The sequence below is a fragment of the Vitis vinifera genome, chromosome 3 (genome assembly GCF_030704535.1).
Source record: "Vitis vinifera cultivar Pinot Noir 40024 chromosome 3, ASM3070453v1".
Taxonomy (NCBI): domain Eukaryota; kingdom Viridiplantae; phylum Streptophyta; class Magnoliopsida; order Vitales; family Vitaceae; genus Vitis; species Vitis vinifera.
In genome coordinates, this window is record NC_081807.1 from 3,683,493 (window position 1) to 3,823,863 (window position 140,371).

A 140,371-nucleotide genomic window follows, 5' to 3' on the forward strand; every position below is an offset into this window, starting at 1 on the left:
TTTCCTTTGTATTTTCTTTCCCTTTCATTTTCTCTCAAATTTTATGAGAACCAAACATAGCCTTAAAAACAATAGAAATTTGAAGGTTAAAATGGAAAAAAAATTATTAAGACGATAAAAAAAGAAATATTTGGTTAAAAGGTATCAAATAATTTATACATTGTGAATCTAACAATTTTCATATTTTTTTATTGAAAAGTAATGGATTTTTGACATAAATACTCTTTATCATTTCAAATACTTACACATAGGCTTTAAAAAGAGAGGGTTGTTTTTACAATAAAATAATAAATACATATTTGTCCAAATAAGATCAAAAAATATGAATGGTCAAATTTTAAAAATTGGGTTTTCAAAAACCCTTTTAATTAAATAATCTTAAAAAGAAATTAAAACTAATTTGTATTTGTCAGTTAATATGGGCTTTAGTGGTAAAAATGCGATAATTTTTTTTTGTAAAAATAGAAAAATATTTATTTTCATTTTCTCCCCCAAACAATTTGATAGCCTTCCCGACATTCAAATTTCAAATTTTAAACCAGTTAGGCAGCAAGAAGATGAGAGTCATGATGCCCATTCAACTGTGAACTTTTTAACAAAATTTTATTTTATTAAAAAGAATTAAAATTACTGTTTGGATATATTTTTTATTTTTAAAATAAAATTTCTTAAAATTAATTAAAATTCTTTATACTTTCAAATGGAAGATAATACCCATTTGAAATAATTTTCTATTGAAAACCCTTTCATGGAAACCGGATTTTGAGGGTGTACCAAACCCGAAATGTACAAGCATTCCACACCGCCAAAACAGGCAAAACCCATTAACCATCCGCCACGTGTACCTCCGGATTGCTTTAAACAAACCCGCCCCTCTTATCCCAACCCCGCGCAAAACGCATCCCTTTTTAATTTTATTTTTCTTTTCTCGCCTTGGCCTTTCTTGAGAAAAAAAAAAAAACGGAAAAAGGAAAGGAAGAGAAAAAAGGAACATTCTCCAGATGGATATATAAATAAGAAGCGGAACAGCGGACACCAGATCTGCTCTATCTGAGTTTGTAGAGAGAGAAAGAAAGAGATCTGAGAGGGTCATGGATGAGAAGCTCATTCAGAGATTGGAGTCCGCGGTGACGCGGCTCGAGGTGGTCACCGCCGGATTCCGAGGAGGTGGTTCGCCGGAGACTGGTGCCGAGGCGGCGCTCGATCCGGCGATCGTGGCGTTCGATGATCTAATGGCGGAGTTTGTCGCTAGGGTTTCGGCTGCTGCGGGGAAGATTGGAGGGAAGGTTTTGGAGGCGACGAAGATTCTGGAGGAGGCGTTCTCGGTTCAAAAGGAGCTGCTTGTGAAGGTCAAGCAGAGTCAGGTTAGTTTTGTAATGGAATTTTTGTTTGGTTGATAGGAAAATGTGGAGAAATGTAGGAATTAGAGTTTTGAATCTTTGATTTTTGTTGTTTGGACCTTTTGAAGCTAGAATTGTTGATGTATTTAGTTGTATGTATTTAGTGTAGTGGTCTTCGATTGATTTTTGTTTCTAATTTTTGGAACCAAACAATAGAAAACATGATATTGGATATTTTATTCTATCTTCCCTTTTTTTCTTGGGAATTATTACTTAAAATCTAAATTTGTGAGCTTAGCGTCTGCAGCTGAGTTGGTTGATTGGAGAATGTGGAGAAATGTAGGAATTAGAGTTTTGAATCTTTGATTTTTGTTGTTTGGACCTTTTAAAGCTAGAATTGTTGATGTATTTAGTTGTATGAATTTAGTGTAGTGGTCTTCGATTGATTTTTGTTTCTAATTTTTGGAACCAAACAATAGAAAACATGATATTGGATATTTTATTCTATCTTCTTCCCTTTTTTTCTTGGGAATTATTACTTAAAATCTAAATTTGTGAGCTTAGTGTCCGCTGCTGAGCATGATTTCATTTGAAAGGGGTGGCATTCGTGCTGGTATAGGTTCTTCTTTGATGGCGTAGTTTACATTTTTTTTCTCATTTCTTTTTGGATAATATGTATATAAGGTATGAAGCAATGCAATTGTCGATCAGAATTTATTTATTTTTGGTATCAGTAGTTAATTCTGTAAACATGGTGAAATTTTTTTATAGGCTTAAGATGAAATTGAGTAGATTAGAGTTTGATTCAGTGTAAGAGAGGACTGGGGTTCAGATTATGATTCACGTTTCTTATTGTGTCTCATGTATGAAAGGACCAATGCGCATTGATTGCCTAGTTATTTAGATATTTTAAATCAGGTCAGGTCTGCTGGAGCTTTATTTAAGGTGAGAGTTAATTTTGTTTCACTGTGTCCCAAAAAATGTTTCTAAAAATGGTTGTAAGATGGCTGTCTTCAGCTCTTCCGTTTTGTCTGTTGAAATTATAGTGTTGATAAATTTTTTTACTGTTCTTGTTGAGTAAATATGATGGTTTAAAACAATGAGTTGATGAAATTTGGCAAGACAAAGAAGTGATGATATGGGTATTTTATTCATTTCATATTCTGAGTTATGGTCTCCACTAGTTTGATTGCTTTGATATCAATGTTTTTATTTTATTTTAATTTATATTTATATTTATTTATTTATTTTTTTTTTCCGATTTGCAGAAACCTGACCCTGCTGGCATGGCTGAATTTCTCAAGCCATTGCATGAAGTAATCATGAAAGCAAATGCATTGACAGAAGGGAGGCGATCTGATTTCTTTAACCACTTGAAAACTGCTGCCGACAGTCTCACTGCTTTAGCTTGGATTGCATACACTGGGAAAGATTGCGGTGAAAGAAATGTTTGATTATTTGTAAAATCTGTAAGCAGGTACCATGCTGTATGGTTGCTTATTATTGTTTCTTTTTTTCTAGGTATGAGCCTTCCTATCGCACATGTGGAAGAGAGTTGGCAAATGGCTGAATTCTACAACAACAAGGTGCTTTAAATATTTTTGGAAATTCAACTACTTACACAAGTTTGATACCATTTGATAGTTGAAACATATTTCTATTTAAAAAGGCAGAGGAGATAACAAAATCCACATGAGGACAAACAGCATTCGTGGATGAGACTTAGTTTAAATCCTGAGTCATATTACCTTATCAGTACACATGCCATACGAATCTTGTATCACCAAGTTTTATAATTATGTTTTATTAATGTCACTTATATCAATGGATATTGATCCACACCTATGAAAAAAATGATACTGATCCACTGTGAAAGAGAGGAGAGGGAAACTTGCAGTATGGTTAGAGTATAACTTAACCTTATTTGATGCTTCCATGTTACGTTGGGTGATGCATCAAGGCAAAAACTTATATTGCTTCATGTTTTCTTAATTCTTTTAGTATGGTTCATGTTCTAGGACAGCATTATATGCCGTGGGCACTTGTAATCTTTTCATCTTGGAACAGACATCTAGCAATTTCATGAGTGAAATGATTTCAGTTTGTTGATGCTGATGCTATGCATTGCAAAATTTAGATTCTTGTAGAGTACAAAACAAAAGACCCAAATCATGTGGAATGGGCCAAAGCTCTGAAAGAACTTTATGTGCCGGGTTTGAGAGATTATGTTAAGCGTTTCTATCCTCTGGGTCCAGTATGGAATCCTACTGGCAAAACAACTGCTTCCGCTCCACCAAAAGCTCCTGGACCAAGTGCTCCTGCTCCTCCACCTCCTCCACCAGCATCTCTCTTCAGTTCTGAACCTTCTCAGGCTTCATCGTCACGCCCAAAGGAAGGAATGGCAGCTGTTTTCCAAGAAATCAATTCGGGGAAGCCTGCGACTTCAGGTATTTTCTTGTCTTGTTTTTCATTTTATGTTGGGCATTTATAAGTCTGTTCTCTTTCTTTCTAGGTTTGAGAAAGGTTACAGATGATATGAAGACAAAGAACCGTGCAGATAGAAGTGGTGTTGTTGGTGCCGGTCAAAAAGAAGGCCGTGTCAGTTCACCTTCTTTTTCTAAAGCAGGGCCTCCAAAGTTAGAGCTTCAAATGGGTCGAAAGTAAGTAGACAATAGACATGATGCTTTTAAGATGTTTTATTCTTGATATAGGATGCTGATGCTGGTATTTGATTTCTGCTCTCTCAATGTTTTCTTCTTCGGCAGGTGGGTAGTTGAGAACCAAATTGGAAGGAAGAATCTGGTTATTGATGATTGCGATGCAAAACAGTCTGTGTATGTTTATGGATGCAAAGATTCTGTGTTGAAGATTCAAGGTACTTCTTTGTTATCTTACAAACAGTATGTTATTTTTGTCTTGCAATTAATTTTTATTTTAAATTGTTTGCCATAGATCCCTGAGATTGTTTTCCAGTAAGTTTCCCATTTAGATGGTTACTATGAGTTTTATCATTGATCTGTAATGTGCAGGGAAAGTTAACAATATAACGATCGACAAATGCACTAAGATGGGAATTGTATTCGCGGTCAGTAGGAAAATATGTGAAAACAGAAATTTATATTTATGGATGTCAAAAACTGGTATGGGTATAGGCTCATTCGTTACCTTGATTCTGAAAAACAGGATGTTGTTGCTGCTTGTGAGGTTGTAAATTGCAATAGTGTTGAGGTGCAATGTCAGGTATGCATCTTTTGTTTGTAAAACATCTTTTATGTATGCATCTTTTGTGTATAAAACATCTTTTATGTTTCTGTGATACTTGATTTGAGTTTACAACATGACTACTTCAAAATTCGTTAGTCAGCATGAAAAGGTTTCAACTCCAATACGGTTAATGGGTTTTGGAGAGTTAGGGTTTGATCAAGTTATGTAATATTGTGTAGTTTGGAAAAGATAGTATGATTTACATTGAGTTTAACAGTTGTTTTGGGGGGTTTGGGGTTGGCTGGCGGTCTTCTACTATTTTAGGGTTCAGCTCCGACAATTTCAGTGGACAACACAGCAGGCTGTCAATTGTATTTAGGCAAAGATGCTCTGGAGGCTTCTATAACAACTGCTAAGTCAAGTGAGATTAATGTATTGGTACCTGGTGCTGAGCCTGATGGTGATTGGGTATGTTTTTGTCCTCCTCCTCAATTGGTTGGTGCACTGATAGGTTTTCTTGATTTGTGTTCCTTTTATTTTTTGGTTCAGTTTGGGTTGGGGGTGGCTTATTAGTTCCTAAAAATCATAATTTTACATTGGAGAAATATTTCATGTGATCACAAATCTATACCATACCTCCAAAATATAAAACTAAATTTCATGACATAAAATTGAAGCAAATTGTACTTCACCAAAAAATGTGTTATAAGTTTTTTTGACAACAACCAAAATGTAACAAAAATATTGAAATTCCTCTGCTTACATATTTTCAACAAAAAGCAGAGAATGAATCTTTTTATGGATTTTTGGATCAAAAATGGTTTTTTTTAATGCTTTGCCTTTCAACCATGGATCTGATGCCTAGTTTTAATTGTTATTAATTTCATCCCTTAAACATTAGAACACTGCTGGCCTAACTCATGTTATATTCTTATTTATGAACAATGGTGATATGCAAATTATATGATTTTTTGGGGAAAGAAAAAGGCAATCTGTTTCAGTTTGTCAAAACTTCAACATTTACTTGAGGTGTGGCCTAGGCAACAAAGCATAAGTCTTGACTAAAATGTAATTCCATTTTTTAATCTTTATCCAACTTTATGCATTCACACATCTCATTAGGAGATTTTTTTTTTTTTTTTGATAGGTAAAGAAAAGTGTGTATAAATTAATAATAGGAAAAAGTACACCAGCGTACACATGATGTATACAAGGAGCACCTAAAGAAAGGCCTTAAAAGAGAGTACACAAAAAACCACCTTACACTCAATAAGACCCCACCCAATCTACAAAATCAAACAAAGGCATTGAGCTTTCCTCATGTACATGCTAACCTAACGTGAAAGATTACAAAGGAATGAGAGTTTATCATTTGATCAGTCTGTTCCTTATTTTCAAATGTTTTTTGATTATGCTTCAGCTAAATTGTCAAAAAAATGCAAAGGGGGCGACTTTCCACACCATTTTCCTTTCCTTCCCAACAAAGGAACCATGCCAACTTAGCATTGTATCTTTCACCAAAGAAGGGATTGCCCAAACTCCACTGAATAAGGAAAACAATAGGGAGATTAATATATTTTAAACTTTGGAGTAATTGCATTGCAGCTATTGCTCTTGTGCTCTATGAGCAAATCAAACAATTCTATTAGAGTGGCAAAGAAATTAACTTCCGCACTAATGACGGTATCAAGTGAGAATATCCAAAAATATACTTGTATTATTCTTCTCCCATCCATCATTGCATGAAATTTATAAAAATGTGCACGATCTTGCTTGTTTATCATTTTATAAAGTTGTATTTATATACAGTTAGGATTGGGAGAAAATAAAGAAAGGCTGAAGTGCAAAATTTAATGGGTGGGAATAAGAAATTTTAATGGTAAATAGTTGCAATGTTAAGTGCTTAGAATATTCTCATTTGCTATTTGATCCAATTTACTTTCCCAGGGTAGACCATTCAAATTTGTTAGAAATAGAGATGGAACAACTTCCAATGTTCTGCAGTCAATTTGACATATCGTTTCTGGGCTTACTCAAATCTTCATCTTGAGGATGATCTGATCATGGGTAGATACTGTTGTAAATGCACTACATTTAGGCAGAATGTTGGAGGCCCCGTTCAATTGAACAACACGTGTGGGCAGCCCATTGGCACCTAATTAGTCCCACCTGGTTAGGGTTTAATGCTGGGAATATGTACTGTTAATCAGGAAGGTGAAGTTTAACTACACTACTACATATTGTTAGGATTCTGAACCTTTTACATCTTAAAGTTAACTTGGAGGAAGTTGGTGGGATGTATAAGCATAGCTTGAAAAATTCTAGTGCCTTGAGTGGTAGACAGGTTTTGAGGTGTGGTGGGCTCAGTATCTCATTCTCTGGAATGGATTGAGCAACATATTGAACCCTTGGGTTGGTCTTTATACCAATGAAACTTGTATAAGGTTGCAGTCCTAGTTATTTTCCTGTTTTGTCTAACACTGCTAGAGATACCTAATACTAGATAGTTTTGCTTTGTTTTTAGAACCTCTAAGATCTGACTGTGGATCGAGGCAACCAAAAATTTTCAGCTATCAGGTTGGTTTTGTGATGCTGTGGATGGTTTGTGTGGCCTATAGGTTTTCTTCAAGTATTTTACTGTTTTTCCTGGTCAATTTTAGAGGTCCACATGGTGATATTATTTTATTTAATTTCATATCATTATTAATTAGACCTTTTCTTTCATAAAAGATGCATTTGGTATCTTTTGGGAAACAGCTTGCTGGAAATTTAAACCGTTACTGGACCATATTTATCTTTTCAGCTGTTTAAAGAAAATATGTATCTTCCAATGTTGGTGCCTATCCTATGAAAAAAATGGTATTTTCCATAGATGCTAGCAATACTCCTCTCCTTTAATATTATCATTGGAAAAGATACTTCCTATTTCAAATATTGCTTGCAGGATTTTGTATGACAAGAATAAATGTTCCTGTTTAGTTGTATATGTAATCCTTTTGCCATGTGGATTAGGATTTACACTGTTCAATGATAGAAATATGGTTACTTGTGTTTTATGAGCACACAAAGAAACAGGCAGTGCTTTTCATGTTAAGTCCGTTATTTTGCCTTTAGTAATTTTATACTTCTTAGGATTAGGTTGTAAAAAACTACCAGGAGTATCCAGGTTATAACTATGATGAATTGACATTTGTGGTCACCAATTACATGTGGTGGAAATAGCTATAGAAAAGTCAAGTGGTATTTGAATTTTTGTTTGAAATCTAAAGAAACCTGAATTTAACTAAAATTTGAATAAAGCTGAATATCATTAAATTTTCACTTTGTTTGATTTTTATTATTGATGTGTGAATTCCATTAAGTATTTAGTTTATAGTTATTAATATCTAAATGTTAAACCCATCTTTTTTTTTTTTTTAACATGCTAAAAACATTTCAAGATTAGTAACGAGATTAATTATTATGTTTCTCTGTATTTTATATAATTAAGATAAAGATATTTGAAAACTAATAATTGGAAAATAATTTAACATATTTCCAAATATTTCAAAATATCAAAATTTATTTGTTTGTATTTTATGTAATTAAAATAAGATATTTGAAAATTAATAATTTGGAAAAATTCAAATATTCCAAAATATAAAAATTTATTACAATAACGAAAAGTTTGTAGTGATTAATCATGTGAGTGGTTAGGAAGTTGGTAATTGAGCTTCCATAAGGTCATAATTGTGTTTGATTGCCATAAAAATGTTATAAATTTTCTAGGTTAAGTTTCAGTAAATAATCACTAATTTTTATGTGATAAATTTTTGGACATGATTGAAGTGTGTGTTTTAATTTTCAATTTGGGGAAGTACATTGAATCTAAACTTTTTTATTTTTCAAAATTAATTGGAATTGATGATTATAATAAATATTTAAATAAGTGTGAGTTATATTTTGGAGTTCTAATAGGAATACTTCATTGGAATTGATAATAGCTAACTTATCTTGTCTTTGATGTAGTATAAGGGATTGAACTTTGAAAATTATAGTAAATTCATTTTTAATCCTTTTTTTTAGTTTTGTTATTTGAATAGTCTATAGAAATTGCCAATAATTTCATCAAGAATTGAATGAGTTATGAGAAAGGCCAATGGGTGCATGTGGTTAAATCTCTGTTTTGGTTTTAGAATTTTGGGGATTTATTTGAAATTCATTTCTTATCCAAATTAAGTGATTCATGTGTTGTTAGTTTTGTTTTTTCATAGAGATTTATTAGAAAGTTTTGTATGTACATTTACTTGAGAATTAAGAGAGAAAATGGTAGAAAAACAGAACCTATCTTGGTTGCATTCTGTTTTTCTTGATGACAACTTTGTGAATTTACGGTAAATTTTGCTCTTAGTTAAATTGCATGAAATTGCAGTTGTTTGCTCTATTTTTTAAGTCTAGAATTGCTAGAAAATTTCAAAAGTGAATTTGGTATTATTTTGAATGAAAAATTAAGTTTGGGTGTTGTACAAATTAATGTTGAAACAAAGAAAATAGACAAGTAACTTTTTCTATTGAGACGAGAGTTAAATTTTTTTTAATATTTTGCCTTAGAAAAATGGTAAGTTCAAAACTAACAACTCTAAAATGTTTAAGTGCCAAGGCAAGTTGCTTTTAGCCTTAAGTCAAAAGCACAAACATGACCTCAATCTTAGTTCTAGATATTTAAATGGTATTATACCATTTGCATGTTCTTTCTCTTCAAGAATTATGAGTGTTCAAATTCATTCCAATAATCATTTGATTCTCTTTTTGCTGAAGCAAAATGCATCTATTTAAATTTTCGTATCACAAAAAAAAAAAAAGAAAAAAAAAAGGGAGAAAGTGAAATGCATCTATCTACTCCCTCTATCTTTTAAGTGGGGAATTATTGTAGATCGAGTGAATAACAAATGTACATCTTGGTGGATATAAATTTCTCCATGAGATAAAATGTGTTTTAAGTTTTTTACATTGTATGCATAAAACTAAAAACAATTACGGAAAAGATGAACTTTGGTTTCTTTAGTTTACTAGTGATGGGATGTCTTCCTTGTTTTATTTCAGGGGGAGCATGCTTTGCCACAGCAATATATTCATGTCTTCAAGGATGGGCAGTTTGTTACAACCCCCGTCTCTCACTCTGGAGGGTAATTGAACATTCATTTGTCTTAACTGCAGCAGCTGAGTTCCTACTTTTTCTTCCATTTATTAGCTTGGAAGTTCAAGAAGTGGCTTCTATTTTTTATTTTCCCGGAGCTTCGATTATAGTTGGTATGCAGTCACAGTTTGCTGGTTATGTTATTGGTCATTCTTTTGGTTCATACATATAACTGTTGTAATTTTCTGCATGTTTTTGGCAGAGTGTTTCTAAATGAGTGTTTTCTTGTGAGGTTTCTGCTGTTGGGTTTGTGCCGGTTTTTACTATTAATAACTTCTGTAATGCCCTGCTTTTTAATACAATTTTGTAATTTTTTCCCGAAACAGCATCTCTACCTCTACTCATAGGGTAAGGATTAAGCTTAAAAAAATTGAGGTGATAATTTCACTCGGGCCCACTCGGAAAGGATTTGGTATTGGTATAAATGTATTAAGTCATCTTTGGTTTCAAATTTTGTAGGTTAGTATATGTATTTAGTTTATAAAATATATTTTTTAAAGAATAAAATTGTTTTTTTAAAGAACTGTTAGACATGTGACGTGCGTACTTAAAATCTTCATATTTAAAATCATGAAGGATATCTATGAGCGAAATATAAAATCAATGGTGATTAAATATGTTTATATTATAAAATTAATGGTGATTAAATATATTTATATTAAGCTTCTAAGGGGTATGAGTGAAATTAATCCAAAGTTTGAATATTCAAACTTTAATTTTCCAAACAATGATAGTTGGTTACAGAATATACAGAAAACTTTTTATTAAGAGTTTGTATTTTTGTGCGCCGTTGGCTTCAAGGTATTTGTCCAGTGGCCCAGGACCTTAATCAATTTTCTAAAGAGCTGCTTGGACCAACCCGGTTGGATCTGGGTATAAAAATGGTTTAGTGATTCTCCAGTCTGCTTCATTAGAATATCCGAACGACTTGTACCATTAATTTCAACCAATTTTGTGGTAGGTTTTCGCCATCTTTCCCTCTGCAGTTTTGCCGTACACACTAATCAATCTCACCTAATTTGTTTTTGTCCGTGTGAAATTTATTAGCGAGCTTCGCCTATGTCTACGTTCAAATTGGTTAAGGTTTGCGTTTTAGTTTATCCTACCCCACTGGAGAATAGATGCCACAGATATTGAAATGTTATATAGTAGAATAATCGGTTCAAAAAGGACATGTACCCTCCGATTAAAGAGGGGTCATTTAATTTATAGAATGGAGCATTCGGAAAAACTCTTCGTTTTGCATTCAATAATGCAAGAGTGGGAAGACCTAGACCTGGTTGCTTCCACAGGCAGGTAGGTGGGTCGGTGGTCTTCCAAAGTCCAAGCGGGTGCCCACCTCTGTAACACGAAAGCGACCTTCACTTTCCTCGCCCATTCTATGGCTCTAATGCATCCAATGCTAATCATGGCTTCCCCAAAATTATTGCCCGCCTCTGCTCTGCCCCTGTACCCAATTCCATTTCACAACCCTTCGCGATCCTATTTCATCTAAAACCCAATCACCAGTTCACCAACATTCTCCTCTTTTTTTTTTTTTTTTTGCCTTTTGTGTGTGTATTTAATTTCCTACCGTGAAACAAATAAATACAAATTTGACCACCAGTTCACCAACATTCTCCTTTTTTTTTCCTTGTGTGTGTGTTTAATTTTCTACCGTGAAACAAATAAATACAAATTTGAGAAAAAGCCCCTATCCAGCTAAATGCCACTTTCAGTTAAGAAAAAAAACAAAAGGGTGAAGTGACCGAGGATAACACGGGGTGGAGCTCTTCCTTTCACTCCTTGCCCCTTTCCTCCCCTTTTTGGTGTAACATCCTTCCATCCCTTTTACATAAAATTCTACGAGGCTATTCCTATCTCCTTCAACGGAGACTCGAGGCCTTATGTTCGCTAAAAATTGATGCATTCCTATCTCCTTCAACTGGGACTCGGCGCCTTCTGTAGACGTTAAAAATTGATGCATCAATTGGTTTCAGGCGGCTTCTTCAATATATTTAATTAACTAACGTAAACTTATACAAAGATGTTTATCAAAACCCATTGAAGTTTCTTGTTGATTTATAAGTAGGATGATAATGAAGTGACCCCCCCAATATCTAATGCACGTGGCCATATCTCACACCTCAGCTGCCAGTCCTCAAACCACACGTACGAAAACCTCATCCCACTTCGCCTCACTTTTTTTTTAGATTTAGTGTTTTACGCCTGCCATACGAAACGGGGCCACTGTCGGCTCCACTTCCCCGCAAGATCATCCGGCTAAGGCAGGACAGTTGAATTCTCACTTATAGAAACCGCTTTTACAATTTGTGCCGTTACACTCTCTCCTCTTTTCTCCCTCAATTCGTCCCTGCTTTCTCATTCGCTCGTCTCCAAGCTTCGCCCATGCCTACTCTCTCTCACGCTTCCATCTTCTTCTTCTTCTTCTCTCTTCTCTTCCCATCTCTTCGCTTCGCCAGTAAGTTCAATTTTCTCCTTCTCCAATTCCTTTTGTTTGTTTTCTAGGAAAATTTCGCTTAAATCATTTGGTTTTGCTTCTTTATTAATTTTTGGGTTTTTGTTTTTTGTCTCTCTTTTTGTGTATGGAATTTTAGTTGGGTTTCAGTGGAGTGGTGGAACTCGAGTACATGAATGGGTTTTTGGGTATATAATGGGGGAGAAGCTGGAACAGCGTGGTCAAGGTAATGAAGATGGTTCATGACGACGCCGTTTTTCAGCTTCCTGAACTGGTTAGTGAGCTGTATTAACTTTGGTGCTCATCGTTAAAGAAATTTGGGTTTGTTGCAGATTCGCAGTCTTTCATCGGCATCAACTATGGGCAAGTCGCCAACAACCTACCGCCGCCTGAGGCCACCGCGAAGCTGCTCAAATCCACGTCAATTGAAAAGGTCAGATTATACGGCGCCGATCCGGGAATCATCAAAGCTCTTGCCAACACTGGTATCGGGATCGTTATCGGCGCCGCCAACGGCGACATCCCCGCCCTAGCCTCCGATCCGAACTTCGCGGCTCAGTGGGTGAACTCAAACGTCATCGCCTACTACCCTGCAAGCAAGATTATCCTCATCACTGTTGGCAACGAGGTCATGAGCTCCACCGACCAGAACCTGATGTCGCAGCTCTTGCCGGCGATGCAAAATGTCCAGAATGCCCTCAACGCGGCGTCACTGGGAGGAAAAATCAAGGTCTCAACCGTGCACTCCATGGCCGTGTTGACTCAGTCTGACCCGCCCTCCTCCGGCGCTTTCAACCCGGCGACTTCGGACACAATGAGGGGCTTGTTGGAGTTCCAGAGAAACACTGGCTCGCCTTTTGCCATCAACCCATACCCTTTCTTCGCGTACCAGAGCGATCCCAGGCCCGAGACACTCGCCTTTTGCCTGTTTCAACCCAACGCGGGACGAGTTGACTCGGGCAACAATATCAAGTACACGAACATGTTTGATGCCCAGGTACGTGTCCTGCAACTTCTACTCGAAGCTTCTGTCACTCTCAGTATATGTTGCCAAATTAAAGAGTATTTTTCTATTAAATATTTTCCATGAATCATTTTTTAATTAAATACCAAATATAACCTTGTAGAAAATAAGAAAATGGAAAAAAATTGTGTGGTGGTTGAAGTTGGTATTTATTTATATATATATATATATATATATTTTTTTTTTTTGTGATCTAAAAGGAACGTTAGCTCCCGTTTCTTTCTTCTATATTTATTAGTTTAATATTTCTTGTGAACCAAATGCAGTGATGGATCCCAAACATGGCCATGTGAAGGTGATAGACAAGTGTAGAGGACATGGGTCGAGATCCTTTTTTTTTCTCTTGACTATGACATAATGTGATCTGTTATGGTCGGCCATTGACGTAAGGGACTTGGATTTACTAGGATCAGCTCTGGGCTGGCATTCTTGTTCTGTTGCTTCCAATCCTTTCAATTTCTTGCCCCATCATCCAATCTTTGTTGCAAATATCTCTAGATGCCCAATTTAAACTTTTAGGAAAAAACTAAGATACCATATCGCCATCTACCACACTCAGAATCGGACCTGTTCAAAATATATGATAAAATCTAAGATGTTGAATAAGTGTACAAAGAAGTGCAATTGGGTTAGAGTATAAAGCTACAGAGTAATGAGACCTAAGTTATGGGTGGTCCCTTTTTGACACCTATGGAAAAAGTGGTCACTATAATAGAACCCCTAACCTTTTTTTTTAGCTTCTTTGAGACCATGGTAGAGGACTTGAAGCTCTTAAATCAAACTGATTTTTAGCTTGCAGATGATTAAATAGTAAAGATCAAATGGGGGCTTCCCACCATCTTCTTCTTCCCTTTTTTTCATTATCATATGAATTTTATACAAGGATCCTAGTCATCAAATAGTTTTTTCTGTTTTCTTATTTGAGAGAAGGCTTGAAGAGTCTACTGCATACTCTTTCATTAGTATAATGCATCTTCTTACTCACATATGTATAGGACATGCACGCTCTTGGCCTGTTAGTGGAAGGTCTGTTTGAATTGGATTCCAAGGAATTTTTGGCATCGAATACAATTGCAATTTGATTAGATCCCCTTATTTAAGCATATTGGATATGTGTAGAAAATCAAGTCAAGGAAGCATTAACAACAGGCACACTAAGGCCAGTGGCCTCTCCTACTACCTCTATTATATTCTTTGCTTTTTGTTGAAATAATGAGGGAGCATCTTGTGTTTTTTTATCATCTTGTCGCCTGTATTTCAAGTTGGCCCCTCCAATAATTATAGATTAGTCTATTCAAGTTATTCACTGTTCTTTGATTTGTAAAAATCCATATGAACTTGAAAACCGAATCTCTAATGGCCTGGACGTGCAAAACCCCATTGAATTTTTTTCATTTGATTTACAACTTGTTCATAATATGCAGGTTGATGCTGTGAGATCTGCTTTAAATGCAATGGGATTCAAGGAAGTTGAGATTGTTGTTGCTGAGACAGGGTGGCCATACAGTGGAGATGCCAATGGAGTTGGGCCCAGCATTGAGAATGCGAAGGCCTACAATGGGAATTTGATTGCCCACCTTAGATCAATGGCTGGGACCCCATTGATGCCTGGGAAATCTGTGGATACGTATATTTTTGCACTTTATGATGAGAATTTGAAACCTGGTCCAGGCTCGGAACGGGCATTTGGACTTTTCAAGCCTGATCTTTCCATGACATATGATGTCTCTCTTTCAAAGAGTAGCCAGGTGAGATTTGAATCCATCTTTTAATAAAGCCATTGTGCTTTGCATTTGATCAATCTCCTTTTATGGTTATTGTCCCAGTAAAGACAATTTGGGTTGGGTACACCTAACACTTTTTAACCATTTAGCTTTTCAGGAACATAGATTACTTCATCAAAATGAAACAGTTCTTGATTATGTTTAAAGCATGACATAATTTAGAAAAGGAAAAAATAACTCCCATAGTTTTTTTTTTCCTTGGGAACGGATTATTTCTGCCTCAAATGGAATGGTCTTAAATTTTTTTTTGAAATAGTGGATGATACATGTTTTGTTTTAATTATATTATACTTCGATCCATTTTGGTGTTTGGGAACTGGTTATAATTTCTGAAACTGCAGGATATTCAATTTTTCCGGCTTTTCAAAGACCGGTTTTTTCTCTACTATGTCATTATTAGGAATGCTGTATTCTAAAGCCTTGTATTCCAAATGCATTTTTTTTTCTTCCATTGTTTATATCATTTTGATGTAATATCATGCATTTGGTGAATGACATGCTTTCTTTGTGCTTGCCTCCCAGACCCCATCAACCCCGGAAACTCCAGTGAATCCATCACCAAACCCAACAGCTAGTTCTGTCTGGTGTGTGCCCAAGACTGGTGTTTCTGATGCTCAACTGCAGGCAAATCTTGACTATGCTTGCAGCCAGGGCATCGACTGCACCCCAATTCAACCTGGTGGCGCTTGTTTTGAACCAAACACCGTTGCATCTCATGCTGCTTATGCCATGAACCTGCTCTATCAATCTTCTGGCAAGAATTCATGGAACTGTGATTTCACTCAGACAGCAACGCTCACATCCAGCAATCCAAGTAAATTCTCCTCCACTTCACCATCAACCAATTTTGAATAAGAAGAAATTTCCTCCTGGCCACACCAATAATACTGCAAGGGTTTTAGTCCTAGTTATGCTTTTGAGGGTTTTTTGAAAAAGAAAAACATTTTTAAAAAATATTTTTAAAAATATGACAGCTTCAAAACTATTTCCAAATTTATGGTACTTTTTAAGGTTTTAAATTTTAATTGGAAGTTGTCTTATATTTTTTGAATGGCTGTATTTTAAAAATTATTTTTTAAAAGTGCTTTTGAGGTGGGCTTGGATGCAACTTGGGTAGGGCATAGGAGAAATAACTCTGATCACCCATAAAAAGCACGTTTCCCTTAAAGCTACTACCAACAAACCCTAGACTTTCTTGGACATGAGAGAGATGGGTCTACGCCACCAGATGGAGATAGACTTTTACTAAAGAGATGATGATATTCCCTTTATGGGTCCAGTGCCCCCATTAGCACATGATCATTTATAATGTAAAAGAGTACAAGCTTTTCAAGTTGGGTGCCTTTTTTCCTCTTCCTGCTGGTTTTTTTGCTCTGAAGCCAGTGGCATAAACAGCAAGTGTTTACTTTACTCTCATCTCAACCAATTTTCTCTTGTAGGTTATAATGCTTGCACTTTCCCTGGTAGCTGAAAAGGAAGAGGAAACGTCATCTTATGTCCAATAATAATCAAGAAGAATAAAAGGCCATGATAGTTTGCAGCAAGTGGTGGTTGTTCCCTAGCTTTGTTTGTAAAAGCTTTTTCTCCTTTGATGTGTGGATGTAAATCTCTCTGAAGCTTTCTCACTTTAGGTTGTGAATGCTACTACAACTCTTTTCTTTCTCCATATTTTTCTTGAAGGAAGGGGGGGGACCGGCGGTTGGTGGTGGGTAAGGAGCAATTATGTTGAGAAGAAGAGCAGTCGAGGAAATAAGTCCTCACTAATATGATATATAAGCTGTAGACTTCATATTTCCAATTATGTAGTATGTGATGTAGAAAGATCCTGGCTTGGCCTTATCCAAACAATTGCTCTGTTTCATTACTTCTTTTGTCTTTGATGATTTAACTTACGCCTCGACAAAATTTAATGTTGCGGTAAGAAATAATGAAAATTTATTTAATCCAATACGACAGGTTAAATAATCGTCTCAAAATGTCTTTATATAAACTGTTTTTTATTATGATTAAAAATGTGTTTGGTAGTGATTTTAGGAAATATTTTTAGTATTTTTAATATTTCAAAATTTTTATTTTTTAAATATTAAAAATATTATAAACATTTCTTAAAATCATTATTAAACACGAAACAATAATTTTAAGAAATATCTTTAATACTTAAATTTTTTTATTATTTCAGTATTAAAAATATTAGAAATGTTTTCTAAAATCATTACCAAACGCATTTTAAAATTATTATCAAATGCATATTTAGAATACGTTTTGCAATAATTCTAGAAAACATTTTTAACATTTGAATGATTAAAATTTTTAAGAATTAGAAAAATTAAAAACACTTCCTAAAATTACTACTAAAGGGGTTTTAAGTTGTATTTAAACTTGTGTTATTTTAATTAATCTATTTAAAATTTAAATTTTATAAAAATATTATTTTAAAATTCCTTTTAATTGCTTTTTAACTTTTAACTTTAATTTTTTTGAAGATCTTAATTAATTTGATTATTTAATTTTAATTATAACATAGTTATAAAATAGAAAATAAATTAAAATTTTAATTATACATTAATTTATTATTTTATTTCATATTTCCATTATAATATTCAATATCTTAGTTACAAAGCACTTTTTAATCTTTGTAATCAAATATATGAAATTTTAATTTAATTAATTACTTAATATTCAATAATATAATATTAACAATTTTAAAAAATATTTTTAATTTTAATAAATTTATATAGATTAAATGAGATATAAATAGATAATTTTAACATGATTAAATAAATAGGCTAAATGTATTTTGGAGGAGCAGTTAAACCCGAATATGACCCGTTAATTAACTACATTATATAAATTGATATGATTACATCTAATTTGAATCCACTATTTTTAAAACATATTATTGTATATTGTCAAAATTGTTATGTCACGCTATTAAAATTAAAATTAAATTTTGTTACAAGTAGAAACTATTGTAGGGGTGTCCTTGCGGACGCGATCATTGGATTTGTTTTTTTTAAAAAAAATAAATAAATAAATAAAAAAATTGGCAATACATAACGGACAAGGTTGGTAAAAGGGAAAATGCCAGGGAGTAGGGAAATAGAATTAGGATCGTAGTCTTTTTTATATGAATATAATTAAACTTGCAAAGTGACCACCAATCCGTTGTCGTCCAGCGGTTAGGATATCTGGCTTTCACCCAGGAGACCCGGGTTCGATTCCCGGCAACGGAAGCTTCCCTTTTTGATTTCCTAGTTTAAAGTATTTTCAATAAATAGCAATTATTTACATACTAGTTATTTTATTTTTTAAATAGAAGTAAGCATATAAAATTATTTAATTCTCCTGAATTTTTATCCCTCTTATCCAAACCCAATAAAACTACCATCATAATCTCACATTCTCCCCCTCTTAATTTCATCTCCCATCTTCTTTAGAAAAGAAAAGATTTTTTTTTTTTTTTTGAAAAAAAGCATAAAAACCAAAAGAGAGGTGGAGGACAATCAGAGTTGCCCTCCTACCGTGAATAAGAAAATAATTAACACATAAGGGAAAAAAATCAATTTAATATGAAATAAATGTAAATAATTTTACCACAAGTCTACTCTAAAGAATATTTATCTTGACAAGACATTATTTTTTTACTTTCCTATGACCTGCGTTTTGTTTCATTGTTATTTCATAAGATACTGGAGTGTAATTGACTCATTTTATTATACTGTTAACTCAACTTCAAAATTGAATTATTAGAGAGCTAATATTTTCTTATGGGCTTCAATGATCTCTGTTCGAACTTCTAGTTCATGGTGACGTGTTTTATTTAAGGGATTTGGATCGATCTATCTAGATTAATGGTTTGGGTTAATTAATTAATTCTAGCACATTAGAGTTAATTAATTAATTAGGACATGAGTGGGATAAGATTAAGTAACCTAAACTAAATTTGGGCTCAAGTTGCTTAACAAGGAACCCTTTATAATTTAACCTTTTTAATGGTTTAGGGTTTAGACTTTTGTCATTTTGTCCATAAGCCCTAGCCACTCTTAAGAAAGGAAGAGATGACCACCCTTCTTTTTGTGCTAAGAGCCATAAAGGGAAAAATTGAGTGGAAGATTTTTAGGTAGACGAGTTCTCCAAGGCTCATGACATCTTCCTTGATGTCTTCTTCAGATTAAATTCGATTTGGGAACATCTAGCTCATAGGTATAACACCCATCTCTCTAAATCTATGTGTGAAATAAGGTTAATATAATTTAGGAAAATACCTAGGGGAGAGGGATGTGAATTGTGTGATTTTTTTTTTAGAAAAAAAAACTTAAATTAAACAATAATGGAAGCAATTAAATAAATAGAAGAGGAAAGAAAGATGCAAACTTGTTTTATAATGGCTCAGTAAATCCGCCTACATCACTCTCCTTAATCTCCTTTTCAAGTGAAGACTTCACTAATCAAGGCTTTAAGCCAAACCTTTAAACCAAGCCTCCAAATTTGTACAATTTGATTCCTCACTCAAAGCTTTAAACACTTAACCTTTGACCAAATGTTTAACAACTCTTAGCTTAACTTAATAATGGCTCAATACGACGAAAACTAAGATGAAAACAATGTGTGCACTAAATGATTTTCAAATGAAAAAATAAATGCACTTGAGTTTGAGAGCTTCCAATAAGAGAAAAGGGTGGGCAAATAAGTTAATGTAGATGTTATCTTGTCAATAAATGCATAGAACTTCTCAATTTATAGGAAACCAACCTCGGACACCCTATTTTCCAAAATTCAACCTTAATCGGTTGAGCTCTAGTCAAGCTCTGATTCAATCAATTGAATAGTCGTTGGGTATTTAATATATTGTGAGTGACTATTGATCCTTATTGGGCTTCAACTAACCCTTGATCGAACCTTGACTGGTGCTCAACCAGGAAAGGTTGAGCCTCTTCCAACAACATTGAGGTTTTGGAAAGGAGAATTTTGGAGCCTTGACATGTCTTTAAACGAGAGCACTTAACCAGTTGAATCGATTGTGAGGGGGGCTTGAACAATTAGGCTAAAATTAACTCTAAAACTTCCCTTTTTCAATCCAAAACTTTCCATCACTTAGGCAACTCAATTAAAAACCTATGTAAGTCAATTTTAAAAGAATTTGGCCTAAGATTTCACTTATTAACTCATGTTCATTCAATTTACAAACACTTAAACTTATTTTTATGAAAACTGAGTATGAATGAATGCATGAAAAACACTTTAATCCTAAGTGCACCCAAAGAATTCGTCTTACAAATTTATCTTAAACTTAATGAGTCTATAGGTATCCACATATTCATGTTCTTTGAACTCCTTTTATGCGAACTCGAGCTTTCTATGTATTTTCTCAATGTAACTTGAAACTTTTAATTGATTAACATATTAGTTCACTTAACCATGTTTTGCTGTCATCAAAACATATTTAGGAAACCCTTGAGCTAATACTATGTATTTGTTTGATTTTTATTGTCAAGTCTTCCACTGTGATGGATTTAGAGAGCTTTCAAGATAGATTGCATGCATTTTATGAGATTTAGGGTCAGAGAACAAAGTAATCGAGGGTTATCAATAATATAAAAAATAAAATAAAACATAATAGACAATTTCAAATAAAAGATTCTATTATTAGAAAAATGTTTTTTAAAAACTACTTTTTATGCACTAAATACATAAATTTTTTCAAGATTCACTTTGTATTTATTTTATCCCAAAGATTGGGTGAAAAATTATTATAAAAGTGATTAAGAAGAATTTAAAATCAATTTCAAAGTAAGTCTCAATGTGCGAATACAAATTTAAAAAGTATTTTTGACGATGCTTCTGATAAGTCGTTAAAATAACAAAAATTGATTTTTGTAATAAGTACCAAATATCTATTGTTTTCAAGGAAATTCTTTCATACCTTTTTTATAAATTACTTCCAAACCTAGGCTTGATTTTGTCTAGAATTAGTGTTTATTGTTTGTATCAAATTTGTTAACATCAAGACTCAACTTTTTTGGTCAAACACCTTATGGTAATGCCATTATTTTTTTTATTCACTTAAGTTAATCAAGGTGTATGTAAGCTAATGTCTTATGCCATATTTGACTGACACATGGGAATGTAGAATTAAAATAAATAATTTATTTTCATTCTTATTTACCTTTAAATATAAATGAATTTAATTATTTTAATTCTTATATTTGGATGCATTGAAAATATAAGGTTGGAATGATTATTTCTTTATATTTCAACGTCTTGCTAGAATGACAATATAAATAAAAAATAAATAAATTGATAATAATACCCTTATATATAATTTAAAATGATTTTTATTATTTTAAAAGAGCATTATTTAACAATTTTTTATTTGGCTAAATAATAAGATTAGGAAAAATAATATTTACTTAATAAATAAAAATTAATAATAAAAAGTCATAAAACCTTGACAGCAAACATGACATAATATTTCTCAATCCATCTCTCTCTCTCTCTCTCTATATATATATTTTGGTAATCTCTCTCTATATATAAATGTTGGTAAGATCCAATAAGTCATTCCCAGTATTTATTCAAGGAAAGCAGGCAAAGTTTGTTGAGATAGAACATGGAGGTGGGAAGAGTTAAGGCGGTTGCAACAATTTGTTTGGTCTTTTGGATGATTGTAGGGCAGCCCAGTGCGGCTTCCAAATGCTACGATGATTGCTATTCAGCTTGTCTACCAGAACTTAATACTCCTATGAAGTGCGATATAAAATGTAAGTCAGAATGTGGGGAAACTCCTTCACCCGGCCTTACTCACTCTTGCAAAACTAGCTGTGCATTGAAATTTTGCAGCAATCCAAAACTTGGTACTTCTCTCTCTCTCTCTCTCTCTCTCTCTCTCTCTCTCTCTCTCTCTTTCTCATTTCATCTGTTCTCCCTCTTTCCTTCATCTTATTGCTTTTCATAGTTTCTTTTTTGTCAGTTTGGTACTTCTCTCTCTCTCATTTCATCTGTTCTACCTCTTTCCTTCATCTTATTGCTTTTCATGGTTTCTTTTTTGGCAGAGGCCACAAAAGGTGAAAGCTGTGTGGAGGCTTGTTCCAAGATGTGTAACAAGAGCCATTTATTGCCCTAGTTTCTCACAAGACTTTGTATCTTTTGAGTCTTGAGAATTGAGTTGTCTACTAAATAAATAAATCAGTAAGAATAAATGACTTAAATCCTAAGTCCTTGTTTGGATTAATTGAATAATGTTATTTCAGTCTTCTCATCTTCTTAATCCAATGGAATTTGGGGTTGGTAAACAAAGCAAGAAAAGCACACCCATTCTGTTATAAATAAAAAAATTTATATTTTGTAATTCAATAAATAAAAATAATTTTCATATATTAAATTATATATATAATTTTATAATATATTTTAGATATATTTTTTTAGTTATTCTTTTTTAATTATAAATTTTTTTTTGTTTAATAAAATAAATTATATAAAAAGTAAAAAAAAATGAAAAATATAAATTGATGAAATAATTTATTCTATTTGATTATCAATCAAATACATAATCTTGATATTTTAATTCAAGATAATTGAATTAATTTTGATACAAATTATTACACCCCAAAATTGCAAACAATACTACTATTTGTTGAATGAAATAAAGGGTTCGGGGTTGGCTAAGATCATTTTTAAATAAAAATAATTTTTCACCTTTAGATATTGTCTTATTTATCTAAAAATTTATTTTTAACTAAAAATAAGGGAAAAAAAAAATTCTCTCTTGCTTATATGAAAAAAGTACTTTTAATTGAAAATAAAATCACCTAAAAAATTAAAGAGGTGCCTCTCATATTACAACAAAAGAGTTACTTTGAATATTAGTTTGAAAACTAAAATGGATCTTTTAGTAGAACAACTATTTTTCACCCAAAATTCTTCAAAACATGCATATAACAAGATTTGATTGGGAGATCAAAGTTCTATTGAACGATACTATTAAAATACATATATGAGCATATGCTAAGTCGGGTGGTTTGGTCGCCTCTACAAGCTTCTAATAGAGTTTAAGCCGGTATGATAGATTTCATTTGAATTATATTCCGTTGGAGGATAGAATAAAATATGTATATCTAAAAATATCATATAAATATTTTAAAATATTTTTTTTCAATGGGATGTTATCCTTGAATATTTTTTCCAATGACATTGAAGAAAGAAAAAATCAAATATTGTGGTGGAAGAAAATTTGATGTGATGGAATGTGGTTGAGCATATGGTAACTATAGCTTCAAAAATGATATAATTTCAAAAACAATGTTTGGTAAATTAGATTATTAAATTGTTTTGAATATGTTAAATATTTAAATAATTTTGATAAAAAAATAAAATAAAATAAATTATTATATTATTTAACTAGTTCTTATTATTTTTATGTTTTAAAGGAATATTACTATTTCTCTATTTTTTTAACTAAGTTTGAGACAACACATTTATGATGATAGATTTTTTTTTTCAAAAAAAGAAAAAAAAAATTAAAAAGGAAAATAAATATGCAAAACTTGTGAAAGGAAGTTTTAAAGAGATAATAGACAATTCAAAATAAAATATTTTATTATTAGAAATTTTTAAGAATTCCTTTGATAACACATTAAATAACAAGAATTGCTTGCTAGCGATTTCTCAAGAATTATTTCAAATAAATTTCTAAATTTTAAAAATTGCTTTTTAAAGCTTTGTGAAATATTTAATTTTTAAAAGAAATGAATTTGATAATTTTAATTCCCATATTTAAATACATTAGGAATAAAAAGTTGGAACGATTATTTGTTTTAATTTCATCAATGGGGATATGAATAAAAATAAAAATAAATAAATTGATAATAATATTCTCCCACATAGTTTAAAACAATTTTTTATTTTTATTTTAAAAGAACATCGTTTCAGAGTTTTCTTCTTGACTAAATATTAAGATTAAGAAAATTAACATTCCCTAAATAAATAAAAAAATTAATCATAAAAAATCATAAAAAATTTATAAAAATATAAGGTTAAAATAATAATTTTAATATATTATAAATTATTTTCTATACCAAGGAAATCAAAATACCTCATTTTGGAGATCAATTGAAATCTCGCTCGTGAGTGGATATCATTCTAATCAGAGTCATTTTTATTCTAAATAAGAAAAAAAAAAAGAAAAAAAAAAAGATATGGATAGACACTCTTAATTTCCTTGTATCAACCATGACCTAATATTTCTCTATCTATCTATATATGATGATTTTATATATGATATTTCTAGTACATACTGAATCATTCCCAACATTTCTTCTTGTGGGAGTAGAGATTATACAGAGGAAAGCAGGCAGAATTTGTTGAGATAGAATATGGAGGTGGGGAGACTCAAGGCTGTCGCAACAATTTGTTTGGTGTTTTGGATGATTGTAGGGCAGTCCAGTGCGGCTTCCAATTGCTACAAGGAATGCTATTCACTTTGTCTACCCCGACTTCATGATCCTTTGATGTGCCAACTACGATGTGACGTACAATGTAGTGGGGGATCTCCTTCACACACCCTCATTCACTCTTGCGAATCTAGTTGTGCATCGAAATTTTGCGGCGATCAAAAGCTTGGTACTTTTCTTGCCCTTTCTCTCTTTAGTGGAAAGTGTGTTTTCATGCTCTTATTAAAAAAAATAAAATCCATAAAATAAGAATCTCGATTTATAAAATCCAAACTTTTTATATCTATATACAAATAATTAAAATTTTGTATATTTTTCAATCATGTTATCAAGAACAATTTTCTATTTTTAGAATAAAAAATTAAAAAATATGTTTGACAGTACAAACATATTGAATAATTAAAAAAAATTATATATAAAAATTATTTAAAAATAAGTTAAAAATATTTTAAGTTTTCAAATAGTTTTTTTAACAAAATATTAAAAAAAAAAATTTAAAGTCTGTTCTAAAAAATTGTTTTTAGAAATATTTTGAAAAATGATTACCAAACAAATCCTTATTTTTTATCATTGAGGTGCTATCTTTTAATAATATAAATATTAATTTTGACCACCTTAAATATCATCTTTAATCTATGAATGTAAAGAGTTTTAGAATTTTATTATTAATTTCATATTTATTATGTAGAAATACATTTTTCCCTCTCATTTTCTCAATGTTTCATCTTATTGCTTTTCATGTTTCTTTTTGGTTAGGGGTCACAAAACATGAAAGCTGTGTGGAGGGTTGTACCAAGATGTGCAACAAGAACCATTTGTTGCCCTAGTTTCTCACAAGACTTATATCTTTTTGGGTATTAAGTTGTCTATTAAATAAATAAATTTGTGAGAACAAGTAACTTTAATCCTACTCTCTTGTTTGGCTTTAATGAATAATCTTATTTGAATCTTCTCATCTTCTCAATCCAATGGAATTTGGGATTGGTAAACAAAGCAACCAAAGAACACCCACTCACTACAATAGTATGTAAATAAAAAAATATATATATATATATTATATTATTCAATGTATAAAAATAATTTTCATATTTTAAATTTTTGATTGAAATTAATTTTTTAATCAAATTTCTTTTTTCTTTTAGCAAAAATAAGTTGTATAAAAAACAAAAAAATTATGATATATGGACTACTATTTATTTTATTTCATATTTGATTAATATAAGATATGATAAATAATTAGATAATTTGTCTTATTCTATCACCAACCAAATATAGAATAAAATATATTATTTTATTTTCTATCATATCTCTTGTTATGTCCAACCAAGGGGGTAAGGGGTTGTTTGAGATAATTTTTTTTTAAAAATTAACTTTCATCTTAAGCCATCTTTCTTATTTCAAAATGTTTTAAATTGAAAATAAAAGACAAAATAAAAAGTAACAATAAAAAATAAAATGGATAAAGTGTATTGCATGCACTTATGTACAAATAATTACAAAATAAAAATCCTCTAAAAATAATTTAAGTAGTACCTAGAATGATCAAATGTAGTATCTATATCATTAAAATATAATACTATGTATTTGAATGCATTATGTAAAAATAGTTACAAAATAAGAACGCTTTATAAATAATTTAAGTTTCATGTACCAGGTCAAAAATAGTACCTAGGATGATAAAAGTTAGTATCTATATCATTAAAATGTAGTATTATCTTTGACAAAAAAAAGTGCATGAAATGATAATTGTTTTTAGATAAGCTTTTGAAATTCATATTTAATAAATTGGGTTTCTATTTTATGGTTTTTTTTGTATGAGAGTATAAAACACACTTTTCCCATAAAAGAGACAAAATGGAATTTTTTTTTTTTTTTTTTGTGAAGAACTAATCTCACTTTTAATAAGTGAGACAATTTGTTTAATTACTTATAATTCATTACGTCAAGCAATAGATTCAATATATATAAAAAAAAGAAGGGTTATTTGGTTAGATGGGTCAAAATAACCTTAATATTTGCAAATCTAACCCATCAATCAAAAAACAAAATAATAATAATAATAATAATAATAATAATAAAATTTGATTGAGACAAAAATGCCCTTCCTTTTATTTCCCTCCAATACTTGCAACTTCTCATCTTCTGCTTCATTTAACATTTTACAGAATGACTTATAATCTTTTCCTTCAGAAACCATAAAAAAATTTATCATCATCTTCTTCTACTTCATTCTCTTATTTTGGTGCAAAGAACAGAAAACTCATATTTTTTTCTCATTCATTTACATAATGACTCCTCATCTTTCATCTTCTTCTTCTATTTCATTATCTTCCTTTGGTGCATAGAATGGAAAGTTCATTTTTCTTTCAAAAGCCCTATAAAATTTATCGTTTATCCTCTCATCATCTATTTCATTCCCAATACCTGGAAAAATTATCTCATCTCATTTTATTCTCTCGTCTATCCTCTTATCCTCTTTTTTTTTTTTTGTCAAATTATCTCATATTGTATCTTTAAGCACGATGAAGAAAATGAGTTAATTGAAAAGTGATAAAAGAAAAGGGTTAAAAATGGTAGTGAAAAATCAAAAATCCCAATTGTGAATAGAAAAAGCAAAAATTATGACTGTGAACTTAATTGTGGTTAAGTTTTTTATTAATGCAACTTAATTACTATTAAGTTCAAGTGAAAATTTTGATAGTGAACTTAACTGTAGTTAAATTATTTGTTAATACAACTCAACTACTGTTAATTTCATATGAAAATTTTGATTATGAACTTGATTGTGGTTAAGTTATTTATTAATGCAATTCAACCACTGTTAAGTTCATGTGAAAATTCTAATTGTGAATTTAACTATGGTTAAGTTCTTTATTAATGCAACTCCATAATAGATAAATTTATGTTACTATAATGATTGTCAACTTGACCATAATTAAACTTAATCAATTAATTTATATGATAAAACTAAAACATTGACTTAAAATTTCAATCCATCATTCAAAAAAAATTGTTTTAAGCATATACATCACAAATTCCTTCATGACCATATACAAATAATAATAATAATAATAATAATAAATAAATAAATAATGTAGATACATAGTTAAATCATCCCAAAAAACAACTTCTATGGTAACATTATTAAAGTGATTGATGAACTGGTTGTAAGAAGAATTATTGGATACTAATATTGCTCTCAACAATATTGACACAACCATGTTCATCTCTAGGATGTAATGGGATTGGTTGTTTGCATGTTTTTCAATTATGCCCATAATCACTATATCTACCACAACATCATATGTGCTTAACCTCCCTACTTGAACGAATTCTCTCATTTTTTGGTCTTTCTGTTGGTTGCCGACTTTTTTGTGGTAGCACAACTCTCCAATGAATGCCTTTCGGAATGCGATACACAACTCAACTAAATCTAGTTGAAGAATGTGATACATAACTCTCATTAATTCATGATATAATATATTTTTCTTCACTGTAATGTCTTTACCTTCACTTCCTTTAAAGTGGTATGTGTTTTCATCTTATACCCTATTCCCTTTATACAAAAACATTATTCATACTCTATCAACCATTGCAAAAATAAATATTTCAAATTATCATGTTGAGTATGAAATAGTATAACATATGATATACTTTTATTAAGTTTCAATTATAGATTATGTAATAAATCTTAAAACATATATTTATATTTTTATTAAATGATTCACTACATAATAATATGTTAACAATTCAATTTCAATTTTTAGTACAACTATATAAAAATAGACTTTTGCTTTGAATAGCAACACATAAACTCAACTTATGTTAAGTTAAACCTAACAAATAGTAAAATTTGTTGTTTAATGCGGTAATGCAACACCTCCCTTAAATCAAAGATCCAACGAAACAATATATAATTACAATGCGTATTAATCATACGAGCAATACTAAAATCATAATAATTTTTCATGCATGTGATTTATTGCTTATCATTATTTGATCTTGCCATAAAGATAAATCTTTTCAATTTATTTTGAACGAACTTTTCATTTTTTCATAACTAACAATGAAGTCTCTGTTTTTTTACCTACAACGGTGAAGTGAGACTTTGAATTTTCAGGAAACAAAAAGAAATAAAATTATAATATAAAAAAGAAATTATTGATTGCTTACATTTTCTTTCTTTTTCTCGTGACTAGGAATGAAGAAAAAATTAAATAATGGTGAGAACTTTCTTCTGTACCGAAAAAGAAGGAATAATTAGTAATCAAATAAAAAATAAAAACACAATCTACTATAAAATTATAGGGAAATGAAAAGTTATCTTGAACGGAAAAGGAAGGAGTATTTTTGTCTTAATCGAGTCAACTTTTCTATTTTTTCATGAGTGAGTTATACTTATGGACAGGGGGTTTATTTTGACTCATATAACCAAATAACCCAAAAAAGAAAGAAATAAATAAAAAAAACAACAGCAATAACCACGAGTTTAGGCCAAACTTGGATACCCTGCACCTGGCTACACCGGAACGAAGCTCCCACAATCTGACGCCGTTTGTCAACTACTTCATCAGGGACACAGAGGGCACGTGTCCACCACAACTGCGCCCTCACGAGGAAACGAACCACCTGGTACAGCGTGGGAGCTGGCGGCGTCAGTCAACAACCTCACCACCACCACCACCACCTCCACCACCTCCTCCTCTTCCGTCACCTATAAATCTTACTTCGCTTTGCGCTTTCTGTACATTAATCTAAATTTTGCTCAAATCTCCTCATCAGCAAAACCTAAATTTCATTTCTCAGAAATTAAGACTTAAAGCGAAGCTTTCTTTAATGGCGAGGGGAAACTGTTAAGAGTATTAAATATGTCTGTAGCGGAACTCAAAGAGCGCCACATGGCGGCCACCGAGACTGTGAACTCTCTCAGAGAACGCTTGAAGCAGAAGCGACTTTTGCTTCTAGACACTGATGGTTTAATTCTTGTAGTTTCTAATTTGTTTTTTGTCTTTTTGTTTGGTTTTATGTGGTCGGAGTTTGTAGATCTGATGGATTTTGCGGTGAATTTACAGTGGCGGGATACGCAAGGGCACAGGGGAAGAGTCCGGTGACCTTTGGACCGACGGATCTGGTGTGCTGCAGGACGTTGCAGGGGCATACGGGGAAGGTTAGGGTTTCATTTTTTGTTTCGGACAGCGAAAAATTGTGTTTTGTTTGCTTTTTGCAGTGGAATTTCATCAATTTTGCTTCTGAAAAGCAAGAAATAGATGAACTGTACCAGTTTGATTGTGTTGCAAAATTTAAATTTAGGGCCATGAATTGCAAAGTGGCAATATTTAGGGGGTTGAAGGAAGGAGGCTATACTAAGTCATAAACGCAATTCGAGGTGATATGTTCATTGGGATTTATTAAGATGTAGAGGTGTAAACCTGAATGTAGCATCCCCTTAATGAAATTCTTAGCTTCATGTTGCGTTCATTGTGAAGATTTCAGTACTAGAGTGTGGGATTTCCTGGGAGATACACGCTTTCTGCTTATATATCTTGTTTGAGCTTCTTGACTGATTAGGAGTGCCTCAAGGCTTTAGGCCTTGCTTGGTTCCTGAAAGGTATTAAGGAAAGGGGTAAAATGTTTTTCCTTATGTTTGGATGTCATGGAAAAAGGTAAGAAAAAAAATTCCAAGTAATAATAGTAGGGAAAAAGTTAAAAGATTTTTCTCCCCATTTTTCGTAGATCATGGTGAAGAAATTTGGGGAAAGTGCATTTTTCGACAATTTAATTTTCTTTCCATAAGCAACCAAACAAGAGAATTTTATAAAATTTTCTTATCTCTTTTTTTATTTTCTTATATTTTTGCTTTCCATTTTATTTCCGTGAACCAAACAAAGCATAAATATTTCCAGCTTCTGGAGTGGATAAGTTGAGAATATTTATGGTAAGTAATGGGTTTCTAGCCGCTTTCCAATAAGTGCTTTAAACTATCATGTTTCACCATTTTTTTTTTGCCTGACTTTTCTAATTGACTTCTAAGCTGAAAGAAGTTTATGTCATGTATTTGGCTATTAACACTGTAATAATATGATGCCACTTCTAAATGGTCTCTTACCCTTTCGGGATCTCTTGTATATTTTGTAGTTTCAATCTTTTCTATGAGAAACAACTTTATGCATAATGGGGTTTGGGAGCTTAATCTAAGAAATTTGCCAGGTGTATTCATTGGACTGGACTACAGAAAAGAACCGAATTGTCAGTGCTTCGCAAGATGGCCGGTTAATAGTTTGGAATGCCCTGACAAGCCAGAAAACTCATGCCATAAAGCTGCCTTGTGCATGGGTCATGACATGTGCTTTTTCTCCGAGTGGGCAGTCTGTTGCCTGTGGCGGTCTAGATAGTGTATGCTCAATCTTCAATCTGAATTCCCCCACAGACAAGGATGGCAATTTAGCAATGTCAAAAATGCTTAGTGGACATAAGGGTTATGTGTCCTCTTGTCAGTATGTCCCAGATGAGGACACTCACCTAATAACCAGTTCTGGTGATCAGACATGTGTTCTATGGGATATTACCACAGGGCTCAGAACTTCTGTGTTTGGAGGTGAATTTCAATCTGGACACACTGCTGATGTATTGAGGTAAATGAGGTGCTTTTAAAATGTTACAGAGCTAATTTAGTTTTTCTTTCTGTTCCTGAAGGAAATGCTATTCAAATGGAGAAATTTTATCCTTTACTCTCTTTGCATAGTCATAGGATCTGCTCATTTAACTATTGAACATTTTTATTAATTTTATGAAACAAGGTGAAAAAATTTAATTCTTGTTGTTGAATTCCTTATATGAATTGTGCTATTAATCTTTGTTTAAGGTTGCCATATGGAGGAAACTTGGATTTGTATATTGCTATGCTATAATTTGACAGCTTAATTAGATTTCTTTGAAATTAACTCTAGAAACTGTAGAGTTCAGAATTATTTTTAGTGAAATTACAATGTATTTAACTTGTTTTATATGTAAGAGAGGATGCATTAATCAAAACATGGAGGAGATAAAATCAAATCCTTGTTGAATTAGAAAATCATGACATGATATTTTGTAAATTAGTAATTTTTTCACTGGTTTTGATCCAGTATTCCATCGGTTCTCAACACTTCATTGCAGTGTTTCATTGTTCAATAATTTTGTTTTGTCTTGTCTTTTCTGTTAATATGTGAGAAAAGATTTTATTAGATAAGTGTCTGACAAAAAGAGGGGACCCAACTCGTGTACATGGGGGTTATATGGGGAAAAGCAACACAAGGGCTCAAAACACTACAGAGTCTTCAATCAGTGTATGAAATCCAACAGTGACAAGGGCTAACATATATGAACTGATGGCACCATGGAAACATGGTAGAAACAAGAAGGGCTTTAAGTGATTAACTGAACGCTGTCCCCTAAAAAATATGCAGTTATGTTCTTGCCAAAGAGTTTTTTAAAAAAGGGCATAAAGGAGCAGTTCTCTAAGCCTTTTCCCTCTTTTTCCCCACAAAGCTCCAAGTCAATTCAATAAGATTTGTTTCACTGTACTAAGAAGCACCCATGAAACACCAAATATAGAGAACGAAGGCAATGTTTTGAGTTTGATCCAAAGTCAAAATTTCACCCCATACAACTTCCCAGATTAAAAAGGCCACCTTTGTGGGAGCCTAAGAACCCCAAGCATCTTCTGGATGAAACAAGGTTCCATCATTTGATGACTCCAAAGTTGCATTGAAAGACTCTGTCCTTGGAAACCTCCCACAACAACTTATCATCTCTGTCACTAAGCCAAATCTTAGAAATACATATCAAAAAAAGAAAAAACTCCAAATCTTAGAAATTCCTAAGGAAGCAACTATTCTGTGCTCTTCTCTACTTGAAGACTCCCAAACTTCAACAACTAAAGCCTTCTTAGAAGCTAAAATAGAATAAAGAGAGGAAAAAGATATACACAAAGGTGAGTTACCACACCGAACATCCTTTCAAAACTTAGCTCTTTTGCCATTACCCATTGTAATTTTGATTCTAATTTTTAATTACCTCCACTCTTTTTTTGATTGTTTTCCACAAACCAACCCTATACTTGTCCCTTCCTATACAAGAGCACCGACCTTCTAGCTCCTCCCCATATTGCCCCAAAATACTCTTACCTCCGAAGGTGATTCATTTCTAGAATTTCCAAAACCATTTTCCACGAAAAGCTTTATTGACAAAGGATAAAACTTTGATACTGTTGATGTCCTATTTTGTAAAATCCACAAGGACCAATCATAGTGTACTATGTGTTTAATATTTGCCATGTGAGCTCCATCATGACACCACGTGTCTTGGTGCATAACAAGACATACTCAAGACCATTCTCCACTAACATGATTGTAGGGTGTCTCAACCTTGATTTCCAATGCATGGACGAATCCAGCTAGCCTATGCCAAGGGGGGGTCTCCTATTCTACCTCTTGGTAAAGGTGACACTAGGAGCACTTGAGAGAGTTGATTGTTTCACTCCTATTATAGGGAGGATATTTTCTTCAAAGTATTTGTAGTCGGATGATCTCTTACATCCCCTTGAAGGTGTCAACCTTGACACAGCGCCCTGATGCTAATACCTATAAAAAAAACAGTCTGGTGCTAATACAATTGTCTGAGTTAAGAGCAAGGTTTGAGGAGTCCAAAATGGACTTGGCACATCTCGATGGAACTAGTCTTCTCACCATGAAGCACTTTGGGATTCGTTTGAGGGTCGTGATTTGGTGGCTAGAGTTGTAGGTTTGCCAAGGTGGGGTTAACATGCATCGAATTTGTCTTGATCAGAATGAGGGGGGAAAGCTTCCACATCATCATTAATGTATTAATGAGGGAGTTATTATTTTGAAACGCTATAAAAAGGCTTTATTTCCTACCAAACTAAAATGGAGGATTTTCCCTCTCACTCTGCTCCACTCTTTCCTCAAGCTCTTGACACCTCACTATCCCACGTGGTTGGTCTCCTATAGAATAGAACCCTACAGAAACAGATACCAAGGCCTTCATTCTTTTTATCCCTACAAATTATTAACTAGTTTGCTAAAATGTGGTTTCTTTTCAAGAGCTCCACCTCTTTGAAGGAAATCAATTTGAATCTTTTCAAATCTCAAGCATACCATCCCAGAATTGACAAGCAAGGACATGAAGGAGTACTTTGTAAAAAAGTGAGTTTCCCACCCTTTGAAAGGTATGGTTGTTCTCATGAAGCTAGTTTTTATGAAACTTCTCCTCCACCACCTCCCAAATTCTGGAGGACTTGTATGGAGCAACCCAATAAAAGCATTGGATAAGTGGAAGGCAACTTACCTATTCTATAGCTCAACAAAGAAGCCAACTCTTCTACATTTGGAATATCCTTACCAAATGGATTTGCCCTTCTATAGTTTAACTTCCAGACCAGAGAATGCCTCAAACCAAAATGGATGTCCCATTACTTCAAACATTTTCCCATGCTACTCTATATGATATGATTCTTTTGATCGCCTTCACAGAATTTCATGGGCAAACAAACAGGCTTTGGCCTAAACATCTAACATACATAAATGCAACTAATGTGCATATAAATATGACTAAACTGGGTGCACTGGAGCATATATGCCTTCAGATAAACATAGAACACATATATGCCTACTTTTAGATGTACATGTGTGTGGTTATGCATGTATGTATATATATGAAACTCTTGTAAGATCTGTATATGCATTTTCAATAGAAAATGATGTGTAGATACGTTTCTCATCATACCCACATCCATTGCAACACAAGGTCACATGTGCCCCAGCACATATACTGATATAAGTGCTTTCTTAAAATCACTGCTAACAGTCTCACATTTTTGCTTCACTCTGTGTATTTCTGTACTTGAATTGAAGCACATTCACTGATGAGAAGCAAAATAAATGTTAATCATTTCCAGACAATTTTAGTATTATGTGTGTGTGCAGATTCACATGTCTGCAGAACTTTATTGTTATGTGTGTATATGGACATGTGCATGTTTCTCATCATTTCTTTTAGTGGCAGCAATAGTCTTTGCAATAGATTATCACTATAGCCCCTTCAGTTAAAGCTTATGCATGGAATATCTGATTTTATTTGTTAACTATTGCAAGTTATGATATCTATCAGAAAAGGAAAAACTATTGCAAGTTATGATGGATCACATCATTACCATAACACCTCTTAATGCATTAAAATTTACTTTTTTCACAGTTCATAAGACTTAATGCTGGATTTCATATTTTCATTTTTAATTTCTAGCTCCTAATTTGATTTTGGGCATTGTGTTGGATTGTGATACTAAAATGTGTATAGGAGAGGCAAGAGATGAGTAAGTCTTAATGTGAGTATGCTGCAGCTGAAACTTTTTTCAGTTTAACATGGTGTTTTGCTCGAGGCTTTCTTACTATATTTTTGTTTTGCATTCTTTCAGTGTCTCAATTAGTGGATCAAACTCAAGAATGTTTGTATCTGGTTCATGTGATGCAACTGCCCGTTTGTGGGACACTCGTGCTGCAAGTCGAGCTGTGCGTACATTTCATGGCCATGAGGGAGATGTTAATACTGTGAGGTTCTTTCCAGATGGGAATAGATTTGGGACTGGCTCAGACGATGGAACTTGCAGATTATTTGACATCAGGACAGGTCACCAACTCCAAGTATATTATCAAGAACATGGTGATAACGAAGCCCCACACGTGACCTCCATTGCATTCTCCATATCAGGCAGACTTCTCTTTGCTGGATACTCAAATGGGGATTGCTATGTCTGGGATACTTTATTGGCAAAGGTATATGGTTCTTGAATCCTAGTTGTAGGGCTCTGTCCACCTTTATGTAAATATATCTTTGCACCATCCATCTATGCATATTATATATGTATACAAACTCATGTTGGTTAGTTGGTTAGGCCCTAGTCAACATTGTTTCTTCATTTTTATGCACAACTGTATAATTTGTCTCCTTTGTTTCTTGAAATATTTTATGTTTATTTCACTGTCCTTGTATGAGATGATCTTTACTGCTGTATCATTTTTCATAGTTGTTTCACCATATAAATATGGGCATTTTGCCTGGTCAGGCTTTTGGGGATTACTTTCTATGATTTTTCATGCCAGTGCCTGAATTCAGATGGAAACCTAGGATTTGCTGGATTTGCATATTTCTTTTAGTTGACAGTCCCTTCAAGGAAAACCTTAATAACTATTTAAGAAAGCTCTCAACAAGAAAGAGAGGTACCCAAGTGCCATCCTCTCTTGAGAAGAACTAATACAATATCCCTATGTCAACTGCATACTAAAAAGTGTTGCCTGGAAAAGTTAGCTTCTTCTTCTTCTTTTTTCTTTTTTCTTTTTTTCCCATTTTCAATCCATTGAAATTGAGAAATTCAAAATCATTACTAGAAGCAGAGCAAGCACAGTGGCACACTTCCTATTTCTTTCAAGTCAGAATGTGATCTTGGGTGGTCTTTATTAAAGACTGCAATTTTGTTGTATTTATCTTTTCTGTCTTGAGATTTATGTACATGATTTTCTGTACTTTTTTAGTTTACACTATGTAATTTTATTATTTCTGTCAATCATATCACTTATGCATGGCCATGAACTTGCTGGAATCAGGCTTTCATCATTACAATTTTTGTTGCTCCATGCAGTTACCTTAACTAAGCACAGGTCTAAGTGAATGGATGCAAAAAATAAAAATCCACACATACACACACAGAGCATGATAGCAGGAAGAGTGGCAGGTGGATTCCTTCACCCTTGGCGAAATCCATGATAATGTGTCTAGGAGAACCACATGAAACGAAACTGGCAGTTTGAGCTTTCTCTGTTCTTTATTTTAAAAGCAAGCGAAGAGCGTGTCTCCATTCTTTTTTCCCCTTGATATGTGTTATGCATTCTGTGTAAGTGCTTTGATAAATTTTAGATAAGGCATGATAGAGGATAAAATCATATTAGTTACTTGATTCTTCATGACAGGTGGTTCTGAACCTGGGATCTCTCCAAAACTCACATGATAGTCGGATCAGCTGTTTAGGTTTGTCAGCTGATGGGAGTGCCTTATGTACAGGAAGTTGGGACACAAACCTTAAGGTTAGTTCTTTAAGCCATACTTTTATCTATACTATGCTACTTAATCAAGGGAACTCTCCTTGTGGATGAATAATAGGAATTGTCATAATTTTTTAAGTGGAAGGAAAGGATGGTAAAAGAATTAGTTTAGGGGAATTCAAACTTTGTCAACTCTCTTCGTACTGCTTGGAATAAACCATTACCCTTCAAACTCTCACAGGCGGATAACTGAAAAATAAGTGGAGGAAAATAAATGATAGCGAATGAGTAATGCACAGTTGCATAGCATGTGCCACACCTCTAGTTCCATGTGGTACCTTGTATTAAGTATAGCATGCATACCTCTTTTTAAGAAATTTCCCTGTATGTGTTTGTTATTATAACTTGATTGGATAAATATTATCTGTTGCTAGATATTTAATGCAAATAAAGAAGAAGAAGCTAACAGTTAACTGCCCTTAGAAATTTTGGTGTCTTTAATCTGGATGTATTTTGTGCACCATCTCTGCAAAATGAGATTCAGATTTGGTCTTACATGAATTAGAAGAAATTTTTTCTTGCAAGTTAGTTTTATTCAACTGTTTGCAGAACATTAATTTTTAAAAGATAGTGTAGTTTTTGCTACTTTTTACTTTTATTCATATCAACAAACGTAGATCAAAAAAGGGAAATACAAAAATATACTGGGGGAAATTGAAAACTAACTGTAGAAAGAAATTACAAGCACAAAACCTTATAGGTGTTCATACTAGCTCTTTAATTTCAAAAGGCTATTAGTAATTTCAATAGTCTTGTAAACCTTTATTTATAGAGCTAGGACTTTCATAATGTACACTGGCTTCAAAGTACTCACTCATTATCTTTAATGTTATTGGACCTCTTTGATCTAGTAACTGATCAGTTGCTTGCACAATTGATTAGGTTGTGCTTCAACAAATGTGCCTCATTATTAATTATCTTCAAAATTTGTGATGTAGGACCTTCAGTTAGTACTTAGTTGATTGGGAGGTTTAGTTCAGGTTGGAATCCTTCAAATCTGAAGGAATAAATTTAGTTGATTGGGAGGTTTAGTTCAGGTTTAGTTGATTGGGGTTCGTATGCCCCTCTTAGAACTCCTTTTTTTTTGCATGGGAAGCAGTTTGGGGAAAAATTTTAACAGTAGACATGTTAATGAAGAGGGGTTGGTCCATGGTCAACAGGTGTAGCCTTTGTAAAGACAATGAGAAATCGGCAGACCACATTCTGATTCATGGTGGTAAGACAAGGGAGCTATGGACTTTGTTACCATCTTCTTTTGGACTGGTATGGGTGTTCTCGGCCTCAGTGAGAAATCTGCTTCTAGAATGGAAAGTTAAGGGGCTAGGGAAGAAGAGGAGAGTGGTTTGGAGATTGGTGCCTATTTGTCTTTTTTGGTGTATTTGGGGAGAGCGAAATTGAAGAACATTCCAAGAGGAAGAAATGTCAGACCCTTGTTTGAGGAGCTTCTTTTTTCGGTCTCTTCTAGAGTGGTTTCAGCAGTTTTTGGATTTAGACTCTCCTTCTTTTCTGAATTTTTTGGGTGATTGGTATGATGACTAGCTTTTTACCTCTCTAGGTTTTTTCTTTCTTTTTGCAGTCTTGTTTTGGCTCTCTTTGTATATTGCCTGTATATGTAAGGTGTGCCCCCTCTTTTGGCGTTTTATCAATTCAATTTGTCTTTGTCTATAAAAAAAAAAAAAAAATAATCTGAAGGAATAAATTTAGAGTCGTGAGTTGACAACAAAAAAAACTGAAGAAGTTTAAACTGAGTCAAGGGAATGAGACAGAGGTACTAATCTAAGTGTTTATATTCAGGCGAACCCTCCAACTAGACTCTTGGGGCTGTAACTGCATATGCAATGGGTTTTATGAATTCAGAGGCGAAGATCAATAAAACAAGGTCACAGAGGCTAGTTTGGATTAGAATGGAATAGAACATAAAATCCATAAAGCAGATATGGTAGATTGGAGAATGGTGGGGAGATGGGAAATGTATGATTCAGTATATAGGGTTCTTAGCAATCAGGGACCTGACAGGGGAAAAGCATCAAACAATCCAAAAAAAATTTATGTGCTTTAGCAAACTATAAACTCTTTAAAATTTGTGCTTTTTTTTTTTTAAGGCAAATATCAAATGTATATTAATAGCACCTAACAAAAAGATGCGTAAAATCATACATGGGGTATACAAAAGTGCCAAAAGGTAAACCAAAGCTAAGAGATAAATCAAAAAAAAAAACTCCTTTGCCTTAGAGCCTGACCAATCAATAAAGTCTAACATGCAATAGATTAACTGATAAAATTAATTAACTTGAAGAATTACAAACTTCCAACCCGATATATCCTTTTTAAAAAAAATTAATTAACAAGGAAAATTATCTAATAAATTAACTAACATCAAGTATTTAATAAACTAATATGCAATAGATTAACTAATAAAATAAACTATTTTTTCCTATCAAAAAATAAAATAAAATAAACTAATTTTTAAAAGAAAAAAACGAACTATAAATTAAGGTATCAAAAACTAACCTTATTACCAATCAAAAATTAAACTCAAACTAGCTACAATATAAATTCAAACTAACTATCAAACACTAAAATTTAAACTAACTAAATATTTATTAAAAACTGAAATTTAAGTTAAAAGAAACTAAAAACAAACTAATCTATATCAATAATGAAATATCTACTATTTTCTAAAACCTAAATTTCATAAAATAGAGTTTAACCAAATTAAACAAATAGAATTTTTTTTGGCACATAGACTAAACAATGTTGATTAATCAATCTAGAAAAGAACTAGCTATTCTCTAAATTCTAAATATCATAAAATGAAGTTAACCAAATTAATCAAATAAAATTTATAAGGCACACAAATTAGAGAGTGCTAAAAAAGACCTCAAAAATAGAGTCTCCAAATGCCTTGAATCATCATTACCCAAATATTCAAAAATCATTCCATTGATGCTCGATCTCCAATCCCCCACTTAGAAAAAAGGATATGAAAAGTGGTTACCTCCTCATCTTTCTTGTTTGCATAGTGCATGCTCAGACAACAATGCACCATTCACATGGATTTTAGCCAAAAAACTCCTCCTATGATGGCAGTTTGTTAGATTTTTTGGGGAGTGTTGCGAAGAGTCCTTTGGTTAAGGAGATGGTGGTTAGGGTTGAGGAGTTGGAGCCTTCTAAGGCCATAGAGTCCAAATGCGTTTCGATGGGGGAGGTGCCTAGTCCTGATAACCTTTCCAGGCAACTTGCCAATTTGAGTAGCTTTGTGGGGATGCTGGTTGCAGGTTTCGAAAAGGAGATTAGCTCCCTTATGTGGAAAATGGAGGCAAGAAAAGGGCATGGGGTTAAGGTCTCAAGGGGAAAGAAGAATCCTTTCTCGTCATCCCAATTTGAGATAGAAATCAGAAAACTAGAATGCTCAGTTAATTACAATAGTTCTCCTCTCACGGTCACGGGAAGGAGGAGCAGTGGGGATTCAACACTTGTTTTGTGAGGTTGTCTTTTTGTTTCCAGTTTAGTTGAGGGATTTTGATTGCAAACTTGTTAAGGGGGCAGATCGTGTTTTTTCCAGGTTGTGTTTCAGTTGATGTAGGTTGAAGGTGTTCTCTGGTTTTGGGAGTTCCAATTAGGGATGGTCTAACTTTCTAAGGGGTTGGTTGTTGTTAGGGCGGTAGGCATTTGCTTTTCTTCTTTTTTTTCTTGCTTGCTTTTTAGTGTTATTCGTATACTTTGTGTGTACTTTGATTCACTATTTTGCAAGTGCCTTTAATATATTCCTCTTATTTTACCTATCAAAATGGAACCTCTATTGGACCTTTTTAAAGCTCGAGGGGTTTGATGCAAGGAAATCCATTTTCTCCCTTTTTTATTTTGGCAATGAAGGCTCTTAGTAGTTCTTTTGAAGAGATTAGGGAGGGAGGCTTTATGGTAGGCCAAGGTAGGAGGGGAGGGGTAGTGAGGGGGGTATAGGTATCCCACCTTTTGTTAGTAGATGACACACTTTCTTTAATGCTTGTGAAGAGATAATGATGCATTTATCCTAATGTTGTTTAAGGCAGTCTTCAGGCTAAAAATGAATCTAGCAAAAAGTGAGCTTCTTCCAATAGGGAGACCCTGACGGGGAGGATTTGGCTTCTTTATTGGGATGTAAAATAGGAAAGCTTCCTTTTTCTTATTTGGTCTCCCATTAGGTGCATCTTTTAAGTTGTGGGCAGTTTGGGAGCTGGTGGAAAAAAGATTCATCAAGAGATTTGCCATGTGGAAGAAAGAATATTTCTCAAATGGTGGAAGGTTAACACTGATTAAAAAGTACTCTGTCAAGTTTGTGAATATACTGTATGTCCCTATCCATCATTCCAAGAAAGATGTGCTTGAAACTTGAGAAGATTCAAAGAGATTTCCTTTGAGGAGGGGGAGCTCATGAGAAAAAACCTCATTTGGTGAAATGGTCACTGCATGCATCAATAAGAAAGGTGATTTGATCATTAGAAATTTAGGTATATTAAACAAGGCACTGCTTGGTAAGTGGAGGTAGAAGTATGCTTCAAAGAGGGAGCCCCTTTGGAAGCGGGTCATTGTTGAGAAGTATGGGGAAGTAAGGGGAGTGGAGGTGCTCATCTGAGGTAAGGGATGAGTAGGATGTCTGGGTATGGAAGGCAATGAAGAGATGGTGGGGGGATTCTAAAAGTAAAACTTGTTTTGAGGTGGGAAATGAAAGGGGAGTGAAGTTTTGGAAGGACGCTTGGTGTGCTAATGCAACAAAGAGCTTCTCCCTCCCTTCATAGTTTGCCCTAGCCAACTCAAAGGATGCATGGGTTGTGGATATATGAGAGGAGTTAGGGGAGGAAGGGCATTGAAATCCATGTTTCTCAAGATAGTTTAATGAGTGGGAACTAGCAAGTATTGAGGTCTTGCTAAGAGGCTGCAAAAGTATTCAATGAAAAGGGGGTATGAAAGATAGATTGGTTTGGAAGGAATCAAATGGGAATTGTTTGCAGTCAATACCTCTTAGTTCTTACTCTTGTTTGGAGTCAGAAAGTGAAGGAATTTTTACAGTGAAGGTAGTGTGGAACACTTGGGTTCCAACAAAAGTAGGATTCTTTACTTGGGAAGAACTTTTGACTCCAAACCAGCGAAGAACAAGAGGATGAACTTTGACAAATAGGTGTAATTTTTGTAAAATTGAGGAAAAATCAGCTGACCATGTCCACCATTATTGCTAAAATGAGAATGTTATGGCAATTGCTATTTTTGTTGTTTAAAGTTAAGTGGGTGTTGCCTTTTACAACCATAGAAATTTTATTGGTTGGGAACCTTTGTAGGGAGGAAGCGCATGATAGTGCTGCCCCTTGATGCTTATTCTTGACCATTTGAAAGAAAGGAATGGTAGAGCTTTTGTCAATGGAGAACAAATGGATCAAGCTCCTAAACTCCTTTTTGTGCTCCCTGTGACACTGAGTTAGAAAGTCTTTAGACTGAGCCTTTATGGCTATTTTAAATTTTGTTGATTGGTTAGACATTTTTTTATGGAAGAGATGTTTTTTATTAATCTCTCCATCTTGTTGCCCTTTTGATACCTTTGTACACTCTGTATTTTGGCACATCTTTTTTTATTAGGCACTGTTAAGTGTTGTTCGTATTTGCTGATTAAAAAAACCCATCTTTTACCCTATCACTTGGAGAAAACATTAGAATAACACTAAGCCAACAGTAAATACCACAACTGAAATTAAAGAAACACCTGCAATGAAAGAATACTAAGCACCAATTTAGCTGAGCTCCATCCCAAGTGGGACCTACACCATAATTCATGTTCTGTAATTTATGATTAGGGTTTCCATGCATCCCATTTGCCTTTCTACACCTCTGAGCTATGCCCTGATCAATATGTTATCAAACCCATTATTATTCAGATGCAAGTGCAAAATCTCCAGTCGAGTAGCCAAGAGCAAGAAGTGTAACCTTGTTGACCATAGTTGATTGTTTGCAAGAGTTTTATCCTGGGCTGACATAACTTCGCTTTAACCATGAACATTTTAGACTTCCACTAGAACAATTACTAGTTTTCCTATTTTAACCCCATGTTATACACGATTATCCTTCCATTTTGCTTGTGAACGTTTGTCTTACAGGTATGTATTTCTTTTATGGTTTATATATATGATGATGTATAGGTTTGAACCTTGTCAAAGAATGAGGTTGGTTTGGAAATTATGAAGCACTACTAAATAATTAGGAAAAATAGAGCAGGGGTAGATTGGTTTTGTCAATGCATGGTCTTAAATGAGATTGATCTGGCTACAGATGGAGGTGTTTTTGACCTAAGATTGAAGGTTTCGAATGTAAACAAATTTTGTAGATATTGCTATGGTTTCAAAAGTAGGGGGCATATCTTGGTATAATGGTAACTTGTAGGGTACTCAAGCTTTAAAGCAAAGATTTGGGTCTGTCAAACAGCAGGACTTGGTTGGGTTTACCTTTGTGTTGTGTTTGAGTCACTTGACCATGTCTGCTGTATTTAGCTAGAAGCTATAGTTTTGTTGTTCAGTACTTGTCTGCATTACGAGTTACAACCATCAAGCTGAATATAGGTGTTAATAATGGGCATGTTTACTCTTTTATGTAAACTCTTTTTTTTCCTCTCCAAATGAGAATTCGCTGTGAAATGACTGCCTGCAATGAAATCTGAGCTCTGTTCTGCTTTACTTGGCTGCAGATTTGGGCTTTTGGAGGACACAGGAGAGTGATTTGAGTTGTTAAAGGAGAAAATGGCCTCCAAGTTACCTTCTGTCCCTGGTCTGTGGTTCTTATTGTATTTTCAATGCAGTGTAGTCCCTGGGGTCCCATTTTGTATCGAGTCGCTTACTGTGGGCTGAGGAACCATAACCGTGTACTGCTTCTTGTAATCCTCATTTGAAAAATTGACAGTTGGATTATTAGAGAGAAAAAAGGGGGAATGTTGCTGGAGAACTTGGAACTGGAGGGGTTATTTGTTTGTTTATGTGCATCTACAAAAAAAACTTGCCTGATTTCTTTTTGTCCTTTGTACTTTTTCTTCTGGGTTGCCTTTTCTCTCTCCTTCATAAGCACCATATCAATGAAAGGACAGGCTTACTAATTAGGTTTCATCGTGAAATAATTAATTAGCTCCTTAGCCTTTTGTCGCGTTTGTTTTTTTATTTTTTGCTAAAAATAATTTATTTTTAAAATTTAGGTTATTTGTTTTTTTATTTTTTTTATGACTTATTATAAATTTTTTATTGAATAGAAAAAATCAAAATATTTAATTTTTTTTAAATAAAAAAAATAACATATTAATTTTTATTTACTTTTTAATACTTAATAAAAATAAAATACTATAAAAACAAATAAACTAATATTTAATTTTATTAAATATTAAGTTTTTATTTAGAATTAAGCAAAAAAAACAAACAACATATTGTTCTCAGTTCAATATCTGAATTGAATGTGTCTCTTTAGTTCATCTTTCCAAATGGATCGGGATCTTATTATTTTTCACCCATTATCTCATGATAGCGAGACATTCCCAGCATTACCTACATTTCTAGTTAACATTTATTTCCACCGGGTAACATTTTGAGTACCAGTTTTGATCTGTGCCTTGCGGAGACAGTGATTCAAATTCTCTCTCAAATGAATTAGTTCCTTTTGTAATTGTTAGGACTGGTAGCACCTGTTAAGTCTCCAAAAGTGTGCGTCAATATTATGCCATGTGGAAGAAGTAAAACAGATTGGATGCATACTTGTCATCATCTCAGCAAAATAAAATTGTCTTACTAGTAATTGAATGATTTGCATTAACATTAGGTTAGGTTTGGTTTCCAAAAGTGGTGGGGATAAAAGAAAAAAAATCATATTCCCATGTTTAATTATATTATTAAAAAATATATAAAAAAATTAAATATAATTAAAATTGAATAAAAATTTATATATTTATAAATTATTTTATATTTAGGTATAAAAAAATAAAATAAATTTATATAATAAAAAAATAATTCATTGAAGTTAAATCTATTTTTATTTTTCCTTATTTTTTCTTTTATTTTAGTTTTTTTCTCTATTTTCTTTTCTTGTATTTTTCTCCAACATATCCATCCTTAATACTTTTAATCAGAACTGAAATAAATTCGATGAGTAAAATAAGGTTTGGAACAAAACAAGGCCCGAAACAAAGCTTTCTATTTGTAATTGAAGACTTCTTTGATTCAGATTCATCACTTCTAAGCTCTTTCGACGATTTAAGCGAGTATGAATCGTAGTTCATTCTATGTTCTAGAAATCATATTTTCCCTAAGGAGGTAGAATCCACATTAAGCAATTTAAGCTAGCAGATTTTGGTTCAGCAGTAAAATTTTAGATTTTACTCGAATAATTTTGATTATCAGAATTTTTTTCTCTTTTTAGGTTGTCATGCACTCTCAACATTTTATAACTGGGATCACTAAAACTTTCCACTAAAAAAATATAAGGTACTACTTCAATTAATTGTTTATTAAAAACCTTGATAATCATGTTATTTGCCAGCTATTCAACGTCTGTTCCTAGTCAGTGAACCTGGTATGTAAGGCATAGCTTTCAGCCAAATTGATTTTTCGTGCTTAAAGAGTGCTGAATCTAGCGTTACATACTCTCTCTTGAAAAACCAATAGGCAGCATCCTCTTATTTCCTTGTCAGCGCTTGGAACTTGGTCTTAACATTTTAAGAGGCAAAACCCTACATCAATTTAACACTATAATGGCAACGCCGACACCGCCCTCGATTACGCTGCCTAATTTGATAACTAACCTTCAATGGTACCTTAGTTTTCCTCTTCATTGCCTGCATAATAGAGATTTTCTATACTTATAGCTTCATTTCAACCTGACTCAGATTCATGACATACCATTATAACAAGATTCTTTTGATTCACTAAATTAAAATATATGGAAAAAAAACCTCAAATTTTAAATTAATATTATATTCATTTATTTAAAAATAATTTAGAATACATACACTTTTTAATAAGTCATATAATTATTCCTTAAAATACCCTTTATAATTGTCATGCTATCAATAACAATTGACAACTACACTATTTACTTATCATGTTATCAATATCAATTGACAACTAAACTCTTTCACATAAATATTTTCCCTCTTTTTAAAAAATAATTATATGACTCATAAAAAAATACTTGTATTTCAAATTATTTTTAAATAGATGAAGATAATTCTGATTTAAAAAACTTAGGTTCCTTTTTCCTTATCTTTTTATATTAGCAAGTCAAAACCCACTTTTTCCAAGATTTTACGTCCATCTTTCTTTGTATTTTTGTCCAAATCTATGATAATTTCTACCACTCTTATAAATCTTTATTTACCTAGTGGGTTCAGGGAGCCCCAAATCCTGCTAAGAAGTAAGAACAATAATTTCCAATCACCAATACAGAAAAGATTTAGAAGGAAGAGAAAAACAAGGAAAAAATTAACATACGATACTACCTTGGGTAAATCAAACTTTGTAAGGGTGGCTATGAGAGCAAAAGTCATAATCTGTTAACAGTACATCCAGCTCCAAATGCTGCAATGTGAGAATGATTCTAGAGCACTGCAGACAAAATGGTTTACATAAAAAAAAAAAAAAAAGTCAACAATTCATCTTTCCTCAACACTCTGATCGGATCAACAATAATTTTATCAAATTAATTATGGCACAAAATCCTGCAACTCAATGAGAAATACTAGTAAACCAGCTGACAGAGCTAAACATGGATACAACTACATACCAGAACTATAGGCTGAAAAATAAGTAAAGGTAAACTGATATTCACAAAGTTAATAGACAGTTGACAAGTAAAACACATTTAAGGCAGGGGAGCAGGGGGGCGGGGGGGAAGGAGAGGAAGGAGAGAGAGAGGGAGAGAGAATGAAAAACTATAATAACAAAACCTCGTTTTCTCCTCTGGGTTGGCATGTTCAAACTTAGCCTGAAAACTTTGCACGGGGTGATGAAGGCTAGTAGATCTTAGCAGCTTGCCACTTCTTTAATAAGAGTGACTTGCTATTTTCTTGGCTGTCAAAATACAAGAAGTTTTAAAGCACTGATTGCATGGGGTCCCCTAATTTTGTAAATGGTTATGACTCTTGCAAGTTATCAACTAAAGATGACCAAAGACAATTGTGAAAAATGCCATTAACATACTATATCGAATTTGTAGAGTAACTAGACTACATTAGTTTAATGTGCCCAGACTCTAGAAAAGAAATTTAAGTACTTAAGATGTAGGATGAAAATTCTAGCACCCCATCCTTCCAGTGCAGAATTCTTAGACACATTGCATAGTTGGCATAGCAGCTTTATTGGGGTTGACTGTAGAAAGATCTAGAGGTTAATCTCTGTCTTTTTTAGAACATATAGAAAAGCAATCATAGAACATTTGAATGGATGGATCAGTCAACTTTGGCTATAAAAATTGCATTTCTAAAAACCTTGTACATTTGGATAGATGGTTACATGGGGAATGTAAAACTTTCTTTTGTTAATCTTTTAGTATAACATGGGATTTGGCTAATTGTTGTGGGGTTGTGCTGTAGCTAGGTTTGATTTGTACATCCTTTTCCTTTTACATGCCAAATATATTTCATGTAGGTTGCACCTCTTTCTGTTCGACACTTCATCATATATTTACTTTTAATCACCTTTAAAAAAAAAAAAAAAAAAACAAGTCTTTTGGCATAGAATCCAATAAATGAACCCCCACTCCAATCCCCAGCCAAACTTCCTTTCTCCAACAAATGGTGCATACCACTCATCTTGACAAGTTATATATCAAGGAGAAAAACGAACCATGTGGTATGAACTGAAAATAACATGTGCAGTTGAAAATGAGTCTCTCTCATAAAAATATACCACAAGTACTGAACCTGTTAGTACTCCAAGTTGGATGCATGTACTTACCTTGATGCTAGATCTGCAATACACATTGATAGTTTCTTCATTGTCTCAATCTAAACAATAAGTCCATGATTTGTAGGATCCCAAAATAACCTATCAATGGTGGAAGATCTTCTATATACATAATTGACATAATCTCAGGTGCCCAAGTGAATTAGGTTTCTAATTTGTATTGACAAGCTACCATTTGCAAAGCAAACTAGGTTTTTAATTTGTAAGCGAGCTACAATGTGCAAATTGAACTCCTTCAAGATCTAGGACCCAGATTATTAGAAACTCACTCTTCTCTTCAACATTTTGTTAGGAACTTTCTGATAGAACATAAACATTTGCATATGAACTTAGAGGTGTACTAAAAATGTTCAGCAACTCTGGTAAGGAGGGTTATGTTTATCTAGATTTTTTTTCTCTTTTTTTCTTTTGATAGATTTTCTTTTTCTTTGCTTGTTTTTTTTTTTTTTTGGTTGTTACATCCAAATTAATTCATGAGAAGTTCTTTTCACAAGATCTTTTATGCCAAATGATAACTAAACAAGATAACTTAAGGACCTAATACACTTGAAGCACTTGAGATTATGGCTTTCTATGTAAATCAGCTTACACCACACAGATTATTTGTGAAGCCTAGAAATCTTAAACTTACTAGACTTTGAACCAGCTTGAAGATATATTGCAAGAAGCTGTGACAGAAACGCTTGCTGAGGATCGAAGCCACAGAGTACTTTCTGGTTGTTGGTTGATAGCATCTTCTATAGCATTCCCAACCCTAAATTAACAATAATTTCATTATTTAAGTCGCAGATTCCAGTACTAAGCCAATATCATAACAGCAACAATTATGTAGAAACTGATAATTATTAGGCAAAAATCAGAAAGCATGGATAAAGATTCTTTAGCAACATGAAAAGAACCCGGTCAAATCGCAGACATAAAATCAAAATGTAAATCCATTGATTTAAACAAAATAATTCAGGAACATGAAAAAATAAATAAAAATAAGAAAATTGTACAAAAGAAGAAAAAGATTTACATACCTATAACCAGTAGGCTCGATCTATTGGAAATCAGTGGAAGGGCTTTATCTATTTGAGATAAGAGGAGATCCGGACTCAGACATGGACGCCGTAGATTGATCCCGATGAGATCACCAGGGATCGAAACTCACATATATGAACCTTAGAGACAGATCTACAGCATACATAATTGCAGCTGAGTGTAGCCTTAGGTTTGGATCTGTTTGGATAAAAGGAAAATGTAGATCTGAGACAGATGATATGAAGAAGCAAAAAGAGCATTATATAGACGGATGGTGTTGCACGCGCCAGTACTTTTTTAAGTTGTAACATATTTTAATTTACTGTCGCCATGTAATAATAATATGCTATGGAAAAAAAAGTCTAGAAACCATTGTCTTACCTTATCTTCATTCAAAAATCAACGACCGACCAGTTCAGCTCTTCCATTGAGCTACATTCCCGCTAAACCACAATGCTTCACTCCCTCCATATCCCAACCATATCTTCCATCAAAAGCCCTAGTTCTCAATCTCTCTCTTCTTCTGAACACCCTCCTTATCTGCTCAGATTCCGTACATCCCACCGTGAAAATCTCCGGTACCTCAAAACCCTGGGCATCATCGATCCAAGCACCAAACCACACAAATTTCCATCGCCAGAAGCCGTAGATCAGGTCCTTTCCACTGTGAATTTCCTTAAATCTAAGGGATTCTCCGAGCCCGATTTCCCCAGACTCTCCTTCCTCTGCCCAAAACTATTCTCTTCCGACTCCGACCCCACCGACATCGAACCGGTTTTTGATTTCCTAACCTTAGATTTGGCCGCGTCGGATCAAGAATCATGCAGTTTGATTCTCCGGTGCCCTCAGATTCTGCTCTCGGATGTAGAGTACTGTTTGAGGCCAACACTTCTTTATTTAAGAAAATTGGGAGTAGAGAAGCTCAATGTGCCTACTTCGCTTAACGCCCATCTTTTGAACACTCGGGTGGAGAGGCTTGTGGCGAAGATTAGGTTTTTGCGGAGCGTGGGATTATCGTACGAGGAATCCGCTAGGGCTTGTGGGCGGTTTCCGGCCGTTTTTGGTTATAGTATTGAGAATAATTTGAAGCCCAAGTTTAATTATTTGGTGAGGGAGATGAAGAGGAGTGTTGAGGAATTGAAGGTGTTTCCGCAGTACTTCGCATTTAGCTTGGAGAATCGGATAATGCCGAGGCATTTGCATTTGGAGCAGAGGAATGTTCGGATTTCATTGAAGAGAATGCTATTGTGGAGCGATCAAAAGTTTTATGCGAAATGGAAGTGAGGTTTGGTACGGATTTTCTTCATTATTATTACTCTGTAAGGATATGGTTTAAGCTCAGTACACCCAATTAAAACCTTAATTCTACAACCCTGCAAATTATTCAATTCTTTTGGGCATGTTCAAATAAGGGATGTGAATGTGCACAACCAAAATGACAAACAATCCAATTCACAATAATTGCAATGTTTAAGACCAAAGAAAATGGCGTCTCAAAAATTCATATCCGATATATGATCAAAAAGGAAAATCAAGCAGGCTTGATGCCACCTACACCTGATTTAGAAGGAAAAAAAATGAAAAAAGAAGCAACAGGGCATACAGGCCCACCGACTCGATCCATGAGCTTTGACTTACATGACGCATGAGGCTTGATATGTTATTACCAGATAAACAGATGAGTACAGAATAGTTCCTTAGAAAAAATGCATATGATTTTGCCTAAAAGCTGAACTGCAAGACGAGGCGATCCTCAGTTCTTTTCTACATCTAGCGTATTTCTTTGCAACAATCCACCTTTGATCTCATTCGAGAAAGAAAAAGAAAGGCCGGAATAAAAGCTGAATAAAACATTCCCGCAGATTAACCAACTAGCCGCTTGCTACAATCTCGTGAATGGCATCACTGACACTTTCATCCTCGGATCTAACAGCCAGCTTCATGGCAACCTCCTTGGGCCCATCAATTCCAAATGATAACCGAACAAGCACTTTCATATTGCCTATGAATACACCAGACAGTAAACACGTGTGTGACCTTGAATTGCTAGGGACAACCTCTGTGCCCTGAACACCACCAAAACAGAACAGGGGGAAAAGGTTCAGCTTCCAGAGAGGTATGGTAAACAAGACAAAATAACTCAATACCTGGCTAACCAGCAAATAAATTATATTTCTTTGGAGCTGCAATTTCAGTGGAAGGGAAGTTTTAAGGAAGATTTGCATATTGGTTGAGAACTTTGGAGCCAAATTCTTTTTCAAGCTTTAAATCGCCTCATATCAATGAGGTTTTATCCGATGTTTCCATCTTTGAGCTGTCAAGTGTTCTGAGCAGGCAAAACAATTGGAAACATTCCCAGTAACAAGCTTACCTCACAGGGCTGCAGTCCAAGAAGGCTGATCACAGTACTCACAGCTTCAGCCAAGCTCTCCCTAGGGCCTAGTCCATATTCATCTACCCGCTCAAACTCTGGACCCATGCTTTCCCATGCATTTCTGAAATTGGAGACCCCAACCTTCAACACATAATCAGCTGCAACAACTTCAAGGTCCTCCAGCTGGTATTCGTCTTCGACACCATCTTCCTCTGTCTCACCAGTAGTTGGATCAACCTGGAAATATAAACAAAACACATGATGAAAACCATGTAGAATTTTTTGTTGGAGATTAGTTCATCAGTATGGAAGCATCCTCTAGTGTAATTTCTATTTGCTTCTTAACATGGCATTCTAATCCATTGACAGAAGCACTTCAGTAATGGAATTCATCAGTCTGTTCATGAAGCAGATCCAATCAATAAGACATAAGATGCCAGTACATGGCAAGCTGGTTGAATATGCTTAATGAGTCACAGTTATTGACGCAATCATACATTTACTCTGAATTTACAAACAGCAATAAATAATCCTTAAAAGAATCCAACACTCAGAAATGATACGAGATGGTACCAACTTCAACCATCACAATATTAGATTAAAATCAAGGAAAATGATTAGATAGCTGAGAAGGGGCAATGGCAAATGATGACAGCATACATAGTTAAGCTAGCAATTCATATATAACTTTCAGGAGTCTTGGTCTGAATATAGAAATATGGAGAAGAAAGAGTGCCATGCATCTGACAGAGATAAGGGGAGAGATATCGTACCTCTTTAACAATGAACTTCAACATATTTGAGAATTTTCCAACTGCAGGGACTCCATCTGGCTTCTCAAATGCCACAAATGTTTGTCCTGGTGAATCATAAGGAAGAGATCTTAGGGGCTTGGTTGATACTTCGGAGAATTCCTCTGCATCTGAAGCATCCACGATAACAGTGACCTGCCAACAAGTATAGAAAAGTTACAATGGAAGTCCCGAGTAAGGTCAGAAAACATGAAGTGCAGCTGTTCTAAATTGGTCATTACATTTTCCAGCAATTGCTCAGGAATTGTATTGGTGCAGTTGTACTGGAACACAACATGCCTATCAAAAATGTGCTTGACAACATTAACAGCATATTCTGTTTCTGCTTCTGTCAGCTCTACAGGTGCTGAGGACTGATAAATAAAACGAAAAAAGAATAACTTCTGAATTAGTAACATTTCAAATTAGTCCATGTGCATGAAGCGTATGTGAAAAAAAGCAGGGGACCTTGAAAGGCTTTCCAAAGCTTGCATATTCTGGAATAGAGGAAAGCAGTTTCTCGTATGCATCAACGGTGGATGTGGGGCCACTTGGAGGAGCACCCAAACCAGTTGGCTTTTTACCTGGAGCTTTCTTCTCAGCCAGTGGCTGAGACTTAACCTCTCTAGGTACACAATCAATATCAAAAGGTTCTTCAGAAGGCTCCTGCATGCACATAAAACACATCAGAGATGATGACATTAACAGGCACAACATCCAACCAAGACTGAAACAACACTCACATAGTTTTTCAAACTGGTCTCCAAGTTGACCAATGGAATGTCCAGCAACCCAAAGAGGAAATCCTTCACATCTTTATCAGTTTCAACAACAGAACCGTCACCTCCAAGTGTGTTCAGATAGAGTGTTGCCCTATCACGAACCTGCAAACAGATTAGCATATAAAACTGCTTAGTCCAATTTGAAAGACAGAGCACATTGAAACAATTAAATAACAATACAATTTACCTTTTAAAAAACCTTAGTAAATAACCAAGAGAGCATTTTGTGTGCATAGCACTTCAATACGCCAAAACCTCAGAACATAAAACATGAAAAAAGGAAAACTCACCTCATCGTCACTGTCAAAAAGACAGCGTCTCAACAGAACAAATATCCGTGGCTGTCACAGAGTAGAGAAAAATTACAACTTAAGTCATAACTAGTAATTCACTTGAAAACTAAATTTTTAAAAACAAACAGAAGCTATACAATACCTTCAAAGAATCAACCATAGCACCAAATTTTGCCAATGTACTTACAGCACTTGCTCGAACAGTTGCATTCTCAAGAATTACTCTGTTATAGATATACCGTATATATTTGCTGGGATCTGAGGTTTTTGGCCCTTCAATCCCCAGAAAATGGAGTATCTGAATTAAGGAAATAAAATTGAGTAGACTATCTATAGTCAAAGAAGTAAATAAACACCATGAGCTTGAATTAAAGATATTAAATGGAGAAAAATGCTACCTGTGTTGAAAGATAGGTGAACTCACAATCTTCAATAAATTCACACAGATGAAGCAACCCGCTTTCTTTTGCATCAGGAATATCTCTTATGAGGATCACGATTGAATCAACAATCGCCTTTTTGTACTCAAATCCACCTTCTTCCCTAAGAATGTTGCTTAAGAAGTTCATCCTGAAAAGCAAGGGAAAAAGGGTTATTCTATTTCACATGACGGAAACATTTTACACTGTTCATTTAAAAAAGACATAAAAATAAAACCCAAATGTTTTAATGATGACATCAAAAACAGGATATCACTTACAAGGCTCTATACTTCAAAGGAAACTTCAAGCACAATGATCTGATGGCTTCCACTACAACAATTTTGAATTCATCAGCAATATCTGACATGAAATTTGTAATTTGCTTCATCAGGCGATCCACACTTGATTCATTTCCTGTCTTCAGAAGAGTGGTGATTGCCAGTGTTGCAATGCTTCTGTTCTGGTCAGAAATTAGGCTTTCCATATCTATGTTGCAGTTAGTTACAGCCATTGGATGTGTCATTGCCACCTGCAAAGAATTCAAATTTAAGATTATTATTATTATAAAAATTTTGTTATCATGGTCAAAATCAGGTTAGCAAAATGATTATAGTCAAAATGAGCATCACCAAAATATTTGCTCCTTCCAGCAAATAGGAAGTATAGAGTCAAAGATTTCTTCTAAAAATTGCTAAATGTGAAGCCTGCTACAGACTTGCAGAAATAGTTCCATGCTAAGTAACAGTGATTATCAAAGAATAGAGTAAGACCATTACAAGTTTTCAGTCAATAAATATTAGTCAGCATTAGCAGTAGGAATGATATTATAGACCACAACAACACACACATGTTTTAGTCTCTGCATATCACCAGAAGGGTGAATTATCTATTGTAATAATCACATGTTCAGGTGAAAAAAAAAAAAAAGTCAAGATTTCCAGCATAAGGAACATTGTGACTTCAAAATTTGGTAGCTTTTTCAAGTATTAAACTGCTTACAAAGGCCTCCATCCATCACACACTAACTAAAGAGATGGAGCTGTGGGTGACCAAGATGAAACAACCACAAACAAGTGTCACCCTCAACATAATATTTGACCAAAAATAATAGCAAACAATTTGCTATAGTTTATGTGAAAAAAGAAATAACCTTGTTCAAAGTCCTGACAGCAGCAAAACGCAGCACTGGCTTGGAAGAACTTAGAAAGAGTTGGAGAACAGTAATTGCTGGAGTCAGTTCCCTACTCGTCACACCACTGAGCTCTGTTATTGCTCTGGCAGCTTCAAAAATCACCATCTCTGCCTTGTGACGCAGACAACCCTCAAGAAAATCATAAAATGGGCGGTCACCCGTTTGTGTGTTAGTGCCCGATTCTCGAATAACCTGCACACATTTATTGAATGTGGTGACACAAAATAATCACCCATGCTGCACAGACTATGTTCCAGAAAAAGATATGCACCTGGCTGGTATAACGGATCAAGAGGCATTGAGCCAATGGTGAGCGAACATTTCCTCTAGTTAAGCTGGTGACTAGCTTGCTAACAGCTAAGCGATCATTCTGCCGAATCTGCAAGTTTGGGAGCCACAATGAAGACTAACAAGGCCCACGAAATTGACCATAAAGCACAAAATATTACACAACAAACAAAAAATATACAGATCCGTTTAGGTTTGGAGTGATCATGCTACATGTTATAACCCCACTGAGAAGTCTATATGCATATATTAATAAAAAGTGTCTCAAAAAATGTGCACCAAAGTACAAAGAAAATATACAAAGGGTGTCAGACAAAGACAGAACAAAAGAAGGGGGAGGGGGGAAGAGGGAGAAAGAAAACAATCAAACACTCTCTCCTCTACTTAGCGCCCAACCAATCAACAATTCACTTTTGACAGAGACGCCTCCTCTATTCAATGCCTAACACACTCCAAATAATTACACATTAAGAGGATTTAAGCACTTGGACCAATTGGTTCACATTTTCAAGTGTGCACCAATTTCTCTCCCTCCAAATAATCCAAAATAAACATGAAGGGGCAGTCATTCAGCGCTTTTCTGTTTCTTCCCGACAAAGGACTGTTCCAACTTAATAAAGTCAATCTTGTTGAGGAAGACATCACTTAAAAGTATCCCAAACATAGAAAAGACCAACTGCCACAACATTCTTGTTGTGGCACAACGTTGATGTGGCAATTCTACCCTTTTGCACATATAAAATCTTTTTCCCAAAAACAACCTATTCTTTTCAGCTGATCCAAAGTCAATATCTTTCACCATGCTGCTTCCTTAACAAAAAAAAAAATCCACTCTCATTGAATAAAGAAATAATGTCTGCAGAAGCATAGGAAAACAAACTAAGGTCTTGTTTATTTTTTTGACTTATGTCTTAAAGCAAGTTGCTTTAAGGCTTAAGACAGGTTAGAATGGTTTGTTTTTTTAACTTATTACTTATATTATAAGATAATTTTGTTTTAATAGAAAAAGTTCAATTTTTTGAACTTGTCTTAATGGAAAAAGTCATTTCTTTTCTTTTATTTTTTCAACCTCTACAATACCCAAATCCAATTTTTCATTCAAAATAAAACCAAATTTACTTTGACAATTTTTGCATATTCCTAAAGAAATCAAATCACCCCAATTTCATGAATTTGACTAAGAAATGAGTTTACCATAAATTGGAAAAATGTCATCAAGAAAAAAACTAAGCATAATTGACTTATATTTTGTTTTTTACAATTTTCTCTTTTATTTCTCAAGCAAATTTAGATCTATAGTTTTTGAAGAATTGGCTGGCCCTGCTTCTCGTTCTCCCCAGATACCCTTAGAAGAAAACCTAAAAAAAAAGGAAGAGTCACTAAGACAAGAGCTAGGTGAGCAAGCAAGAAGGAACGGCTAGAAAAGGTGAGGCAAGGGGCTCTCCATCTCTAGGATGATTGTGTCCAGGATTTGGTAATCTAACCTTGCTTCTTCTGGTCAGCTCATCACACTAGCTTGAATAGTCTCAAAGCTAGGCTACGATTGCCTCGAAAGAATGCAGAGTTGTCTTATAATAGTGAACACTCCCCTTACATCTCATAACTCATCCAATTATCAATGAAATTAGACTCCTAAATTCTTATACATTCCTCTTTAAAAAAAAAACCAAAAATAACAACACTAAAATTATAAATTTTGGATAAAAAATGAATTTAATACATTTTTTCAAAGTTCGCCCTTTACAATACCACAAAACCAAAATAAATCAACAACCATCAATTCAAACTCCAAATTAGAACTCCAAAAGATAACTCACAAAATAAAATAAAAAATAAAAAATTAAGATTTGATATTCTTATTCCTAAAGAAAAGACGTATATAAAGATATTCTTATTCCCCAAATTGAAAATCCAAAAATTAATAAGTTAATCTTAACAATTAAACACGCATTTTAATCACCACTTCATAGATCCAAAGATGCACTACATATAAATCAATGAAACTTAATTAGGAAATTAGTAAGATTTTCTTCAGTGGTGTTTATTTTTTTGTCTCAAATCCTAATTTAACTTAAGTCTAAATGTAAATTAATAGTATCAAGTATTAAGTTGACTTTTTTATTTTTATTTTTATTTTTTTTTCTAAGGTGGTGTTTGTTTTTTTAACTTAATGTTGAATGCAATTTGCTTTCAGACTTTAGATTGTTTGTTTTTAACTTTTTTTTCAACATGTCACTTATTTTTAAAAAAATTTGTTGGCTTTTTGTTCAATACTAAAAATAATTTTTTAAAACAACCAAAACACAATCTCAATACAACATTCACCTTATTAATACTTAATACTTAATATAAATAAAATAAAATAAAAAGAGTTAAATTAAATTCTACTTCTACCTAGATTTAAGAGCCTTTTGGCAACCGGTGTATACTTCCTGTATACTTTGGGTCATTGTTTTGGTGTTTTTTTTTTTAATATATACTCTTTGTTTTTATCTATTAAAAAAACAAAAAGTTCTATTTAGATTTAAATTAAAAAAATAAATAAAGTAAAATAAAACTACCTAAGTCTTAAAGCAAGTTGCTTTAAGAAATAAGTCAATTTTAGAGTTCTCATTTTTAATTTATTACTTTTTTTAAGACAATTTTGTCTTAGTAGAAAAAGGCGAAACTTTTTTTTGCTTTTATCTTAAATCTTAAAGCAACTTGATTTTAAGACTTAAAAAAAAATTAGTAATCAAACATAATTAGAAACTCTAATCAGTATATAATAATCATTGCAAACTTTTTATTACTGTAATCCATTTTGGTATTTTAGGATTTAGGATATTTGGAAATATATGAAATTACTTTTTTTTTTGTCAAATTATTAGTTTTCCAATATCTTATCATTAATTATATAAAATAACACTGTAATAAATTTGCGTATTTTGGAATATTCGAAAATATATTATATTACTACTTTTTTTTCAAAGTTTTAGGTTTCAAGTATCTTTATTTTTAATTCTACAAAACAAGAAGAAATAAATAATTATTTTCATAAGGATAAAAATTGTCCATTGAACACATAACAACAGTTAGAAATCAACGAAAATGAACAATTTGACACTTAATGACATTTAGACATTAGTAAATACAAACAACTTAATAAGTGACAGCATTCAGTTCTATTTAGAATTTAAGTTAAATTGAGGTCCTTAAGATTTAAGACAAAAAAAAAAAACACCACCTAAGTCACAGCAATGAACTGTATAAGGGGAAACGAAACCATCTTTTGCATTGAAAACAGCTAATTCTTTAAGGAGACTATAAATTGGTAGTCTATACTCTAGAGTTGATGTGGAGTTCTTGACTCCAATTTGAAACAATCATTCTAAAGGAGCAACAAAACAGAATGGACAAAAAATCACCACTTTAAATCATAGATAGCCCAGATGTTTAAATAAGACTATAAAAGAGTATATGAAGATTTCAGTGACAACCAAATTGTCAGTGTCAAAAGGTCCAACCAAGACTTTAATATAGCACATGTTGGCATGGATGTGGCCCCCCATGTCCAGTGAGAAGCATCCAGATATTTATCAATTTTAGAATAAATTTCCTTTACAGAATCAGCTTGCATAATTACCCCCTATAGACCTAAGAGCTTACTGCAGTTTCACTTGGAAATCACCATGAAATCATCTCCATTCCAGTAGAAACTGAGACTATGGTTTCTCCACTAATTCACAATTTACACAGCTAGAACCAAATAAATAAATAATAGAAAGGCAGGTATTGCTTGCTTTGAGGTTAAAAAGCCATCATAGAAACTGATGGAAAACTAGCTTGGACAATTTACAAACAGAGTCACTATAACTCACTTCAAGTTTTACACTTGAAATAAAAAGGAAAGTGGAACTAGCCTGCAGTTGAAAAATCATTCTTACTAAAACTTGCAAATAAACTCATTCTAACTCCCACTGCACCAACAATAATGAAGCCAACACAAATTGTGCAACATCCTGGTTCATCATTTATAAAAAGCCATGTGCAAAATTTTACCTCTATGAAGTTCAGGAACTATCTTTCTAACAAGCTACTCTGTATTCTGAATTTAAACTTAAACATGGAACCAAAAAATCCAACATACCTGATGCAGGAGAGCTAGGGCATGAAATTGCACAAGTGCTGCCCTTGATTGAACAGCTTCCTGTACTTCATTACTCCACCTTCTCACTATCTCTGGGTTTGTCTATCCAAAAAAATAATAATCATATTATTAGAGCATGTAAGAGGATAATTTAAATATATAAATAGAATAAAAAAAATCTACACACAACCCAATTGTACCTGGAGAAGATGAATTCCACTGACAAGAGCTGCACTTGCAACAACAGGGTTCTTGTCAACTATTGCTTGTTTCAAGTATCGCTCAATCTGGGTGAGAAGGGTTCCATCCGTTATTCGACAGAGAACCCGAATAGCATTTGCTCGATACATATCAGTCTTGCTATTCATGTCCTTCATAAGTGAGCTAGTCACAATAATAACCTTTTGTATATAAATTATAAACCAGTCAGCACTTTTCACAAATAAAGTTGGTACAAACAAACAAATAAAACAACAATCAATTTAACCTCATCAGCAGAAGGAGAAAGCTCCTTTATCATTAAATACACCATTCTCCTTAAACCAGTGTCTCTAGACTGAAAAAGTTTCGTGACAGCAAAGAACACTTCTGTGGCTTCAATCTGTAAATTTTGTGCAAAAATAGATCATTTATAAAAGGAAGGACCTATGTTTCCATGATGCATCATGTAAATTAACATACCTCAAAATGAAGAAAATTAAAACACTATAAAATTCACCTTTGTAAATGTCTCTCCTTGATTCAGTAGATACAGAAGCTTTGTAATGACCTGGAATGAGAATACAATAAAAAAAGACCCAGAAGAATCAATTTCCAAATAAGGAAGAAAAACAGAGAAAACAAATTCAACCACAGAATAAGGTGGCATAAACTTACCTGAGAACATCTCCTTGGCTCAAGCTGAGGATCATTGAACACTCTAGCTTCCTGAAGAACAGCTCCCTTTTCAATCCCGAGAAAAGGAGAGTAATCCGCTGCAAAACAATCAAATTTAAATAATTAACACCCACGCACATGGTAAACACTATAATTTACTTCTAGAAAACCTAAATCAACCAAAATCTGCCAGTACCAAATTCGCAAAAATAGCTTCAACAAAATGCTTCTCCTAAAGATTCAATAGCATCACATAATTGGAGAATAAGGGCATTCATACCCTAAGCAAACGGGCAAAAATATTCATCATGTATAGAATCAAAGAGATCTAGATATCCAGACAATATATATCTGATCAACTACAATTAAACAACTATAATATAAATTACCAAACTACATTGTGATCTAAGGCCACGGTACAACTAACCAAAACTATAATTTAAAAAGAAAAAAAAAGCTGATCAGATCAGGTCGAATTAAACCATAATCCTATTCGAATTGGCTCCACTAGCACACAATACGCTCATGAATGGACAAAAAAGAATCAGAAAAACACAGATCTAGCATATAGCGCTTGACCGACTTCTTCTACAGAAATTGATAGAAAAAGTTTGGATCAATCAATTGAATCGAATTTAAAAAAAATAAAAAAAATAAATTTTCGAACACACCTTCATCGTCGCGATCGTCGTCCTTCTTCACGAGAGGCTGAGCCATGGTGGAATGAGAGGGACCGATTCAGATCTGGGAAGAAAAGGAAGGAAACACAGCTGGAGACCTTCCCTCCGGTTATCTCTCTCTGAATATGTACCGATATGAAGGAGTGAAGACTGAAGAGGGCAACAATGAAGATCTGGTTTTTGCCCTCTAACACGCAGATGTGAGGAATGGAAGGGCGAGAATGGGAATAAGAAGGAGATGTCGATCTTCTGAGGTTGGAAACTGTGCTATGCTTACAGTTACAATACTAAGGCCAATCAGGGAACGCCACGTCAAATTTAAGAGCGTCGGGTGCCTTGTTAAATTAGTTAGGGCCTAGGGGTAAAATTACTGAAATGCTCATACTCCTGAAAGTAACGTTATAACAGCACCTATGCTTCCACATTAAAATAACCCGTAACATTAAAATTGTTTCGGTAACAATTTTCTGTTCCTTAAAAAAAAAACATAAAATATGTTTAATAATGAGAAACTATTTTTTATTTTTTTGTTTTTAAAAACAGAAAAAATTGTGTTCAATATTTTTTAATTGTTTTCACTTATTTTCTTTATAATTATTTAAAAAAATAATTATATTATAAAATGATTAAAAATAAAATATTAGATATAAAAATTATTTTTTAAAATATATTTTAAATATTAAAAATAAGTTAAAAATATTTTAGGTTTTTAAACCAACTTTTGTTTTAGAAAACATTAAACAATGATATTCAAAAACTATCTTTCAAAATTATAAAAAAAAAAAATAGTTGTCAAATATGACCTTATTTTAATTTTTTTCTTTTTTAGTTTTTAAATTGCTTCAAATCATTGATCACTTCTAAAATAACAAGGGAGCTTCATGTTTTGAAAAAATGAGAAAATTTCTAAGTCTTATTTAGTAACTATTTTTTAAAACAATTCTAAAAAATAGTTTGAAAACTGTTTTGTGATTTTTATAGAACAAAAGTGTATTTGAAAATTTAAAATATTTTTAATCTAGTTTGAATTTTTTAAAAATTATTTTTATATCTCGAATTTTATTTTTAATTATTTTATATATTTATATAATTATTTCTTAAAACAAGTTAAAACAACAAACAAACAATTAAAAGATGTTTGTGAAAACCCTTATTTTATTTTCTTAAAAACATAAAATAAAAAATAATTTTTAATTATCAAAATGTGTTTTTTATATTTTTTGTTTTAAATAATAAAAAACGATTCTAAAAAACAGTTGTCAAATAGTCCATTAATTTTTGAAGAAAATACGAATAATTTAAAATTAAAATCATAGTGAAAAAACATGTTTCTTTGTATAGTTGTGTTTTTTTTCTTTTTTTCTTTTTTTGAAATAAAATTTTTTTTTTTTTTTCATCACCAAATTCTTTAGAAGTTTCTATTTTCAATCAGAGAAAGAAACACTGTGGTGGAATTAGAAAAATTCTTTGAAAAATAATAGTTTGGTTTAGACACGCCTCTTGGTTTGTAAAAAAAATAAATAAATAAATAATAATAATTTTTATTTTCTTTTATTTTTTTTCCTCTTCATTTTTCTTTTTATTTTCTTTTCTTTACACCTTCCTACAAATTAAGTTCCCCAAATGTATAGTTTACTCTTCTCTTAGAAAAAAAATCAAGAGCCTAGAGCCATTAGACTGAGAAGAATCAGAAGATTGACTCAAGAGCAAAAGCTCCACTGTAGATTAATTGCAGGCCTAACAATTAATTTAGCGTCGATGGGAACCCGAACCACGGACGCCTGTGAATGCAGAAGATTCCATTAAAAACGAATTCAATGGGTGGCATGGCGGAACCAACCTGGTATCAATTCATCTGCCAATTGAATTCTTCTCAATTGGAAGCAATATTTATCCTTATCCTCAGACATAAATAAATGAGATGCTGCAACAGACCATAGCATATATTAATTAGTCTCCAAAATGGGAAACTAGTACTCAAACAGCTTCTCAGATCCTTTACCATGGCCGCTCTCTGAGATATCAGCATTAGTACTCAAAGACATGCAAAATGGTGCTGAATGCATCATTTCATGAAGAATCCCGAATGACACAGTCTGTGATCGCTAAAATGAACAAAAAAAAAAAAAAACTTGCATTCGAAGGTAAAACAACATTTAAACGGTATCCGGACAACCAAAATGATCAGTTTCGATCATATCCTTGTCCTTTTCTTCGGTTTGCAAATGTGAGTGTGAGCTCAAATCCGCCTTGAGGCCCTACGCTGACCCAGTTCTAGCGAGTCACCGCTGGCGCTGGAGGAGGCTTCGTTGTTTCCGTAGTCGCTGGTGAATCCATACTCAGTACTGCTTTCATAATCCTGGCTCGACAACGCCATCCGCCTGAACTTCTTCATATCCGCATTATATGAGCCCTTGTCGTAGTCAGTGCTGCCATCGGAGCCAAATACTGAACTTTGGCCTGGTTTCACGCCCTCGTTCAAGTCATCCAGTGAGACGTCCCCTTCCAAAGCTCGTACAGTCTGTTTCAAAATTCACACACATAAATATTAATGAAATAATACATTTAATTTAATTTAATTTACCATAGCCAGACTTCATGCCTGGCTCATTTTCGGTCGCCGCCTTGCAGAATGCCTGATGCATGCAGCGGCGCAAGCGATGAGGCGCACCATCTCCTGGGGTTTGTAATTTTTCTCCAGGCGAGGATCAACCAGCTCTTCATAGTTTCCGTCTTCCAATGCCCGCAACAGAATAGGCCTAGCCTGTTTGCATAAACATAAAATATAAGCAGATAACGGACACATATAGGTAAAAAAACACCATTTTTATCTACAGAGAGAAAATAGACAAATTGAAGAAGGATTATCAAACCCAGTCTACTAAGCTGTCTTCCATATCAGATTCTACAGGGCGTTTTCCAGTTATGAGTTCAAGAAGCATAACACCGAATGAAAACACATCGGATTTCTCGGTTAGCTTGCCACTTGAGGCATACTCAGGGGCCAGATACCTGCAATAGTAAGTTGCACAAAGAAAATATAGAAAAAAAATTCAGGAGATTGGAGTTTGCCTTTGGCTTGAGATTGATTGGGTTTAATGGTCCTTACCCGAATGTTCCCATGATGCGTGTTGACACATGAGTATTGGTGTCGGAAGAAAGCTTAGCTAGTCCAAAATCTGCCACCTGAAAACATATAAATACCATATGTCTCATCATATAACATATATTTGTAATGCCACGCTCTCAATATATCATTTGGTAATTTTAAAACATATCTTCAAAATTAAGAGTCATACATATACAGGGCTTAACGTGGAATATCACAATAATCTTATCTCTATAAAATTACAAGCCAAACACATAGACATCCTTACGAGGCCAAATAAACCTTCATATTAGGATCAGAGATTGGTTATAATATTATTTGTAATAATCCACTTCCAATCGAGTAAATATTATCTGTTTTACATCAAATAAATTTTCGTAACTTTAAAATGCGCTTATAAAATTACAAAAAAAAAAAATATTCATATATAGCGTAAAAATCTTTCTCTTATCAAATGTAAGATATCCCGATATTAGTTTAACAACTATTATTAAAATGCAGCTAAAATGGTGCACATACCTTGGCTTCAAAATTGAAGTCGAGAAGAATGTTCGCAGTTTTGATGTCTCTATGAATAATACGGGGGTGACCTGCAAAGTTGGAGACATGGATTTGAGAGAGATATTATTGGAGACTGATCTTATAAATCACTTACAATCTTCATGAAGGTAAGCAAGCCCCTTGGCTGATCCCATTGCAATTTTGAGCCTCGTAGACCATTCCATGGTTGGACGACCCTTTCCTGCAAATTCAATTATGGTTTGATCAGTAAATCGGAAACTAGCTAGCACTGGCAGGTAAAATTTTGAACATTCAGGTAAGTTTTTTGAACTAGAAAAATCGATTTGAGAGTATGGAGCATACCATGGAGGTGGTATTCAAGGGTGTTATTAGGGACAAATTCATAAACCAACATCCTTTGGCTTCCTGCAATGCAATACCCAACAAGGGACACAAGGTGGCGGTGATGGACACGGCTGATAATCTCAACCTCCGCCTGAAACTCGCGTTCTCCTTGCCCGCTCCCCGCTTTAAGGCTCTTCACTGCTATTTCCTTGCCATTTGGCAACACCCCTTTGTGTACATACCCGAACCCTCCTTGACCCAATAGATTAGCCTGAGAGAACCCTGCTGTTGCGACGGCTAGCTCATCGTAATTGAAGGTACTCTTGCTGAACCCGAGAGCCAGAGAAGGGTGTGGGGGCGGCAACGGAGGTTGGAAGGGACCAGAGAAATTGGAGCTGCTCATCTCCCCACTCATCATGTTGGGTGGTGGTGGAGGTGGTGACGGCCACCCTACGCCGTGTTGCACACCCATTATTGCACCAGGAGGTGGAGGGAGCTTGGAATTTTGAGGACCGCTGCTCCAATTGCTGTAGTATTGTTCAGCGCCTGCACATACACATAAATTAGTAAAATGCAAAAAATTCAAGTCCATTATCATCTCCGGTCTGCATGATATATAAATAAATAAATACGGCAAATAATGTTAAGGGAGATGTGGATTTGGATTCATTAATTTTAAAAAATATAGGAAAATCACCCTTAATTTTTATAAATCAATTCTACCTTTATCTATTTAAAAATATTTTAAAATATATACAATATTTTCATAAATCAAATATTTATTTTCTAAAATGATCTTTTAAACAATTTTTTTAAAACTGATTAAAATAAGAAATTGAAAAATATAATTAAAATTTAAAAACATTAAATCTAAAAATATAAAAATAAAATATTAACTTTCAATTTTTAAATGATATTAATAGAAAATATAGATATCGAGTTAGAGTTAGAAATACAATAAAAGTTACTATTTTATTTTTAAAATTTTTGAGTTTTTTGGTTTTAATTATACTTAATTTTTTTTTGTTTTAATTGTATTTAATTTTTAAACATTTTAGTTTTAATTGTATTTTTAATTTTTTTAATTTTATCGATTGATACCAACTAATAAAATTTTATTCAATTTTATTAAAGAAAAATGAGAAGATCTAAGTATATTTATATAATATAGTATTTTAAATTATTATTAATTAGAGAATTATACAAATTTTATTTATCACTTAAGGATTTTGGTATCTAATATTATTTAATAAAAAAATTATAATATATTTATTTGTAAGATATTTTTATTAAATTAAAATAATAAATTAATTTTTTTTATAATTTTATTTAATATTAGTATTTTAGAAAATAAATATCTTATTTACGAAAAACTACATATATTTTAAAATAAACTATTATAAAATTGAATTATAAGAGTTATGGTTGTTTTCTCAATGAGTCAAAACCCACTTTTTTTCCGATTCTCATTTGCGGTACTGAAGATGATTCATTGTTTGAAGGTTAAGTTGGATATGCTACCTTTATAATCATAAGGAGGGTCGTGGTAGTATTGTATTTGATCATTCTTTCTTTTCTTCTTTTTGTTGCAGCAGCAGAGGAAGATTACCATGACAAAGAGCAGCAACCCCGCACCGGCCACGACTCCTATTATAATCGGCAACTTTGATGATGACGACGACGAAGACGACGGTGGTGGTGGTGGGGTTGATTTGCCATGATTCGAAGGCCAAGACTTGTGTGGCGGTGGCGGGGACTTGCGTGTTGCTGCATGTGGAGGCGATAGTGAGGAACGCGGTGGAGGCGGGACAAAATTACTGGACGGTGGTGGGGGCGAGGAAGGTGGCGGTGGTGGCGGCGGAGAAGTTGCTGGTCCGGAGGTGTTCTTGGAGGGTGGAGGAGGGGGTGGGGACTTTGAATTTTGCGGAGGGGGTGGTGGAGATGAGTTCTTCGGGGGTGGAGCGCCGGGTGGAGGTGGAGGTGGCGATGGCGGTGGCGATGCTAAAGGAGGAGGCGGGGAGGATGAAGAGGGGGGAGGTGGCGAAGAATCTGGTGGCGGCGGTGATGATGGTGGTGGGGGAGACGCTGATGATGATGAATCCGGGGAAGGAGGTGGTGGTGGTGATGCTGATGGAGAATCCGGAGGAGCACCTACAGGGGCTGAAGCCATTGGAGAAGGAGTATCGGGCCTGGATTAATTATCTTCAAAAAAGGCCACAAATTCCTCCACACCACTTCTCCAACAAGATTACCCCTAGTGAAGATTCAGATAAACAAAAATTCAGAAACTCAGCTCCATCAAAATCAAAAAAAAAAATAAAAATTGTCGTTTGATATGTTGTTGGATCTGCTCACTATTCCTGACATTGGATTGGAAAGGATAAGAGAGAAAGTACCTGCGGTAAAGATGATGACTCTCAAAGAAAACGGGCAAATGCTTGTGCCTTGGTAATACTCTCGTTGGACAAGGGTCACCCTGCATTTCCTCCCCTTTCACCTCCTACATAACAGGAAATTTTCCTAGGCCCTGTTTGGATTGTTTGGATTATCCGCTTTGACCACCTAAAAGCCTTTTTTAAATCTCAACAATAGCTTTTATATGCATAATTTTTTTAAAAATAAAAAGCATCTCGTACAAACTTTATTTTACTAGTGTAAAAATGACTTTTTATTTAACAAAAAAAAATCATCCCTTATTAAATTTTTCATTTTTGAATTTCAAGTTGAAGTACATTAATAAAATTTATTTTCCACCATTTATTTCTATTTAGAATTATAAATATGTGACAAGTACTCTTTTTAATGATGAAATTTTCTTTAATGTGGCATATTTGTAATTCTTTTATCTTTTTTTCTTAATTTGGGAAATTGGGTTGGTAGTTGTAAGGGAAGTTTATTATTGGAGCGGAGGTAGTTTGGGGGCTTACTAATTAAGGGCGAGGGAATTAGAGACCACCCATGTTTCAGCCCGATTGTTATTTGTTACCTGCAAAGTTGCAAATTTGCAATTGGCCCAACGTTTGTCCTCTCTATTCACCACAGGCGCTTATTGACACGCGTGAAGATTTTTGAAAGTGGTTAAAAGGTGTCTTTTTTAAAAAAAAAAAAAAAAAGAAAAAAAAAAGGGGATGTTTAGCAAATTTTTCTAAATTTTTTTAAAAACCCGAAGAATTTTTGATAATTTTATACCATATATTATTAAAACATCGATTTCTTTAATATCAAAAACACTAAATTACTATCCATTACACTTTAAAATATGTACAAATAAATAAAATGTGAGTATAAAAAGAATAATATCATTATTAAATATAAGGTTCCATCACCCGATAAATTAGTTCATATTATATGTACATTTAGGTCTTATTATTTTGTACCAATAAAATAGGTAAATAACATGAAAGGAGTGTCATCATAAATGTGAGCCTTGATCAACAATGTACAATATGAAAGAAATTTTATATTTTGATACACATGAAATTACCTAAAAGGGTGAATAGGCCATTTATAAATTAATCCTAAGTTTAGTTGTTTTAATCAACTTATTTAATGATGAACAATGTGTTATTAGTCCCATGCATATAAATATAACTCGAATGGCATAATGAACGAGAAAAAAAAAACATCTAACAACTTGTTATGTAACACCCAAAGGGTAAAATGGTAATTTAAAAATAAAAATAAATTGAATAAATTAAATAATTTTGAGCGGTTTAAATATTCTTTTGAAAAATCTTAATTTAAATTAATGTATGATTCATTAATTTTTGGGTAAAAAAAAATTGGAAATATCAAATATATATGAATATATGTAGATTTATTAATAAAGATAAGAAAAAGTAATGATGGAGTAGGAAAAGTATGAAAATTCAAAGAAATAGTGTATCTTGGATTTAAAAAAAAAAAATTGATTACAAGAAGAAAAAAAAATGCTAAGATGACGTGGCGCTTGGGTACGTAATGAATACGATGGTTATGGTTGAAAATATGGTTCTAAAACTTTTTAAAAATTTAATATAATAATAATAATAATAATAATATAATAGGAAAATATATTTATTTAAATAAGAATAAATTTACCTTAAACAAATAAGTAAAAATGAAAAGTTCTTACAAAAAAGCTTCAAATTGAAATTGATTAATAATAATAATAATAATAATAAGGAAAAAATGGCACGAAAAACATGTGGAATGTTTGTGGAGAAGAGAAAAGAATAATAATAAAGAAGCCAAAGAATGGCCATAGCACATGAAGAGGAGATGCCAATGCCATGGCAATGCAGAGTGGAGAATGATAGAAAAATAATAATAATAATCTTGCCTTGAATGGGAAGATGAGGACAAGTGGCAGTTGCTTTTTTAAGTATGCTAAGATTATAGTTTTATGGAAAGGAGTGAAAAAGTATAATGAACTATTCTTCGCAAACAACAGCACCGATAACGAGGGTATAATGGAAATAAATATTTTTTAGAGATTTAATTTAAATAAATAAGGATAAATAAGGAAAAATTAATAAATTCTTGAAATATAATTTGGAAGGAATATAAGTTTTATGAAAATTTGAAAACTCACTAATTAAATTATTATTACTTGAGGAAGTTGAAAATAATATTAATGATAAAAATATTTGTCAAATTTTAGAGTTATAGTTAATAGTAACAATCGTTTTCTTATATTATGTTAAGTGGTGAGAAATTAATACAGATTTTATAAAATATAATATTTTATTTTTATACATTATTTTGAAATTATGTAAAATGTTTTTGTTTCTCCATGCTACAATTAAGCAATGTTCTTCATTGCAAGAAAAACTTGAAAATAACTTTCCTTTGATGGTGTTTTAGGTTCAATTCAATAGTTCATAAGCCTTTTGTTCTTGCTCTTGCGAGTAACTAAGGTTCTACTTTTTCTAGGGGAATTGCTCCATTTTCCTATTTCGTTAGGAATTACAAATTTTTTTGGTACATTACATTCATGCATTTACGATCCATGTGGTCATAGCTCTCATTTGATACCAGATAAAACAAACCTTGGTTTTTGTTTCCCATATGATAGACTTGGAAGAGGGATACATGTCAAGTATTAGCTCAAGATCACGTCTTCTTAGGGCTATTCTGGATGTATAATTTTAGTAGTAATATTTCATATCAGTTAGAAAATGCACTGAGATGTTTAGGGGAGTAAAAGTGATAAAGGGGTGTTAACTCATATCATGGGAGGAAACTTTGCGCAAAGTTCCATTACTATTGATGGGTGGCTCCACGATTTCTCATGGGCACAAACATCCCATGTAATGAATCCAATACGCTTGTGTATAAAAAATACGTTTGATAATCTTTAATTGTTTACAATAAAAAACGGAGATATTATGTTTTTGTAAATTTAAATAAATGAAATAAAAAGTTTTTAACTTTGACTTGTTTGACCCTAGTTAATTGTTATAATTGTTAACATTTACATTCTTTGGTAAGAAGGATTGTAATTACTTTGAACCTAGCCTCTAGGAGTTTGATTATAAATTACTAATATTAATGGTGTTTGGTTTCATCCACCTTAAAAATAATAAAATTAAGGGATGCTTTAATATATTTGAAAATTAATTTTTTTTATAAAAAGAATTGTAAATTATATCTCCTATTTGTATTTATAATTGAATTTTTTTTATCCATGAAAATGTATTAATATTTTGTTGGCAGATCGGAGGGTTGGCCGCGTCTATCAACTCCCCTTGTGTTCGTCGTGAGCGCTTGGGTGAATGCACTATAAGGTTAGGGTATGCGCCTTTCCTAACAGCAATTGCTTTTAGGAAAGTTGGTAGCGTCTGAGGTCCTACAAGTGGTATCAGAGCCGAGGTCACGGGTTCGAACCCTAGGGGTGTCGTTGGGGGGGAGATTGTTGGCAAATCGGAGGATTGACCACATCTATCAACTCCCCTTGTGTTCGTCGTGGGCGCTTGGGTGAATGCACTATAAGGCTAGGGTTTGAGATTATTCCTTTTGGTTGACAATTTTTTAGGATCTCTTAGTTCGAGAAATTGTCTTAATTAGGATTTTTGCCCTAAACTTTTATTTTAGTAAACTTTTAGACAATTTGAAGTGGTTTAGATAATGACAAAGTGGTTGATGTGTTAGTATTTTTATTATTATTATTTCTCGAAGTTGAGCTTTGAGGATGTTAGTATGCTAGTATTTTTTTACTTACTTTGAACAAAAAATTGGTAATGAGTGACTTTCCAATTGCAAGATGACTGTTTGAGTTATATGTAATTCGAGTCTTTAGACTTGAGATATGAAACAATTGCCCTTAGAGTGGGTTATGGGGTGTGACATATTAGGTATGAAAAATCACAGGTGGTCTCTCAATTGATAAATATGTTGAATATGAAAAAAATAGTATATAGTTTTACCAACTAAATGCATCTAACTCCTTAAAGTCTTATACTATTAGCAACTATATTCCATTTTTCACACCCCAACACAATATTCCCTCATACTTTTTAATAAATTATTTGAAACCCTTATTGAAGTTTTAAGGTCAAAATCTTTGACATTTGTAGAGTTGAATAGTGCTTTCAAGAATTAATACTATAGGGTTAAAGTTTGTAGAGTTTAAGAGATGGGAGTTAAAGTTTTGAAAAATGACTATACTATAGGGTTTTTGAGTGAAACAATTTTTAATAAAACATGCCCATTTATACTTAAAAAACCATAAGAATTATAGAGAGTTTCTAATTTTAAAACATTCAAAGAACTAGTTTTTTGACCTAAAAACGAAGTGACAAACTCAAACCATGTTCCGAAAATTTGAAACCTCGGGGTGATTGGGGGTTGTTGAATGTATGAAACTTTCGATTTTTCAATTTATCCCTATTTTCTCTAGGATTTTTAATTTATTTTTACGTGTTAGTCATTTCATAAATTTTATCAATCGATGCACACTTACTAGGAATGGAAATTTCACGGGTCAATCGGGTCACCCGCCTTTATTGGGATGGGTATGGGAAAGTTTTGTGAAACCCGAATCGGTTTCGGGGTTGGTATGGGTTTGTAGATACCCACCCTTCCCCGCCCCGAAATTATAATTACCAACATACATAGAGACTCTGGGTTTGAATCTGATTCTGATATGATCTAGTGGGTAAGAAGAGAAATGAGGTTTGGGGAAGATGAAGAGTCAGTGGTGGGGTTGCCCAACAAATCCATTTTCAGATACAATTCCCCACTGGTTCAGGTTTGTTTGATTGGCTTAGTATGCTTCTGCTGTCCAGGCATGTTCAACGCCCTCTCCGGGATGAGGGGAGGTGGGCAGGTGGATGCCACCGCCGCCAATAACGCCAACACCTTCCCCTCTACACCACCTTCGCCATATTCGGCGTCTTGGGTGGTGACATCTACAACATCCTCAACCCCTGTTTTACCCTCTTCGTTGGTTGCTCAACCTATGTCCTCTACGCTGACTCTTTCCTTTACTACAACCACTACCAGCACCAGGGCTTCACCATTGTCGTTGCTGCCATCCTCGAAATCGGAGTAGGACTGCTCTGGGTAAGGCAGGGAGCTATCATGACGTCGTACCCCCCGCCAGGGAGGAAGGGTTCATACATGTCGCTGTTCTGGAGCATCTTCAATATGGAGGGCGTCATCAGTGGGCTCATCCCCTTCATTCTGAACTACAACCGAAGCGAGGCTGCGTCCGTGAACGACGATACTTACATTGGGTTCATGTGCTTCATGTCCGCCGGCATCATCCTCACGTTGGCAATCCTACACTCGAGCTACGTGGTTCGGGACGACGACAACCACTGTACCAACATCAAGTACTCCGATGTGTCGACGAAGGTTGTCGAGATTCTAAAACTGTTCCAGAATTGGAAGATGTTGCTGATGGTCCCGACAAACCCTGCCCCGTCCCAGGTATGGGACGAGGATGAGAAAGAGATTTATATAATTGGGACGAGAATGGGGTAGGGGTGGCCCCGCCCAAACCCGCCCTGTTGCCAATCCTAACACTTACCTTGAATTTGATTTCTTCGAACTAACTTAAATCCAAATATGTTGAATTTAGAAATTATTTAGAAACATATAAGACTTTAAAGAAAGTAAGTCATGTCTCATATGTAAGAAATTAAAAAAAAAATCAGTTAAATAAAATACATCAACACAATTTAAGAAATTAATAATGATTTAGTTAGACCCCTTATATAAATTATATAAATGCATTTTAAAATTATTACTCTTCTCCCAAAAAAATAATATGGTAGTGTGTTGTTTTAATTATAAAAACGATAGATGATTTCTTTTAATTATGTAAACATGTTTTAAAGGAGTACAGAATATGAATAGTGTGATGTCCCACATCGGATAGGGGAGCCACATCGGATATGGGAGAATGTTCTTGGCGCTATATATGTAGAGGCTCCTCTTAACCAAGTAGACGCGTTTTAAAGCCGTGAGGACCCTCTTGGGCCCAAAGCGGACAATATCTACATGGTTGGGTGTGGGTCGTTACAAATGGTATCAGAGCCGATCCCCGACCCTGGTGTGGGGGTTTGTTTGGCTTTGTCTGTTTGGCCCCGCAATCCCATGGGACACAACGAGGACGTTGTGTCTGCATGGGGGGGTGTTTGTGATGTCCCACATCGGATATGGGAGAATGTTCCTGGCGCTATATATGTAGAGGCTCCTCTTAACCAAGTAGACGCGTTTTAAAGCCGTGAGGGCCCTCTTGGGCCCAAAGCGGACAATATCTACATGGTTGGGTGTGGTTCGTTACAAATAGAGTGTCGTAAATCGTGCTTGACTATTAACTTTGTATATTTCCACTCAATTACAAAATAAATATGAAGAAAGTTTATAATAAAGATAATGAAATTCATTCCACCACCACGTAAGTAATTCAATAAAGTTTCTTCGTAAGAGTCAACTTTTCCAATTTTTTTTATAATTTATTTTATTTTTTAGTTTAATTTAATTTATTTTTGTATAATTTCTCGAGACTCATGATTTGTTAGAAGTCATTTTGTAAGGTGAATGATATTAATTTTGAAAAAAAAAAATATTATTACGTAAATGGAGGGCAATTAATTAAAAAAATGGGACAGTTAGGAACTAAGGATAAAGAAGTAACAAGAAACAAACAGAAGGAAGAATCAAGATTCAGAAGAGGGGGCGAGTAGAGAGAGGGGGGAGTACAGGTAAGCCCAGCGAAACAACTATTTAGAGACATACAGCTGTTTATGATTCAGTCAATCAAACGCTAAACGCTACTCCTTCCTTCTCTATCATCCTTCTGCTTTTTTCTCTCTAGATCCATCGAATTCTCTGTCCCGACTCCCTACAATGCCTTCTCGCAGGAGAACGCTTCTCAAGGTCATCATCCTCGGCGATAGCGGGTGTGTACATATATTTTATGTTTTTTTGTTTTTGTTTTTGTTTTTGTGCTTCTAGGAGATTTTGGATTTGCGGATCTTTCTAGATCTTTCTAGGCGGAGGTTCATTTGAAACCCTAGGGGATTTTTCTGGTTGGTGAGGAACAGTAGGAAAGGGAAAGGAATTGGAATTTTTGGAGTTTTTGAGCTTTGGGATTTTAATTTTGGGTTTTGAATTGTTTGGGATCTCTTTGGGGGAAAAACTTTCCCATGGATGATTCGGATGTTTGGTTTGGTTGTGGTGGATTTGTTTTGTTTTATGGGTGAGAAACCAAGGAAAAGTAGTGAGATTCGGAATATAATTTGGTTTTTTTTCCCTCGTTTTTCTCAGCAACCAAGCAGAGGATTAGATGAATCTGGATTACTTGTTGAGTTTATGTAGTTTTGCATATTGACTTGAATTTCTCGGAGATGTTCTAAGGAATATGGTTTGAATCTGTCTCTTGTTTGTTTTTAATTTAGTCTGTTTGGGATTTTACAGGGTGGGGAAGACCTCTTTGATGAACCAGTATCCTTTGGGGCTCCTTTATTGGACTGAAATTTCATGAGTTTAAAGTTCATGTTGGTTGTCAGTGAAGCTAATACATCTAATACCATTATTTCAAATAATGTGATTTCTCCATGAAAAAGGACATTTGGTTTTGGTGTGTTTGCCTTGAGAATTTGATTTTAGATATGTGAATAAGAAGTTTAGCAATCAATACAAGGCAACTATCGGAGCTGATTTTTTGACGAAGGAAGTGCAGTTCGAAGATAGGCTCTTCACTTTACAGGTTAGTGATAATTTTGAGTTTCTTGCTCAACTGGCAAAAACTTGTAAGCTTATTGTATGCGGGGGCGTGTGTTCCAAAATTCGATGTGCTTGATTTGGCATTTTCAGTTGGTTTTTATGTCTTTGTTTTGGAATTGCTTATCTGATCTTTACTTAGGTTTAAAAGCTTTGACATTGGCTTCTTTTTTTCTTGTTTGAATAAAAAGTGCCTTGTTCCATGAAGTAATTTAGGCAATGCTTTTAAAATCTCTTACCCCATTTTCAATTTCGCTTATCGTCACTGCATTTTTTTAATGAGATTATATCATCCTATTATCATATGTTTCTCAGTTAAAAGAAAAAGAAAAAGGAAATGTGAATGAAGTTTCAGAAAATGAAGAGTGAACTACTTGTGATTGTTTTGGTTTTTCTCACCCTTAATTAAATTGAAGTTCATCCAGATTTTATATTTTAAAATTGTCATAGATTTCAATTACGACTTTAGCTTGTGGGTTATCTTTTTGCCTAGCATTTGGGGGGAGGGGGCATACAATTTTTAGTCCTTCATTTTTATTTTGAGAAAACAATTTATAAGCTTAATTTGTCACATTTTTTTTTTTTTTTAATTATCCTCAATTTATTGTATGTTTACCACATGATATTGACCAGATTATATTCATTCTTTAAGTGATGTTTTGTGGTTAATGCTAAACATGCAGATCCGAAAAATAATTTGTTGATGTCATCCCCTGGTGATAAGGATTTTATATACTGTAATGGTTTAATGAAGAGTAAAAGGGTAAAATAAAGGAAAACTAACAAAATAGATTAAAGTTTTTGTTACCTGGATGTCCCAATGTATAAGCACTCATGGTGAGCATAGACTTCTAATAATATGCCATGTGTGGAGTAAAGGTGGTGGAGCACCCCACTTGATTCTTGAGTGTCAGATGTGGCATATTAATTTTTGGATTGGAGGAGTTTGTCAAACTCATCTACATGACTAAGGGGAGGTAGCCCTCTCTTCTCTAACTAGAGAAGCATTCATGAAATTTGACTGCTGCTCTTCCTCAAAGACAGGCCAGTTGTATTAATCAGGAAATTATTGTTAAGTTAGTTTTGCCAAAATTGTGTCTCACATTATTCTTGCATGTGTGGACCATCTCTAGGCGGCCCATGTATACATCCTATGTACTTTGGTGTGCTCTTGGCGCTTTTAATGTATCTTTTGTTTCCGTATGTAAAGAAAGGATACTCTTGCATGTGTGGAGGCAAGCATTTATCCTTTGTTGTTAGTTCCATCAGAATGTTTATAGTCATTACCATTCCAACACAAATAAGTCTAGTTATATTATTGCTACATCATGCATATTTAGGCTGCTGTTGTACAAAATCCCTTAATTTTCATTTGTTATTGGACAACATGTCATTATTTGATTGTGTAATGATTCTGTAAGCATAGGCATCAATGTTTGCATGCCCTTGATGTAAGCATGGCATTATCAGGCAGAATTCATTTGCTTGACAACTAATTGTTTTGTAATGAAGTGCAAGTTGGATATGTTTTCTATAGTTTGTTAGTACCATAAGGTTTTTTAACTTGCCACCTGTTCCCGTAGACTTGGTATGATATTTGGCACTCTTAGGTGGCCAAATATTTAAAAGATTAATTTTGTTCTCTATATCAAAAGTGTTTTATACCCTTTTCATGGAAGCCCCATTAAGAGTCTTTGGGCAACTCAAGAGAGATTGTGCCTTGATTGCATGAATTATGACTATATAACCAATGAGTTAGGTCTCCCTATCTGCATATACTTATCTTGGACGAGGTTCATGGCAAGCCCCAGCTCAGGTTTTCGCATCCATTTTCACAAGGTTGATGTCAGGGTGAGATCCAGTTGTATCATAATATAAAATCTAAACCAAATAATTGGGATAAGGATGTTTCTGGTTCTTCGTATTTGGTACCATTAAATTCTGGGTATGTCTTTCTGAGTTTTTACTTGGGTAACATGCTAACACTTTTTGCGCTAAAATCTAGTCCACTTCCTTTCGTTTTGGCAGATCTGGGATACAGCTGGCCAGGAAAGATTCCAAAGTCTAGGTGTTGCTTTCTACCGTGGTGCTGATTGCTGTGTTCTTGTATATGATGTTAATGTGATGAAGTCATTTGACAATCTAAACAATTGGAGGGAAGAATTTCTCATTCAGGTAGTTCTTATGTTCTTTTAGTATATTTTACTTTTGGCCACAGAAGAGGGCTACTACGATGAAACCTCTTTTTGGAACATGCATGTCACCATGAGTTCTTGTTCCTTCACTGCTGGTTAGGAATGCTCATTGGTGATGTTGTTACTTTCTTTTTTGATAGCATCTATCTCTGGGTTGTTTCATTGTTTGTTTGGCTTTGTAGTGTGTTCTTCTTTTGGGTCCTTATCAACAGTATAATAATAAGTTTAATGCATGATATTTTCATTCTCAAAAAGAATTTAGAGTTGCTCATAGCAGTGGATAAATTTTGTAACAATACAAGGTTAACTGCTTCACTTGAGAATGATGTTGAATAGGGTTAACTAGAATAATGTCCTTAAGCATTTATCTATGATTTGTTAATTAGAAAAGTTGGAAGTTGTGCTGATGATTTGGAGGTTCTTCTGCAGGCAAGTCCTTCAGATCCAGAAAATTTCCCTTTTGTTGTTCTAGGAAACAAGGTTGATGTGGATGGTGGAAACAGCAGGGTGGTATGTCTTGGAATTCATTGTTAGGGTGCTATAAATTTATTTGTTATATGATGTGATTCTCTGTTGCTTTTGAAATCAACAAGCTTTTCTTTTGTGGACTACTCCAGGTTTCAGACAAAAAAGCTCGAGCTTGGTGTGCCTCAAAAGGAAATATTCCATACTTTGAGACCTCTGCCAAAGAGGGTATCAACGTTGAAGAAGCCTTCCAGTGCATAGCAAAGAATGCCCTCAAGACTGGGGAAGAGGAAGAGATGTAAGCTCAAAAGATAAACTCTCTCTCAACACACTTAACTCAAATGTCCTATAATTTTCATTAGTTTGTTTTACAGAAAGATTAGGAGAAACAAACTGGCTTTACCTTCGTAGCTTCAAAAACATCCACAAACTTATGCAAGTAATATAAAACCACCAATCCAACGGTTCCATCAGTTAAATTATAAAACCAACAATCAACAAACTCTCTCTCTCTCCAGGGCATTAAGCAGCTGGGGAGGGTGGGTTATGTGTATCCTTCCAGGGGTATCATGTTGATTTCTTTGGATGATAGAAAGTATTGACCTAAACCTTGTTACAATTATTTTCAACTAAAATTAGAAGAATGACCTATAAATAAGATGTCGGTGTGGGTTATCTCTTGAGCAAGCTTCCATGTGTCCATGAGGACTTTGCAGTACTTTCAATTGCCTCTTATGTTTATTCTGCACTCAACTGTTTGAAATATTATATATATTCAATATGTAATCATCTTTTGGATCAACTACATGCGAAACTAACACTAATTTTCTTCTATGTTGCCCCGTGTGTTATGAAGATACTTGCCTGACACCATTGATGTTGGAAGCAGCAGCCAGCAAAGGTCAAGTGGATGCGAATGCTAAACATATTGCCTCATCTTTCAGAACAATGAGAATCTTGAGAAGTACAACAAACAATTTGGCTCCTTACTTGCCATTTCATTTGTTTATCTGACGCTGCACTTGTACATTAGTGTTGGCATGGGAGGAAAAACTCTGGTCTTAATAGTGTCGGTTGGTCTTGGTCTTGGGTGTTGATTGCTTTCTGTATCGCATCTGCTTTCATTTTATAGGAGTTACATTTTTATTTGTTTTCAGGCACCATTCCATTATTGTTGACTGTTAAGATCGTCGTATTATTCTAACGATTTAAGGTGTTCCTTGTCAAATACTGAGATTTGGTTTTTGAATATGTATTATTGTCAAGATCAAGTGTCTTTTATGGGGTTGGTTATATTGACATGTGAGGTTTCTGGCCTCTCTAGCGTTACCACTTTAAGCTGTTACTGAGGAAGATGCAGGGCCGGTTAAGACCGATTATGATAAAAGTGATATGTAGGACCAGTGTAAGTGCGATTCCGGTAAAATTGATATTTCAGCTCTAGTGTTGTCAATAGTACTACTAGTAGAAAAGCATTGTGGGAACGGGTCTATGAAAAAAGAAAATCTCTTTTATTTGTTTATTTTATGCTTTAAACTACAACAGGGTCTTTGAAGAGAGAAGTTCTTTTTGTTCCGTCTCATTCATAGACCCGTGGACCTGTCAATATCTCTCTCCCTTTTTCTAATTTATTTGGGTTTCATGTGACAATCGACCTCAAGATCTTTCAATGCATCTTATTTTACAAAGATTTAATAGATCAAATATTTATGTAAATTTTCAGAGTTTCAAGAAGACAGGCACTCCGATTTTTTTATTTTTCCAAATATGACTCAGATTAACTTCTATCAAACACAAATCAAAGCTAGACTATGACATGGAAATTTTAAACCATGGGCATCCAAATGAAACCTCTACTTTTCAACATTGAAGCTTCTAAGGTGTTTGGACAAGGTCAAAGAAAAAGATACAGATCTTTGAAAGGACAAATTTAACCCCCTTAGCAGCTGAGGGCTATTTAAGTTACCAAACTACTTTCCCTCGAATTTCCATCACAAACAAGGCTTTTGCTTTTTGCTTTTTGCTTCAAAGGGGGCCAGCAAGGGAAGGATGCCAATGAGCATCAATCCGCTCTTCCCATAATGATGCAGAAGAGGAGATGAGAATAGGTTTCAGGCCTGCAAAAATCCTACACAGGTAGCTGTCGGGCTCTTCAACTCAAACTTGAGCAATAGCTTTCCAAGATTTGGCTGAATCAAAAGATGAAGCACCCCAAGTGTCAGAGTTAAGAGAAAAGGGAAAAAATATCACCCCGCATCACTCGCTAAATAAAATATGAGACAAAATAATAACATGTTTAGACTGTCCTCCAGAAATGGTATCATTCTGGCAGCTAATGCAGTCTCTGCACTCCCATAGAGTGCAATGAAATCTCCCTCGCTCCACCTTGTTTTCCATCTAATTTTCACGTTGAACTAGAGATGTCTTAAGTTTACAAGTTCACAACACTAACTTCTGCATAAGAAATCTCATCCTCTCAAAGCCCTCTTTGGCAAACCCAAAGAAGGCCAACTAGTTCAATGTCACAGTTGAGCAGTCGTGTTTTTATTAGAATTGTCTCTAAGGTTAATTTCACTCACCTCCCTTTAGGTTTTGTCTAAATACACCCAACTCCCATTATTTTGAAATTTCATTTAATACCTTTCTTATTTCGAGTGAGAAAGGAGGTGAATGAAAATAATAAATGAAAATGATAAAGAGGGTATTAAATGAAGTTTCAAACCAATGGAAGTCAGATGTATTTAGTTAAAACCTCTTGGGAGACAAATGAAATCAACCCATTGTCCCAATTTTCTTTTTCCACAAAGTAAGCTAGCATGTGTTCATGTGAATCACAACAATGGCAAATTTGGACTGAGGTCGCATTCAGTTAGCCCTATGTTTGGAGTTTCTAAAGCAGCACCTCAATAATCAACATAATAATATAATAATGGGAATAACCAAAATTACTTACTTAGTAAAATCGGGCGCAGATAAACACTGTAGTAGAATGAATGAGATTGCACCCATATGTCCTTGACTAAATGTTACTTTGTGCCGACTGATGAAAGTTTATCCTGGCTGGGAGGCCGAATTGAACTTCCTGCCACTGTACTAGATACAAGTGTGTTTAATGAGGAAGGAGCCATCATCATGGGTCTCGACATTGGTGGCCTTTGAGAGGTCATGCCCATTGGAGGCCTTGGAACTGAAGTTGGAAAGCTCATTCCAGGTCTATTGATAGGTAATGATGGGGCTGTTGGTCTAGATGAGGAACCCGCAAAGCCAAGTCGCGCTGCAATTATCTGTGCCCGCTCATGGTAGAGTCTTTGCCTAGACCTGTCCATTTGTTCCCTAACCCTCGTAATGACACTTTCCATCTCGTTGAAGAAAGCCAATTTGGTTTCTAGCTTATGCAGCTGCAATGAAAGCAAAACTCTCAAGTTAATTAAATTCCCGAACTTTTAATCAATGACTACAACACCTGGAGCCTTTTTCGCCATTGAATACCTGCTTTTCAATCAACAATGTAGCAAACTGTTGGATTTGATCTTCTTCTTGATTTGCAAGAAGCTTTGCTTTCACTGCTGCCGCTGAGAGTGCAGAAGTTGCAGCCCGCTTTATTTTATCAATACTAGGATCCGGTTTTGTCTTGCTTGAGTCATGGCTCTCGCTTTTACCTTCCTTTGTTTGATCCCTGCCTGCAACAACACAAGAAAATCATAAGAAAAGACAGGCACTCGGCAAAACATAACCGTTACTAAAAATTCTCACACCCTCATGCAAATGACAACCATCATACAGTTTGATACTTTTGTTAATATCTCTTGGCTATACCCCCAGTGACACCGACATCAATAGCCACACCTACCCACATAATTTCACAACTCAAGTCAGTTACTAGAATTCATCCAAAATTATTTGAAAATTTCCTGAACCATTTGGAACATGCTCTAAATAATAGAGTATGCTTACATAGTTATGCTGCATTATCACGTATGTTGCTCCCTCCAATACAAATAGTCACCATCCACTCACACACACACCAGCACATTATATAATTTGCAACCAAATATTTTTTCACATAAAAAGAAAAGATATACAACACCATTCAAAATTATTCAAAATATTACTAAAACTTCTTCTAATGGCAAAATATGCTTATATGGTTTTAAAGTTTTATCACATACATTGCTTCCTCCGAAACAAACCCCGCTCCACCCACACACGCACAAAAAAATAAAGTAAAAGAATGATGTGATCAAATTAATTGATGAATGGTTTTCTTGAAGTATTCCTCAAACTTCTTTACACCAGCTTTCATAAACAATATTTTTAATGGTAATTCCCAAGTTGGCACCAAATGGTTCCTAATTATCCATCATGTATAAACAACATGATTCTCTGACCCAACAAGAAAATTTTGAAGAAAGAATACCTGTATTTGCTCCATTCTCAACCAAAGTGTTAGAGGTAAGAGATTGCAGGGGCTCTTTTGTTTGTAGGGGCAGAGACTCGGGCACTGTATCCACATCCTTTGGTGCCTCAGAAGGTTGAGAGTGGTCCTTTACTGAAGCTCCATCTCCCGACTCCTTCATAGAACTAGGCAGAAGCCCTGCCTTTGGTGTCAAATCATCTGATTTGTCCACAGAATTGGGCGGGCAATCCTTCGGCAAATCTGAATTGCTTGATTGACTCAAAATACCAGGTTCACTGTCATTAGAAACCACAACATCTGGTTCTTTTGCAGCAAGTGATTTCTCAGTGCATTCACCATTGGGAGGAACCGATAACTTTTCTTCTGGAACAGAATCCTCAATTTTATTTTCATTCTGATCTTTTAACGTATCACTGCCCTCCAAAATTGATATGGAGTGTTCCTCTCTCTGGTTTACATCCTTCTGGTTTTCCTCTTTTTGATTCAATTCCTTCTGGTTTTCATGTTTCTGGTTTTCATCCTCCTGGCTTGCATCTTTTTGGTTTACGTCCTTCTGTTTTTCATCTTTCTCGTTCACATCTTTCATGTTTTCATCTTTGTGGGCATCCTGGTCAACCATTTCAGCAGTAGCACTGCAAATCTTTCACTGATATCAGACACAATATTAAGAAACCCTTGTAGATATAAGATATAAATAAGGTCAACACACCTCTCAGAACCAACTTGCTCCTTCTTGTCATCTGGTGGATCTTCCAAAATATAGCAGTGCCTTGCAGCTAGTTGCATGCCAGGAGAATTGCTAGACATGGATTTTAAAGAACTATGAACTGCAGCAGAAGCACGACCAGATCCCACCAATTGGGTCAGGAATACTGCCTGTACAAGGACAACCAAAATTTAACACATCAACAGTGTTTCCAAAAGCAAAATCAGGTTATAGCATATTTACTCCCATCCATGGTAAGGCATAAGCCCTAAGGTATGGTGTCTAACCTTCACTATCGAAAGCATCTATTAAAAAGACTAAACCTCATCCACCAACATTCCATGAAAACTGTAAATAGAAATAACAAAAGGGTGGAATATTGTCTGATAAAGAAACATGGTTAAGCATATATGGGGCACAAGAAAATGCAACTTTCACCGTGCCTTGACTACCAGGTGTATGCCTAGGAAACCCCCTGCTTAATTTTTGAAGTCTCAAAAAGTTCTCTGCCAAATCCTTGAGGAGCCTCAAGAAGCTTTTAAACACAAACATGTTCACAGCCAGGGTACTTGCCACCAACTTCAAGGAAGAACAATTGCCACTGATTACTATAAGGGTTAAGGAACAGTTTTAGATGCTACTTCAAGGGGATGGGGTGGGGTTAACAATCATAAATGTCTTTGCAGCTAGATAAACGCTGAAATTACACTATAATTTATCTGAGACATGAAAGAGGAACTCATACAAATTTTTTTGTACCGAGTAACTTACTCTTAGACATCAAATGAGTATAAACATTGTTGAGCTTGTGTCAAAGAATCACTCAAACTGAGTTCATTTAAGTTACAAACACCAGAAAATGTACACTAATTAGAAGCCATCCATCATAGAAATGCGTCTAAAACATAAAAGTATTCAACTTACCAATGCCATGACAGGGTTCCCAGCATCAGTAAAAGTAAGTGGGGCTCCAGGCGTTGGAAGAGAACCAACTGCTTCAAAAGCTTCTCTAAGGGCCTTCAGGGCACAAGCTTCACCTGTCTCCTGATTATCTTTCATTTCATTGCCTCCTTCTGGTTTTGAAGTTTCCATTGGGGATGGTGGGGGCTGACTCTCAGGTTTTGAAGTTTCCATTGGAGAAGACAGAGGTGGACCCTCTGGTTTTGAAGTTTCCATTGCAGATGATGGGGGATGACCCTCGCTAACATCAGTTTTGCTCTCTGTTGATTCAGGGATGTCTTTAGGAACAGACGAGTCATTATTAGCTGAAACTGGATCAGCATTTTCTTGGGGATTCACATTAGTTTCATCCTCACAATCAATAAAGGTGTCCTCAATTGGCATTTGAACAAAGTGCAATATACACTGAGCTTTTGTTTTCGTGGCAACATGCTCAGCAATCTCATTCCAGTTTTCTTTATATAGCTCCAATGCTTCAAGGAGTAGGAGGGTCTCCTGATCAGTCCACTTCCCGCCACTTACTCCAGGCGCCTCGGCAGGCTCCATGAGAATGAAATCTGATGAGGACATGTCAGAGCCAAACTTTTGGTTATTGAAGCATTCAGTACACAAGTCGAAATCTGCCTGTGAACCAAAAATAATATCAGCAAATAGAATACACATTAAAAGAAATTGAGATAAGAAAAAATGTTCATAAATCATCCTATCCCACTTTCTCAAAAAAGATATATGCTACAAATTTGAATTTTAATCCATATGCATGAATGAAATTTTAAATAAACTTCTCATGATTTATTCCCTTATCTAGAAGTGCAAGATTTGAAGCTCTGGCATTATCTGCAGGAAAATGCACACAAATATATGATAGACCACCTGATTATACATTGGCCAATTGCTTATTGCAAAAAGAATACCACATACTAGTTCTTTGACTCAAGGTGCCATATTCCATTCTTACAGTCATTCATTAATGACAATTACAGCCCCTCCTACTGATTTGGCTAACATATTGGACAAGACTACAACTTATTTCCAATCCCTAAAAAATAAAGAAGGAAATGGAAAATTCAAAAAGAAATAGCAAACAACCTTACTATCACTTGGTCTGTGAGTAGCAAAAGAAGTAACTGTTTGTATTTATAAGAACTCTTATTTTCTTTTGTTGATTGTTAATAGCAAATAATTTTGCATGTTCAACATATAAAATGTCAAATTTATCTGACTCCAGTAAATTGGTTCCCAATTTCTTTTTCTTTGATGATATGTTGATTGTGTTTGAATTTTCTTCACCAAATTTTGCAACCAAAATGTGTTAAAATCATATAGGGTACAATATCAAGAATCCATTTCATTTGGTTAATTTATGAATCGGTTAAGCTTTCAGTCTCAGCCACCACAATCAGTAGTAGTTTTGAAGGAACACCAAGCCTTCAACAAGACAAGAAGCATTGCCACAAAAAAAAATAGGGGTTTGATGCTCAAACATGTCGAATTGACCAAATATTCTTAAGCAACAAGGCTTTTCCAGTCAAGTTGTGCATTAGTTGTTGTGCAAATTCCAACTGGAACTGGACAATATGCTCCTAGCTTGCAAGCATGTAAATGAATCACAAATAGAAGACATAGCTGACAGATGGCAGTCAAAATAAATTAATCATAAATAAAATGATACAACACTTATCTCTCAACTATGAATCCTAATAAAAGAAAAATCATTAATAAATCTTAACCTAGAGAAGAGTAGGAAAATCTAAAATAGATGCTAGATATTCCTTAAGCTGAGCATGATGTCCACAAGAGACATTGCCTATCAAAAAAAAAAAAAAAAAAATGATGTCCACAAGAGACCAAAATTTACAAAAATAAAATTTAGAAAAGAGAGAAACTTGAAATTACTCCAAGTATACTTTTCCAATACCTCTTGCAAAAAGTTAAATTTGCTTGCTATGTACTAAAGGCAAGGAAGAGTGATGTGTAAATGTGTACGGCAAGTACATATGTGCAGGAGAGAGGTTTTAGTCACCAAGTAAAATCTTAGTCAAGCTGCCACCAAATGCTGTGAACAATAATCAAGCCATTAATCTTTCTCCACTTGCAATTAATAGTGTATTCTCTCCTCTATTCTCATCCAGTGAATTCTTCTCTTCTCTCTCTCTCTCTCTCTTTTTCTTTTTTCTTTTTTAAAAAATTGCTTTTTGGGAAATCAGTTGTTTAGTCTCTTTTTCCCCATAAATTGCACTCCTTTTTTCCAATGAAACTCGTATAAAAATTAATATTGAAATTTGTTTTGTTGCACAATGAATTTGGAAAGGATTATAGAATTGGTTTTTCTCCCATTTCATAATTTATATTCACTTGTTTGAGGAGTTTATGGGTTTTGTGTGATCAAAGATTGAGATGGTATGCCTCAGCTACAAATACTGGCAATTTTGTTTCCTCTTTGTGGACACAACATTTATGTTATTGATAGAGGTAAAACGGCTAACCTCAATAAACATTCACGAACCCCCCACCCCCAAGATCATATCAGTTGCTAGACACCATTAACCTCTTTTCTGCCATGGATCTTCAAAGCATAACCAATACAACTCCATATTTAAACAAAGATTCTTAGGAAACAACCAACCTGCTTCTGGCAATGGTAACGCTTGCGGGAGCAATCAGCTGAGCAGGAGTTACAATGGTACTCAACAGATGGACCCTCAGACCTAACCAACTCTTCAACGAAGGCAGACTCAGGAAACAACCCAGATGCCATGGTTGGTGCGGACATATTGGCTTTTGGGACCACTGGTGGACACGATTGTACCATGTCAAAGCGATACAATTTTTCAACGGAAGAATCCAGTTGTTTAGCCGTATCATCATCACCATTTGCCACACTAGATTCCGCAGGTAGGAATGGATGGAAATTAATCAAGCCCCAGTAATCCAGAAACTCCATCACCTCTTGTCTTGCATCCAGGTCTCCAATTTCGAGTTCTGACAGATCTTTTACTTCAATTTGCGTGTTTGGATTTCCATGAAATCTCTTTATAATCCAGTCACGTATTTGTTTGTACATATCAGGATTCCGGTTCTCAGACTTTCCATTGAAGAATGAAGGCATTGCCTGCGCCTCAAGAGGGTGAACTTTTGTCCATGAAAACCAACCTGTAGAGAGAGTTGTAAACAAATGAATTCTACATCTTGAAGTCAAAATCCTAAATCAGGATTGTGACTGTGTCATGAAATTAAGATAACATTTCCGAAATAGTATGAACCTTAAAATGAACCATAACAATAAAATTTTCCAAAATGAAAAATCTGGTTAAGGCATGAAAAAAAACAATGTTTGAGATTTCCTCACTAAATCTCAAACTTATATGATTACCTAGATGAACCAGTTGAAAAAATAAACTCCCCTTATAGGTGGTGGAAAAAATCGGGTTAAGGGATGCAAGAAATAATGTTTGAGATTTCCTTACTAAATCTCAAACTTATATAAGTAAATAGATGAACCAGTTAGAAAAATGAACTTCCCATGTGAGTGGTGGAAAAGGCAACAATGATGACAATAATAGTGCCAGCAATTGCAACGGCCACACTGAGGCAGTGGAAAAGGCAATAATGCAGTGCCAGTGACTGATGGAGGAGGTGTTGGTAATGGACACAGGAATTGTGAGAATGTTAGAGAGAGAAAGGCAAGATGATGGTAACCCTGGCAGACTGGCACTTACCATTTCATAAGAATGACATTGCAGTGTTGGCAGTGGCAGTAGAGGCATTGAAGTGGTGATGTCTTATCAAGCAGGGAAACCTACTTTTAAAGTGTTTGTTTAGATATACTCCCTTTTTTTTATTTCTAAAGACAGAAAATAGTAGCACCTTTTATATAAAATACAAAAACTTTCAGAGGCTTATATTAAAAATGTAATGGTGTATAAAAAATTAAGGTATTAAATTTTTTTTTTATCTCGAATTTTACAATTTTTGAAAGCAATTTTTAAGAACATAAGGTAAGCCCATACTTTTTGCATAAATGTTTCTACTTCTTACATAGAAGTTATTACTATTTTCTGTTTTTAAAACAAAAAACAGGAAGTGTATTCAAATGAGAGATAAGTTTTTTGTGTCTAGAGTATGGTAAAATATATTCCATGTATCACCATCAACTTGGCAAAGTAATAAATTCTTACTTTTTTTAAATTATGGGACTCCAATACAAATAGAGGATTCATTTTCCAAGAATGCATTCTCAAGTCAACTAACCAAATGCAATTTTCAGAATTCATCCTTGAAATCAAAATGCAATTAGTACAAACCCCACATTTAAGATTTTTTAATGAATGTAGTCTGCTCTTTGCTGATGATGCTATTGTGTTTTGCGGGGCTTCTCTAGATCAAGTCACTAACTTATTTTGGCTCCTCATGTGGTTCAAAGCTATTTTAGGGCTAAAGATAAATTTGGATAAGAGTGAGATGATTCTAGTAGGTTCAGTGGACAATCTGGAGGTGTTGACTTCAAAGATTAATTGTAAGGTAGGGGAACTACAGTCATTTTACTTAGGTCTTCCACTGGGGCCTCTTACAAGTCAAAAGTGGTATGGGATGAGGTTGAAGAGCGGTTTTGCAAAAGGCTCTTTTTGTGGAAAAGACAATACATCTCTAGAAGGGGACAAATTTTAGCTAATTCGTAGCAGTTTTTCTAGCTTACCAATTTACTTCATGTCTTTGTTCACTATCCCAAGAACAATGAGGTTGAGACTAGAGAAAACTCAAAGGGACTTTCTTTGGGGAGGAGGAGCCTTAAAGAACAAAGCCCACTTAGTGAAGTGGTTGTCCATTTAAGGTAAAGGAGAAAGGTGGATTAGGTGTTTGTTCTCTCTCTTTTTGCTACATGAAACTCTTCTTTGCAAATAGTGTTGATGTTACTCAAGTAAAAGGGGAACACTTTGGAAGAAGGTCATTAAGGGGAAATATGGGAAGGAAGAAGGGGGGTGGGTGGCGATCATGTGGGGTGAGAGCAGTGATTAAAATATTGAGTATCAATAGACCTCGACACGATATATGGGAGAGAAATATAGGTGTTGCAATATTTTGGCAATTTATTGCAAATCTCGCTTATTTTTTGGAATTTTACCTATTTATCGTCGGTTTATCACAATATTTTGGGGCGGTCAAGGGGTGGTCAACGCGGCATGTGCAGTCAAACTTCAAAAATGACTTACATTTTTCTTCACTGCAGGGGCTCGAACCCATGCCAAAAGGTTTGCAATGTGTTCAGCCGGCCATTGGAGCAAATTTATCCCTTGTTATATAAGTTGCACCAAATAAATATATATTCAAATTCAACATATAAACATAATTTTAAAAAAATGTTTTAAAGAACAAATCAATTATAATTATTTTATAATTAAATGAATTTATTTTATCTATTTGAATACCAAAAATATAAAAATTATCGTAATAATTTTCTTCATAGTGTTTTTAATATCATTAATATATTAATTAAGTATTAAAAATTATACATATATTATCATTTATTATATATCATTTAATATAATTGAATTAAATGAATTATAATTTTAATATTAAATATATTTTTAAATTAAACATATTATAATCAAATACCACAATATTATTATCGAATAATATTTGATATAATTTAATAATAAATGTATACTTATGAAATTCATATTTTTTTATTAGCACGTACAATATTATTATCAAATATAATAAATTATATTATATATATACATATATATATATATATATATATCATTACAATTCTATTATACTTCTAATTTTATTTTTAAGAGTTTTTTCTTAGATTTTTATAATTTCTGATCTATTTTAAGTTCACCGATATTTTGTGTCAAAACATCTATCAATATATCTCCGATATATCCGTAATTACCGATTTTTCATCATTGGGTGAGAGACACTTATGGGGTCTTTATGGAAAGTTATAAGTAAAGAGTGAGATTTCTTCAATTCAAGAGTTCCCTATATTGTTGCGGGTAGGAAAAGAGTGAAGTTTTGGAAAGATAATTGGTATAGTGAGGAGACTTTAAACGTGATGTTCCCCAATTTGTTTGCCTTATCCGATGCAGAAGAGGTGTGGGTGGTAGATTTATAGGAGCGAAGGGAGGGAGGAGGGGGTTAGAACTTCCATTTTGCTAGGAATCTAAATGATTAGGAGTTAGCTTCTATGGAGAGGTTCCTCTTTCAACTTCAAGGTAGTCAATGAAGCAGTAGGAGGATAGAGTAATTTGGCCAGATTGCTCTAGGGAGTTGTGGCTGAAGGAAGGGGACAATAATACCAAATTTTTTCATAGGATGGCGAATGCTCATAGTAGAAGAAACTGGTTGTCCAAGTTGAAAGTGAATGGTTGATGACACTCGGAGGAGATTAATTTAAAAAATAGTGTGGTGGGGGCATTTCAAAAGCTATATTCAGAAGAAGAGGGGTGGCGCCCTTGTATCGACGGGCTGTCTTTTATGGGGTTAGTCAGCAGTGAGGCTGAGGGTTTGGAGATTCATTTTTCGAAAGAAGAGGTGTTTGCAGCTCTATCAGATCTAGGCAAGGACAAAGCCCCCAGGCCTAATGGATTTACCATGACTTTTTAGCTTTTTTGTTGAGATGTGGTGAAGGTTGAGATTATGGGTTTTTTTAGAGAATTTCATGAAAGGAGCAGATTTGTAAAGTCTTTGAATGCCACATTCCTGGTTTTAGTCCCAAAGAAGGGTGGTGTAGAAGATTTGAAAGATTTCAAGCCGATTAGCCTTGTGGGAAGCCTTTACAAGTCGTTGGCCAAGGTGTTGGCAAATAGAATCAAGAAGGTTATGGGGAAAGTGATTTCGAAACCCCAAAATGCCTTTGTGGAGGGTAGACAAATTCTAGATGCAATTTTGATTGCAAATGAGGTTGTGGATTCTAGGTTGAAAAGCAATCAAGGGGGTGTGTTGTGCAAGTTGGATATAGAGAAGGCCTATCATCATGTCAGCTGGAAGTTCTTGTTGGCAATGCTTAAAAAAATGGGCTTTGGGGAGAGATGGATTAAGTGGATAGAGTGGTGCATCTCTACTATGAGATTTTCTGTTCTTATAAATGGCTCTCCTTTAGGTTTTTTCCAAAGTTCGAGGGGTTTGAGACAAGGAGATCCTCTCTCCCCTTATTTGTTTGTGATAGCCATGGAGATGTTTAGTTGCTTATTGAGAATGGCTATTAGTGGGGGGTTTTTATCAGGGTGGAAGGTGAGAGGCTGGAGAGGTGAGGGGATACTGATCTCACACTTGCTATTTACGGATAGCACTTTGGTGTTTTGTGAGGAGTCTCATGATCAGTTGACGTATCTAAGCTGGCTTCTCATGTGGTTTGAGGCTTGCTTAGGATTGAGAGTTAATTTGGAAAAAAACGAGCTTATCCCGATGGGGAGGGTACATGATATAGAGGATTTGGCCTTGGAGTTAGGTTGTAAAGTGGGCGGTCTGCCATTCTGTTATTTGAGTCTGCCTTTAGGGGCACCCTTCAAATCAGAGGTGGTTTGGGATGGAGTTGAAGAGAGGTTTTGAAAAAGGCTTGCAATGTGGAAGAGACGGTATATATCAAAAGGTGGAAGACTCACTCTAATCCGGAGCACTCTCTCTAGCATGCGTATTTACTTCATGTCTCTCTTTTATTTGCCCAGAAAAGTAAGGTTGAGATTGGAGAAGATCCAGAGGAATTTTCTGTGGGGTGGAGGAACTCTTGTGCAGAGGCCACATCTTGTTAGGTGGAACTTGGTTTGCTTGGAAAGAAAGAAAGGTGGTTTGGGTGTGAGAAATTTAGCTTTGATGAATAAACCTTTCTAGAGTAAGTGGAATTGGCACTTTGCCATTGAAAGTGAGGCTTTGTGGAAGCAAGTCATCAGTCACAAATATGATGTAGAGGAGAAGGGAATGGTGCACTCGGGCCGTAAGCGGGAGGTATGGTGTCGGGCTTTGGAAAGCAATTAGAAAGGAGTGGTTGTGTCTGAATAGCAGTTTAGCCTACCGTGTGGGTTGTGGTAGGAGAGTGAGATTCTAGAAGGACAAGTGGTGTGGAGATGAGCCTCTTTGCAAGTCATTCCCTTCTTTATTTGCCATTTCCATGGCTAAAGATGCTTGGGTATCAGATGTTTGGAGCCCAGACGGTGTTGGGGATGGTTGGACCCCTCTTTTCTCAAGGGCATTTAATGATTGAGAGATTGAGATGGTGGAGCGTTTTATGCTTAAGATCTAAGCATTTAGGGTGCAAAGGAAGGACGAGGATAAAGTGGTGTGGATAGCATCTAAGAGTGGAGCTTTCTCAGTCAAGTTGCTTTATTCTATTCTGGAGCCCGGAGGTTCTTCTTTGTTCCCTTGTGGTAGTATTTGGAGGGCGAATGTGACTCCTAAGGTAGCTTTCTTTGCTTGGTAGGCTTCCTGGGGTAAAATTTTAACTTTGGAGCAACTCCAGAGGAGGGGGTACTCTTTGACAAATAGGTATTTTCTATGTCTTTCTAAAGTAGAAACAGTGGATCACCTTTTATTTCATTGTGTAAAGATGCGGGCATTGTGGAATCTTATTTTCTCCTTACTTGGTGTGGCTTGGGTTCTCTCTGGTTCAGTGAAGGAAACTCTCATTGGGTGACATTGAGCATTTGTGGGGAAAACCCGTAAAAAGGCTTGGCAAATGGCCTCCTAATGTATATTTTGGTCAGTCTGGAAGGAAAGGAATTTGTTAGCTTTGGGAATGAGGAACTTTCGCTTCAAAGACTGAAATATTTTTTTGTATGTAATCTTTGGTTTTGGGTTAGGGTGTTTATAGTTTTGAGTCTTTCTTCTCTTGTTAGCTTTTTTAAGTGGCTAGGCTCTAAGTAAGGGTAGGGGTTTTGTTGTTTATTTCCTCCTCCCTTGGTTTCGAGCTTTTGGGCTGCTTTAGCATACTCCCTATATACTTAGAGGGCACTATCAAAGTGTTTCCTCTTTCCGTTTAATATAATTCACTTTATCTATCAAAAAAAAAAAAACACAAAGGAAGGTTTTTTGTAAGAGACCTTTCCTCTCTGTTAGAATCAGATTGTGTCACCCCTTTTCCTTCAGGGATTATTCAAAACTCCTGGATTCCTTCTAAAGCAAGCTTTTTGCTTGAGAAGCTTGTTGGGGGGAATGTATTGACTTTAGATCGGCTCCAAAGAAGAGGTTAGTCATTAGTTAATAGGTGAGCTCTTTGCAAAGAGGAGGCAACATCCATTAAGCGCATTCTTCTACAAGGCAAGAATCTTATGGTTGTTGGTGTTCTCTTTATTTAACATTCCCAAGGTTATTTCTGCCTCTGTTAGGGACACCCTACTAGGGTTACAAGGTTCTTTTGAGGGAAGAAAGTGTAGGAAGGCTTGAAGAGCAACCCCATTATGTATAATTTGGACTATTTAGAGAGGAAATTAAAGAGTGTTCAAAGACGAAGAAACGTCAAATCAAGGTCTTAAAAGTTCTTTCTTTTAACTCTCTATATACTTTGAGGGCATTGCGTTTGGTGTCTCTTCTTTTCTTTACATACATCTTTTTCTATCTGTCAAAAAAAGAAAAAGTTCTTTCTTTAACAATCTTGCTATGCGGATTTGGGTGAACATAAATGAGAGTTCTTTTTCCTTAATTGATTGTGTAGATTGAATGGATGGGGCTCTTGTTGAGGGAGAGGGTAGTTTTTTGTTTTCTCTCCTTTTAGTTTTGCTTTTTTCACTCACTGTTTATGTCTAGTGCACTCTTGTGCGCTTTTATGCAGTTTTAATACATTCTCTTACTTAAAATAAAAAATAAAAAATTATGAATGTAGTCCATTCCAAAACCCTTCATCTTTATGAGAATAGTTTATTCCATAACACTAAAATAAAAACCAAAGGTGTCCTACTTGGTTGCTAATATGTGGGAAAAGAGAAAAAATACAAAATTTCATTATTTGACAGGTGAGAAAAATAAAAAGACACTAGTCAACTTAGATTGAGCCCATTTGGGACTGATTTTGAAATGGGCTAAATGCACTTCCTAATGCTTGGAAGAGATTTCTTACAAAAAAATTAGGTCCTTGACAAGATTTTGAAAATATTTCAAAAATCTAGAGGATCGCTCCAAGTGGTTCCTCGATAATAACTTGGTAGATGATTCTTCCAAAAGTCATTTTTTTTGTTATATAATACATTACCAAAAATACAATTAAACCACTTTTTTTTTTAATTTATATCTAAACACCAAGTGTTTGTTTGGATGCACTTCTTATTCTTTGCTTTTAAAAATAAGAAATAGTGATAAATTTTATATAAAAAGTATAACACCTTGTACAACAAATATAAATTTACATTATGTCTTTAAAAATCATTTTAAAATTTTCTAAAATTTGAGGTAGTAAAAATTTCCTAATACCTTAATTTTTTTTAAAAATGATTTTAAAACCATTACCTTCTCATTGTAAACCTCTAAAGAGTTCTTGTATTTTATATAAAAGATACTACGATTTTATGAATTCAAAAACATAAAATAAGAAATGTAACAAAAGTAGCTATAAACAAAATTGTCTTAACCAGAATCACTCCCAAATGGGCTCTAAGAGCTATTCACCTTGGCTTATCTAAATTTGGATTTTTCAAAAACCAAAATAACCAAAAAAAACACAAAATTCAAGATTTCATTTTCTTTCCTTTTCATTAGTTTCCTCAGCAATTAACCACTGGAAAAGGAGTCTTCTAGTAAACTAGTCTATATCCTCAACCAAACCAAAGGAACAAAAACTAGGGTATTATTAAGAGGCAAGCTAAATTGAATTACAGGTAAAAAAAATTGATGCTCCTTTTGGTTACTCGGAAAATTTAGAAAAGATGCAGACTATGGATTTGGAGTTCCAATTTCAAACCCTAGAAAATGATAAACCTAATGCTTCTATTTAGCTCAGTAGATGTGAATATTTCCTTATTCAATACCAACTTCGTAAAATACGAGACAAATATTCATTTTCTTTTCCTTTTCTCAGCAAACAAACATAATCAAATGCACAGAAATTAGGGTTTTGGGATATTCAGACTCGCCTGATGAGCTCGGAACCACATGAACATTAGCATCACGAGACCTTATAGCTTCAAACTCAGCGGCCATCTCAGCCTCCAAGGCCTCCCAATCTTCATTTTTCACATTCAATTCTTCTGCAGTCAGCCCAGCTCCACTGGATGAAGCCCCTGGAGCCGCTTCCGGCTGATCCAACTTCTGCAAGGCACCAGACGCCGCGGCAGTGGCAGCAGCAGCCGATGAAACGTTGTTTGGAGATTGGCGAGCTCTGGTGCAAGGACCATTGTGGATCGAAGCGAGAGGAGGAGCTAAAGCTTTCTCGCGGGCGAGGCGCTTCGACGGCGTCGAATTAGAAGCGCTGAGGTTATTGGATTTCCTCTTCTGGCCTCCGGCTCTCCGGCGAGACGACGGAGGCTCCGATTTAGGCTCCGTTTCAGTCACCTTTGCTGTAACCGTCCCAGCAGAAGAGCTCGCCGGCGGCAGACTTCCGGCCTCTCGACGCTTCTCCTCCATCGAGGGTTTCGTTCACTCTGATCGTTGCGTTTGTAGATCTACTTCTTTAACATTTGAAACTTTGGTGTAGCGGCGGTCCATATTCGTTCCCTGCACTCTCATGATTTTCGCTATTTTGACGGTGCAGATTAAAATCGTAGATACGGTAATTGGCCTGCGCCATTTTTCTTGATGAAGGTGTATATTACAATCAAAGTGTCGTCGTTTTGTTTGCAGGAGCTCACAGTATCATTGAAATCTCGCCTGCGTAGTAGGGAGCCGAAAGTTTATTGTCTGACATCAGTTTGGTATCCAAGCACAAGTGGTTTTATGGAAAGTATTCTTGTTCTCTCAAAAGTAAATATGTTTTTAACTACTAAAGTCTTTACATTTTCTTTAATGTTAGAAAAATAGGATTTTAAGTTTTTTTTTTTAAATTTTGATTCAAAAATAATTTTGTAACCAAACATAGTAGGTATAGTTTTATTTTATAAAACAATAAATAGACATACCTTTATTTTAAATAAATTTTAAATCATATAAAATAACCATTTTTTGAGGTAAATTGGTTCATAATCTATCATTTAATAGTGATGGTAATGGGATAATTTTTTTTCGAATACTTATTCCAATGAGATGAGTTCGAAATTTTCTTTAAAACTCGAAATGGATTAAAATATTATCTTATCTTGTTTTGTCTCCTCCCATCATATCATATGTATATATATAATTTAATTTAATTTTTAATATATAGATAATAATAATAATATTAATATATTTTTAAAAAATAATAATAATTTAATTATTTATAAAACATATTTATTTTAATGTAATTAAAAAGTTAAATCGAGTAAGAAGAAGCTGATACCAGAATTTCTCATAACCGTCGTGTAAATGGAATAGGATTGGAATGGGGGTGACCCATCTCCAACCATCGTTTTCATATTCATCCCATCCTGTAAGTGTTCCATTGATTGATGGAAGGTTGACCAATCCTTTGGGGCAGGCCAAGCAAGGTCGACCATCTGGGTCAGGTCTAGTAGAGCCCATGTGTAGCCCACTATCAGGTTTGGACATAAAAAGCAAATTCGAGCCCAAACCAAAATTTTCTTCATTGGGATCAAGCCCGAACTCAACCGAGATGATTAAGTCCAATAATAGATGACTGATAATAGGGGGTCCCAAGACAATATTTTTTTATGGGAAAATTTTTAATAACCCAATAGCAAACCTTTTCTTTTTTATCATTTTGTGTCTCCTTTCAAACTAAAAGTGTTTTACTGGAGTGTTTTTTCACAAAGTAATTTTTTAGATTTTTAAAAATATTTTTTAAATTTGATTAAATACCTATCTTTTAAAAATATTTTTTAAATTAAAAACACTTCTTAAAATCATTATCAAATGAAGTCTAACTCGATTATAAGAGAGGGTCTTTGAAACCACTTTGAGTATTTTTTTTTTTAAGTATTAAAAGTACGCTTGACAATGATTTTAGGAAGTGTTTCTACCATTTATAATAATTAAATTTTTTTATTTTTCAAATATTATAAATACTTCCTAAAGTCACTATGAAATATATACAAAATTTAAGAGCGATTTTTACGATGTTTCTATAAGAAATGTTTTTAGTAGAAGTGTTTTATCTTAAAGTATTTTTAAAAGAAACACCTATCAAATTTTTTTTTAATATTATAAGTGATTTTTTTTAATTTTTAAAAGAGTTTTCTAAATTTTGCCGAACATCAAATTTTTTGTTAAAAAACACTTTTTAAGATAAAATGGTTTTCTAAAATTATTATCAAACGAACTCTAACTTGCCTATTCCATGATAATGGATTGGAAGTTGGGTCTCGTTTTGGGTGTTCTTGGACTATCCTAGGATAGGTAGCAGTGTGCCTGGGAGCGCGAGCCCTGCCGGTTGAGCCGTTGTTAGCCGTGGATAGGCGTTTGTTAGGCTGTAAGAGGGTTGGGGTGACGTCTCATTAGGTCTGTCAATCTGCTATTAGGCTCTAGATCAAAAACCCTAAAATGAGTTCAATTTTCTGAACCATGTCTAGGAGATCTAGTGATTCTCAAGATACTGTTGTAAACAGTGAAGAGATCAATTATCCTAAGATTCAAAATGATTTAGATGATTGGAAATTACCCAAGGTGTCTAATCAAGAAATTTATAAGAAAGGAATCTTTAAGTTCTTCACAGATTATACCATTAAGACCTCTGAAATGTCAGTCAGCTGATTATGTAAAAGTTATCATTGGAATTAGATTACATATTTATTGGAATTGTAATTACTCCATTGGGGGAGTTATTAAAAATCTTTTATTTGTAATGATTTATGAAGCTAACTTCACATTTTCCTCTTTATATTTGAGAAAATGACAATAGATATTATATTTGAACCCTGAATGGAGTGAGATAAGGTTAATATATTATAAATTTATCCTTAATCTTGATTTGTTATTCGATTATAAATAACGATAAACTTTTGGCTCCCCAACATGATTTCACTCATATTGTAAGTTTAAAAGTTCGTTTTGTAGTGATTCTAAGAAATATTTTTAATATTTAAAATTTTATATTATTCATGTGTTAAAAATGCTAGAAACGCTTTATAAAATCACTCCGAAACGCATTCTAATATACATGTTATGCTCTCATACACCCTCCTTCACAAGTAGGCTCAATACCAAATAGTTTTGATACCATATTGAACTATCAATTTTTTTTAAAGGTTAAGTTTGTAAGATTTGGGTTTATGATATATATCATGCACACAACCATTTATTAAATCTTCAACAGAGAGAGAAACCTTTCACGCTTCGTACCAGATCTACTAATAATACAAACATCAAACACCTTCACGCATGCTATTAATTAATGGACATAGGACTCCCTCTTCCTAGGCCTCGGATCTACTAATAATACAAACACCAAACACCTTCACGCATGCTATTAATTAATGGACATAGGACTCCCTCTTCCCAGGCCTTACTCATGATAAATGGTGACATCAGTCCTCGGGTCGAAGACGAACGAGAACTTCTCCGCAGGACCATCTAGATCTTTATCAAAGTCAACTGAATCATTAATCTGCTCCTTGCTCATATCCTCTGCTGTTTCTCCAGCAGGAAAAGGAGGTAGGTTGATTGTCCCTTCTTTTGAAGCCCCTCTCTCCACAACTGGGCTGTCTTTTGCTTCTCCACAGTTTTCTTCAATGGCGATGTAGAGAGTTGATGTCTGATCATTCATTGTAGAATCAGCTGATTCTACCACGGCCGGCTGCTTCTCCCTCAAAGTTGCTGGGCCCTTACTCCAGTCTTCTCCTGGGTGTTTTCTTGCCTCTACACTGGCCAACTGTGTAGGGACCCCTCCCCTTGGGAAACACGTGGCACGCAGCTCATAGTGACGCGTGGCACGTGTTATCAGCCGGACCATCATCATCCGGATTCCCCTAAGGATATGCATGGTGCAGTTATCCTATCCGGACCGCCTCAAGGAAAGGCAAACGACGTTTCATCTTCTCCTATCCAAGGAAGAGCAAACGACGCTGGCAGAGCGTACACATCCGGATAGTCTCCACAACACATCCGGATAATCAGCATGAGCCATCCGGATATAAATCTTCTGGATGGTCAATTAAAGTAAAGCGAGTCTTACACGCAATCACAACAAGCAGCCATGGCCCACATCCCATCACCTGCAGAATGAGAAGACAAGAGGAAGTGACAGCAAGTCACTTCCCACGATCATTCTGCATAATCGCTTCCCACGATCTCTGACGGCCGCATCACCTACCATAGTCTCTGACAGCCATTCGTAGGATGATAGTGCTCCTACTAACACCTATTGTCATCATCACAACAGAAAAGATCTCCTCACCATTAATGAGAGGAACAGTACCCCTGAAGCTGGATATATATACCTTCGCACGAAGAAGAAAGGGGATGGTAACCTCTTGATACCTAGAAAAAGGCCAATTGATTTATATATCTCTTTCTCACCATGGCTAACAAAACCATCGGAGGGTGCGTCCGGACACCCTGTCCGGATGCCTTTTGCAGGTGCAACCACTGAATCAAGAACCCCTTGTGTGTTGAGAATCACGTATCCATCCATATAGCAGCAACGTGGACCATCGGATACGCGAGGCGACAACATTGGCGCCGTCTGTGGGAAACTTTTACTTTTTATTTTGATTCAGTCACTAGCAAAGATGGCCACACCTTCCCAAAGTCGATCATCTGGTAGAGAGGAAGAAGATAATCACGAATGGTGTCAAGCCATCGAAAAAAGACAGTTGGCGAGCAAAAAACAGCTAAAAGCTCTCCTCCAGGAGACGGAGAGGTTAAGGGAAGAAAACGCTGTGTTACGCATTCAAGCCTCAACATCAGGACCTCCTCGTCATCAGCGCTCAAAAGGCCAGGTGGCAAACTCAAAGCCAGAGCCAGAATCAATATATCCTGGGTCAACAGGAGCTATCCCAGGAACGTACAACGCAAGGCCCCAGGAGCCACGCACACCCATGCCTCGAGTTCCCTGTGAGGAAAGCTCAGATTCCACTCATTTCTCAGCAAAAAGACAACGTGATAGAAAATCACAGTTGTCAAGTTCTATGCGCGCAAGACTAGGCCCACAAGAGCCTGGGAGATCAAGGCCACCAGCAGCCACAACCCGGGCGCCACGCCCCGATCCTATGATCGCTCCCATGGTGCAGAACGTACCTCCGCATCGTGACCCCATGGTCACCCCAGCGATGCGGAACGTTCACTCACACCTAGCGGAACGACCAGCTGGGAGAAACCTCCCAAACGAGCCACCCATTGGCTCCATCAGCAAAAGGCTGGATGACATGCTCTCCACGCCCTTTTGCTCTCATATCACTCATTACGAACCCCCAAGGGGATTCCTCGTACCAAAGTTTTCCACATATGATGGGACCAACGACCCCTTCGATCACATCATGCACTATCGACAGCTTATGACGCTCGATATTGGCAACGATGCATTGTTATGCAAAGTATTCCCCGCCAGCCTTCAAGGGCAGGCCCTCTCATGGTTTCATCGCCTACCTCCTAACTCTATTGACAATTTCAGGGACCTCTCTGAAGCATTCGTGGGACAGTACTTGTGCTCTGCTCGACACAAGCAGAATATCAGCACCCTCCAGAACATAAAAATGAGAGACAACGAATCCTTGAGGGAATTTGTGAAACGATTTGGCCAAGCCGTACTCCAAATAGAGGTTTGCAGCATGGATGCTGTCCTACAAATCTTCAAGAGAAGCATTTGTCCAGGCACTCCATTTTTTGAATCACTGGCAAAAAAGCCTCCTACAACGATGGACGATTTGTTCAGACGTGCTAACAAATATTCAATGCTCGAAGATGACGTGCGTGCAGCCACTCAGCAAGTTTTGGTTGCCGGACGGGCTTCTAGAGATAACGCGGACAGGCATGCCAAGCCTCCGGACCGTCCAAAACCAGTTGACCGGAGATAGGACGGGCCGAGTCGTCCGAATAGGCCGCCCGTCACACCCCTATCCGTATCATACGAAAAACTTCTCCCAATGATCCAAGGGTTGTCCGACTTCAGGTGGCCTAGACCCCTCGAAACGGACCCATCCATAAGAGACCGCAGCAAGAAATGCGCCTTCCACAAAGACCATGGTCATACAACAGAGACGTGTCGATCCCTCCAGTATCTAGTTGAAAGGCTCATCAAAGCAGGACATTTAAAACAGTACCTCCGCTCAGATACTGGAGGAAGGGACGTATCTCAGCATCATAACTCTGAGGCCCCGAGGGCCCCAGTCGCCCCCAAGGCTGTGATAAACTATATCAATGGGGGCCCGTCTGACGAGGAATACGATTCCAGGCGTAAAAGGCAGAAATTGCTGCGGGCCGCGTCAATACGCGAGCGCATTAATTCCATCCGACCGGGTCTTACTGGAGAGGGCCCTCGCCCCATAGATGGGACAATCATTTTCCCACCAGTAGATCCCACCCGGACGCTACAGCCACATCGCGACGCCCTCATCCTCTCTCTAGAAATAGGAGATTTTGATGTAAGACGTATCTTGGTTGATCCAGGCAGTTCAGTCGATCTAGTACAAGCATCAGTCATTGGCCATATGGGACATAGTCTCGCGGGTCTCGAAAACCCCGGACGAATCTTATCCGGATTCAACTGATCATCAACAACATCCTTAGGAGACATTATACTGCCGGTTCGAGCTGGACCAGTCACTCTCAACGTGCAATTCTCGGTGGTGCAAGAATTGTCACCCTTCAATGTCATCTTGGGACGCACATGGCTTCACTACATGAAAGCCATCCCTTCCACATATCATCAAATGGTGAGTTTCCTCACCAATGAAGGGCAAACTGACTTGTATGGCAGCCAGTTAGCCGCTCGCCAGTGCTACCAAATAGCACGTGAAGCAGTCGCTAACCAGGAGGATGCATCTCCCCCTGAACCTAGCATTGCGTGCGACCAATAGCAATTATTGGGTCCGGTGGACAAGGATCCCCCGGTAGCAGATCCCTTACAAACAATCCAAATCTCAGAAGAGAATGATCACCTCACAAACATCAGTTCCCTCATGACACAAGAAGAAACCCAGAGCATACAAAATATCCTTCGAAGTAACCATGACATCTTCGCATGGACACATTCGGATATGAAGGGAATTCATCCCTCTATCGCCTCTCACAAGCTTAACGTCTTTCCAGCAGCCAGACCCATTCGACAGAAGATTAGACGATTTCACCCGGATAGACAAAGAGTTATCCAAGATGAAATTAACAAATTGTTGGAAGCCGGATTCATCAGAGAGGTATCTTATCCGGATTGGTTGGCAAATGTAGTAGTGGTACCAAAGAAAGAGGGCAAATGGCGAGTCTGTGTTGATTACACCAATCTCAATAATGCATGTCCAAAAGACAGTTTTCCCTTACCGCGGATAGATCAAATTGTGGATTCCACTTCCGGGCAAGGGATGCTCTCTTTCTTGGATGCCTTCTCCGGATATCACCAAATTCCCATGTCTCCGGATGACGAAGAAAAAACAGCATTCATAACGCCACACGGCCTCTATTGCTACAAAGTCATGCCATTCGGACTCAAAAACGTTGGCGCCACGTATCAAAGATTGATGACTAAAATCTTCAAACCTCTGATAGGCCGCTCGGTCGAGGTATACATTGACGATATCGTGGTTAAAAGCAAAACTCGAGAGCAGCATATCCTCCATTTACAAGAAGTATTTTACCTCTTGCGAAAGTATGACATGAAGCTAAATCCTTCCAAATGTGCCTTTGGCGTGAGTGCTGGCAAGTTTCTGGGATTTATGGTCAGCCAAAGAGGCATAGAAGTCAGCCCGGATCAAGTCAAAGCAGTCATGGAGACACCTCCTCCCAGGAACAAAAAGGAGTTACAATGCCTCACAGGCAAGCTCGTTGCGTTAGGACGTTTTATAGCCCGCTTCACTGATGAGTTGCGACCCTTCTTCTTAGCGATACGAAAAGCTGGAACGCAGGGATGGACGGACAATTGCCAAAACGCGTTGGAAAGAATTAAACACTGTCTTATGCATCCGCCCATCTTGAGCAGCCCCATCCCAAAGGAGAAGCTATATATGTATTTAGCTGTCTCAGAATGGGCAATCAGCGCCGTTCTATTCCGCTGCCCTTCGCCAAAGGAGCAGAAACCTGTCTACTATGTCAGCAGAGCTTTGGCAGATGTAGAAACCAGGAATTCAAAAATGGAGCTAACAGCCTTAGCTCTTCGAAGTGCTGCTCAAAAGCTCCGCCCCTATTTTCAAGCCCACCCAGTGATTGTACTGACCGACCAGCCCCTTCGTAGCATTCTGCACAAGCCAGATTCAACTGGGCGAATGCTACAATGGGCCATCGAATTGAGCGAATTTGGAATCGAATTCCAACCCAGATTATCCAAAAAAGGCCAAGTAATGGCCGACTTCGTGCTCGAATATTCACGAAGACCCGACCAGCACCACGAATCAGGTGAACAGGAGTGGTGGACTCTACGAGTTGACGGAGCCTCACGCTCATCAGGCTCTGGAGTTGGGCTCTTATTGCAGTCCCCAACTGGGGAACATCTGGAGCAGGCCATCCGGCTGGGATTCTCCGCGTCTAACAATGAAGCAGAATACGAGGCCATCCTGTCCGGATTGGACCTCGCTCTTGCGCTATCCGTCTCCAAACTCCGAATCTACAGCGACTCGCAACTAGTGGTAAAGCATGTCCAGAAAGAATATGAGGCTAAGGACTCACGCATGGCGCGATACTTGGCCAAAGTAAGAAGCACCTTACAGCAATTCACCGAGTGGACAATTGAAAAAATTAAGCGAGCTGACAACGGGCGCGCTGACGCCTTGGCCGGTATAGCTGCTTCCCTCCCCATCAGAGAAACCATTCTATTGCCTATCCATGTACAAGCCAATCCCTCTGTCGCAGAAAATTCCACTTGCAACTCCATTGAGGCAGACCAAGCGGATGATCAAGAATGGACGCATGATATTGCAGAATATCTCCGGACAGGAACTTTACCCGAAGATCCTAAACGAGCGCACAAAATCCGGGTGCAAGCTGCCCGTTTCACCCTGATTGGGGGGCACCTGTACAAGCGATCCTTCACAGGGCCTTATCTTCGCTGTCTTGGGCATTCAGAGGCCCAGTATGTGCTAGCTGAGTTACATGAAGGAATATGCGGAAATCATACGGGAGGACGATCCCTAGCACATAGAGCTCATTCACAAGGATACTATTGGCCAACAATGAAGAAAGACGCGGCAGCATATGTCCAAAAATGTGATAAATGTCAAAGATACGCTCCCATTCCACATATGCCATCAGTCGCATTAAAATCGGTCTCAGGCCCATGGCCTTTCGCGCAGTGGGGCATGGACATAGTGGGACCCCTCCCAGCAGCACCTGCCCAAAAGAAATTCCTTCTTGTCGCTACTGATTACTTCAGTAAATGGGTAGAAGCTGAAGCATATGCAAGCATCAAAGATAAAGATGTTACCAAGTTCGTATGGAAGAACATTGTTTGCCGCTTTGGGATTCCCCAAATCATCATAGCTGACAATGGTCCACAATTTGACAGCATTGCATTCAGGAATTTCTGTTCGGAATTGAATATCCGGAATTCATACTCCACGCCACGTTATCCTCAAAGCAATGGCCAGGCGGAAGCCACAAACAAAACTCTAGTCAATGCCTTGAAGAAAAGGCTGGAGCAAGCCAAAGGGAAGTGGGTGGAGGAACTACCCGGCGTCCTGTGGGCCTATCGAACCACACCCGGACGACCAACAGGAAATACTCCTTTTGCCCTCACATATGGAATGGATGCAGTCATTCCCACCGAAATAGGTCTTCCTACTATCCGGACTGATGCAGCAAAGGAAAAAGACGCCAACACGGAACTAGGAAGAAATTTGGACTGGGCAGATGAAGTCAGAGAAAGCGCGTCCATCCGGATGGCAGATTATCAACAAAGGGCATCAGCGCATTACAATCGAAAAGTCAGGCCCAGAAACTTCAAAAATGGTACGCTAGTACTTAGAAAAGTTTTTGAAAATACTGCTGAAGTAGGCGCAGGAAAGTTCCAAGCCAATTGGGAAGGACCCTACATAGTGTTTATGGCAAGCGAAAATGGAGCTTATCATTTACAAAAGTTAGATGGCACTCCGTTACTCAGACCATGGAATGTGTCCAACTTAAAGCAGTACTATCAATAAAAAGTATACACAAGTGCAAATGAGAAAGAAGTATGTTTTATTGATATGAATAAATGTAATTACAAAGAGATCTCCGGACCACAAAAAATACAGAAGGAAAAATTATAGCAGAAAAATTGCAAAAAGGGATAAAACTATCAGGGAGCGGGCTTCTCATGGAGCTTCTTTTCTTCACCCGGAGGAATTGAAGGGGTATCTCGCTTAATGCCGTTCTTCTTCATGCAGCAGCGATACCCAAAGATAAACGTATCATCCACTTGTTGCTGGTAATCCGCTGCAAGTTCCTCTCTTTCCACAGCAAACTCCCGTTCAAGTTCCTCTTTTTGCACTTCCAGACGCAGCTGCAAGTCTTCCTTCTGTTTCTTTTCATTCGAAACCTCGGTCCGGAGTTGACTCACTTCATCCCTCAGTCGGGCTGCCTCACCCTCCGCCTCATGTAGGCGACCCGCAGTCGATTCTTCGCGATTCTTCGCCTCAGCCAGCTCCGCTCGGAGGGCTTCATTTTCCTCTTGCATGGTGGATAAATTGGTCTCAGCCTCCTCCATTCTCAGACGCAGCTGATTTTCAATCTCTTGGCGCCGAGAGGAGAAGGTCCTCATATAGTCTGCAGTCTGCAGCAGCTGAGTAAAAAGAGCGTGTTGTTGAGACATGCTGCGGAGGCCCCTCACCAGCTAACACACAAACAAGAAAAGCAAAAACATAAATCATACTACAACAAACACATCAGTGCAACAAAAAGTCAAAAAGCAAAAACACAAGACAACGGTGTACCGTTTCTATCATATCAAACATCTTAGCAGAGGGCTTGATGGCTTTCCAGTCAGGAGTAATCTGCTTTAACTTAGCTTCCAACTCCGCGTAGCTGAAAGGGCTAGCGGGAGCGGCATCATCAGCAGATTCCTCCTCGGATGAGGAAGGAGAGGGTAGCTCGTGTCCCGGAATCGGAGCCCCCATATTTTCGTCCGGGCACATAGGTCCGGATGCATCCTCAGCCGGAATTATTGCCGGAGCGGCTGAGGTCTCAGTAGCCATCTCCACCTCGCCTCCATCCGGATGAGCGTCATGGGTAGAAGCGCAGCTAATTTCAATCTCTTGCTGCCGCTCTTGAAGCCGCTGAAAGAGTCCGGACTGTAGATCGCGCGTCAAACGCGGCTTCTTGAGGGGAGGCCCTTTCACCAGGACTATGGCCAAGCGATCCGGGTCGTCGGAAGGCTGACTTTGGCTTTCTGCCCCCGCTTCCTCCAACGGGGCCGTTTCAGCTGCATCATCATCCGGATTGAGGTTGCCCGGATGGTTGATAGATGCAGCTTCCTCAGCCACGTTGGCTAGACGCGCAGCCGCGACTAAGGAGGGACCTGAGTGATTCAACCCCGACATGCGCCAGGGGCCGCTTGAGATAGAGTGCGGAGCAGCATTTACTGGCTCCTCTATCATTACTTCCTCCTCATAGGTAGTTTGTGGAGGAGGAAACTCCTTGGGAGGAGTGGGTTCCTTCGCATCCTTCCCATGCTTCTTCACCAGCTTCCCCCTTTTTCCTGAAGTTTTCTTCGGAGGGGAGTCCGGACCCCGTTTCTGTCCGGGAGCCTTCCGGATAGTGCCTTCAGTCTTTTTCTGATCTCTATCCTCCAGGAGCTTTCGCCGCCTTTCAGCGTCAGCTTCTTTAGCTTCCTGATAGAGGGGAAGCTCTTTCACTGTATAATGCTCCCCAGACACTATCTCATCATTTGCCAATTTCCTAGGAAGGATGTTGATAACATATTCCTGGGGCTCCCGGACGACCTCTGTCAAATTCCGCGCGGAGAGCAATGTTTTGTAGGCCCTCTCCTTGGGATCTATTTCAAATAATTTGCAGACACAGGCAAAGGAGGCCTTTTCCACCCAATCCACAAGGTGGCCCCTCAATTCCAAACCTGCATTGTCAGCAACAAAAGGTGAGAATTCCGTCCGAAAAAATCAGAAAAAATCAGCAAAGCAAAATCCGGATAAAAAAATCGCAAAACAAGATTACCCGGAATTTTTAAGGTATAATTCGGAGAAAAAGGCCTCGACGGATGCTGCGATAGCCCCGCCCATCCACCCCAGACTGCCACCAGCCCCTTCGCCCCTCCCTTTGTCGAATCTGGCAGTTCTGTCACCATTTGAAGGGAGGGCAGGTGAGCGGACACACTGAAGATATCATTCTTTGCTTTCTTCAGGGAATAGACAAAGAACACTTCCAGTAGCGTCAGGTCGAGGCTGTACAGCATGTTGATGATGCTGCATCCCATCAGCACCTGGACAAGGTTGGGGTGAATAAAGATAGGGGGAATTTGAGAGAAGTGGAGGAATTCCTTGAACAACGCCGGCAGAGGGAACCGGAGCCCCGCGTTGAATTGTTCCTTTGTGAAGAGGATAGCGTTTTTTCCACCTTTCTCAGTAGGCATAGCCGCCTCCTCGTTCACCAGGTCTATCAATACGTCATGGGGGATCAGGAATCGCTCCCGGAACTCCTTCGCATTTAATTTGTCTATTGCCTTTTCGCTAGCTTCGCTAACCCGGACAGATGAAACAGCCTTTTTTGGAGCCATTTTTCACCACAAAGCTAAATCAAAATCTACATACAAAAGCAATACAACGAATCAAACCAAGCAGTCAGAAAATACACAAACCCTAACCCAAAACAGTCAGGAAAACCCCCTCAAAAACCCCTCCAAACAACAACAAAGTACCAACATTCAACAACAATTGCAAACGACTCGTCCAAAACAACGCCCAAGCAAGCCAGAAAACAAGTGTAAAGAAACAGCAAACGCAACCAAAGGAACGGCAGTAGCAAAGAGATACGTACCAAATACAGCACCGAAGAAGAAGAACGGGTACCGCCTTGATACAAAATCACCAGCAGCAAACCAACAAAGTCGCGATACAAAAGCACTGGTACAAAAGAGCTTTCGGAGTTTTTTTCTCAGAAAAGCAAAGGGCGTAGAAAAAGCAGTAAGAATAAAGACTCTCAAGAGAATGCAGTAGGAAAAAATACAAAAAGAGGTACAGTGCCCTATTTATAGCAGGACAGCCCCTCGGAAAGCCAAACCAACAGCCATGTTATCATTGAAACGACATATTGTCTGGGGATACGCAGGGTCGGCGGCTCGTCATAAATGCCTTTTTGGCTTCCGCACCCCCACTCGCCACGTGGCCCAGTCAGACGAAGGGACTTCTTCAGTTTTCAAAAGCCAGTTATTTTTAACCCGCCCATTTTTTAGGCAAAATAGGCAAGTTAAAAAGGGGGGCAATGTAGGGACCCCTCCCCTTGGGAAACACGTGGCACGCAGCTCATAGTGACGCGTGGCACGTGTTATCAGCCGGACCATCATCATCCGGATTCCCCTAAGGATATGCATGGTGCAGTTATCCTATCCGGACCGCCTCAAGGAAAGGCAAACGACGTTTCATCTTCTCCTATCCAAGGAAGAGCAAACGACGCTGGCAGAGCGTACACATCCGGATAGTCTCCACAACACATCCGGATAATCAGCATGAGCCATCCGGATATAAATCTTCTGGATGGTCAATTAAAGTAAAGCGAGTCTTACACGCAATCACAACAAGCAGCCATGGCCCACATCCCATCACCTGCAGAATGAGAAGACAAGAGGAAGTGACAGCAAGTCACTTCCCACGATCATTCTGCATAATCGCTTCCCACGATCTCTGACGGCCGCATCACCTACCATAGTCTCTGACAGCCATTCGTAGGATGATAGTGCTCCTACTAACACCTATTGTCATCATCACAACAGAAAAGATCTCCTCACCATTAATGAGAGGAACAGTACCCCTGAAGCTGGATATATATACCTTCGCACGAAGAAGAAAGGGGATCTCCTGGTAACCTCTTGATACCTAGAAAAAGGCCAACTGATTTATATATCTCTTTCTCACCATGGCTAACAAAACCATCGGAGGGTGCGTCCGGACACCCTGTCCGGATGCCTTTTGCAGGTGCAACCACTGAATCAAGAACCCCTTGTGTGTTGAGAATCACGTATCCATCCATATAGCAGCAACGTGGACCATTGGATACGCGAGGCGACAACAAACTGCTCAACAACAAGGAAAGTATAAATGAAAGTAAATAGGAAAGAAAAATAGAAGGAATGAATATGCACAAGAAAATAAAAAATATATATTTAAAGTTAATGAAAAAAGATTTGACGAAAATAGAAGAAAAGGTGGAAATACTTACGAGGAGAAGCGAGAAAATGGCCAAGAAAGCAAGAGGAGACTCCATGGCTTTCCTCTTTGCAATTTTCATGAGAGACTTCCGATCAATCCATGTAATATATATAGCTACAAAAGCAAGAAAAAAATTATGTATAAGAGCAATTCAAGACCCTCGAGATCCACGTGGGCGGTCATTAATATGTGGATTAAGCCCAGAGATAACGAGGCATATATTTTATTCTTTGTGATATACATGGTGGTGACACTTTTTGTTGTCATGTGTTACTTTAGCTTTTGTCACGTTTTTCTTCTTAAACTTGAGAGGGAGACAGCATGGCCATCCAAGGATAATCACAGAGATTTCGAGGATCAATCAAAGATTTCTTTTGTTTCTTTATTTATTTTTGGGATATCCGATTGAAAGGGGGAAATCATACCCGTTTTGCAAATCCAACCCTTCACCTTTTTTAACTTAAAAAAATACCTATTTTAGATAAAAATATTTTCATTATTTTTTATAGAAATAGTATTTCCTTTCAAAATGTAAATAATGAAAATTTAAAGGGTATTTATGTCAAAAATATGTTACTCTTTAAGTTAAGAAATGAGGAAGATTAATTTTATAAATTTGAGATTTTTTAATCATTTTAATCAATCAATCCTTCATCTTTTCATGTTTGTTTTGAAATGATCCTTTGTTGGGCCTCGTGCATGTGGCATAAGGTGCTAGAAGTGTTCGGGCTTAAGCTTAGTACTAAAGTGAGGTGGGCTTAGACATTGTGTTGAAATTTCGTGTTTTCTTTGACTAATAGTATGTTTTGTAGTATTTCTATTCGAAACATTTAAAAAAAATACTTGGTTAAAAATGATAAAATAATCCCAAAATTATGAATCTAATCCTTCTCATATTTTATTTTTTCTTGAAAAGTAACTCATTTTCAACATAAAATGTCATTTACTATTTCAAGTATTTTCATGTAGGTCTTCAAACAAAATGTTATTTAAAAAATAAATAAATATTGAAAACGTTTTTGTCAAAATGAGATAAAAAAAAATAGAGAGTTAAATTTCAAAAATTAGATTTTCACTTATCATTTTAATCAAATAAGTCATATTTTTAATAGAAATGTTTTTAGAAGAATCACATATAAAGAATGTGTTTGACAATATTTCTGGTGTTTTTAGTAAAAATATTTTCTCTGTGTTTTAAGGAGAATCACATATAAGTGTTTTTTTGGAAATCACTAAAAGTGATTTTCATATTTTTGAAAGTATTTTCTAAATTTTGTTAAACACTTAAATTTTTTTTAAAATAATTTTTAAGATAAAAAACATTTTTTAAAATCAATATCAAACAGACTCTAAAGTATTTTTTTTTTCAAAAAAAAAACACTGTAAATGATAATATAAATAATTTTTAAATTTATTTCAAATTCCTATTTTTTCTTTTTCCTTTTTTAGAAAAAGCACTTTTTAAACTAAAGGTGATTTTTAAAAAATTATTGCGAAACAAACTTTAAGGCTATGTTTGGTTCTCAGAAAATTTGAGGGAAAATGCAAGGGAAAGAAAATACAAAGGAAAAATAGAAGGAAAGAAAAAGTGAAGGAAAATAAAAAATGGATTAAAAGTTGATAAGTTATTTTTATTTTTTACTTCAAACTCATTTTATTTATTTTAACTCATTAATATAAAAATTAAATAATTTTAAAATACATAGGTTTTTAATTAGTTTTAATTATATTTAATTTTCTTTTATATTTTTCATAGGACAACTAAACATGAAAAAATCATTTTCCTTTGCATTTTTTTTCTTTCCTTAGTATTTTTCGGGAACCAAACATAACCTAAAAGAAAAATATGGAGCTCAAAAAGGCATCGGGTGATTAAAGGAGTATTTTGAATAACATTGGGACAAGGATTTGTTTTAAACATCTTCACACCCTTGTGTTTTTTTGCAAGAAGTAAACGCCTTTTCCGTACCTTTAGTATATCTCTATATATACATAGTGCACATTATAGTTTCCCTTATTCTACCACTTCTTTAGTAGTAACTTCACCATAGTAAACCCAACAAGCTCAAATTCCTTTTACGACTTCGTGTAAGCCAAGGTATTCGTCTTCATGGGCTCAAAATCTCTCACAAATGATTTATGATCCTTAGCCATTGTGTAAGCCAATGTATTAATACTCATAGCTTCAATGTCCTTCACAAATGGTTTACAATTAGTGTAAAATGGGAATAAACATTATTTTAAATAAATGGAACAGGATGAGGTGACCCATCTCCGACCCTCCTCATATTCATCCCATCCTAAAAGTGTTCCATTGATTGATGAAAGGTTGACCAATCCTTTGGGGCAGGCCAAGCAAGGTCGACCATCTGGGTCAGGTCTAGTAGAGCCCATGTGTAGCCCACTATCAGGTTTGGACATAAAAAGCAAATTCGAGCCCAAACCAAAATTTTCTTCATTGGGATCAAGCCCGAACTCAACCGAGATGATTAAGTCCAATAATAGATGACCGATAATAGGGGGTCCCTAGACAATATTTTTATATGGGTAATTTTTTTAATAACCCAATAGCAAACCTTTTCTTTTTTATCATTTTGTGTCTCCTTTCAAACTAAAAGTGCTATTGGCGCTGCTTTTACCCAAGTGTTTTTAATATAAGTGTTTTTTCACACAATATTATAAGTAATTTTTTAGATTTTTAAAAATATTTTTAAGTTTTATAAAATACCTTTTTTAAAGAAATATTTTTAAAAATCATTGTCAAATAAAGTCTAAGTCGATTATAAGAGAAGGTATTTAGAAACCACTTTGAATATTTTTTTTTAAGTATTAAAAATACGTTTCACAGTGATTCTAGGAAGTATTTCTACCATTCCTAATATTTGAAATTTTTTATTTTTCAAATATTAAAAATATTATAAATACTTCATAAAATCACTACGAACGTATTCTAAATCTGAGAGTGTTTTTTACGATGTTTTTATTAGAAATGTTTTTTTAATAGAAGTGCTTTTAAGATAAACACCTATCAAGTATTTTTTTTTAAAAATATTATAAGTGATATTTTTTTTTTAATTTTTAAATGAGTTTTCTAAATTTTGCCAAAAATAAAATTTTTTGTTCAAAAACACTTTTTAAAGTAAAAGTGTTTTATAAAATCACTATGAAACGAACTTTAACTTGTCTGTTCCATAATAAGGGATTATGTAAAACTTATCATCGGAATTAGACTACATATTTATTGGAATTGTAATTACTCCATTGGGGATTTTATTAAAAATCTTTTCTTTGTAATGATCTATGAATCTAACTTCACAATTTCCTCTTTATATTTGAGAAAATGACAATATGTATATATTTGAGGCACGAATGGAGTGAGATAAGGTTAATATATTATAAAATTATCCTTAATCTCAATTTACTATTTGATTATAAATGACGATAAACTTTTGACTCCCAACATGATTTCAATGATTTTATAAGTTTAAGAGTTTGTTTGATAGCGATTCTAAGAAACGTTTTTAATATTTTTAATATTTGAAAATTATTATTATTCAAGTGTTATAAATGTTAGAAATGCTTTCTAAAATTACTCCAAAACGCACTCTAACACACATGTTATACTCTCGTACACCCTCCTTCACACATAGCCTCAATACCAAATAGTTCTGGTATAATATTAAAGGGTCAATTTTTTAAAAAGTTTAAGTTTGTAAGATTTGAGTTTATAATATATATTATGTATTTTGTGATATTTTTTTCATAGATAATTAGCTTTCTAATAGTGGAAAATGAAGGGAGAAACCATGCACACAACCATTTATTAAATCTTCAACAAAGAGAGAAACCTTTCACTCTTCGTACCAGATCTACTAATAATACAAACATCAAACACCTTCACGCATGCTATTAATTAATGGACATAGGACTCCCTCTTCCCAGGCCTTACTCATGATAAATGGTGGCATCAGTCCTCGGGTCGAAGACGAACCAGAACTTCTCCGCAGGACCATCTAGATCTTTGTCAAAGTCAGCTGAATCATTAATCTGCTCCTTGCTCATATCCTCTGCTGTTTCTCCAACAAGAAAAGGAGATAGGTTGATTATCCCTTCTTCTTTTGAAGCCCCTCTCTCCACAACTGGGCTGTCTTTTGCTTCTTCACAGTTTTCTACATTGGCGATGTAGAGAGTTGATGTCTGATCATTCATTGTAGAATCAGCTGATTCTACCACGGCCGGCTGCTTCTTCCTCAAAGTTGCTGGGCCCTTACTCCAGTCTTCTCCTGGGTGTTTTCTTGCCTCTACACTGGCCAACTGCTCAACAAGAAGGAAAGTAAATAGGAAAGAAAAATAGAAGGAATGAATATGCTCAAGAAAATAAAAAAATATATATATTTAAAGTTAATGAAAAAAGATTTGACGAAAATAGAAGAAAATGTGGAAATACTTACGAAGAGAAGCGAGAAAATGGCCAAGAAAGCGAGAGGAGACTCCATGGCTTTCCTCTCTGTAATTTTCGTGAGAGACTCCGATCAGTCTATGTAATATATATAGCTACAAAAGCAAGAAAAAATATGTATAAGACAGCAATTCAAGACCCTCGAGATCCACGTTGGCGGTCATTAATATGTGGATTAAGCCCAAATTAAGATAACGAGGCATATATTTTATTCTTTGAGATATCCATGGTGGTGACACTTTTTGTTATGTGTTACTTTAGCTTTTATCACATTTTCATTGTTTTTCTTTTTAAAATTGAGAGGCAGACAGCATGGGCATCCATGGATAATCATAGAGATCTCGAGAATCAATCAAAGGATCTCTTTTGTTTCTTTATTTATTTTTGGGATAACCTATTGAAAGGGCCGAAATTATTCTCATTTTACAAAACTAACCCTTTACTTTTTTTCAATTTAAAAAATACCTATTTTGGACAAAAATATTCTTTTTTTTTTTCTTATAGAAATAATATTTTCTTTTAAACCACATGTAAATAATGAAAATTTGAAGGGTATTTATATAAAAAATAGGTTACTCTTTAAGTTAAAAAAATGAGGGAGGTTAATTTTACAAATTTGGGGTCTTTTCATCCATTTTAATCATTATTAATTTATCTTTTCATGTTTGGTTTGAAATGATCCTCGACTGGGCCACGTGCATGTGGCCCAAGGTGCTAGAAGTTTTTGGGCTTAATGTCACAAGATGCTTCAAATGACCCTCCCCATGGGCTTATATAGGAGGAGGGAAGCTTCTGGAGACTCCTGGAGCCATCTACACTAAGTCATTGGTGGGAATAATGTGGAAGGTTCTAGAGATGCCTAGAGATGTTCACACATCTCTACACTATGGTGGAAGACATGAGAGGAGTCCAAGGCTTTCTATAAGATTCTAAAGATCTATTGTATATTCTTGTACATAGGGTTGTACATAAATTAGTGTAGGGAGTTCTAGAATATTTTTTATTTGTAAGGAACCCTTTAAGGTTCTAGAGAGTTTTATTGGTGCCTATAAATATGTGAGGACCTCATTTGGCCAAGGCACCACCAAAATCACTTCCTAACCAAGTAAGTGAGCTTCCAAGCACTTGTAAGAGCTTCTTTGAGTTAATGAGAGCTTCCATTCTTTAAGGAGTTGCCTATTAAGCTTCTTAAGCTTTTGAGTCATAAGCACCTTAGCCTAGCAAGCTAAGCATTGTGAATAAGGCTGACTTCAAAGATCAAGCGTCTTATCTTGCCAAAGTGTCGCACGAGCTTAGTGAACGACTAAGTCCGTGACATTAAGCTTAGTACTAAAGCGAGGTGGGCTTGGGCATTGTGTTAAAATTTCGTGTTTTATTTGACTAATAGTATGTTTTGTAATGTTTCTATTCAAAGTATTTTTAGAAAATTTTTGGTTAAAAATGATGAAATAATCCAACATTGTGAATTTAATCTTTCTCATAATTTTTTCTTGAAAAGTAACTAATTTTCAACATAAAATGTCATTTACCATTTCAAGTATTTATACGTAGGTTTTCAACTTCTCTGAAATCATGGCACACATCAAACATCAAACATTGAACATCTATTTCTTCGTTTTGAGATACAACAATGACTAAAAGATAAGGCATATGACTTATGTTTCCAATAAGATAACCAAAAACATAATCATTAGCCTTTTAGTTGATTTTTTACGTACCTTTAGTGTATATATATATATATATATATATATATATATATATATAGTGCACATTATAGTTTCCCTTATTCTGCCACTTCTTTAGTAGTAACTTCACCATAGTAAAGATGGAAAACTAGACCCAACAAGCTCAAATTCCTTTTACGTACGCCTTTGTGTAAGCCAAGGTATTCGTCTTCATGGGCTCAAAATCTCTCACAAATGATTATTTATGATCCTTAGCTATTGTGTAAGCCAATGTATTAATACTCATAGCCTCAATGTCCTTCACAAATGGTTTACAATTAGTGTTTTAAAAATCAAATACTTTTAAAAATCAAATACATAACAAGCACTAGAAAACAAAAATTATAGAGCAAGATATTTTACAACTGAATTTTTTTTTTTTTTTTTGAAAAAATTCTTTGGTTTTGTTTGGTTCTTTGAAGTTTCAAGTGAAACAAAGAGTGGATATTCTAGAAGCATGACCAGAGAAGAAAAACAAACCCGGAAGAAAATTATATTTTTTATTTTTTTTTAAATTTTGAGAAAAAAATGTGGGAAAATAAAGGCAAGACAACAGTTTTTCTCTTACTTGTTTACCGACGGAAAAGTTGAGGAAAAGAAAAATTGTGCCGTTGTTGAGGAAAATGGAAAAGAAAAAGTTTAGGTGTCTTTTTCCCTTTTTTTTTTTAATTGCTATGGATCTACATCTTTCATGTGAGCTCTTACTTGATGGCAAGACTTGTGAAAAATTTACATTTTAGAAAAAATATTTGGAGTTATCACTTATTTTTGTTTATTTTGAAAAAGAAAAACCAAAATAAGAAAAAAAATCTAGTGCAACTTCTTTTTTTTAATGAAAAGACAGACATATCTGCGAGAAAGTATGGTGATGAGTCATTACAAGAATGTACAAGATAAGTAATATAAAAATTATGAAAACTGATTTATTAAACTAATGTTAAAAAATATTTCAAAAAATTACTTTTTTAAGAAATTCGAAAGGAGTTTGTTAAAAAAATTTAATTTATTTATTTATAAAAAGGTTTTAATTTATTTTGAATAAATGATTTGAATCAATTTTATTTGCATTCAATTTTTTTATTCTTAAAAAAATTATTTATACTTATCGTTGCTAAAATAATTTATTAGAAATAATTTTATTAAAAAAAAGTAATTTGATTTATTTATAGGAAAAAGATTTTTATTTACCTTTGTTAGCAATTGAATGAAATTTAATTTATTTATTTATAAAAAGGTTTTAATTTATTTTGAATAAATGATTTGATTCAATTTTATTTGCATTCAATTTTTTTATTCTTAAAAAAATTATTTATACTTATCGTTGCTAAAATAATTTATTAGAAATAATTTTATTAAAAAAAAAGTAATTTGATTTATTTATAGGAAAAAGATTTTTATTTACCTTTGTTAGCAATTGAATGAAATTTAATTTATTTATTTATAAAAAGGTTTTAATTTATTTTGAATAAATGATTTGATTCAATTTTATTTGCATTCAATTTTTTTATTCTTAAAAAAATTATTTATACTTATCGTTGCTAAAATAATTTATTAGAAATAATTTTATTAAAAAAAAGTAATTTGATTTATTTATAGGAAAAAGATTTTTATTTACCTTTGTTAGCAATTGAATGAATTTTTACAATTTTATCTACAAAATTATAAGAATGTCATTGCATTAAGTAAAATGATAGTTTCATAAATATTTAATGATGCATGTTCAACATTCTGTTTTCATAAAGATTATAAGAGTTGATTGAGAATTATTTTTAAACTGAAAACTATTTTTAAGACTCAAAAACATGAATTTGGTATTTTTTTGATATAAAATAGTTTTTTTAAGAATTTGTCCCGAAAATATGATATTTACTAGAACATATTTTTAGTTATTTTCACTTGTTTTTTTTTATGTTGTTTTAAAAAATGATTGTATAAATATAAAGAATGATTCAAAATAAAGCATTACATATAATTATTTTTAAGAAATATTTTTTAAAAAATTAAAATATAAAAAATAGATAGAGAATATTTTAAGTTTTTAAATAAACTTTTATTTTACAAAAATATTTTTAAAAATTGTTTTGAACATAACTGTCTTTTTGTAGAAAATGTTCTGAAGTAAGCGTCTTTTGTAAAATCAAAGGCCTTTTATATAAAATCATAAATAATCGAAAAATGCGAAAATATCTTAGCAATACTTATAGAAGGAAATATCATATATATATATATATATATATATGATAAATTTTAGGTCATCAAACGATAATACATACCACGTAACTATCCACAAAGGTAGATGAGTATAGACAAATGATATGAAGTTGTAAAATACAGAGGTGATAAGTCATCAAATGAGGATAAATACCACGTCACTAGACACAAATGTAGATGAGAACAGACGAGGATACATACCACGTGACCAGACATAAAGGTAGATGAGTACAAACGAGGATACATACCATGTGACTAGACACAAAGGTAGATGAGTACAGGCAAATAAGATTAAGTTGCAAAATACATAGGTCATACCAAGAAACAAGACATAAAGGTAGATGAAAACAGAGAAATGAGATTAAGTTGTGAAATACATAGGTGATATCACTTTATTGAAAAACTACATGTTTGTAGTGTTGCCGGACCCTGAATGACCATAAAAGGATAGAGATCATTTCACATATCTTCCATTCAAATATTATCATCCATGACAGTACACTTGCACACGGTATTTAAATTAATTCGCAGGAACTTTTGGTCCATATTGCTTAAAAAGATGTTTGTGTACTTTACGGTCGCCACCACCGGTACCACCACCACTGCCAACTGGTTCAGAGGACGTGCCAAGAGGCTCCTCTTCTTTAAGATCGCCACCGCCATCGCCACCACTGCCAACTGGTTCAGAGGAGGTGCCAAGAGGTTTCTCCTCAGCGTCTGTAGCAGCATTGTGATACTTGAATTCGTCAATGGAAAGAATAACTTCTGGCTTTTGCTCAGTGGCCTTTCTCATGGGCACCCGCATCCTCAGATTTCTCCAGTATTCCTCTGGGTGTTTTCTTCCATCTACAGTGTTGTACAACTGCTCAACAACAATGGAGAAATCTCTGTCAGAACTTAACTTGTAAATCATACTCAAAATTTACTTGACTTCATAATCATTTCCTTTGTCAGATTCAAATTCTTAATTGTTTTGGCCAAGTTTTAAATAAAGATTTGAAGCGATTAAAAGAAAAAGGATGAATAAAAAAAAAAGAAGAAGGAATACTCACAAGGAGAAGTGAGAAAATAGCCAAGAAAGCAAGAGGAGACTTCATCATGTTCTACCTGTATTTTGCATGGAGAGGCTACTCGATCTATATATCTGCATATATATCTCAAAACTACAAGAAAAACAAGATATAAAGGACGATTTAGAACCATCGACATTCACGTACGTAGCGATAATTAATATGCCCATCTTGTTAAAAAAGAATGAATATTCTGATATTTTTAAATGTTATTACAAACTTGTAAAGTAATATTTATTGATAAAGATTTTTTTAAATAAATTGATTAACAAATTATTAAAATAAAAAAAAAGAAAAAATATATTTTGAATATTTTGCCGTTGATCACGTGAGGGGCTTGTTGCAAGGACAATGCTATGTTACATTGGACCGACCGATTGCTTGTCAAGACTCAAGAGACATGACCATGTCCAAGTAATATGCCAAAATAGTTAATATCGAATGAGAAGGAATCCTTCTCAAGTAAATTATCTTTAGAAAATTTATCTGAAGAAGCTCTGCTATGATGTCACCTACTAATTGTTTTTGTTGAAAAGTGGCTCAATTTTTATTTAATATATATATATTTAGCAATATACATATTGTTTGAAAATTAATTTTTTTTATAAAAGAAAGAAAAAAGTTTTGAGATGAAGATAAGTATATAAGTGTAGTTATATTGAATTAATATAGATATATATGAAAAAAGTTGAAGGCACGTAATGGTGAAGCGAGAGTTTGTGATTTAAAATACTGATACAAATAATGGGAAAAAATAATACATTTTAGTGTTTAATAATTATATTTATTTATTTTTATAATGATAATGTATAGTTAAGTGGTTCTATTTCATCAATCGGTCATGAATATTAACATAGTGGGTGTTTGATAAAACTTAATACTTATTACTTAAGTTAAATTGTTTTTAAGTTGTTAACTTAAAACTTATTATTTATTTTTTACTTTAAGTATTAAGATTGTTTAATAAAATTAATTCTAAATTATCACATTAATACGTTTACTCTCACTAATTATAATAAATAATTATCTTCATTGATTTTAAGTGATTTATTTACATTAATTAATTTTAAGTAATAAATTATTTGTAAAACACATTCATATTTAAAGTATTATAGATATACAAGATAATCATAAAATATTTATTATAAAAAACGAATTATGAATGTGGAATCATAATTCCTAACTATATTCTCACTAGGATGGATCAACAAATGAGACAAAAAAAAAAATTAAGATTAAGAATAAATTAACTATTTTAATTTAAAATTTAAAATTATTTTTTATTTCAAGTTATGATATTAAGTTATTTTATCAAACTTATTTAATCTACTTAACAATTTAAATTAAGTTATTAAATCAAATTAAATTATTAAATTGATTTATCAAACACTCTCACAATAGTTGAAGATAAATGGTGGCACTATATATGCCCTACTCCATTGGTTTTTTCAACATAATATGTCCTACTCCATACGGCTTCCTTGTTAGTTACGCCATTTTCATATTCATATACCATGCCATAGGCCCATAGTCCTTTTCATGCATAAGGGTCTGCTATTATATTCATGGGATAGGCTTGGTGAAAGCGAATGTTCTAAGTGACCTTGATTTGTTAGGAAAGTGTTCACCAATCAATTTTCCTGAAAAGAAAATGTGTAAATTATAAAGTTACGATTCGAAAATATAACCTTCTACTAAACAAAATTCTAATAGTATATTAAATTATAAATTTTCCTAAAAGTTTAAACTTAGAAGATTTGAGCTCACAAGGTATATCATGTTCTTTACCAAAAAATTCAACCGCTATAACCCATTAGGTGTGTGACTGACTCATTATTGTGTACATCAAAATTGAGTGTAAGATAAGTGATCCTTCAAAATTTATTTATTTATTATATATCCAAATACAATTATTTTCCTTGAATGTGTTTCTAATGAAAGCCCATTAACCAAAAAAAGCTATTAACTTTGTTACGAGAAAGCTCTTATTTATTCATATTTAATGAGACATATATTTAACAACCATAACTTCATATTTATGACTCATTTTTATGTTATCTTATACATTTATAATACTTTAAGTATGAATGTCTAATAAACAAATTAATTGCTTAAAATTAATCAAAATAAATATTAATTAAAATAATAATGATAAATATCAATTACAATCGATGAAAATAAATATGTTAATTTGATAATTTAAAATAAATTTTATAAAAAAACTTTTAACACTTAAAATAAAAAATAAGTAATAAGTTTCAAATTAATAACTTAAGAACAATTTAACTTAAAATCAACTTAAGTCATTAAGTAATAAAGAGTCGATTAAAAAGCAAAACCTGACCGGTACAAGCTTTTATTAAATCATCATAATACAATTCACACTCCACACTTCAATACTACTTCACACCATTACTCATTCAAACCTGAAACATCGATCTTACTTCTTAGTTCTTACATGTAGCTAGCTTCAGTGCTGATCAACTTATGTGAAAGGCATACATAGACCACTTGTACCTGCTTCAATTATACATGGGTTTCCCTTAGTCGTTATAAACAGAGACATTTGGCCTTGGTTCAAAGTCATTAACAAATGACTTGTCTCCCTTTGAAGCAACTTCATCGTCATGGTATACTGAGACGTTAGGCCCGGGCTCAAAGTCCTTAACAAATGATTTTTCTTCTCCAACTTTACTATCATCATGGTAAACCGAGACATTGGGTCTGGGTTCAAAGTCCTCGGCAAAAGCCTTCTCTACTTTCTGCTCAAAATCCTTTAAAAGCTGATCGGCCTGCTCGTTACTTGCCTCCGTAGCTGTATGGCAGTTGGGGTTCTTGGCGGAGAGAACGCCTTCGATGGCCTTGGGCATGGGCTGATCCTTCATGGCATCTTTCCAATACTCCCCAGGGTCCTTTCTCGCAGCTATTGTGTTGCCAACCTGCTCAGAGAAGAGGGAAATATATTAGCACTCGCTGCTACAGAACTAGTATAAACCATATGAAATCATATCTAAGATCGAGGCCTTGATTTTTCTTGGCCTATCAGAAATGAAGATTACCAAGACAAGTGAGAAAATAACAAACAAAGCGAAGGAAGACTCCATGTTCTCAATCAATTAAACACTTAGGTTACCACTGTGTGATTTGCATCAAGGCTGCTCTTACTATTTATACACACAGAAAAAGTACAAGAAAACAAAAAATGTTAATTAAGGATTTGAAAATTTAATATTCCACGTTGATGATGAATAATGCAGGATGATATTAATAATGCCTTTGTGATCAAAACATTTTCACATTAGATAAATAAAAAAAAAAAATAGTTTTACTATAGAACTGAATGATACTCTTTTTGGAACATACCGATAAGACATTAGTACCAATATGGGTTCCTTGCTTTTGTTTCCAAGTCTCACTCATTCGTATCAAATATGAGATCCCATCATTTCTTATCTTGATCTTATCTCTCTGTATCTTAATTAATTCTAATCAAGATGAAAGATAAGATCTTATTACAATATTGAATGATATTTTTGCTTAAAATAATCTTATGAGTACAAATAGGGTTTCATGTCTTTATTTTCAAACTCTTGTCCATTTGTATCATATATGAGATCTCATTATTTTGTATCTTGATTCCATTTGTTATACTTGAAAAACTATTGTCCAAGAGGGTAACACTCAAAGGGGATTGAATGGGTATATTTAAAAATATTATGATAAAAGAGTTCACATCAAATATTTAACGAAGAACAAGTTATTGTCTAAAAAGATTCATAAATCATAACAAAAAAAAAGAACAAAATTGTCCACAAACAAAGTACAAGACATTGCAACCCTACTTAATCTCATATTTGTGTGATTTTGTTATCTGATATAAATGTGGTTCCACCGATTTGGAAAGTAGCATTTTTGAAAAGGCGACCACATTTTTTTTTTAAGCCCATTTCACTTTCTCCGCCCCCACTTACTATTTTCATGATTGCTTTCGTTAATAATGGAAGAGAGATTTTCCATGATCATCTTGTTTTCTAGCATATAGGGCTGTCATGCCCTTCAGCTTTTTCGTTTCCTTCCATATGGGCCATACCTAAACGAGACAAGAGAATCCCAAGCAAAAAATATTATAAAGGTTGTTGGTATGTTGTAAGTTTGTAACATCTCAAACAATAACATACCATGGTGGTATGGTACAATCTTCTAGTGAGATTAACAAACATTTATATTTACAAAAAAAAAAAAAGTTAAAATAAAATTAAGTTGAATTTTATAGTAACCTCCGCTAAAAAGTGAAAAGAAAAAAGAGAACTTCTCACGTCTATGCTATCATATTCATGGGTAGGCTTGGTAAAGACCAATGCTCTAACTAACCATAATTTGCTAGAAAAGGTCGAGCCAAAACCCTATTTAAGCATTATATTATATGATCAATTCAATGTTGTGTAGACAATTTATGGTGGTGTTTGTTTTTTAACTTAATGTTAAATCCAATTTGTTTTTAAATTTTAGATCATTTGTTTTTAACTTTTTTATTTATTTGTTACTTATTTTTTTAAAATTTTGATTGAATAGAAAAAGTCAAAATATTTAACTTTTTATTGAATGGTAAAAATGTCTTTTTGAAACAACCAAAACACAATTTTAACACATCCTTCACCCTTTTAATACGAAATATTTAATATAAATAAAATAATAAAAAGAATAACTAAATATTTAATAGTATTAAGTTGTATTTAAAATTAAGTTAAATTAAATTTTATTTAGATTTAAGTGAAAAAAACAACCTTTTGCTAGATATGTGACCAACCCTTTGCTTTCATGCAAACCAAGGTCCCCACGTAATGCTAAAGTATTACCTGTAGGAAAAGGGCTCTCAAACCAAATTTTCTACATAGAATATTGGCACCAGGCCAACTTTAGGATCAAGTGGATCAGAATCAGATTATGTTTTTTTCCTTTTTAAAAAGAAAAAAAAATAGTAAAAACTTCTGTATAAAATAACAATATAGAAACTCTTATATTATCCTATCAAAATAAGATTTTATGAATTTTTGTATTTTATATAAGAGTTGTTTTATATAATATTTTAAAAATAAAAAACAATAAATACATCCAAATAACACTTCACTAAAAATTTTAAAAATAATTGTTTATGATTTAAAGATTTTCATTGTAATTTTCTTAAATAATCATTTACTCTCGTTGAAATTGACATTGGAATTCATAGATTATTTGAAGTTTGCTTCTTCTTAGTTTTGGTGAAATTGTATTATTTCTAATAAAGGTTTTTACATTAGATAAATACTTTGATTGACCCTCTTATGAATTAAATTATGTAGGTAGTCTCTTTGTTGTCATATATATGTTATGTATTTCACTCAAGATGGTAGGAGTCGAGCTTCCCGTTGAGCTTGTGGAGAGCGATGTAACTCTTCTATATAATGAATGGTGAATTTACCCCTATTATATATTTAACATCTTAAATTTTAAGGTTTTATTTTTTTAGACAATACAGACATAATTGAAAAATCTTTTTTGAGAGTTTTACCATTGTGACCCTTCTTGTTTCTTTCAATTTATTAATTTTTTAGTATTAATACACTGTGTGATTGTAGAAATTATATTAATCGTGGAAACACGTTTTTTTTATTTTATCTTTTTCATATATATATATATATAGCTCCATTTCAATTTCAATGAAATAATGATCCCTACATTCATCTCAAATTATTCAATTGATTGGATCTACCTACCGCACTTCCTCCTATTATTAGATGAAAAAGATAGGTGTTTCATTATTATTTTTATTTTCTAGCTTATAAAGCTGGCATGTCCTTGTTTTCTAGCTATTCACTTGGTATTTTTCTAATCTTCTGTCTTTTGGAGGGTGGCAACAAACCGAATCCATATAAAATTAGAAGAAAAATAAATCATGCTTTTCATAATTGTTTAAAATGATCACGGGATGGGATTGTTGTCGACCATGTTCTAACCGAACTTTGTCTTGTTTGGTGAAAATAATTTTTGAGCATCATTCTCTAATATTTTGTAGAACAAATATTTTGTTTGAAAATTTGAATTGTTTTTAATTTATTTTTAATATTTTTAGATATATTTTAAAAATATTTTTTATATCATACAAGTATTTTATTTTTAATCATTTTTTATATTTATATAATTCTTTTTAAAAATAACTCTTAAAAAATAAATGAAAAACAACTTAAAACAACTAAAAGATGTTTTTTGAAAATAATTTTTGAGAATCATTCTCGAATATTTTGTAGAACAAATATTTTATTTGAGAACTTGAAATGTTTTTAACTTATTTTTAAAATTTTTAAATATAATTTTTATATCAAGTGTTTTATCTTTAATCATTTTTCATATTTATATAATTTTTTTAAAAAGAGTTATTAAAAAACAAATGAAAACAACTTAAAACAACTAAAAGATATTTTTTGAAAATAATTTTTCTATTTTGAAGAATAGAAAACAAAAAATAATTTTTTGGTGGTCTAACCTATGTTTTTATTTTTTTTTTGCAAAATGGAATGTTGTTCTAAAAAACTGTTGCCAAAGAGGGTTGGTGGTGTTTGTTTTTTTTTTTCTTTTTGCTGAAAGCAATTTGTTTTTAGAATTTATGTTGTTTGTTTTTCTACTTTTTTATGACTTATTATAAACTTTTTACTAAATAAAAAAAAAATCAAAATATGTAACTTTTTCTAAATAGAAAAAATAACATATTGATTTTTTTTACTTTTTAATACTTAATAAAAATAAAATACTACAAAAATAAACAATCTAATATTTAACACTATTAAGTATTAAGGTTCTGTTTAGAATTAAGTAAAAAAACAAACACCACCTTTAATTGCTAGAAAATTTATCAAATTATGTTACATTAACTCACTGATATGGAGACCAAGGTTGCACCTAAGAGCTAATGACAAACTGTTGCTTCTGTGAATAGTTTATATCTTAATCTCCAAAGGGTTAGGGAAACACAATAGTCATCATCTACCTTCCCTTTGTGCTCCTCATTGTTTTTCCAAAATTTGAGTGTTCCTTTCTCGGGAAATTGATTCATCTTTTTCTTCTATCCTTATCATCATTGTCGTTTTGGATTGGGGTAAAACTCACAGCTTTCTTCTTGATTGGGCATCAAGAAGTGGTTGAGATCTTGCTTGGCATTGATTCTAAGTATATATGTTATTGACTTAAAGAAGGTGTGTAGCTGAAGTATGAAGATGCTAGTTAAGTGCTCTGAGAGAAGATTTATAGTATTCAATGGTTGTTCTGTACTATGGAATTTCTCGATCAACTTGGATAATCCAAAAAAGCCACATCCAACAAATGAAAAAAGCAAAAACCCACATCCTGGATAATCATCAAGATCTCCGAAAGTCATAATCATTTCTAGGTATTTAATTAATATATATAGTATGCAAAATACCAACTTGTAATGAGTCAGAAACCAGGCACAACTTTTATTAAATCATCTCACACACTTCACATCAATTCCAATACAAGCATTTTCGCTTACTCATTGTAAGCAGAAATATTAGGCCGAGGTTCATAGTCACCCACAAATGGCTTCTCTTCTTTGGTAGCACCTTTATCATGGTAGGCTGAGATATTAGTCCAGGGCTTAAGGTTCTTAACAAATGATTTCTCTTCTGTGAGTTTAGCATCCTCATCATCATAAACCCAGAAAACCTTCTCTTTTTTAGGCTCAAAACTGTAGGGACCCCTCCCCCTGATGCCACGTGGCACACATTTTCATCCGGATTAGCTCCATCCGGATCTCCCTGATGCCACGTGGCACACATTTCCATCCGTATTAGCTCCATCCGGATCTCCCCCAAAGGAGACACGTGGCACGCTTCTCCTATCCGAACTTCCTCAGAGAGAAGCACACGACACTCGCAAACATCACATCCGGACGATCGTTATATTACATCCGGAAGACCTACATACCCTATCCAAATATGTTTGTCCAGATCATTGACTAAAGTAAGCAAGTCTTGCTACGCCATTCTGACAGCCTGTCACGGCCCACGTTCCGCCACCTGTAGAGTGAAAGGACAGGAATGACAACAAGTCACTTCCCACAATCTCTGACATCTGCGACGCCCCCCACGATCTCTGGCAGCCGCCCGTAGGGTGATGATGGCTTTGTCACCACTTAGAGGCATCATGTCAAGCCAAAATATCTCCCTATCATTAAAGAGGGAGACAGAGCTTCTGAGACGATATATATGAACCTTCACATAAAGAGGAAGGTAAGTTTGTTATACCTAATAAAAAGCCAACTGATTTATCTCTCTGAACCATGGCTAACAAAACCATCGAAGGGTGCGTCCGGATACCCTGTTCAGACGTATTTTGCAAGAACGATTGAACCAGGAACTTATAGTGGTTGAGATCGTGCGCCCATTCATTTGGCAACTACATGGATCACCAGGAACGCGGGGCCTCAACAAAAACCCTTGACAACATCATCCCCATTTCTTGCCTCTATAGTTGTCTGACAGTTGGGTTTCTTGCTTGAGAGAGAAGATGATTAATCTTCAGGGAGAAGACCTTGGATTGCTTTTGGCATGGGCTCATCCTTCATAACATCTCTCCAATATTCCCCAGGCTCTTTTCTTCCACCTATTGCATTGCCCACCTGCTCACAAATTAAGAGAAAAATATGTAGGAACTTGTAAGAATTATGAAACCATACAAATTCATAGTCAAAATTTTCCTGAGTTCATAATCAATTGGTTTCAGTTTGCCTCTTAGAAATGCTCACCAAGAGAAGCGAGAAAATAGTGAAGAAAGCCAAGGAATAAGCCATATCCTCAATCTGCAAACACTTTGTTTCTGTTATTTGAATCGAGGCTCCACTTACTATTTACATAGATAGATAGATAAGAAGTACAAGAAAACCAAACATATAGCTAAGAAGGATTAACCTTAAGGTTCAAGTTGGCCTTGGATAAAGTATATTGATCATATCATGATGTGCAATTTTTGTTGGCCTTCAATAATGCATTGAAGATGTCAACAATGTGGTGTTGGGCAAATGATGTGAAGATTAAGTGTAAGAGCCATGACAAGACCAAGTAATGTTAAAACATTCTCGTATGAATTTTTCAACTAAATATTAGTAGAAGAATTGAGGTTAGAAAGTGTTCTTGTTTCTAACGTCAGAAAATAGGTAATGTGCAACAAACTTAGGGGCTACAATTTTCACGTCGTGTCAAAGTCTCGATATTCTATGACATATATCAACTCAAACCCAACACAACAATACTAATGTTAAAAATATAAACTCAAATACTCTTCCATTACTAGACAGGTAATACATCATATAACTCATTTCCTTCATTTAATAATTAAATTCTTCTACTTAATAATCAGGTTGACTTAGATTTTGTATATGTTTATATGATTAATGTCTCAAAATTAAAATAATTTTCACAAAAATAGTTACTTCTCAGTTTTATTTGGATTATGACAAGTAATATGAAATAGAGAAAAATGGGAAACAAATCAAAATCTCAATATTATTAAAAATACAAAGAAAATTCTTTGCTAAAAAAGGGACATAAATACATCGCAATAACCACGTCAAATAATTTATTAAATATTTTCCTTATATTTTCTCCTTTTCTTTTTCTCAAATCTTAAGGATCTAACAAAATATATATATATATATATATATTAAAATTTATTTTATTTATTTTAAAATTTGATATAAAAATTAAATAATTTAAAATATAGAAGGTTCTAGATAATTTTAATTATGTTTATATATATATATATATATATTATATTTAATAGTGAAACCGTGACAAACATGTTCCATGCCTCCACATGAATTATCACTTTTATAAATTCAATCATTTTCACTAAAAAAATAAAAATAAATAAATAACAAAAACCCGATGCCTAGATTTGATGGCTTACCAACTATGTTTTGTGCTTTCGTTTTTTCCAAACTTTTGCAACCAAAATGTTTTGAGTTACGTATCAACATATGCCTAATTAAAAATATACTGGATGAGATTCAAGATCTTGTGAAAATCGAAGGCCAAGTCTTTATTCATATTTATGATTAAAAAAATAATTAGGATTTGACGTATCATGGAAAGCAAAGGTAAAATCTTTGGCACCACTAATTTATGATTAGAAAATTTTCCTTGCAATTTTCTTGAACTATGAATACTTTTCTTGGAGTTCACTTCATACCTATTAGTTTCATCCTTATACCCTTGTAGTTGAGGACGATGATGAGAAGCTATAAATTTTTGTTAGAATTTGGTGACTTGAATTTTATTTTATTCGACTCGAAAAGCTCGCAGTGCAACATATATGATAAAACTATAATTATGAGATTTGTTTTTTTTGGTCTATAATGGTAGTGGAGGGATCGGGGTTTACTAATTATTTATATATATATATATATATATATTGTGTGTGTGTGTGTGTGATGATATATAGTTGTAGGGTTATGATGATTATGTTTTTATTATAACCGTTCACAACTCTCCTTTTTTATACCAATTTTTTTATATTATAGATTTTCTATATTTTTATCTATAGTTTTTCCTGTCTAAGGTTTTTTTTACGTAAATTTGTGTGTTTTTATTGTATTTTTTTATTACTTATTCTTGTGATCTAGTATCAACTTTTTTATTTCCATGAAAGAAAATAAACTAATAAAAATGTCGTATATTACTGAACTTGAAAATATATATATATGTGACATTATATTGACAACGTCTTTTTTATATTTAACAAAAAGGGTGTCGGTCGATATGATTGCTGGAGTTTTGAATCTCGATGAAATAATGATTCAAGACTTCATTGAATGAAGTAACAAATTTTTGGATAAAATAATGATCCCTCCCTCGATCTGAAATCATTCCTCCAAATTAATCAATAGGTTGGGTCTGCCCACCCCACATCATGTTCCTATTATTGGATGCGCGCCCTTTTACTTAAAAAAATTTTAGTGTTCCATTATTGTTTTTGTTTTCTAGCTTATAAAGCTGGGACGTCCTTGTTTTCTAGCAACTCATATCTCCTATGCATTTTTTTAATCCTCTCTTTCAGATGGGTGGCAGCAGGCCCGAATCCAGAGAGAATCAGAAGCAAATGCCCATGTCTTTCATAATTGTTGGAAATTATCAAGGGATGGTCTGTTGTAGACCACGCTTTAACTGAGCCTGAATTTCTAGAAAAATTATCGAAGAGCCATGCCTAGCCCATCTAATCCTAAAAAATTGCTTCTGTGCCCACCAAAGCTAGCAGTAGAATGGGGTTGGTTTGCCCTCGGATTGGTGCTTCACTGTTCAGCTTGTTTGAACTTCATAAGGAGAAAGCTAACATAGGGGTTACAATTTTCATGTCATGTCAAAGTCTTGATATTCAATGACATATATCAACCCAAACCCGACACAATAATACTATTGTTAAAAATATAAACTCAAATATTGCTTCATTACTAGATAGGTAATATGCATATAACACATTTCATTCATTTAATAATTAAATTCTTCTACTTAATAATCGGATTGAATTAGATTTTGTATATGTTTATATGATTAATGTTTCAAAATTAAAACAATTTTCACAAAAATATTTACTTCTTGGTTTTATTTGGATTATGACAAGTAAAATGGAATAGAGAAATTAAAAGTGGGAAACAAATCAAAATCTCAATATTGTTAAAAATACAAAGAAAATTCTTTGTTAAAAAAAGGGACAGAAATATATCAAAAGAACCACGTCAAATAATTTATTAAATCTTTTCCTTATATTTTCTCCTTTTCTTTTTCTCAAATCTTAAGGATCTAACAAATATATATATATTAATTAAGATTTATTTTAAAATTTGATATAAAAATTAAATAATTTAAAATACAAAAGGTTCTAGATAATTTTAATTATGTTTATATATATATATAATAGTAAAACCATGACAAACACGTTCCATGCCTCCACATGAATGATTACTTTTATAAATCCAATCGTTTTCACTAAAAAAATTAAAATAAATAAATAACAGAGACCCAATGCCTGAATATATGCTCGAAGATTTGACAGCTTACCAACTATATTTTGTGCCTTCGTTTTTTTCAAGCTTTTGCAGGCAAAATGTTTTGAGTCACGTATCAAGATATGCCTAATTAAAAATATACCAGATCTTGTGGAAATCTAAGGCCAAGTCTTTATTCATATTTTTTATTAAAAAAATAGTTAGGATTTGAAGTATCATGGAAAGCAAAGGTAAAATCTTTGGCACCACTAATTTATGATTAGAAAACTTCCCTTTCAATTTTCTTGAACTATGAACGGTCTTCTTGGAGTTCACTTTATACCTATCAGTTTCATCCTTATATCCTTGTAGTTGAGGACGATGATGAGAAGCTATGAATTTTTGTTAAAGTTTGGTGACCTGAATTTTATTTTATCTTTTTCGAAAAGTTTGCAGTGCAACATATATGCTAAAACTATAATTATGAGATTTTTTTAGGGTTTATAATGGTAGTGGAGGGATCAGGTTTTGCTAATTATTCTGACATATATATCTATCTGTGTGTGTGATGATAAATAATTGTAAGGTTATGATGATTATTATATCATTGACAACGTCTTTTTTATATTTAACAAAAAGGGTGTCGGTCGATATGATTGTTGGAGTTTTGAATCTCGATGAAATAATGATTCAAGAGTTCATTGAATGAAGTAACAAATTTTTGGATAAAATAATGATCCCTCCCTCGATCTGAAATCATTCCTCCAAATTAATCAATAGGTTGAGTCTGCCCAACCCACGTCATGTTCCTATTATTGGATGCGCGCCCTTTTACTTAAAAAAATATTAGTGTTCCATTATTGTTTTTGTTTTCTGGCTTATAAAGCTGGGACGTCCTTGTTTTCTAGCAACTCATATCTCCTTTACATTTTTTTAATCCTCTCTCTTTCAGATGGGTGGCAGCAGGTCCGAATCCAGAGAGAATCAGAAGCAAAAGCCCATGTCTTTCATAATTGTTGGAAATTATCAAGGGATGGTCTGCTTGTAGACCATGCTTTAACTGAACCTGAATTTCTAGAAAAATTATCGAAGAGCCATGCCTAGCCCATCTAATCCTAAAAAATTGCTTCTGTGCCCACCCAGCTAGCAGTAGAGATGGGTTGGTTTGGCCTCGGATTGGTGCTTCACTGTTCAGCTTGTTTGGAGTTCAAAAGGAGAAAGATTAAGTACTAAAATAAAATATTTTTTAATAACAATTTTTCAGTTATTTTTACTTATTTTTTAAATATCATTTTAAAAATTTATCATACAAATATGAAAAACGATTTATAGATATAAAAAAATTAATGGATTAAATTACTAATAATTTGGTCTTTCAAAATGAATAAATTTAATATATATATATATATATATATATATATATATATATATATATATATATATAAATAAATATATCCTCTTATAGATAAGTTTTCTTAATCTTCAATTATAAAAAGGATAATAATAATAAGAAGAAAATTATTATTATTATTATTATCGTGTTGGTAAAACTTTTCGGAGAAGAAGATTTTCTTATTATTATTATTATTATCTGTTTTATAGTTGGATATTAGGAAAACTTATCGAGGATATATATATATATATATATATATATATATATATATTTTAAATTTATTCATTTTGAAGACATTAGTGGTAATTTAATCCACTAATTTTTTTCATGTCTACATGATTATAAATAAAATTCTACATATAAAAGTTATTTTTAAAATATAAAAAATAAGTAAAAAACATTTTAACTTCTCAGACAAATATTTAGTCATTTATTCTATAAAATATTAAAGAATGAGTTTTAAAAACTATTATCGAAAATTTCATAACCATTTTCAAAACACTTTTCTTTTTTTAGATAAAAAAAACATATTTGACAACCCGAAAACAACAAATAAAAGCGTTTTTAGATAACATGTTTTAGTTATTTTCACTTAATTTTTTAGGGTTATTTAAAAAAATAATTATACAAATATGAAAAATAATTAAAAATAAAGCATATAGATATATTTTAAAAAATTATTTTAAAATATAGAAAATAAGTTTAAAATATTTCATATTCTCAAATAAACATTTATTTTACAAAACATAAGAATATGGTTTTTAAAATTGTTGTTTAAAACTATTTTTGACAATAATTACCGAAAATGGTCTAAAATTTTCACCTAGGTTTCACATTTAAATTCCTTAAATTTTGAATAGTTGATGGGATATATATTCATCCTCGAAGTTTATAGTTGATGGGATTACCATCTTCAAAGGCGCTTTTTTATCAATCCTCTCAAAAGTCATGGTTACATTTGAGATTTGATGCTTACCAACCTCATCTTTCTAGCTTGGTTTTATCAATATGTTTGTTAAGCAACAGAACACGGAATGGAATATCAATATATACTTAATTAAAACAAAAGTTTGTTTTAGAGTAATTTTGGTAAAAGGGTTTTTATTTGTATCATTTTTTGAAAGTGATTTTAAAAATGTGATTTCTAAAAGTGATTCTTTAGATTTTTAAAAGTATATATTAAGAAAAACCTTTAGAGTTTGTTTGCAATATTTTTAGAAAAACACTTCTAATTATAAAATTTTAAAAACATTTTTAAATAGTTAAAAAATCATTTATGAAATCTAATTAAAGAAAAATGAAAAAACCCAAATCTTGAATAATCTTCAAGATCTCTTAAAGTCATAATCATTTCTAGGTATATAATACCAACTTGTAATAAGTCAAACCAAGTGGTACAACTCTTATTAAATCATTTCACACACTTCACATCAATTCCAATACAAACATTAAACACTAGGGGCTTCTAATTATAAGCTCATTTGATAATAATTTTAGAAAGTGTTTCCAACATTTTTAATATTTAAATTTTTTTATCATTCAAGTGTTTGAAATGCTAGAAATATTTTTTATAATCACTACCAATGGCACTCTATTTCTTACCTAATGAATAATATTCATGGTTTCTGTTCCACTTATTCATTATAAGCAGAAACATTAGGCCTAGGTTCAAAGTCACCCACAAATGGCTTCTCCTTCTCTTCTTTAGTAGCACCTTTATCATGCTAGGCTGAGACATTAGTCCTGGGCTCAAGGTCCTTAACAAATGATTTCTCTTCTGTGAGTTTAGCATCCTCATCATCATAAACCCAGAAAACCTTCTCTTTTTTAGGCTCAAAACCCTTGACAATATCACCCCCATTTCTTGCCCCTGGAATTGTCTGACAGTTGGGTTTCTTGCTTAAGAGAGAAGATGATTGATCTTCAGGGAGAAGGCCTTGGATTGCTTTTGGCATGGGCTCATCCTTCATAACATCCCTCCAGTATACCCCAGGCTCTTTTCTTCCACCTATTGCATTGCCCACCTGCTCACAAAATAAGAGAAAAATATGTTAGAACTTGTAAGAATTATTAAACCATACAAATTCATATTCAAAATCTTCCTGAGTTCATAATCAATTGGTTTCAGTTTTGCCTCTTAGAAATGCTCACCAAGAGAAGTGAGAAAATAGTGAAGAAAGCCAAGGAAGAAGCCATATCCTCAATCTGAAAACACTAACTTTGTTTCTGTTATTTGAATTGAGACTCCACTTACTATTTATATAGATAGATAGATAAGCAGTACAAGAAAACCACACATATAGCTAATAAGGATTAACCTTAAGGTTCAAGTTGGCCTTCAATAATGCATATTGATCATATCATGATGTGCAATTCTTGTTGGCCGGCCTTCAATAATGCATTGAAGATATCAACACTGGTGGTGGGCAAATGATGTGAAGATTAAGTGTAAGAGCCATGACAAGACCAAGTAATGTTAAAACATTCTCGTATGAATTTTTCAACTAAATACTAGTAGAAGAATTGAGGTTAGAAAGTGTTTTTGTTTTTAACTTCAGAAAATAGGTAATGTGCGGCTAACTTATGGGTTACAATTTTCCCGTCATGTCAAAGTCTTGATATTTTAACCCAAACCCGACACAATAATAATAGTGTTAATAATATAAACTCATATACTACCTAATTACTAGACATGTAACACATCATATAACTCATTTAATTCATTTAATAATTAAAACATCCTACTTAATAATCGATTGAATTAGACTTTGTATATGTCTCTATGATTAATATTTCAAAAAACAATTTTCACAAAAACAATTACTTCTTGATTCCATTAGAATTGTGACAAATAATATGGAATAGAGAAAAGTGGGAAGCAAATCAAAATCTCAATGTTATTAAAAATATAAAGAAAAATCAAATATGATAAAGGTTAGTAAAAAACCTTATAAGTTTTAAAATTCTTTGCTAGAAAGGGAAATAAATAAATCAAAAGAAGCACGTCAAATAATTTATATATATATATATATATATATATAATAGTAAAACCATGACAACCACGTTCCATGTCTCACATGAATGATTACTTTTATAAATCCAATCCTTTTTACTAAAAAAATTAAAATAAATATACAACAAAGACCCTGGATATATTTTTGAAGATTTGACAACTTACCAACCATGTTTTATGCCCTTGTTTTTTCCAAGCGTTTGTAGGCAAAATGTTTGAGTCACACATCAACATATGCCTAATTAAAAATATAGCGGATGGGATTCAAGATCTCGTGGAAATTTAAAGCAAAATCTTTATTCATATTTATGATTAAAAAATTTGTTTGGATTTGAAGTATAGAAAGGGTAAAATCTTTGGCACCACTAATTTATTATTAAAAAACTTCCCTTGCAATTTTCTTAGACTATGAATAATCTCCTTCAATTTCACTTCATACTTACTAGTTCATCCTTATACCCTTGCAATTGAGGAAAATGATGTGAAGTTATAATTTTTTTTTATTTCCATGAGAGAAAATAATGATTTTATAGTTTGTAATATCAATTGAATTTCAAGAAAATGCTAAAGAATTGTACAATGGTACTTATAAAAGTCTAAATTTGAATAGTTAATAATTGGATGATGATGCAGATAAATAAGATTAAGATATAAAGATATAAACAAATAAAATTGGTGTATTACTCGAATGTGGCATCATGTTATTGAGAATATAAAATGTCTTTTCAATATTTAACAAAAAGGGTGTCGGCCGATCGATGGAGTCTTGAATCTCAATCAAATAATGATTCAAGAATTCATTGAATGAAGTAACAAACTTTGAATAAAATAATTATCCCTCCCTCGATCTGAAATCATTCCTCCAAATTAATCAATAGGTTGGGTCTGTCCACCCCACATCATGTTCCTATTATTGGATGCCCTTTTACTTAAAAAAAAATATTAGTGTTCCATTATTGTTTTTGTTTTCTAGCAATTCATATCTCCTTTGCATTTTTTTTAATCCTCTCTCTTTCGGATGGGTGGCAGCAGGCCCGAATCCAGAGAGAATCAGAAGCAAATACCCATGTCTTTCATAATTGTTAGAAATTATCGAGGGATGGTCTGCTTGTAGACCATGCTTTAACTGAACCTGAATTGCTAGAGAAATTATCAAAGAGCCATGCCTAGCCCATCTAATCCTAAAAAATTGCTTCTGTGCCCCACCCAGCTAGCAGTAGAGATGGGTTGGTTTGGCCTCGGATTGGTGCTTCACTGTTCAGCTTGTTTAGAGTTCAGAAGCAACGGATTGTTTGATAACTATTTTAAAAAACGGTTTTTTCATTTTAAAAAGGAAAAAAAAGAAGATATTTTTTAATTATTTTCATTTATTTTATAAAAATCATTTTAAAAAATTATTATACAAATATGAAAAATGATTAAAAACAAAATTCTACATATAAAAGTTAAAAAACAAGTTAAAAACGTTTTTAAGTTCTCAAATACACCTTTTAATTTTTTAAAATTGTTCTCAAAAATTATTTTTTAGAACCATTTTTTAAATATATTTTTTTTCAGAACAAAAAAAATAATAAAACACATTTAACAACTAAAAATCAATAAATAAAAAGGTTTTTAGAGAACATGTTTTAGTTATTTCACTTACTTTTGAAGAGCTATTTTAAAAAAATAATTATACAAATATAAATAATAATTAAAAGTAAAGTACATATATAAAAATTATTTTAAAATATAAAAAAAAAAATTAAAATATTTCATATTCTCAAATAGACATTTATTCTACAAAACATAAGAATATGGTTTTCAAAACTGTTGTTCATAACTATTTTCAATAATAATTATCGAATATGGTCTAAAATTTATAGGTTTCACATTTAAATTCCTTAAATTTTGCATAATTGACGGGATATATATACTCATCCTTGAAGTTCATAGTTGATGGGATTAACATCTTCAAAGGTTATTTTTTTATCAATTCTCTCAAAGTCATGCTTACATTTGAAATTTGACGCTTACCAATCTCATCTTTCTCATATGGTTTTGTCAATATATTTGCTAAGCAGCAGAACACCATGTTGGAGTGGAATATCAATGTATATTTAATTAAAACAAAAGTTTATTTCAGAGTAATTTTGCTAAAAGGGTTTTTATTTGTATCATTTTTTGAAAGTGATTTTAAAAATGTGATTTTTAAAAGTGATTCTTGGGATTTTTAAAAGTATGTATATTAAGAAAAACTTTTAAAATTTGTTTGACTATATTTTTAGAAAAACCCTTCTAATATATAAAGCACTTTTGAAGAAAATTCGAACATTTTATAAAATTTAAAAAACATTTTTAAATAGTTAAAAAAATTATTTATGATATTTTATGAGAAAACAATTGATAAACTATTTTTCCTAAAATACTTTAATTAAAAACACTTTTAATAGAAACAACGTTGCTGTCAAAAGTATTCTCACAGAGGAAATCTAAATAAAATCTTCACAAGTAAAACTATTCAATTGTAATTTCAAAACCCCACTTTCTGTTTCCTTGAATTATCAAAAGCTTCCGTGGATTTAATTTCATATTGTAGAATCTATGGATTGTTTAAGTTTTGCCTAATTGGCTTTGGCCTAGGTGATCAAAGGCATCATTTCTTTGAGGAAGCCGTCTGGCTTCAACTCCTTACTACTCTCAGATGTAATATGAATTTGCCCTTGTGGTATTCGATTGAATGCTCCTTTGTTTGCTAACTAGTTCTGTTGGTCTCTTTGTTGTCTTACCAGAAGGAGAAGATGAAGAAGAAAGGATTTCCCAGAAAAGAAGAAAAATGAACCTGAGATTTTCCTTTTGGAGCATCTTCCTTCACTTTCTGGCTGTGATGGTAACCTCTCCACTCTTCAATTTATTCATACATCATGCATACATCTTTGCAGTCTCTTGGAACTTCTATGCCCCTGCAGTTCAAGACGATGATGATGATTAAATACTGGTATAATTGTTATTATTTGATTGACATAATCTGTGGAAGCTGGAAATTTTGATGTTCATGGTAAAGTACAAAGATTTTAGCTGGTAATATCATTTTCCATTTGAATGGAAATATAAGTAGTTCTAAATTTCATCATAATGGATGTTGGAATATCCAAAATCTGATAGATGAATTAGAGTTAAAATCACAAATAGCCAAACAGAATTCATCTAACTAATGTCAGTTAAATTAGTTATGCCAGTTGTCAATACTTAACAGCTTTATTGATCCATTTCAAGTGTATAAATAGACCTCACCTGTACATTTTTATCTCATCTGAATGTAAGGAGAATTTCAGTTTCAATACAGGTTTGAGTGCTCCTCTGTTTTCTTCTCTGTTTTCCTTACAATTCTGCATATCTTCACATGGTATCAGAGCTTCATATTTTCCGTTGTTCTTGATCTTTCTTGATCTTTCTTGATTCTTCTTCATCTTTCCTGGTTGATTGTTACTTCACAATGACTGAGGAAGAACATGCTTCTATGGCTAACTCTCATTCATCAAATGGACCTGTACAGAATCTTTCAGATGATTCATCCAACTCCTATTACTTACATCCATCTAATAATCCTGGTGCACTTCTGGTTTCCGAGATATTCACTGGTGAGAATTATATTGCATGGAGTCGATCTATGTCAATTGCTCTAACAGTGAAAAATAAAATTGCATTTGTTGATGGTTCTCTGGTTCAACCGATCACTAATGATCCTCATCTTCGTGTTGCTTGGCTAAGAGCCAATAATCTTGTCCTGTCTTGGCTAATGAATTCAATTGCCAAAGAAATCCGTGGTAGTCTTCTCTATTTCACAAATGCTTTTGATATCTGGGAGGAGCTGAAAATCAAATATCTCAAAAGTGATGGACCAAGGGTTTTCTCCCTGGAAAAATCCTTAAGTTCCATTTCTCAAAATTCGAAATCTATCACTGAATATTTTAGTGAATTCAAGGCTTTATGGGATGAATACATTAGCTATCGTCCTATTCCCAGTTGCAGATGTGGGAACCTTAATCGTTGTTCTTGTAATATTTTGAAGGACTTGACTGATAGACAGCAATCAAACTAAGTAATGAAATTTCTTGTGGGGCTTCACGATTCTTATTCAGCAATTAGAAGTCAATTGCTACTGCAATCTCCTTTACCATCTATGAGCAGAGTTTTCTCCCTACTTTTACAAGAAGAAAGTCAAAGATCATTAACTAATGCAGTTGGCATTTCCATTGATTCACAAGCAATGGTTGTTGAACAATCATCAAGAATCGTTTCAACAAGTAATACTCAATTCACAAAGCAGAAAGGAAAGTCTGATGCAATCTGCTCTCATTGTGGTTATTCGGGTCACTTAGTTGATAAATGTTTTCAGCTAATTGGATATCCTCCTGGATGGAAAGGACCAAGAGGAAAAAGATTTAACTCTACACCAACTGCAGCAAAAAATTTTCAAAGATTGCCCACTGCAAATAATACTAATGTTTTGGAGCAAAATTCAAGTAATTCCAACATGATTTTTTCTCAAGAACAAATCCAAAATCTGCTTACCCTAGCCAACAACCTTTCCAGCTCAAACACAAATTCTAATGCAACTGCCAATGTTGCATCCACCTCAGGTACTTCTTTTTTCTGCAATACAGTTTCTTCATCAAAGAACCAGTTCACTTGGATTCTTGATACAGGAGAAATAGATCATATGATATGTTCTCCCCTTCTATTTGACTCGCTTGTTTTACCTAAAACATCTTCCAAAGTTCATTTACCAAATGGACAAACAGTTCCAATTATCTTCACTGGATCTGTAAAATTCTCACCTGATATTACTTTACACAATGCTCTTTATGTTCCATTTTTCAATATCAATCTTGTTTCTGCATCAAGATTAACTAAAGATAATTCAATTGGATTATTTTTTCTTCAATCCAAATGTATCTTGCAGGACCTCAGCAAATGGAGGATGATTGGGCTTGCTGAAGTTCAATCTGGTTTATACCATCTTCAACAATTATTTGCTCAAACAAATAAAGAAATGCTTTCTAGTTCAATTGGTTTACCTTCTAGTTCTTTAGTTGAGTCTTGTACTGTTAATTCTGATCTATGGCATTTTCGTTTAGGCCATATTCCAAATGCAAAAATACAACTCATAAATAGTTCTGATTCTTCTGTAAAGGCTATTCATAACAAAGTTTGTGAGATCTATCCATTAGCTAAACAGAAAAAGCTACCATTTCCTATATCAAATAGTCAATCAAATAAAGCTTTTCAATTGGTTCACACTGACATTTGGGGGCCTTTTTCCATTCCTTCATATTCTGGTTACAGATTCTTTCTAACTATTGTTGATGATTTCACAAGATTCACTTGGTTATTCTTAATGAAAACCAAAATAGAAACTCGAGCTATACTTACCAACTTTCTAGCTTATGTTCACACTCATTTCAACACTAATATTCAAACTCTTAGATCAGATAATGGTCAAGAATTTAATATGCCTACTTTCTATCAAGAACATGGCATTATTCATCAATTATCATGTGTTGAAACACCTGAACAAAATGGAAGGGTTGAAAGAAAACATCAACACCTATTGAATGTAGCTAGATCTCTCATGTTTCAGTCAAAATTACCCTTATCCTATTGGA

At 34.2% G+C, this 140,371-nt stretch overlaps 11 protein-coding genes, 1 long non-coding RNA gene and 1 other non-coding gene across 19 annotated transcripts; 6 read left to right on the plus strand and 7 right to left on the minus strand.

Annotated features, from left to right (window-relative positions):
* The first annotated feature begins 894 nt into the window (after positions 1-894).
* Positions 895-10,037, plus strand: LOC100853345 (cyclase-associated protein 1). The gene is made up of 10 exons (XM_003631601.4): positions 895-1,364; positions 2,609-2,777; positions 2,862-2,926; positions 3,478-3,787; positions 3,853-4,000; positions 4,106-4,215; positions 4,370-4,425; positions 4,524-4,580; positions 4,869-5,012; positions 9,627-10,037. Exons 1-10 carry the CDS (start codon positions 1,092-1,094, stop codon positions 9,711-9,713), a joined length of 1,419 nt encoding a protein of 472 aa, XP_003631649.1. The 5' UTR covers positions 895-1,091; the 3' UTR covers positions 9,714-10,037.
* Positions 10,038-11,514: 1,477 nt separating this feature from the next.
* On the plus strand, positions 11,515-16,850 carry LOC100853320 (glucan endo-1,3-beta-D-glucosidase). 2 transcript variants are annotated; one of them, XM_003631600.3, is made up of 6 exons: positions 11,515-12,181; positions 12,318-12,404; positions 12,511-13,175; positions 14,627-14,950; positions 15,509-15,800; positions 16,426-16,850. In XM_003631600.3, the coding sequence occupies exons 1-6, from the start codon at positions 12,109-12,111 to the stop codon at positions 16,455-16,457; spliced, it is 1,473 nt and encodes a 490-aa protein (XP_003631648.1). In that variant the 5' UTR covers positions 11,515-12,108; the 3' UTR covers positions 16,458-16,850. The 2 variants fall into 2 exon arrangements, with proteins under 2 accessions (XP_003631648.1, XP_059591834.1); XM_059735851.1 differs by having other exon boundaries at positions 11,901-12,181; positions 15,509-16,850.
* Positions 16,851-18,147: 1,297 nt separating this feature from the next.
* Positions 18,148-18,219, plus strand: TRNAE-UUC (transfer RNA glutamic acid (anticodon UUC)). Its single transcript has one exon. It is a non-coding gene; the product is annotated as a tRNA-Glu (tRNA).
* Positions 18,220-28,884: 10,665 nt separating this feature from the next.
* Positions 28,885-43,609, plus strand: LOC100853292 (guanine nucleotide-binding protein subunit beta-2). The gene is made up of 6 exons (XM_003631599.4): positions 28,885-29,409; positions 29,508-29,602; positions 30,643-31,067; positions 34,907-35,264; positions 36,456-36,569; positions 43,297-43,609. The coding sequence occupies exons 1-6, from the start codon at positions 29,304-29,306 to the stop codon at positions 43,330-43,332; spliced, it is 1,134 nt and encodes a 377-aa protein (XP_003631647.1). The 5' UTR covers positions 28,885-29,303; the 3' UTR covers positions 43,333-43,609.
* A 1,006-nt stretch (positions 43,610-44,615) lies between these two features.
* Positions 44,616-48,852, minus strand: LOC104878809 (uncharacterized). Of its 5 annotated transcripts, none has more exons than XR_002029772.2 (5): positions 48,571-48,852; positions 47,540-48,302; positions 46,084-46,189; positions 45,963-45,988; positions 44,616-45,420 (listed from the first exon to the last, which is right to left on the minus strand). It is a non-coding gene; the product is annotated as an uncharacterized LOC104878809 (long non-coding RNA). The 5 variants fall into 5 exon arrangements; XR_002029771.2 differs by having other exon boundaries at positions 45,963-45,991; XR_002029770.2 differs by having other exon boundaries at positions 44,616-45,988; positions 48,571-48,851.
* A 99-nt stretch (positions 48,853-48,951) lies between these two features.
* LOC100853221 (transcription termination factor MTEF1, chloroplastic) lies at positions 48,952-49,959 on the plus strand. Its single transcript, XM_003631598.4, has one exon. The coding sequence runs from the start codon at positions 49,025-49,027 to the stop codon at positions 49,853-49,855; it is 831 nt and encodes a 276-aa protein (XP_003631646.1). The 5' UTR covers positions 48,952-49,024; the 3' UTR covers positions 49,856-49,959.
* Positions 49,960-50,022: 63 nt separating this feature from the next.
* On the minus strand, positions 50,023-60,647 carry LOC100853178 (coatomer subunit gamma-2). The gene is made up of 18 exons (XM_003631597.4): positions 60,390-60,647; positions 59,719-59,816; positions 59,561-59,611; positions 59,330-59,443; positions 59,043-59,243; positions 58,843-58,944; positions 54,697-54,804; positions 54,384-54,617; positions 53,512-53,762; positions 53,210-53,381; positions 52,954-53,109; positions 52,809-52,859; positions 52,480-52,620; positions 52,205-52,402; positions 51,979-52,110; positions 51,719-51,892; positions 50,943-51,182; positions 50,023-50,637 (listed from the first exon to the last, which is right to left on the minus strand). Exons 1-18 carry the CDS (start codon positions 60,433-60,435, stop codon positions 50,443-50,445), a joined length of 2,664 nt encoding a protein of 887 aa, XP_003631645.1. The 5' UTR covers positions 60,436-60,647; the 3' UTR covers positions 50,023-50,442.
* A 1,802-nt stretch (positions 60,648-62,449) lies between these two features.
* On the minus strand, positions 62,450-66,754 carry LOC100855412 (proline-rich receptor-like protein kinase PERK4). The gene is made up of 8 exons (XM_019218806.2): positions 65,875-66,754; positions 64,372-64,899; positions 64,163-64,249; positions 64,027-64,097; positions 63,508-63,584; positions 63,272-63,410; positions 63,001-63,162; positions 62,450-62,919 (listed from the first exon to the last, which is right to left on the minus strand). Exons 1-8 carry the CDS (start codon positions 66,521-66,523, stop codon positions 62,638-62,640), a joined length of 1,995 nt encoding a protein of 664 aa, XP_019074351.1. The 5' UTR covers positions 66,524-66,754; the 3' UTR covers positions 62,450-62,637.
* A 6,674-nt stretch (positions 66,755-73,428) lies between these two features.
* Positions 73,429-78,493, plus strand: LOC100853135 (ras-related protein Rab7). The gene is made up of 8 exons (XM_003631596.4): positions 73,429-73,547; positions 73,661-73,745; positions 74,263-74,289; positions 74,455-74,554; positions 76,597-76,743; positions 77,193-77,273; positions 77,381-77,526; positions 78,085-78,493. Exons 2-8 carry the CDS (start codon positions 73,693-73,695, stop codon positions 78,149-78,151), a joined length of 621 nt encoding a protein of 206 aa, XP_003631644.1. The 5' UTR covers positions 73,429-73,547; positions 73,661-73,692; the 3' UTR covers positions 78,152-78,493.
* A 574-nt stretch (positions 78,494-79,067) lies between these two features.
* LOC100855339 (SWI/SNF complex subunit SWI3D) lies at positions 79,068-95,140 on the minus strand. 2 transcript variants are annotated; one of them, XR_009465387.1, is made up of 8 exons: positions 94,375-95,140; positions 85,938-86,464; positions 83,276-83,935; positions 82,355-82,521; positions 81,646-82,277; positions 80,718-80,908; positions 80,182-80,626; positions 79,068-79,417 (listed from the first exon to the last, which is right to left on the minus strand). XR_009465387.1 is itself a non-coding variant. In XM_059735852.1 (7 exons), the coding sequence occupies exons 1-7, from the start codon at positions 94,862-94,864 to the stop codon at positions 80,255-80,257; spliced, it is 3,039 nt and encodes a 1,012-aa protein (XP_059591835.1). In that variant the 5' UTR covers positions 94,865-95,137; the 3' UTR covers positions 79,969-80,254. The 2 variants fall into 2 exon arrangements, 1 of the variants encoding a protein (XP_059591835.1); XM_059735852.1 differs by lacking the exon at positions 79,068-79,417 and having other exon boundaries at positions 79,969-80,626; positions 94,375-95,137.
* A 17,474-nt stretch (positions 95,141-112,614) lies between these two features.
* LOC104878808 (uncharacterized) lies at positions 112,615-113,419 on the minus strand. The gene is made up of 2 exons (XM_010649564.3): positions 113,274-113,419; positions 112,615-113,136 (listed from the first exon to the last, which is right to left on the minus strand). Exons 1-2 carry the CDS (start codon positions 113,316-113,318, stop codon positions 112,768-112,770), a joined length of 414 nt encoding a protein of 137 aa, XP_010647866.1. The 5' UTR covers positions 113,319-113,419; the 3' UTR covers positions 112,615-112,767.
* Positions 113,420-120,611: 7,192 nt separating this feature from the next.
* On the minus strand, positions 120,612-121,478 carry LOC100853060 (organ-specific protein P4). Its single transcript, XM_003631594.4, has 2 exons — positions 121,346-121,478; positions 120,612-121,225 (listed from the first exon to the last, which is right to left on the minus strand). Exons 1-2 carry the CDS (start codon positions 121,388-121,390, stop codon positions 120,830-120,832), a joined length of 441 nt encoding a protein of 146 aa, XP_003631642.1. The 5' UTR covers positions 121,391-121,478; the 3' UTR covers positions 120,612-120,829.
* Positions 121,479-133,101: 11,623 nt separating this feature from the next.
* On the minus strand, positions 133,102-133,979 carry LOC100853024 (organ-specific protein S2). The gene is made up of 2 exons (XM_003631593.4): positions 133,862-133,979; positions 133,102-133,734 (listed from the first exon to the last, which is right to left on the minus strand). Exons 1-2 carry the CDS (start codon positions 133,904-133,906, stop codon positions 133,435-133,437), a joined length of 345 nt encoding a protein of 114 aa, XP_003631641.1. The 5' UTR covers positions 133,907-133,979; the 3' UTR covers positions 133,102-133,434.
* Positions 133,980-140,371: the final 6,392 nt, after the last annotated feature.

Excerpts from the sequence above, each read along its gene's own strand:
- LOC100853345 (XM_003631601.4), top strand. The coding sequence starts at position 1,092 with ATGGATGAGAAGCTCATTCAGAGATTGGAGTCCGCGGTGACGCGGCTC. Across the intron at positions 4,426-4,523 it reads AGATGGGAATTGTATTCGCG|GATGTTGTTGCTGCTTGTGA; the intron begins GTCAGTAGGAAA and ends TCTGAAAAACAG. Across the intron at positions 4,581-4,868 it reads GTGTTGAGGTGCAATGTCAG|GGTTCAGCTCCGACAATTTC; the intron begins GTATGCATCTTT and ends CTACTATTTTAG.
- LOC100853320 (XM_059735851.1), top strand. The coding sequence starts at position 12,109 with ATGCCTACTCTCTCTCACGCTTCCATCTTCTTCTTCTTCTTCTCTCTT. Across the intron at positions 12,182-12,317 it reads CCCATCTCTTCGCTTCGCCA|TTGGGTTTCAGTGGAGTGGT; the intron begins GTAAGTTCAATT and ends ATGGAATTTTAG. Across the intron at positions 12,405-12,510 it reads GCTGGAACAGCGTGGTCAAG|ATTCGCAGTCTTTCATCGGC; the intron begins GTAATGAAGATG and ends GGTTTGTTGCAG.
- LOC100853292 (XM_003631599.4), top strand. The coding sequence starts at position 29,304 with ATGTCTGTAGCGGAACTCAAAGAGCGCCACATGGCGGCCACCGAGACT. Across the intron at positions 29,410-29,507 it reads TTTGCTTCTAGACACTGATG|TGGCGGGATACGCAAGGGCA; the intron begins GTTTAATTCTTG and ends GTGAATTTACAG. Across the intron at positions 29,603-30,642 it reads TGCAGGGGCATACGGGGAAG|GTGTATTCATTGGACTGGAC; the intron begins GTTAGGGTTTCA and ends GAAATTTGCCAG.
- LOC100853221 (XM_003631598.4), top strand. The coding sequence starts at position 49,025 with ATGCTTCACTCCCTCCATATCCCAACCATATCTTCCATCAAAAGCCCT.
- LOC100853178 (XM_003631597.4), bottom strand. The coding sequence starts at position 60,435 with ATGGCTCAGCCTCTCGTGAAGAAGGACGACGATCGCGACGATGAAG. Across the intron at positions 59,817-60,389 it reads CGACGATCGCGACGATGAAG|CGGATTACTCTCCTTTTCTC; the intron begins GTGTGTTCGAAA and ends ATTGTTTTGCAG. Across the intron at positions 53,110-53,209 it reads TCACCTATCTTTCAACACAG|ATACTCCATTTTCTGGGGAT; the intron begins GTAGCATTTTTC and ends TCCTTAATTCAG.
- LOC100855412 (XM_019218806.2), bottom strand. The coding sequence starts at position 66,523 with ATGGCTTCAGCCCCTGTAGGTGCTCCTCCGGATTCTCCATCAGCATCA. Across the intron at positions 64,250-64,371 it reads CCTTGAATACCACCTCCATG|GAAAGGGTCGTCCAACCATG; the intron begins GTATGCTCCATA and ends TTGAATTTGCAG. Across the intron at positions 63,411-63,507 it reads CGCATCATGGGAACATTCGG|GTATCTGGCCCCTGAGTATG; the intron begins GTAAGGACCATT and ends TTACTATTGCAG.
- LOC100853135 (XM_003631596.4), top strand. The coding sequence starts at position 73,693 with ATGCCTTCTCGCAGGAGAACGCTTCTCAAGGTCATCATCCTCGGCGAT. Across the intron at positions 76,744-77,192 it reads GGGAAGAATTTCTCATTCAG|GCAAGTCCTTCAGATCCAGA; the intron begins GTAGTTCTTATG and ends GTTCTTCTGCAG. Across the intron at positions 77,527-78,084 it reads ACTGGGGAAGAGGAAGAGAT|ATACTTGCCTGACACCATTG; the intron begins GTAAGCTCAAAA and ends TGTGTTATGAAG.
- LOC100855339 (XM_059735852.1), bottom strand. The coding sequence starts at position 94,864 with ATGGAGGAGAAGCGTCGAGAGGCCGGAAGTCTGCCGCCGGCGAGCTCT. Across the intron at positions 82,522-83,275 it reads GGAACCCTGTCATGGCATTG|GCAGTATTCCTGACCCAATT; the intron begins GTAAGTTGAATA and ends GTCCTTGTACAG. Across the intron at positions 80,909-81,645 it reads TGAGAATGGAGCAAATACAG|GCAGGGATCAAACAAAGGAA; the intron begins GTATTCTTTCTT and ends GTGTTGTTGCAG.
- LOC104878808 (XM_010649564.3), bottom strand. The coding sequence starts at position 113,318 with ATGGAGTCTCCTCTCGCTTTCTTGGCCATTTTCTCGCTTCTCTTC. Across the intron at positions 113,137-113,273 it reads CCATTTTCTCGCTTCTCTTC|TTGGCCAGTGTAGAGGCAAG; the intron begins GTAAGTATTTCC and ends CTTGTTGAGCAG.
- LOC100853060 (XM_003631594.4), bottom strand. The coding sequence starts at position 121,390 with ATGGAGTCTTCCTTCGCTTTGTTTGTTATTTTCTCACTTGTCTTG. Across the intron at positions 121,226-121,345 it reads TTATTTTCTCACTTGTCTTG|GTTGGCAACACAATAGCTGC; the intron begins GTAATCTTCATT and ends TTCTCTGAGCAG.
- LOC100853024 (XM_003631593.4), bottom strand. The coding sequence starts at position 133,906 with ATGGCTTCTTCCTTGGCTTTCTTCACTATTTTCTCACTTCTCTTG. Across the intron at positions 133,735-133,861 it reads CTATTTTCTCACTTCTCTTG|GTGGGCAATGCAATAGGTGG; the intron begins GTGAGCATTTCT and ends TTTTGTGAGCAG.